The sequence below is a fragment of the Catharus ustulatus genome, chromosome 2 (assembly GCF_009819885.2).
Source record: "Catharus ustulatus isolate bCatUst1 chromosome 2, bCatUst1.pri.v2, whole genome shotgun sequence".
NCBI lineage: Eukaryota > Metazoa > Chordata > Aves > Passeriformes > Turdidae > Catharus > Catharus ustulatus.
The window spans coordinates 47,548,831-47,664,886 of record NC_046222.1 but is presented as its reverse complement, the minus strand read 5'-3'; the positions used below and the strand labels follow the sequence as shown (position 1 = coordinate 47,664,886).

General features: G+C 38.8%; 2 protein-coding genes across 2 annotated transcripts; one reads left to right on the top strand and one right to left on the bottom strand.

The window, feature by feature from the left end:
* Positions 1 to 7,130: 7,130 nt before the first annotated feature.
* On the top strand, positions 7,131 to 43,614 carry PSPC1 (paraspeckle component 1). Its single transcript, XM_033052078.2, is given in 10 exon segments — positions 7,131 to 7,627; positions 9,200 to 9,317; positions 9,320 to 9,500; positions 12,041 to 12,136; positions 13,182 to 13,378; positions 17,399 to 17,483; positions 18,399 to 18,507; positions 34,897 to 34,954; positions 39,023 to 39,192; positions 42,347 to 43,614. Coding segments are annotated over 10 exon segments (1,581 nt in total). The 5' UTR covers positions 7,131 to 7,246; the 3' UTR covers positions 42,533 to 43,614.
* A 20,365-nt stretch (positions 43,615 to 63,979) lies between these two features.
* On the bottom strand, positions 63,980 to 92,158 carry MPHOSPH8 (M-phase phosphoprotein 8). The gene is made up of 13 exons (XM_033052077.2): positions 91,682 to 92,158; positions 88,227 to 88,373; positions 86,497 to 87,339; positions 83,493 to 83,595; positions 81,785 to 81,910; positions 81,610 to 81,698; positions 80,379 to 80,519; positions 79,502 to 79,588; positions 76,580 to 76,734; positions 72,629 to 72,783; positions 71,183 to 71,310; positions 70,453 to 70,536; positions 63,980 to 68,731 (listed from the first exon to the last, which is right to left on the bottom strand). The coding sequence occupies exons 1-13, from the start codon at positions 92,156 to 92,158 to the stop codon at positions 68,678 to 68,680; spliced, it is 2,589 nt and encodes an 862-aa protein (XP_032907968.2). The 3' UTR covers positions 63,980 to 68,677.
* Positions 92,159 to 116,056: the final 23,898 nt, after the last annotated feature.

Sequence of the window (116,056 nt, the reverse complement as noted above, 5' to 3'; positions counted from 1 at the left end):
CTTTAAGGAACAGTGTACTGGATAGCTGGCAACACTTACCTAAAAGATGGCTGGCATAGGGATAAAAAAATTTCAAGCTGTAACAGGAGCTCCTCCAATGTCTTAGGTGAGGTTTTACAGAGGCAGACTCTTTGTCACACTCATGAAGGTGGACAGCTCCAAATGCCAGACATGGAGGAGTTAGTACTTTAGGGAGTGCTTCTTTCCTCTCCTCAGGTAACAGGAAGCCTCTATCAGGTGCTGTTTGAGATGAGGCTGGAACGGTAACACCACATTTACTAACCACCAGTGCTTGCTTAAACAATCTTTCACTTGCTCCTCTTCTCCTTCTCCTTTATTCTTTCAGCTGGATTAGTTCCCCCATCCCATTTACATGTAGCTGTATAAGCAGCAGAGTCATGTGTCAAAAAAACCCTGCAGTAAGAAACAATACAGGGACAGTAAGAAATGTCAGGTCAAAGAATGGAGCAGAGATTCTACAGAGCAGTGTAAGTGGTGCTGCTGGGCATGGCCACACTCACAAAAACTAGATTCCAAGAGTTTTGGAGGGGAAAAAAAAGTAAAAATGTTTAAAATCTGATCTATGTGTGGTAAAATTTACACATGCACCTGAATTAAACAAATACTGAATATCAACTATTAGCAAGTTAAAAATGCCTTGTTACATAACATAAAATGAGACTTAATTTTCTGGTAATTTTAATTTATCAATTTAGACATTATATATCTTGCATTATTTTTGTTGATTTTTTTAAAAACAGTGAAACTGTACATCTGCTTCCTACATTTACTTCAACATTTTCCCCTTAAACATTTGGCATTAACTACATGTCAAAAATACGATTAATAAGACAGGCCTTGAGGTTTCTCTAATATGGGAGTTCCTGAATTCCTGTGTGATACACTACAGACAAACCACATTACACCTTAAAAAAAATAATTTAAAAATCGAAGTTAACTTTTCAAAAAAGTGTCAAAACAATATTCCAATTATTTTTTTCATTATTTCCTCATTTTTAGTTAGGCAAAATTTTCAAGTTATTGTGTTTTCAGGATGGTAAAATATTTTGACCTGTAAGAAATACTTAAATATTAAAAATACTATTTCTTCTCTAGCTGTAAGAGTGATTGACGGATATGAGTGAAATCAAAGGGGTTTAGGTAAAATTATTAGATAAACTCCTGAAAATTGAATTCACACATTCCTAACTCAGTTTAAATTTCTTCCCTTGACAAATACAAAATTCAATCCTGGAACTGGAAAGCAAAAATAAAGACCACAGAGAAATATCTTATACCTTTTCAGATCACAGTCACTGTTCAGATTACAGAATATTTTCAGACCCAGTGGCACTGTGCAAGAGTAAGTCACTTCACAGAGAAATAGCCTTATGTTCCAATTTGAAAGGAAAACCAAAAGAAAAAAATAGTGAACAAGTAAGAATAACGTAAGAAAATTTACAGAATACATTAGCTTAATTACAGAGGATACAAATAATTAATTGCAAGGAATATATTTTGCTACAGATTGTAAAAGAGATTATTTGGAGTCAAAGAGAACAAAAGCCCCAACCGTTGGCCATCTACCATATTCCACTGAATCCCCAAGTGAAGCTCTATTGCTTGATGTGCTGACAGGATACCAAATGATTGTTTAGATATAAATTAAGGGCTGTATATATTTGGGAAATGCTTCCTTAAGTCTCTAACTTCCTGCTTGCCTTAGTACTTCACTGTCACTCTTCTACAGAAAAGGTAAAGACAATATGTGGAAAAATATTCAAAAAGGAATGCATTGTATGCATTGATTATATTAGAGGAGAAAGTATCTTTGGAAAACTCAGCTTGTTGCTTGTTGAGCCTACATGTCCATCTGCCAAGTATCTTCACAGACACATATATTTTCAGTCCTTGTTTCCTTGAGACCAATGCTGTTTCAAAGAATATTCAAACATGGATAATTTCAAAATACAGGTTTTCATTCACATTAAAATATCTATTAGTATGGCACGAATTTAGATGACTACTAACCATTTTAGGTTAAGTTGTACAGATTTTATGAATGTGATTCATGAACATTTCAATTCGTGTAAAAACAATGAAAGAAAGTTGCTGATTTCTGCTAGTGTTAAGAAAAGGAAACAGAAAAAGCAGCTTTCCCACCAAGTTTAAAAATAGAAAATCCGAGTTGCACTGTGTATCTGGGACAAGAGAGATGGTATTATTGTAGGTTTGCCCTGTTTATTTCCACTTGAATTATTGTATTTAAGTGATAATTCCAATATTTTTCACCAGATGGCACTGCAGCAACATGATCCCGTAACCTCTCCTCATACTCCATTCGTGGCGTCATGAGGTCATCCCTAAGCAATCAAAAAGCAAGCATCTCTGTTTCAGATTGCACTAAGCCTCTCTTCATCCACTCCCTTATGTTTACCCCATCAGGCTTGCTGGCACAGCTATTACATTTTTTAATATTCTTAGCCAACTGGATTTGGTAAAAAAAGCTAAGTAGCGGAGACCAATACCTGCCTAAAGTTAATTTGCCCAGATATTGCCGTGAGCAATACCAAAGGCAAACACTGTCTTTAATGGCAAGGGATGAAGCTCCCGCCCGTGTCAGGTCATGTACAGAGGTTTAGAGGTTTGCCTCAGTCCCCTGGCCTTGCAATCCTGAATAGGATCTCAGTCTCAGGCTGTCAACCTATCTGCCTGTCTCATGCTCTACTTTGTCAGTGCAGAATTTTCTGCTTTCCCTTGTTTCCCTTCTCCTCTCGATCGGAGCATCCTCTTCCATGCCCTAATTTGCCTCTCAGTAGTAGTGCTCCCTGATACATTCTGTCCTGACCCACCACTGCAGCTTGAATTACAAGTACTGATCCTAACTGTGCAATCCTCATTGCAGATTTTAGCAAGCAAAAGAAAATAAACCTGGGAGTCCAGTGATGTGTTGAGCACTAAGCTACAGCTGTCTTTTGAGAAGTCAGTTCCAGCACTGTCTCAGCTGTCATCACTGGAGTGCTGGCATCTGAGCAATCACATTGAAGTTGTGTAAAGGTAACTGCAAATGGTGTCAGATTTTTATTTGCAGACCAGGATGTGTAGCATTTTAAAGTTTGCAGCATAAAAAGCTTTCATGGCTTCCTTTTAGAGGTCTGATGCATTCCTGAAATTCAGCAGGATGCTGATATTTGGTAGGAGAGTAATGCTATGATACAGAAAATTAAAGGCTAGGACAGTTCCTTCTGACTGTCTCATGTGGCACATGGCTGGATGGTGTACGTTTTGAAAATACAACCTAATCTCTTGATAGCATGAACACTTTAGCATACATCAAACATAACCTGTCTCTGTAGTAGACAAAATGAAAAATACTGCTGATTTTCACAATTCTGTTCCCTTTTTTCTAGCCAATAAATGTTCTTCTCAATAGATCAATAGGGCAATAATGATTGTACTGTAGAACTTATGCATATGCAGAATATTGTATTTATGATAGTAAAATTAAATACAAAACCATCTGTGAGATGATAATCCAAAACAATACATGATTAAGGAGAGAGTCTGGCAGTACACATAAAGACAGAAATGAAATTAAATTAAAGACAGGAAAGGAAATAAAATGACATGAAATGGTAAAACCCCGAATTCCTAAATGAAGTGAAAACAATTACAGGATCATGGCAGAGCTGCAACATTTTTGCCTCAACACCTTTCAGCTTAGGGCCATGCATGGGGATGGGCACCTCAGCTGCAGCCCCAGGCTTGTTAAAAGGTTTGTGTGAAAAAAAAAAAGAAGAAAATTATGAAATGAAGTGAAAACAAATAAATGAAGTGAAAACAAATGAAATGAGAAAAAATAAACAATGAAGTGCAGTTAAATGAGCCAAAACTTCATTAAATGGTATTGTTTGAAATCTTGAGATTTCATTTCCTTTCATGAAATGAAAGATTTTCATTTCATGAAAAGAAATTAAATGAGAAATCATGGAATGAAGAGAAATTAAAAGACCGGAAAGGAAATATAGTGACATGAAATGAAATGAAATTGAAAAAAGGAAAATTCTGAAATTAAGTGAAAACAATGGAGAAAAAAGTTAAAATAATGGAATGGAAAGAAAGGAAGCACAATGAAATGAAACGTCATGAAATTATTTTCATTTAAATCTCAAGATTTTATTTCCTTTCATGAAATGAAGAAGTCATGACTGTTTTAAGGTCTTTAAATAAATTCCAACTCAAAGTAAATTTTGTTAGTCAAAATCAGGGCTGTCTGTTGTGGCCTTTTGAATGCCAAGTTGAATAAACTCAGGCTTCCAAAAAATCCCTCAAGAATGACAGGATGAATGTAAATTACCATGTGATTATAACTGTTGTCCCCCACTCCTCTGAAATCACTTTCATGTAGTTCAACTACATTCCAAATATTAAATATAACAAAACCAAATTAATGGAGAGCAGCTGGAACCACCTAGGATATCTCTTTCAATGATATGAATTTGATTTTGTAAGCCATAAAGATTTCAGTGGATGTTTATACCTGAAGGAAAACATTGGGACAAGAACTTTACTGGACCTTTTTTTCTCCTTTCAAAATATTTATTGGTTAACTGGCATCAGTGCAAGGTGTAGAAGTCACCAAGCCACTAAGACTCTGGGTACTTAGGGAGATAAACTGTCTGTGACTCTTCTGATGAATGAGTAAATTATTGTGAAGTGATGTGTAAATGAAGGTGAGGAAGTGACTGAACACAGCAAGTATCAGGTACTTTTTGCATGTTGCCTTTAAATGTTTGACTGTGTGGCATGTGCAAAGAGCTCCTTCTCAAAAAAGCTAAAACAAGCGCAAGCATTATGGTTGTACTGTGAATCTGAGTAATTAAGATAAAGTATGGATCCATGAGCACATTAAGTATATATAGATATTTTCAGACATATTTCCTTGTTTCTGGAAGGTGGAATTCTGTTGCTCTATTTTACTGAACTATATTTTTTTAATTGAGATATTGCCTAGTTAAGGAAAAGTAAGAATAGTATGGAATTTGTAAACACTCTTTGCTCTTCCTATTGACATTTTCATAGTACACAGGAAATTGTGCTTGCAATTTTAATAGTTGCAGCTTTTACTATTAACCTGATTTGGAAATCTCTATTTGAAAACCAAGACAATTTTATGACACCGCATCAGTAAAAACAGCCAGACTACCTGCATCTCCTTTTTCCCATCTACTGATGAGTACACATCTACAGTGTATAGTCTCATTGTTTCTAGCACATTTCACTCCTTTTTCATGCTTACACATTTAGAAAGTTACTGGTTTGGTGTAAGTTAGTTCTTTTTTAAACACTTGTGTCTTAACATTATTGAATCCTAAATATAATTCAGAGCATTGTCCTTTGGGATCCCATACTGCTTCAGGGATCCCATACATTAACGCCTCCATCATGCTCCTACACTGCCTGACTTCCTGCCTTTTTTATGAGTCTGTATTTTCTGAATTTGAGAGGTTAAAATCGGCATTTAGCTTGATATCCTACACTCACCAGCCTGCTTCAGAAAGAGATGGACTGATAAAGCTGGGAACTTGTGTCTTCTCAAGGTCCTTGGACAAGCTCAGGATAGGAAGAAAGGGACAGATCTTTGTTGTACCTCAAGAGGTACAACAAGACAGAGGAACTTAAAATAGACAAAGTAACCCCTAAGCAGTACATTCACGCCTGTTTTAGAATAAATTTGTTCTTGAATGTCATGCTTGATATTGCTTTTTCCAAAGAACAGTATATGCCACACACTAGCTGAAGTAACTACTGACCTCATAAGATGGTCTAGCAGCTCATAAGATGCTAGAGTTGAATTAATGAAAGAAATACTTCTGAGAAACCATGCACTGGTTGTACTATTGGTTGAGGCACACAAACTAAACCAAGCAGCTGCGAATCCGGCAGGAGAGCAAACCACAGTCTGGTGCTGCAGTAGATCCATCGTCTTTGCTACAAGAAGGTATGACCGAGGAAGGAAACCTTTGACTTCACACCTCTCAGAATAAAGTGGCCCCCTTTATGATGAAAGCCGTTGCTCTGCAAGAAGTTGTCCTGGAAGCAGTGTCTTCCTTCACTCAGATTTGTCTCCTACATCTGCCTCGGTGAATGCTTTTTGTGCCATGTCTGTTTGCAGGTCCTCCCATGCTGTACAGCAGTGCCCAGAGAGCCCTTCCTGGCCTGGATCAGCACTGGTGTGTCCAGCAGGAGCAGGACAGTGACCTCCCCCTGTGCTGGGACCTGCTGAGGCCACACTTTGAGTGGTGGGTCGAGTTTTGGGCCCCTCAATTCAGGAATGACACTGAGAAGCTGGAACTAGTCTAGAGCGGGGGAATGGAGCTGGAGAAAGGTCTGGGGCACAAGTGCTGTGAGGAGCAGCTGAGGGAGCTGGGGGTGTTCAGCCTGGAGAAAAGGAGGCTCAGGGGGACCTCATCATTGTACAGCTGCCTGAAAGGAGGGGGTGGCCTGGTGGAGTCAGCCTCTTCCCAGGTAACAAGTGACAGGGACAAGAGGACATAGCCTCGAGCTGCATCACAGCGGGTTTAGGCTGAACATATGGAAAAATCTCTTCACAGAAAGGGTAATTGGACATTGGAATGGGCTGCCCAGCGTGGAGGTGGAATTTCTTTCCCTGGAGATGTTTAAGGAAAGACTAGACATGGCACTTAGTGCCATGGTCTGGTTGACATGGCAGTGCCAGCCATAGGTTGGACACGATGATCCGAAGAGGTGTTTTCCAACCTGATAGATTCTTTGATTCTGTGATTCTGTGACTCCCTGGGCTATCCCCGCCGCCTCAGCGTCTCCTGTGTCTCGCCTGCGTCCCTCTCCCGCAGGAGCAGACACGCCCCAGTGCATCCCATCCGGCTGCCTTTCCCTCGGGAGAGACCCCAGCGAGGGGCTCCTCTGCCTGGGGGCGGGTGAGGAGACCGCTGTTCTAACACGGGGCTGCAGCGCAGCCACGGCCGCGCATCCGTCTCTAGGCAGGGAAGGACGCTCTGGGTGGGCCCACGGCAGCTCCGGCAGGGGAGCTGAGGGGGAGCGGCGGCGGCGCGGCCGTGAGGGGAGCGGGGCTGGGGCGGGGCTTCCCGCGGGGACGGCACAACTCGCCGGGCTTGGCGGCAGCGCCATTTTGAACTGGCTGAGGGTCGGAGGCGGCGGCTGGCGAGCTGGGCTCCGAGGGAGAGCCCGCGAGGAAGGAGCGGACATGGCCGCGAATAGAAACCTGAAGCAAGTGCGGATCGAAAACAGCTCCCCAGCGGCGCCGCTGGGCATGGTGGGGGGTGGCGGCGGCGGCACCCTGAAAGGATTGCGCGGCCTAGAAGCGGAGAGCGAGGCGGCGGCGGCCATGGCTCTGGCGCCGAGCAAAGAAGGTGGCGGAGATGAGGAGCGGGAGGTTGGGTTCACTATCGATATCAAGAGCTTTCTCAAACCTGGCGAGAAGAGCTACACGCAGCGTTGCCGGCTCTTCGTGGGGAATCTGCCTACTGATATCACCGAGGAGGATTTCAAGCGCCTTTTCGAGCGCTACGGGGAGCCCAGCGAGGTCTTCATCAATCGAGACCGTGGCTTCGGCTTCATCCGCCTGGTGAGGATCCGGGCGGGCCCCTGGGGCTGTCTCTGAAAGCGGGAGCTTCGGACCCTTGCCCCCCACCCCTTTCCCTGCTTTTCGGAGGGTGTAAAAAAAGGCAGCATCTGCCTCTCATTCTCTTCCTCCTCGCTGCTAGCGCTGATTCCCCTGCCTCTTCTTCCCTCTTCCCCCTCCCCTGCTCGTCTCTACACATCGAAGCCAGACCCCTGCATTCAGCGTAGTCCTCCCAGCCCCTGGTGTTTCGGTCCCCGCCTCACCCCATGGAACTTAACACAGTTAATTTTAAAGAATGGACGGGATTGTTTCGAAGCGCAGCTGCTCGCACGTCGTGAACACCGAAAAAAATCACGGAATTGAAAAGATTGCGGACCGCGGGTTGTTTAAATTACTTGTGCTCAGATAAGACTGGATTTTTAGGGGTGTTTGATTTGATTGGTAATCAAACACAGTATTTGATTAAACATACTCGAGTTAAGCAGTCAAAAAAAGGAATCATCCGAAAAGTTTATGATGCTGCATTTAAATGGTAATTTAGTGTGCGAGATTAGTTTTCGCGATTGCTCTGTTTAAAATGCACAGATTTGTATCATTCTGGGAATAGCTTTAGAGTGCTTTAGGTGTCTAGTTAGGATTTTTCCATATATTTTTCTGATTAGGTTGTTTTTCCTTTTTGGTTGTCATCTTAAAATACTTGTGGCATTCTGCCATCCATCTTTTACCCTGAGAATTTCTCGGCCTGAAATAGCAAATTTATGGAGGAAGTGAGATTTATTTACATCTCGTTACTAATTTTTGCGTGTAATAGAGATTAGAAGGACTTTTTATGTCAACTTCCCTTTTCCATTACGTTCAGGGAGTATGTATATATTTTTAACAGCTTGCCTAGCCTGTTGAACTGTGAAGAAAGATATAAAGAATTTCTTTAAATGTCAGGATTGCACTTGGTATCAAGCCGGGTGAAGATTTTTGAAGTGAGAAGAAAGGCAGTTGTTGATGGATGTGGGTGCAGAAAGGCCATTAATGTGAGACGAACGGGTATATGAGCAAAGAAGGTAATTTCATCATTTGTTGATGAAATTTGAATTGGTCATCCATTGAGAGCAAGTGCTATATTTTCAATTATTTAAAAGCAAAACAAAACTCAACCCACACCACCTTAGATCCTGTAGTGTAATGTTTGAATACCAGTTTTCCTGTGGGGAGGTAGGGATGCAGAATATAAACATTTGAGTAGGTAAACGTGAAAAGCATCAAATTTCAACTCTGCTCAGAACCTTTATAGAGCAGCAACATCATAATGAGCATTTGTTAAGTCCTCTGATGTGCAACAAAAAATTTGCACTTTTTTTTTTCAGAGGACACTTTGTTGTTTTGTTTGTTGGGTTTTTTGTTGCTGTTGGTGTGATTTGTTTTTTTTTGACTGGGGAGAAAAAAAGTTGAATGATCCTGGTGCCGATATGCTCAACTGAAGAAAAACAACTTTGCTGCTTTTGAGGGGGAGGGCACACATAAGTGATATCTGTTCTCTTTGAAAATAAAATACTTAAAATATTTTATATTTTTATAAAGGAATCTAGGACCCTGGCTGAAATAGCAAAGGCAGAACTTGATGGTACTATTTTGAAGAGCAGACCACTTCGAATTCGATTTGCTACCCATGGAGCTGCCTTAACGGTGAAGAATCTGTCGCTGTGGTTTCCAATGAGCTGCTGGAACAAGCATTCTCTCAATTCGGGCCAGTGGAAAGAGCGGTTGTTGTAGTAGATGATCGTGGCAGAGCTACAGGGAAAGGTTTTGTAGAGTTTGCAGCAAAACCTCCGGCACGGAAAGCTCTAGAAAGATGCAGTGATGGGGCATTCTTGCTTACAACGTAAGTTCACAGATTTTTGTTCGAATTTGTGAGTATGTCTTCCTGAAGTGAGCAAAAATTGCATTCATGGTATTCCCTAGCTCTTATTTTGTTTCCAAATTCTGAAAGCCTGAGGTTAGAAATTAAAGGTTTGGCATGAGTATGCAAATACTCTTGATTTTATTTTTAAAGAAAACCATCTTTCTCTGCTCACTATGCATAAGGTTTCTTATTACCATATGAGAGGCTGAGAGCAAATTCTGGGTTTTTCTAGTTCATATGCAATATTACTTTTCCTTCTCTATATAATAAAGCATTTTCTGTTGGGACTTTATTTTCATTCATTGCACTCTTCCTTATCCCAGTAACAAAGTGACAAAATAATATTCCTATATTTCTTAACAAAACTGCATGACATTGCTGATATTTCTGTAGACTAAAGAAAGTGTTCCTATCTCAAAAATTGTATGTGGCTTGTAAATCCAGGGTTTTCTCACTGTTTTAAAATGGAGACTGAGGTTCTGAAGAGGTTTATACTAGTGATATTTGGAAAACAATCTATTTCAAGGACAAGCAAGCTTTCAAATAGCTGCACTTCTCTCGCATCTCATATTTCTGTACTTGCCAGAGAGAGTTGTTGACTGCTGTACTTTACACAGTCACAAATTACATTTTCAAATGCTTTCTTAAAAACTGCATGAAATGATGCGTATTTATAATAATTTTTATTTTTCTGATTCATTGGGAAAATAAGGCTGTGGTTCCACAGCATGAAAACTTACTGCCATTGAAATAAGGTCCTGCTGTGGCTATGCTGTTCTTTTATGTGCTCGAGAACTTTGTGATACTTCCATAAGCCACTTGTGCTTGCTAAAACAACAGAAAAGCATTCGTTAGTATGGGGATCTGTTGCAGTCTGTTCAAGCACAGGAAGGTCCCTGCTAATGTCGGTCCAGTCGAGAAAGGCAGGAGAGATGTTGCCAGGAGGAGCTGGCAGGTGACTAAGGGGTCTGGAACCCCAAATCTTGTATGCTACTGAACTGATTTGATGGTTACATGGTAAATTTAATCTGAATACATCTTTACTGTTACCAGGAGGTGCCAGCAATTTGTTCTTATTCCCTGGGTTTTCTTGGCATTAGTAATTGAATGGAAGCGTGACGAGCCAAATAAGGGAAGTAATGTAGTTCAGTGTTACATTAGTGCTATTATTGGCATGAGAGATGTGCCAGGGAAAAAGAAGCTGGGATTTGAGGAGAGAGCTATTCTTGTTTTACCAGCTGGATAGATCAGTTGAATTGAAATGACCATCTAACCATGGCCTGAGTGAATAAAAAGCACTTGATCGTTTTCTTGCTTAGGTGACATATTCCCTAATGCACTGTTGCAAAGATAATTAGTATGAATCTGCTGCCATCTACTTTGTTGTTTTGCTTTAGAGTCTAAAGTTTACCTTTTAACTGAAAACTCTTTATCTGATCAGAACATCTTTCAGGTCCAGTTTAAATGTATCAAAACTAGACATTGAAAACATTAGTGCTTTAACATTTTTGTTTTGCTTTATAACTTGTTAGCACTACAGTTCAGTTGCGTTTCAATAGCAGAACTGTCAGCAATTGCCATGCAGATGGCATCAGAAAAACAGTTGCTGAGCTGTGCCCTGTGATTCTGGACTTCATCTTTTTAATCTGAACTTGATGCCCAGAGTAAAATATATTGGGAAGTCTTTGGCTGTTTGGTTTGGTTTTGGTTGATTTTTGTTTGGTTTGGTTTTGTTTTTTGTTTTGTTTTCCTAATGAGGGACTGGAGGAGTAGGGAAGGTCTGCAAAGTGAAATAAAGGCATGGAACACAACAAATGAATGCTGGTGTTTTGAAAATTATGTCTCTAGTTCTCTGTTTTGCAAGCTCTACTCCCAAGACAGATGCAAAGAGCTTTTTACACAATTTAGAGTTCTTACAGAGCTCTCTTAGGTACTACTGGCTCATGCTTGCCTCTGCTTACTACATATCAAGGAAGCTATTTTCAGAGATAAATTAGGATTTTGCTTTGTGAGTATATGGATTAAAAATGGATTTTAAATAAACAGAAATGTTTTTCTAATTATCACTGCAATATTAATACCAAAATATCAAGCTGTTTTCAGTTGTAGAGGAACTTACAAAACTGAGTTATGAAAGTCAGTAGAAATGAAGGTTGTGCTGCTCTGTTTTGTTGCTTTCTCAGTACAGTCATGGCCTCTGTGATACCTCACTCATAAAAATAGAAAGGTAGTTCCTTCCTAAATATTTTGTAGTTACTGTTAGATGGTTTTGGTGTTTTAAAAAAGCAAACAGAACTGTGTCAAGTAAGTTATGGTTTCTAGGCAGAATAGCTGGATTTGGGTATAGAAACAATTATTTTCCGAAGGTAGTTGTTAAAATTTGGATTCACTGGAATTCTGTGGCTTAAGAAAAGACACAGGAATTACATGTTAGCTTTCTGGAGCATTTCTTCAAAATGCTATAATAAGTTGTAACTGTGCATTAATGATTCAGTTGTTAAATGGAAAATGTTTTCCAGAACACCTCGACCTGTTGTTGTAGAACCAATGGAGCAATTTGATGATGAGGATGGACTCCCTGAGAAGCTAATGCAAAAAACACAACAGTACCACAAGTAAGTTGTGGTTAGCCTTTTTAAATGAACATTATTTATGTACTTATTTACCTTTGTAAATATGCATTAATTTTTACTTTTGGGTTTGGGCAGCAGGAAGTAGTGCTTTTTATATGTTGTACTGTTTTATGTCAAAGGATTAAACAGGGCCTTCCCAAATTTCCTAATCATAGTAAAGTTCAGACTTGGCATATTGGTTAAACATTCTGTACATTTAGTAGAGAGATTCTTGGCCTACACTGCAGTCAGTAAGAGCTTGTTGCCAGCAAACTATTGTCTTTTATGGATTAGAGGTGTGGTCTAATCAGAGATTTTGAATACCCACAGATTTTTATGATCACTGAATAGTCCCGTAACTGTTAGCAACCCCCTGGCACGTAAATCTTTGCAGTTTCCACAGTTCAGGTGAAACTTTAAGCCTGATATGAGAAAGTGAATTCAGTCATGAGATAGCAGTCCCCTAATCTGAAAATACTGCTTTTTGATATTGTAATTGCTACTCATATTGCTTGAATATAAAATGTTTATTTTGGTAAGACTATAGAGCACCACTTCTCAAAATTTGTCACTGTTAGGTACAATATTAGTGTTAGAATGGGAAATGCAGGCTCATTTTAATGGTTACAGATTCTGGCTAATATTCTGGGCTGATAGTTATTTAAATAACTATCTGTTTAAATAACTGAATTAACTGGTTTAGTTAATTAACTGGTTTAAATCTGGCTTAGTGAATTAACTACTTGATTTAGAAGGCTGAACACTGCTAATGTAGTGTTGCAGCTTAGAATTTTGTACTGATGTCAATACAGATTTTTGTCTTAAAATTAAATAAATTGAATCTTTCTTTGGGCAAGTTTTGGAAAATTGTCTTTTTACTTGTGTCAATGTCTGTTTTAAGGTTTGTCTGGTTTAGAATATAGTTATCTGACTGGTTGATAAAAAGTGAGGTCTACACTTGAAGTGATTGTTTCTACATTCTCTGGCTGTTACAGCTGTTGATCTAAATGTGTCCTTCTCTACATTTTTACTGCCAAACTTTTATTAGGGAAAGAGAACAACCACCACGCTTTGCTCAGCCTGGAACATTTGAGTTTGAGTATGCTTCACGGTGGAAGGCTCTTGATGAGATGGAAAAGCAGCAGCGTGAACAGGTTGACAGGAACATTAGAGAAGCCAAAGAGAAACTTGAGGCAGAAATGGAAGCAGCTAGACATGAGCATCAGCTAATGCTGATGAGGCAAGGTAAAACCAGATAATCTACTATTATTAAATTAGTACTAAATTTGTTTTGTCAGAGGTATGGTTTTTTGATGTAGCATATTGAGCTGTGTACTTGGACATTTTGCTGTTCACCATTTAATTAACTGCATTTAGCTGAGAAAAAGGAAGGAATACTTCGCTGTGCACATATTCCTTGATGATTTGCAGAAATGAATTAAGAATCTGATGAAGATGTGATTGTCTAAGTCTGTTTTCTTCCCTAAATTTATCTTTAGGAAAAGGTTTACTTAGCCTGTTTTTCCTAAATAGGCACACGTGTTCCCATTGTGGAGCCTTACTGTTTTTTATAAGGCTTTATACAGAGCATAAGGTCTTATGCAGAAGATAGTAGCATAAAAACATGATTATATAATAACAAAAAGCATAAGGTTTTTTACAGAGTGCAATAACATAGAAAACTGTTTTGAAAGGCCAAATAGTTGCTGCAGCACCTGAAATGACAACTGTTTCTTGGTTTATTTTTCAAGAAAAATTGTTGAAGCATTACGTTTCCTTGTAAGCACAGGTGCATATTAGAGGTGAGGCATGTGCAAGTTAATATGATCCAAGAATCCTGCTGACAATGCACAGTACAGCCCTCCCTGGGCAGCTAGACACACACTGTAATTTTGTGCGTATGCATGACTGAGATTTGTAAAGATGGTTCAGTGCTTAAGACACAGGTTGTATAAATCTAATGTTGACTTACCTAATTGTTAATATTTAACAGTGCTGATAATCCAGTCCCAGAACTCATGCTCTTTGATTTCCTTTGAATTTATTCACCTGTTGCCTCTACTTGAGGGCATGATTAGAGATTACTTTGTCTTAAATTCAGGTCTTAATTACGTGTTAAACTGAGACAAGATGGCAGTGGCCTCTTCATTAAGGTAGAAAAGCACTTGACCGTAAAACATGGGAAAGCATCTCTTTTATGTTTTTGGATATTAGAGTTTCTTTTAAGGGCAACATGAAGGAGAAGATATTCTGCTTTTTGAATATTTGTTAAATGCCAGTTTTATATGAAAAAAGAGCCACTTCCATTAAAGAGCCACTAAAACATGAATGCGTGTGATGTTACTATTCCAGTGAGAAAATACTTGTTTTTTAGTGTAGGAGGGTTTTTCCGCCTCACAGTTTGGTTAGCAGAGTACCTCTTTGGTACAAGGAAGCTTTGAATTTTGTTAAGATAGTTAGGTTGCTTCTTAATTATCTGGTGACATTTAATTTTCAGAGCTCTAGGGATTAGATATTAGATATTGCTTCTGTTTTACTCTTCTCAGTTCTTCAGCTTCAGTATGCATGAAAATAACGTGTTTTTCACTTGTCCATTTTCAAAGGTTAGCTTCCTCTTGTGCTCTGAATAGTGTGGTCTAAGTTCATGCCATGTCAAGAGTATAGATTATATTAATGAGTTTGCATCACAGGGTTCTGTAGAAAGATGCAGTGAAGTTTCTAAGACACCAGAACCCTAGAATTAATACTTTCGTATCCCTGGTGCACAAAGTCACATTTCAAGATATATTGAAGCAGTCATTATGAAATAGAAAATAAAATATAAAATGTCATATTTTAGTTGTGTAGGAGTTAAAATGAGGACAAGAAGGATGAGCTTGGTCCATATAGTCTAGCAGGTGAAGACTATGTTGAAACTGCTCCATGAGAGCTAGTAGGACTGGAACTCTAGAACATGTTGGTTTGAATACTCAGATTTTTGTTGTGTGTTATTAATTCTTGAAGTAGATTTAATTCTTCTGATATGTGTAATTTTTCACTTTTAAGTGTCATATTTTGACAGACTGAGTCAGAAGTAATTTGTAGAGCAGAATACGTGTTTCCATGTGTAAGTAAATTGCATGGTATTTCTGATTTATGTACTGGTGGTATGCATCAAACATTTGTAAATATTCTCTCATAACAATGGTTAAATGATTATGAAAATGCTGGAAAACATGACTGAATTTAACCAGAAGCTTAATTTTAAAATCAATTATATGTAAGTTTGGCATTTTCCATCTTTAGAACCTGAAAAATGAGCAGCTAAAACTGCTTTAAAGTCTTTGTGGAGTTGATATTCCAGCTTGTAGGATTAACTTCTGAGGTGAGAGAACCCCTTCACCTTCTGCTCTCTGCTATGTAGAAGGTTGAAGGTAAAATGTGACCTTGCCCCTTTATAAGCACAAGAAAGTGCAGAGGCTAATAATAATGCTCGCTCTCTGTTTTCTGTTTTTCCCACAACTGCTTTAGTGCAGATTTTTTCTGTTCAGAGAAAGGGCCTGTCAGGCAAAAATACCATCATGACAGGTCTTCTAATATGGATGGCTCTTGTGCAGTTTGAACCTCTAGATCTGTATTTTCACCTGGCCTAGTAAGCTTTCTGCCAAGATTGGGCAGTTGTCAAATAATAATGAGTCATAGGTTGCTACGTTGAACTTTAGCATATAACAATTTCAGGAAAGGCAATAAACTATGCTATGGATAAGAATTGGGAGAATGCTGAGAAAAGTAAGAGTGCTACACCTTAAGAACAAAGGACAGTAAATGATAGTGGTAGAGAGAATGTAGCTGTGCTTGTGTGCACAAGAAATAGGGAATGTTGTATAAATTTGAAAGAACAAAGAACTGAAAAGTAAACATCTTTTCCCACAGTGGACAGTGTTGTGTACAGAGTGGGTTAGTTTTTGATCTCAGTAATGCTGAAGCAAGCTAAAGGTTTATTTTAAAAGTACACTCATACTCTGAAATAACCTTAAAGGTTAATTAAAAGGAAAAAAACCCGAAAACGTGTGCTTGTGACACTGCCCAGTGATCAGGATACCAGTGGCCAGACCTTCCATGGCAAGCATAGCTGGAAGGAAGCAGCCCTCATACTTTGTGATTTGAGTGAATCTTCAATATAGCCTATTCTATTTAAGTGTGAAATGTATTAATTGTGCAGAAGAGAGTAGAAAAGCAGTCCTGTGAAATGGGCTTGAAAAAGGACTTCTAATGTCAACAGATGTTGTGAGAGTAAATATCTGTAATCATCTTTGTTCAAAAAGAAAACAAATACATTGTATTTTGGCAGAATGTACTGGCTGTTGTAGTTTTCGGATATTAAAGGAAAATTTGAAGTTGTAATAGTTTATGCTGATGCAAATTTGAGGAAACTGATTTGCATAACTAAAAAGATATTTTAATTAGTATAGTAAAGAAATGCTTAGAGAAAATGTGCAGCACAGTTGAACTAAAGCATAGAAGGCCTGGAATGGATGGTATGGTAAAATGTTACTTTTGGTTTCTATAAATAGTATCACGTGGTAAATATCTTGTAATTAAAAAATAAAAAACCTGCTTTCTAACAAATGGTGACGTTATTATTCATTGAAGAAGGCACAAGTTTCCAGTCAGAAATCAATGATGTGACTGGTCAGCAAAAGTAAGTACTGTGAGTTATGCCCTGCTTTTTAAGGGTTTTTAGATGCTTCTTAGGAGTTTGGCTGTGCTTTTTTGTGGGATTAAAAGACTAGTCATTTTTAAGTTGCAGTGAGCAGAGTTGTGACAGATCTTCATGGAGGTTCAGATTCATACACCTGAAGTTCATATGACTTTTCTTTTTCTGATGTGTGCCATGTAGGGGCTGCAGTAGGTAGCGGAGAGCATAAAAGTCCATAGGTATTGTGGTTTTCTTAGTAGTGTGACTTTAGCAGTATTCAGCATTGTGAGAAAATCGATGACCTGTCCTAGATGTAAAACCAGGATCTGATTTAAGGGACTGAGAGAGGTTTTTTTCCTTTTCTTTGAGAACTTAAAACTTCCTACTGTGAGACCTTTGCCCATTTTGTACCTTTCTGTGTTTGTAAGCCATGGATACAGTGTTTTTTCGTGGAAAGAAGTGAGTTAAATGCACTGAAAATTTTGTTTAAATAATTGAAGGCTTGAACTGACAGTAATAACAGTTTTTGTGTTGCCACATTATTGATTGACAGCTTTTATATTTAAATACACTTTTAATCCTGTTAGATCTCATGCGTCGTCAAGAAGAATTGAGGCGCTTGGAAGAACTTCGAAACCAAGAACTTCAAAAACGCAAGCAGATACAATTGAGGTATTTTGTCTTTTACTGTGCAGAGGTGTGGCATGCAGCCACTGTAGGCCTGCATGAATTTAGATATGTTAGCTAAACTTGCTTCTCAAAAGCGTAGTGTGTGATGTTTCTGGTAATATAATGCTAATATAAAGATTGGTTTCAAGTGTTGCTTGATTTTTTCCCTTATTTCAGCTCTGCTAGTTTTGTTGTAAATTTCTGAGATTTCTGAATAGCATGAAATGTCAACCTATTTTTTGTTTCATATTTATTGTGATGTGACTGAAGCATTGCTGTAATAGATAGGAACATGCTTCTAAATTTTATGGGCAGGTGATCTGCTATAGAGTCATAGCATTGCAATCATATAGTCTGACATGGGATTTTGGAAGTTATTTTCTATGATATTCTAGTATGTTGAAAACAATTTTTCTTTAGAATTTGACTAATGTAAATAATTGTTTGATTGCCTTCTCTAAAGTTTAAGAAAATAGACATAGTCTCATCATACTGATATATGCTTTTTGTGTAAAATGTCATAATAAATGTCAATAAGATAAGAGCAGCACAAACACTTCTCAGAGTTAAAAATGTGTCTTTTGGCACTGTTGAAATATTTTAATCCATAGTAGCTTCTTAAAAACTGGAATATTTTAACCTGTTTACTGGTATATAGCTGAAAGAGTAGATATAAAATATATTGGTATTGAATTACTAGTATTCCGTATTCCAGTAAAAAAAACACAAGCCAAAACTTCAAGTACTCAAACGCATCTAGTTGAGTAGATTAATGCCTTATACTTTTAAAAACTAGTTAATGACCAGTTTTGTTTATATGGTTGATCTTACCTCTGAGACTGAGTGCAAGCCTGAGCAGGTCAAGAGACTAGTAATTTTATAATTATTATAATTGATAATTTTGAAAAAATGTCCTAGACATGAAGAGGAGCACAGACGTCGTGAAGAAGAGATGCTACGCCAGAGGGAGCAGGAGGAATTACGACGACAGCAGGAGGGAGGATTTAAGCCAAATTTCATGGATAATGTAAGTACAATTCTATGGTGAAAGTCCAAATTGCAAAATATTTTTTTCATTATATTATTTTTATGCTAGTTATTGAATTACCATCTTCTTGTTGGCTGTTTTTGCTTCAATATTCCATTGTTCTCCTCAGTGAATTGCTACATATTCAGTAGTGTAGTTACTCTTTTGTCAGACATCACGGTTATTTTTCCTGCAAGGTGGTGATGTAACACATCTGTTAAGTGAAGGTGTTCAGATACTAATCTTTTTTACTTGGGAATTGAAATGTTTCGTAAAATAGTTTTTCTAAGTGAGAGGCGATAGGAATCACCCATCCTGATGGGCCCTACTCCACCTGAAGGTTTAAAACTGCTAAGCTTATTTGAATTACTGGTTTTGGTTTATACTTAACTTACTAGGAAAGTTTTCAGAAACAAAAAGGGCGTGTTAGTTTCATATGGCGCCTAAAATCACTTTCCCTTTGACCCTGTGTATAACTAGATGAGAGAACATCCAAATCATTACTAAAGGAGATTGAAAGATGGTAAAGGTGTGGGAAAATTTACCCTCTGCTATAATCTGTACATTATTTATATTAGTAATTTAGGTATGCTCTGCCTCTGAAGACTCATCCTGCAGGACTAACTAAATCCTGCTCTCAGAGGAGTCAGCTTCTAATTTTTTTGGTCAAAGGGATGACTTTTTTCCTACCAACCAGATCCGTTCAGTGAATGCAAACCGTGTTGCAAATGCTTTAGTTTCTCTTGAGTAGGAAACCTTTTCTTATTACAGCTATTCCTAGTGAGGAAATAATAAATAAGCAATTCACACAATACTCTTTTACATTATTAAAACAACTGTAGTCTGCAGGAGGGGATTTTGTTCACCTTCGCAGGTGTAACTTTGTACATCCATCAGAAATGCACTGCTGGTTTCTCAGCTACTTCCTGTGAAAGAAAAACCTGTTTTACATTCTATACAATGAAATTTTCTGTAGGCTTGTGAAGAATTTATTATGTATGTTCAGAGACATCCTGAGAGATGTTAGAAAATGAATGATTTCATGTTCTCAACAGGACATTTTATCCCGTCTGCCCCTTAGTATTTTTTATAAAGATGGGGAAGAAGCAAAATAGTTAATTTGATTTTACTAACAGGTATAATTTGTTTTTGTTCACTGTGTTTTGAGCTACTTGCATCCAAAAGCAGATGGTAATTTATTTCCATATGTTCTCACTCTAAAAGAAAACTGCTTTCAGCACGTCTTTTTTTCAGGGTAGTGAAGACCAAGAATTCTAAACTTATACTGTCCTTTAGTGTGTTCCAAATATTATTAAACATGATTGGGGAGATAGCATGTAGCAGTCATCTGATGTAATTTAGAAATAGTACTTGCTGATGACTTCTGCAGTGCCAAATATGAAATTTCATATCACTGTAATATCTTAATGTAGTATCTTTTGGGGTTACCTGACTTTCTGACCCTGTAAGCTATTTGTCAAAACCTCCTGGCTCCTCTGTGAGACCCTGCTTCTTGCTGCAGAGAGCTGCAGTGATAGGAAGCTGGGGAGCCAACGCATGGCCCTGGGATGGCAGTAACTTCCTCAGATTCTATTGCTGTTAATAGGCTGTGGCCTGTATTCTGCAGCTTGAAGTGGGGAACATGAGATAATGTTGGCCCCACAGCCTTTACTGGTTTATTCTTACGTCTGCCTTGAGATCATAGTATTTAGTCTCTGTGCTTAAATTGCGTATCACAGTTTGTCCCTCCTTGTTGTTTATCTACATTTTTAAATTCCAAACCATATATGAATAGAAACTGTTAAAGTTGATATGCTGGACTTGGCAAAAATATAGGATGGGAAGGGAAGGAGAGTGGTTCAAATGGAAACACTTCAATCGCTAAGCATAATTTTTATGACTTTTATGCATCAAACTTTTTGGAGGGGAAAGGTAAAAGGTGGAAGACTTCTTTGGAAGAGTGTAGCTTTCCCACTCTCATGCACTACTGAAATTGTGTATTCATCTGGACCTAATTAATACATTACAAGTATATATATGGATGTAGTTTTGCAGTAACAACCCTTCTGAAAGCATTTTAACTTACATATAAAGGACTGTAGAGTACAGGTGTTGCTTTTTAAACATCATGTGATTGAAGTGCCATATACAATAACACATGAAAAAATATATTTAGATCAGTCTTTAGTATTTTGGTTGAACCTTGACTTAGGTTTTACTTCTAATGCTCTTTGAACTTTAAAAGTGGAAAAATTGAAACAAATGGCAAGGGATGTGTTTACTTTCTTTAGCAACAGTTTCTAATCAGGGCAGCTGTGTGACTAAGCATGCCTATCATTTTAGAGATGCTTGCTATAAAATGTTTTTAGATAACTGTAGTTACGTAGTTCAATGGGAATTGAAAATGCCTTTGCATTTTGCAGCAGAGAAAAACTGTAAATCTTTTCTGGAGATTGCAAAATGCATATGAAATCTGATTTCAACTTAGAATTTGATACAGCTAATTTGATTTTATTTGTTCTTACTAATACTTTTTACTGTGAACAGATTCCACCTTGCACTTGCTTCTACTCTCAGATTACCACTGTACATGTACTGAGAAAGTTATTCTCTATTTTCAGAGGTTAAAAGTTGACTCATGGTGAGAATTTAATTTTTTTGTACTATTGGATAGTTTTTCACCATAGCAAGTCTTGGTAAACTCTTCAGGCATTGTACTTACAACATATTGAAGTCTTCTACCGACAACATATTTAGTAGGGCAATAACAATTGTTTGTAATCCTTGTTTTTGTTTCTTAAAAGCTTTGAAAAGTAACTTCTTCAGTTATATCCTATCACTTTTTACTGGTCAGTCTAAAACAGGAAGATAAATGGTGGTAAGTGCAATGGCAACCAGAATTGAACCCTCTAGTGTAAGGCTGCAGTATTAGGCTTTCCTGTTGAAAGTTTCTATTTGTGTCTTTTCCCTAACTCATTAAACTTGGATTTTTTAAAAATGCACTGCTTTTGAAAAAAATCTTGTAATCAAGTTCAATGCAACTGGCAATTACTTGATTGTTTTACAGATGATAAAAATATTTTCTGTGAGAGGATTTCTTTTCCTGAAGCATTCTTGTTGCTGGTGATGATGAATATTAGAAATTTGACTGCATCGATTTTAATCTAATGGGCAGCCTGATGATACCTAAACAATTTATTAATCTAGTTTTGTGATCTCTATTAGATAAATTATTAATAAACACTTTCATATTGGTTAGGGTTTTTCCCTTCCTTTCTAAAAGTCAGTTAGTTGAAATGTGCCGTTATAGCTCAATAATTTGTATGTATTCTGATTTCAGAGAAGCTTAATTGGGAAACTAGTTTTCCAGTAGTATTTTGCTAATTTTTATTTTGCATACATTCTTCTGGCTGAAAGAGGAGCTCGCTGATGATGATTTTTTTTGCAACGGCACAAATACTTTTTAAAAAGAAAATACTTCTGAGTGCAGTAATACATTAATTACTCAAACGTGCAATAGTTATTTTCCAGTTATGGGTGGCTTACTTGGATTTACATTGTTGTATCTCAATCAGAGCCGTTTTACAAAATAATTCCAGTTCCAAGACCTGCTTTTGTTCATGTCACCAACTTAGAGGTTTGGATTTAGTATATTAAAATAGTTTCTATGTGTCTAAAACAGAGACCAAAATATGGAGGAGTTGTATTCTAGTTTTGGTGCACAAATGGACTTCTGTAGCAACACTGTGAAATAGTGTTGGTGGGTATTATACTTAATGAAACAATAGCTGCAATACGGGCCTAAAACTTGCAGCTCTTCTTACTGATAGTTTAAAGAGGGAATTGAGATTTTTGGACATCCTTACCCTCTTCCCTCCAAGAAAAAGCCCTTTTTGAATGTGTAAGGGACTGTTTCTGAGAATTAATCAGTTTCAGTTTATGAATGCTTGCTGGTTTTTCATGTAAGACTTTGTATATGAGATAGTTCTCTTTTGAATCTCATAGTCGTTTCAGGAATTATTTCTAGATGTTGTTTTACTTTGCTTATTTTTCTGCAGAAGCACTGCTTCAAAGTGTGTTGGGTAATTATCAACACAAAGCATCAGCCGCTAAAGCAGTAGCTAAAAAGCAGGGATTGTAGTGGACTTGGATCAAAAGCTGTAAGATAGATGAAAGCAAGAAAGTAAAAAAGCACATGGCAAAGCAGTAGTGAAGTTCATAGCTTCAGGAATGCCATCACAACATAGTTTTTGTTCAAAGAGTTCGGTCCTGCAGTTTTCAATTTTTTGCTGTTTGGAGCTCTACTGAGGCATATCTTGTCCTTCATGTCCCTTCTGTATTCACTTACAAGTTAAGCATTAGACGTGTTTTAAACAAGACTATCAGTTAGATTTCCTTGAACTTCAGTAATTCGGGAATATATTTTTGTACTTCTTGCTTGTTTAAGTGAATAGAACAGTATTTTGATCCCATCATCTCATAGCATTGTGCTCAAAAGGTCCAGTAATGTAAACAGTTGGAATTTTCACTGAATGGTGAATTACTTCCTGCCTAACTCAAAACTAAACCAAGGCAGATGCCCAGTAATAAATGAATGAAACGTTTCTAAAAATCTTTTCAAATTTGATAAGTTTTCTAAAAATAAATGTTAGTTATTTTATCCTGATAGCCTTGTATACTTAATGAAGCTAATGGTGGTGATTTTGTGTTTGTATGAATAAAATCTCAGTTTCTTGCTACTTTATAAAAGCTCTTTTGTAGAGCGTGGTTGGGCAAGATGAATGGCATCCTTACTGCAGTCCAGCATACACAGTTCATGTGTGACACCTTAAAGTCTTTTTAAGGTAAAACTAGCTTGGTAAAAAACAAATCATTAAATATAGAACTAAAACATCAACCTGACAAAATATTCCTGTTTTTCTTGGTAATGGTTTTGCTTCAGTGATCAAGTTTCTTCCTATGCATAAATCAACATAGGATAAACCTTTGAGCAAGCATTCTATAAATAAGCAGTTTGTGTTTTTTGTGGGCAGTCCTAGTTCTGGCAGTAGAACTAAATTATTTAAATTTTTCCCCAAGTGATATACGTCAGTAGACAGATTCCTAAATCTTGCATTTCTTCGCTTCATTGGTGTTTTAGATACTAAATTTGTTGCTTTGGGTAAGAGTAATACTTCCTTAACAAGCCTTAAAATAATCTATTTGTATTATTTTCAACAACTAAATAAACTATTTTCAGCCTTTAATTACATTCTCAGGTAGAAAAAACTATTTAACTGTCATATCTGCTTTTAGTAGGAAAAGACAAGGCATGGAAATCAATGCAGATCTTTTTGTTACATATTATGTGCTTATATACATTAAATGAAGGTGTTTGTGAAATAAGATCTTTTGGTTGTAAGTATTTCATACCATTTTAGAATGGTTCATAATTGATTTTCTGGATCATGGTTTTATGTATGTCAAGGGTGGTACTTAAAGTAATTTTTGAGTAACAGAGCAAATAATTGTTACAATAATATATTGATTTATAACTATATTTCTGTATGTGTGAACTAAGAGTATTTAGGCAATGTGATATTTTTGTGTTCTATTTAGGAGACTAATCTTACTCTACTGTAATCATCTTCTAATGTTTGAAGAAAATTCTTTGGAAAATGCTAAGATGTATTTTATGTGAATTTGCAGATAGAACAAGTGACTATTAGCAAGTAATTTTTATACTTTAGTGTGCTGTCAAATGTGCACAAATCTCCAGTATGAATTCAGGTTTCGTGGTACTGCTTTTAGCTTTCCCAAATTGTTCTTTTCTACAGTAATTGATAGAAAATTTTCTGTCTATATACTTAGATTATCTGGTTTTGTTTATAACTTAGTTTCTCTTAGTAAGACTGATGATCAAGAAACTAAAATAACACTTAACAGATGCTGCTTATGTAATGGCAAAATGACATTAGTCTTTGTCAGTTGTGTGTTTCATGAGGCCTCAGCTGTAGCAGATGCCATTTTTGTTCAATTATTGATAGAAAGACCTCAAATGCATCTGTGCTTGTTTATAGAATGCTCCATTTGCCTACTAACTTTTGATGGTTCATGAGTTTTACAGATAAAAATGCAGAAATCTATTCAAGAACAGACTTAATAAGTCTATTCTGTGTTTTGCTATTATTTCTGAAAATTGTTGCTGCTCACAATTTAAAGTCTTCTTGTTCAACTGAAGTTACTCAAATAGAGTTCTTCAGTTTTTCATACTCTCAAAAGCAAGAAATAATATATAAAACTTAAAAATTCTTTATTGATATGTTTGGTAGATGCTGTATATATTTGAAGAAGATAACATTGTTTGCCTTAATAATTTTCATTTTTTCTTCCTCAGCTACTGGAGTTAAGTTTGACTTGGAGTTTGTACAAGTATTTACCCAGACTAAGAAGAAACTAACTTTCAGTTTCAGTTGTCCGCTTGGTACCTATTTTGGAGTCATCCACTTCTCTGTATCCTGAGTCTTGCTTGGTGGTACTGAGACTTGCACCAAAATAAGTTCCTCTGCTTAGAACAGTTTGTCTTTACTCAAGGAATCTGTTTAAAGAAAGACTAAAACGCAGGAAACAATAAGTGAGATTTCTGTAGGAACAGCATTTTTAGATGTGAGGAAACCTGTAATAGGCCTGTTGTATAGTGTGAGGGAACCTGTTTAGCAACCTGGTTTCTGCCTCTCAAGCCAGTGCCTTCCAAGTAGGTTTTTTTCTTATTGTGACCTTTTGCTTAGCCCTCTAGCATTTTGCTTGAGAGCTCTCACAGAGCAGAAAATGTTAATAGTGATAATGCAACAAACTGATAGAAGTAGAAACAAATAGACATTAACTTACTGCTGTGTCCTGTCTATTGATACCAGGCTGCTATTTTTAAAATTAAAATATTTATTTTTTTCTCATTAATATTTCACAAGCCTCCTTGTCAAAGTAGTTTTGTCTTATTACTGGAGGTCGCGCTTTTCTGGGTTATTAAATCTTCCATGAGCAAAATGGAGTTTAAATCTGACACTTCTGTCTTCCATCAAGTACACTTTAATTGTGCAGAAATTGGGTGTTACTTTCCAATTAATTAGCACTTTTAATAAATAGTGGGTTTTGGTAAGAGAATGAGTTTCAGTAGAGCTGTTTTCTAACTGTTCAGATGGGGATTCAATAGAAACTAAAGCTTAGAGTCAATTAAACCTGTCTAAGGTTTGCTATTCTAAGAGATTTCTGTGAACATAGTTTAAAATCCTAGCATGTTTGGTTTGGAAGGCACTGTTAAAGGCCATCTAGTTCATTGCCTCCTGCAATGAGCAGGGACATCTTAAACTACTTTAGGTTGCTCAGAGCCTCATCCAGTCCCTAATGTTTCCAGGAATTGGACATCCACAACCTGTCTGGGCACTTGTTCCAGTATTTAATTGTAAAAAAAATTCTTCCTTTCACCTAGTTGAAGTCTTCCCACTATTAGATCACCCCATGTCCTGTCACAGTAGGCCCTACTAAAACATTTGTCACTGTTATGATTTCCTACAGTAAAATGCAGACTAATGACTCATTAGTTTAGGCTTAGAACTCTGTAGATGAAGGAGTGTTTGTATTAGTTTGTTCTGTACATGACATAAAGCTCTTACTACAGGTTCCAATGCAGTTTGGATTATCTGCTTGTGACAGGATAGCTGATAGTTGTCTGTTCTAGGAAAGACAATATGATGTTGAAATTAGGTTCTTCAGGCTTTATTTATCTTCCTGCATGCTCCTGATTTTTATAATACTTTCAAAATGTTATTTACTTATGGAGTCTTCCTGTTTGTTCTTCCCCCCTCCGCCCCAATTTCTGAATTATTACACATTTGTTTTAACTAAAAGGGCAACTTCTGAGTTTAGGTAAGAACCAGCTTTTTATGTTTGTCCCTATTGACTGGATGGTCCCATTGGGTTCCTGACACCAATTCTGACCTCTGGGTCTATTGTACAGAAATAAAATAGTAGTTTTTGTTGGATATTTTTTGATGAAACTAGACACTGTCATTAAGAGTGTGTGGACTTGGGTTAGGGTGTTTAACTAGAAAACAATGTTTCTCAATCCTGTTTGATTTGTTCAGATGACCAGTTTCTTAAACTTTTGATGGAAATACTAGAATTGCCTGGTATAATGTGTTATTTTCATCAATCAGAACCTTGTTCAAATGACAAGCATCTTCCTCACTCAAGTCTGCCTCACGTTGCTCCAGTTTTACAGGAAATGGCCTACAAGTTTGTGTAAAATAACTGGAACTTGGCTTCCTGCAGAAAGTTTCACTGATGCTTCTCTGTTTATATTTTCTTATGTTTTAGTGTGCTGTATGTGTGGACAGCCATGAGTTAATTGGAGAAATCTTAAACCATTCAGCTATTCTGGTTGTTAGCAGCATCCATAACATCTATAAAAGACACTGTATGGGTGCTAGAAGTTTTTCCTAGAGGACCTCTTGGTAGCACTGAAAGACTTCAGCTTTCAGCTTTCTTGTGACAGACTTGCATATTCTATCTACTTGGTAACTCAAATTAATTATGAGATAGCAACTGCAGTTTGACTGGTTTTTATGTTATAATTTATTTGGCATGTATAATATCTGCTTGGTGAGGAGAAATTGTTAATAGAGAAGTCTGGAAAAGAGTCATATTTAGTGTGCTGTGGCTATAACTGGTGGTGCCTTTAAGTTGATTTTGCAGTCTTATAGTTGACACTTCAACTAAAAAGTAGATTTTCACATAAACATTCCATGATACAGGGTATTCTTGGCAGATAATTTCTCTTCTAAGTAGACATTCATGACTTTCATTGCATCTTATCCTGGCATCTTGATTTGGGGAAAAGTTTTTGGCTCCACCAGTATTCACTCTTTCTAATATTTGTGTAGATTTGAGATTTCTGCAAGGAAAATGTGTCAATTTGGGAAATCTAAAATGCAGGATTGTTCTATAAGTCTGATTTTCAGTTGAGTATTTTAATGCATGTCTGCATGAGGGTACAGTTAACCCAGTCTTTGTTGCCAGTTAAGCTGGAATAAGTCTACCCCCACCATGACAAATAGTGGAGTCTGTTTTAAATAATTTGCAACCTGCCAGGTTGTCTGTTTTGATTCTTCTCCACTCTTGACATTTCTTCATATAAAAACAGAATAATTCTAAGATGCTGCATGAAATTCTCTAATATGCCTCTGGAGATGTGAATCGATTGTCAGTGTATTGTAACTGTTGCATGTCTCAGTCATGAACTTGGTGATATGCTATATATTTCTTATAGAAAGTACTTTTGTGGGTAAGTAAACAGTGAAGTGCCTTTGAAAAAATATTTGTATTATGATGAGCCATTGATCTGTGTTTAATCTATATTTTAATTTTTCTACTGTTACTGAAAAAAGGAAGCTAACAGAAGTGGGAGTAATGTTTTTTATATTTTTGGTTCCAAGAATATAAGGTGGCTCCTAACTCCAGCAGAACCAGATTAATTGGCAGAATTGAGAAAGTTGCTGTTAGGGAAATTGATATAATGGGATCTCATTTTTCAGTGGATTTCCAAATCTGTTAAAGGTGGTTACCTTATCTTTGTCTTGTGAAAAATTATTTCTGAAATTTAGCTTAAAATATTTGAAAAGCAGATTTTTATCTTTTTCATGAGTCTCAGTTGTTAAATCAAGGGGGAAATTTGCCAGAATACTTCCATACTTGTTTTCTTTCAAGTCATCAGCAGCAAAGGCATTTGGAAAAAGTATCCTTCTTTGCAGTTACATCCTCAGAGAGTGCTTTTCATATACAGTGAAGGGATATGGTAGGATTTTTCTTTATGTGAACAGATGATGTAATGATGATTGGAGGCGTGGAATTAAAATACTTTGATTTTGTTCCTAGCTACTGTATACATATGCAGTTCATTTGGGGTCTGATTTTGCCTTCTGTATACATTTTTTTTTTTTTTTTTGATTATGAATAACTTTTGCTTCAGATTATAAGGAAATTAAATACTTTTTTGTCAGTTTTACAGGTATTGTATATATAATGTTTTATTGTATTTTAAAAAATGGAAATGAGAGAGATGGGAGAAAAACTCACAAATTATATTAATGCGGTGTCTTAAATGCAGTATTAAAGTTCAGTGAAGGAGCAAGTAATACGAGACAAAATAATGAAGCAGAAAAGATACAGATTGCAATAAGGAACCAAGTTTTATAACAACAGAATAGGTTCTGTGTATATCTTGGCTTCTTTTAGGCTATTTCTTTTTTGTTAACAAGTTAGATTGTAATTTGAATTTTGACCTGTAATGCATTCTGAAAGTATGAGTTCTTGTGTAAAACAAAGCTGTTACTTTCATGTGTATTAAATAGTATTGTCTTGAACCTTTAAGATTAACCTTTTCTTAATCTTTGGATTATTAAATGTTGCTGATTAGCGATGTATCCCCTGCAAGTCTTTGTATTGAGAGTCATGTTAGTGCAATTAAACTGCTTTCTTTTCCAAAACTGTCAGTTTAGATCTGACTTAAACATCATATGAGGATTGATGTGTTGAAAGAAAGCTAACTTTAGTTCAGATTGGGTTTTGCGTTCAGCTGTAAGAGAATGACAAAACCAGAATGTTCTGGGAGGTTCACAACTATATAAGAGTTTGCTGTAAAAATATTTTTAAAGAATAACTTCAATTTACAATGGTAAATACTTTTGAGTAGTTTTACTTTTATTTAATTGGGTGTTTTTTCTCTGTGGGCTTTAACTATCAAGGACTATCCTTAGCAACTGATGCAGAAGGAAAATGAGACTCCACAGAAGTTGAAGACTTTGTTCTCAGAACTAAAAGAAGTGAACAAAGATGTAGTGCATTGAGGATTTTCACAAATACATCCCTATACTTTTGATCTTAGTTTTAAAAGAAATTCCCCTGTTCAAATAAAATTTATACTTCCTTTGCAATCTTACTGAAATGAAAGGAATACTTATGAAATAAGTATTGACTATTAATAATTTTTTTTCTATAATTCTAGTTTTTACTGCCATTAGGAGTGGTTTTCCAATTTTTAGTATTTACTGGAATATGTGTATCTGATTGTATTTCATGCACTGTTTATTCCTGATTTTACTGATGTGATACTTTTTCAATCTTTAAGATTTTTTAGTGTTGGAACTTAATGAGTCATCTCCATCAGCTTTATTCATGACTTGAATAAGGAAGCAGTAAATTGCCTTTATCTCTTCTAGCCTTCTTACTATGTTTTTTTAAAGACTGAGTCCTGGTGACAGCTACTAAACCTAACAAAAATTCTTTTCATTCGGATTCCTATTTAAAAAAAGTACTCTATGGTTTACTGCATGCTATATGCATGCACGTAGCATGTTTTATAGCTGCATTTACTTTAGTTGTTATCTATTTATTTGTGTAGGCTGGTATGAAGTAAGAGAGTTTATATTTTGCTAGGCTCTTGGGTGAGCACGATTACTCAGTTCATGGAGTTTTGAGTAGTTTAGGCTGGAAGATATTTCTGGAATCATCTACTATGATGCCCAGCTCAGAGTAAGGATCAGCTCTGAATTTAGACTTCAGTGCTCAGGAGCACATACAAATCTTGGATTTTTAAAGATCAGTATTTTTCATTTAAAATTACTTACTGCTATTGTGTATGAACTGTGTGGGGATATTGTAACTTTTAGGTCTTACATAGAGGTCCTAATTGAGGAACAAATCCTAGAGGGGTGGATGGAAGAGAAGCCTTTTATTACGTTAAGTTCTTACTACTGCTTAACTTGCAGTCATTGGAGTGCAATAATGGACTATTCTGAGGAAAAATCCAATAATGCACAATCAAAAGTATCCCCTAAATTCTAGTTTTGATTGCTAACAAGCAGCTTTATTAACTAGTATGATTTATATAATTAAAATACAGGTGTCTTTCAGTAAGTTACAATTTATGTAAGGTTTAAGGGCCTTTTGCCTCCATAAGAGGACTTTGGAAATAATTTTTCTAGAAGGAACTTAATGAAATAAACCACACTAGAAGGGTGTAATGAATTCTAGTAAGAGGTATAGAAATGTCATACCTGTTTTGACAAATATATAGTCTGTTAGAGAATAAAAGTCAGCTTTCATGTTAATAAAAACAAGTGAGAATCCAACAGCACTATTAATTACATTTTGCTCCACGCACACAACCTAGATAAAGTGCCAATTGAACTATTATTGTCAAGTTTATGGGGAAAGTGTTATTTTCTTGCTAAGGCATTTTTTGGATGCCATGTCTTGGCATTATTGTGGTTTCTATACTATGAAAGGTGAGTAAATAGTCATGTGTTCTTCTGGCCACAAACCACTGAAAACTGTAACATTTCTGAGATACCTTGTTTTTTGCTGTTCTAAAATTTTCCATGCTATATTTTGTTCATGTCATGATTTTTGACAGCTTTGTTACCATGAATATTGCATCACTTGGAAACAAGATTAATTTTTGCTGGGCTGCTGTAATTGCAAGGCCTATTTTTAAGGAAAAAGGTAGCGCTGGTTTGTCAGTTAAAAAAGTCAGGTTTATGACTGTTTTGTTTTTACTTGCAGTGTGACATGTATCAATTCTTAGGTGTTTTTGAAACATTTAGTTTCATGGGTTTTTAGAACAAATTTTAAAATAGCATAATATATTTAACAAACTCAGAAGAATCATCTTGGCTGTTCCCTGTATATTTAGACTGCTATATCAGTGGTGATAAGAGGTGTAAGAACATAGCATGATACACCTCACATACTTTGGAAAACTAGTTTCAAGTACTTGGTAAAAAGGAGAGAATCCACACTGTATTAAATGTAATGTATGTATTTTGAAAACTGAGTGTATTTAATATTTTGGTGTAGATCTACTTTTTATATTTGACATTAAAATTAGTTGCCATTGTGAGAAATAAAATTTTTTATGCTTCTGTCTAAAGTAATTAGTAAGTATAATCTTATAGTTGCTGTCATAGCAGTTTTTTCTAAAAGATTACTCAGATGAATTGGACCTTTTTGAAGGTTGTCTGCCTTAGTGAATTCTGAAGTATTTTATAAGAATCCTAGCAACAAATGATTTGCAAAGGTTTGAGTTGTGTAAACAGTGCTTTTACAACAGAAGATTTTTTGTTTGCTGACTTTCTCTTTTTGATAATTTTTTTTCCTGATCTTTACAAAGTTTCACATACATTTTCCTGCACATTCTTTGTCTTATGGCTTTCTTTTCCCCCTGTATTACCATATCATTCATTTTTCTTCTTCACTTCCTGTCAAGATTATTTTCCCAGGTACGGGTGACTTCAGAGGTTCTTAATCACCCCACATATTTCTCTTAAGAGTTTAGCCCTGTTCTCATGCTACTCAGTTTTAACTCCCTGTTGTGGGTAGTTATGGGTGGCTCTGGGGAAGGGGCTGAAGCAGGCAGCTACTGAACAGAAGAATGGGAAGTCATATAGTGAGGAAAAGAAGCTCTGAGGAGGTAACACTATCATTGTTAAACTCTGCAAAAGGCTTGAGTATGTGAAAATGAACCTCTCAGGTGGGCTGGAAGTACCAGCCAGCACTGGTTCAGCTGTTTTGTCAAACTGTCTGTTGGTATTCCTTTCTGTTATATTTTGGACAAAACCCATGGACTAGTTGACCTAACTTACCTGTTGTAACATGTTTATGCTCACATAGTAAAGTGCTGTCTAGGACCTGATTTGTGTGTGACAGGAATGAATTTTTGTTGCCATCCAGGACTCCTCCAGATAGAATTTTTGAATTCATCAATCATCTAATGACATTAATGATATGTACTGCTGGTTAACATTTGAAATTGAGTATTTTCTCTGACAGGAAGTGTGAAGTTGCTAATTCTGTGTTACAAGTACAGAAGAATTTTCCTGTGCTGAAAAGTTGAGGGAACATATGTTTTGAACTTGCAACAGTAGGAATAATTATAAGCAGCAGCATCTTAATCTTGCAGGTGTGTTGATAAAGTAATAGGCAGTAGAGACCTTAAGGCACATTTATGCGTCTTGATTCCATACCTGAAATGTTTTTAATACTATAATAATTCATCACTGAAGCTAAAAAATGACAAATAATTACTTCATGGGTTTTTTTTGCAAATGTTAAACTAGACTAAAAAAAAGTAGGTTCTAAGCAAGTTTTGCTGTACTTCACTTAACGGAAGACTGGTAGCATTTCAAGACAGGGAAAAAATGGTTGATTACTAGGAGGAAGGCTAATGTGTTTTTTAAAGAAAGTGTACATCAGAGCTTGCATATGCTTCTGTCCTTTATGAAGAAAGCAAATTAAGTTCTAGTAACTATTGCAGCTTTACAGTTCTGTACTTGACATCCTTATATAGCCAGTATTGTACTTAACCTTGCCTTATGGCACTTGTCGCATTAAAAAAGCAAATACCAACCAACCTGCAGTTGAACCTTAGATGAATCAAGTAAGGTTGTGCCTATTGTAAAGTACTTTGCTTTGTAGTGAAAAAGTTGCTCACAACTGTTCATGGCATGTCCAGTTTTCACACAAGCCTATAGGCGTGCATGTGTGCACAAAACCTGACTAGTGTAAACTGATAGCCGTGGTGTTTCCCTGTCCTTTTGGGCTAGGGACTGACAACAGGGAGGATACATCACTTTGCATTCTGCTTCCTGATGTCAAGACTGAGGTGTATGAACAGACTAATAACCAATACAGTTGTATGCTGATTTGACTAACTCGTGTCAGTTTACAGATATGGTTGATCCCCATGGGGCTGCTGATTTTACTTAAAATGTCAGTGTTACTGTCAAAGGTCTGTCAAAGTAACTGCGTGTTCTCTAATAAATTTTTAGCATGGGTACTAGGGTCAGAAGAAGAGATCCTCCTTAGTGTTGCATCAATGGCTTTTTTTAACTGGACTTCAAAACCTGCCTGTGTCTTTTAGTTACTAGGCCTCACTTTTCTGCTTCACATTAAGCTTTATTCTTATGAAAACAGTGTGTACTCTTCTTATTTTAAGTACGTTTTCTAGGTTGAGTTACTACAGACAAAGTTGTTGACCTGAGAGCTCTTTATTATCTCTGTTGTGGCAATTTCCTATAGCAGGATATTTCTGTAAAACTACTGGTTCTGTCAAATAGTGGTGTCTGCTGCTTCAAGTGGCTGAAGATAGAAGGCTCATGTTTGGCATCATCCCAAATATGATTGACCAAACCAGACTTTTGTGAACCTCTACAAATGCTATTAATATGTTTTGATTTATTAATATTTCCATATAAAAGTTGCTTGTAGACTGTTTTAGTTGCTGGTATGTGGATTTGTTTTCAGAGTGCATCTGAACTTAGGCTCTTAAATCATAAGTGGAGTGGTTTTTCAGAATGAGGTAATTTTTTTTAATTTTCTGATTCTCAGCATGTGTGTTTGTATACTCAAGAGCAAATTACTCATTAACATTCCTGTAGAAAATTAAGGAGAATTTTTTTATACTTTTCATTAGGTTTTGTTTTAAACTCTGGATTTGTTTCTATTTAATCTTTTTGATGAAAACCATAATCCTAAAATCCCATGGAATTGTCTCTGATATTTTTTTTTCTCCATAAGTGCTGATTTTTTTGCCGCCCTGAGTACTATCCTTTGGATACTGTTTCACAGTAGGACGGGATTAATGTTTAGTAATGTCACAAATCTTTTGCTGTTGAGTGACTAAGCATCAATTGAATCTGGATCAATCTGATGTATTATTTATCTGTTTAGTGTAAATGCATGTTACAGTTGCTGTGATACTACAGTTTTATGCTGGTTTTAAAAGGATGGTCAGTATCTGAACTAACATCAATAGCATTAAAATAATATACCACCACCATGTTATGTGAAAACTATTTGAACAATGATGAATTGGTAGGTTGAATTTATATACCATAATATAGTACATCAGGGCTTGGTTTTCAGTCAACACAAATATTTTTGAGTCATGAAATCAAATTGAGTATTATTGAACCACAACCTTTAGGCAAGTACTGTAATAAGTCCTGTTTGTTTACAGGTAAAATACAAACATTTATTAATTTAAAACACTGTGTGAAGATGGATTCATTTGCAGTTGATCACATAACTGTTTGTGAACTTGAGGCTGCTACATCTGATGAATGAAACTTGGGATATTTAATCTTTAATATTCTAAAATGTGCTGCATTGTTATATTGAACTTGTTTATCCCTTTGATACTGTAAAAACCAGGAGCGTACTTAACTTCATTCCTCGCACTGTTTTTAATTAATGGAAACTTTTGAAACTTTAACATTTTTATTTTCATGGAGTAAATGGGAATGTTCTAAGTTGTAAGAATGATAGGTTGACCATGAAAACTATGTTTACTTTCAGAGAGAACAGGAAATGAGAATGGGTGATATGGGTCCTCGTGGAGCAATAAACATGGGAGGTAGGGATCTGAAGGAAAAAGGCTTCTGTAATGTAAATTCTTTTTCTTTGGGACTGTACATGTTACTCAAGCATTATTAATTAGTGACAACTGGTAAAAAAGGAGTAAGCAATATTAGGAAATAAAAAAACCCCAACATGTATCTTGCTTTCAAGCAGCTTTTCCCCCCTAGCCTGGTATATTTTTGTTTTATTGCTTTGAGTATACATGACCAAAAAATTATGTACAAGTTAAAAGAAACAAAAATCAGGGAAAAGTGATGCTCTGGGAGTTAAGTGATACAAAAGAGAAATTTTACGTTCAAAAAATACTTGACATTATTTTGGAGGCACTACCTATTCAAAGAAATTGTGTCTGCAAATGCATGCAGTGAAATGATGTAGGAGGTTAAAATTGGCAAGTTCTTCTTGATGTACTTGGTGTGCTAAATGAATAAGGTGCTTGGTGTTCTACCAGTTTCTTCCAAGTCTCTTATTTGCAAATATTCTCAGTTAGCTCTTGTAACTTAAAATACTCTCACTGCTAAAAACTGTTACTGTGTAATCTAGAAAAGTATAATAATTAGTGCTTACTCCATATATGCAGACTGAAACAGTTTGGAATCTTACTTGTCCAGAATATCTGCTTTTAAACAAGACTGAAATTTAAAATATTTCCTCAAAACCACTGAATCTAACTAAACTGTACGAGTTGTTAAACTATTGGAAGCTTCCTAATGGGTAATTTAAATAAATTAAGGTTATAATTAAAAGAAAAGTAGTAAAACTCTTTTTCCATGTGTTTCAAAATTGTAAGTCCATGCAAAACCTAGTAAACACTTCACTCGACCTTTTGAGTAATGTGAATTTATAGAGTAATAAATCTGCTTCAGATTTTAAAATACATTATTCACTATTTCCTTGCATTTGAGACACATTTGTAGCTGAAATATAGAAAAAGGCTTGTGCTTTAGAGGATGATAAAAATTATTTACAAATAATTTTGAAGAAGGACATTGTGAAGTTATCTACAAATATTAAACTGAAGCATAAATTGAGGCGTAGTTTTAAAATTTTCTAGTTGTACTTCGGCATATGATTGCATCATACTTGAAAATTTCATTTAATTAGATGACTCTGCGAATATTGATACTGTGCCAGTTGTCCAGATCCACAAGATACACTTTTTACATGCAGATTTAAAGTGTGTATTTACTGCAGTTCTTAACAGTAATGTTGATCTTGCTTTCTCAGTTTTATGTTGTGACTTGATTTTAAACTCAGTACTTTTAGAAATAAATTGTATCATTTAAAAAAAGTTTTAGTAACACTGAACTGCCTTTTTAAAATATCCACAGAAAATAAGTATAGTGTTTATTTCTGCAGAAGCTGGATTTTAAGTTCATTCATTAAATAGAGATTTTGGTTTTTCTCCAGCTTATTAACTCCATTGGTACAACCAAAATAGTTGACTCCAAAACCTTACAGCAGACCTTTAAATAGTATATATTTAGTTATTGACAATAGCATCCTTTCTTCATATTTCTGTTGAAGTTGTAACTTTATTTTTGACTGATCTTTACCTGTGCCATTTGTGACTTTTTATAACGTGGAACAGAGGGAGCTGGAATATCTCCAGTAACTGAAATACCTGCATGATAATTTTCTTAAAAAACAGAGTGCCTTTGTGACAGATTAAATAAGTGTTGGGCTGACTTGTGCAGAACTGCTAATTTTTACAGCTTTCTGTGACAAATTTTGAGAGACTATATATACTTCATCAGAGCATTTAATTGGATCTGTAGTGCTAAATGCAGGTTATAAACCTAAATACGGAAAAAAGGGGCTTTTTTGAGGAGCAGTTTCTTCGTTGATGAAGATTGACTTTCTTGGTGGTGCATTTCAGACATTTAGAGTGGGCTTTTTCAGCCCTTCTGTTTGCAGAAAAGGACTTTTTTTTAGTGTCTGCATTGTGGCATGAGCACTAATGACTGCTTTCTATCTGTTGCTGAACATGGTCCTGGAAATTAACTGCTCACATCAGTGTTACACCATAAAGAAAGGACGATCAAGCTCTTAGAGTCTGCTTTGGAAATAGGAGGATTTTGGAGGACCTCTGATTTACAGCTAATATACTGTAGTGGCCTCTCACTGGAACTATGCAGGGCCCCACTCTCTCTTTGCATTATACTCTGTAGTTCTGCTCCTTTCAGATCTGACTCTTCCTGAAACAGGATCAGTATTCTAGAGGTTTGATAGTGTAAGTTACTATCTGCCACCCTGGGTGCATTTGTATGATACGGAGCATAAGAGCTTAGTGGCACTTGACAGATAAGTGACAGTACCTGGGTGGCCACCTGGCTCAGTTTAATTAGGGTGATAAGCAAACCAATAACAAGTAATTTATCATTTAGTTAATGGTACTACTGCATGCACTAGGTGCTGCTACCATCATGATAGTCCTGCAGAGTGCCTCTAGGTTCTGAGAATAAAGGTTTCTCCTTACACTGGCAGTTTAGACTTCCTTTCCTTCTATATCTAATTGAATGGGTGACACTAAAAAAACATTTTAGAACATATGCTACTGTAACTTTCTTGAAAATTTCTTGCCTAGTCTTCTACCTGTTACACAAACTGATGGTGTGTATGGGTAGGTAAGAAACATCCAACCCGAGTGTACCTCTGTTTTGACTTAGTGTTACAGGGAGAAGTCTGGGAGTTATTAATGACTAAGCTCCAAGACTTCTGCTTTTCCAAATTACAGGATTTCTGTCACTTGTAGGAAACTTGTTTAGCATTTCTCATGTGCTACTGTGTAGCATGCATTGTTTTTGCTAAGGAGTTTGTGGTTGGCCTAATGTATATGATCAAACCCATGTATTCAGTTTTAGCAGCAGTATCTTGAATGCCATGGTTTCACTGGCTGTTGTGACATGATGCTCTCAAGGCAAGTAATAGACATGTGATTGTGCATGCCTGCAGATAGTCACAGTACTGTATCTGTTGTATGTTTATATATTCATTACTAAAAAACTGCAGTTATAACAAGAAGTAAGAAGGTTTATTCTTAAAATACAAACAATAGACTAATTACTCTAGCAACGTGACAGATTTCTTTATATTATGAAGGTGTATACTTAAAGTGTACACTAAATTCCAGAGGTATGCTTTCTTCATTACCACATTTTGGATGCATATTTTGGGCTGAAAAGGATGGATTATTGTGTGGAACGGAAAGAATGCATCAGCACTAGCCTTGAAGTTGGTAGTTCATAATAGTAAGTGTGAGGTAGATAATCGGACTTTTTTCCTACACCAACATGCAAAAATACTGTGAAGGCATTTTTACCTGTGCATTCAGTACATTAGTGAGTACTGGCAGAGTGATGTATCTTAGTGCAATATTACAGCTAAATGATCTCCTCAGAATATGTTTTCAAGGTTTTCTTCTTCTACCTCTTTGATTCAAAACTTCTGGAGGAGATTTTTTGTCATTTCAAGTTCTAACAAAGCTACTTAGTTTTCTGGTACTTAAACCATAAGAAATTACAGCTAAATGTGAGATTTTATTTATTCTGTATTATAGATAATTTATTGTGAAGTTGAGTACCACCTCTGTTATTGCGCTTAGACCTTAGACTAATCTACTGTACAGTATATCAATTAACATTCTGCTGGTAGAAGACTTCTTGCAAATGTCCATTTTGTCTGTTAAGATCCGTAAAGACCCAAATTGCTGTATAGCTGCCAATATCTGTAAAATCACTTGAGATTTTTGCCAATTTGTGGTGTGCATACTCTATATAGATGCAATATGAGCACTTTGGTTCCTGCAGAGAAGCTGTACAGCTATATTTAGCTGTAAAGGTTGGGATTTTCAAATACATGAGGCAAATTATGTAATGCAGAACAATAGAGATTATTTAAAATCTGTTTAAAAGCAGATGATTGAGATAAATGTACAGTCTCAAAGAATTTTTTTCCGAGTATTTGAAGTCTTGTACATTTGGCTTTTTAAATATTGTAAATTGTTTGTTTGTTCTTGTAAAATTAAGATAGGACAGCTCTAAGTGTAGATTGTTTTGCATAGATGCGTTTAGCCCAGCACCTGCTGGTAACCAAGGCCCTCCTCCAATGATGGGTATGAATATGAACAACAGAGGAACTTTACCTGGCCCTGCAATGGGTCCTGGTCCTTCCATGGGACCAGAAGGAGCTGCAAATATGGGAACACCAATGATGCCAGATAATGGAACAGTGGTAATGTATCACAAATTTAATTCCTTTGAATAGCTGTCATGTCTCATGGCCCATTTTTCTTACCAAAGGTATTTTCACGCTGAGTCTGAATGTGTTACATGTTTCAGATCTGTTAAAAGTAATTGGTAAAACCTTTTCACTCAAATAATTTACAATCGGAAAGAGAAAAATTTTTTTTATATGTGAAAATCCTACTTCCCTTAGGAATGAAAATCTGTAAATTTAGACTTTTGCAGTTCTTTTCTTTAGTAGAGCTAAATTCTGTGAGTTAGCTTTTTGGGGGCTTTTGATGAAGAGTTAAATGTTAGCAGGTGCAAAGTGTGAAGATATCTTTGTGTAAACTATTTAATTTTTTAAAACAAATTTTAGTGTTCTTTGTATTTCTTTTCTAACACTGTTAAGCGCATGAGATTGACAGTAATTATGCCACTTGGAAAATCAGTAGCCAACAACTATTGATAACTATTATATCAATACCAGAAAAATAATATTGCCCAATTGGCACAGGTAATAGAGAATGTCTTCTATATGTGTGGGATTTTTAATTGAGAGCAGATAGGCCATTGGGATGCAGTTAAAGCACTAGCCATTCTTGCTTTGTTCTCATAGCCAGTTACTTTTCCTAGCTGTAATGCCTTATGTAGAGAAACAACTATGTAATTTGAAATCTGACTTTTACATATTTTTTTCAGTGCTGTTCTGTTACTAGATATTTGGATTGGTGGTGGTGTGATATAAAGGAATATATAGTATTAACAGTTATTCTGTAACAGTTTTATTTGAACACAGCAGCATTTTGTAGCTGTGTGTTTTTAGATACACCTTCTCAACAGTATCTGCGATTAAGCAATCTGTATAATGAAGTTAGAAGAAAGTCCTATGTTTCATAGCAGAAAATGAGATTTCAGTTTTGCACAAAATATGTTGTGAGTCTGGTCTTTACCAGATAAAAAGGAGAGGATCTTAGCTCACATCATAGGAGCCAGCTCATTTTATCAGTTGTGTCATTTCTCACAAAGTAGGGAGGATGCTATTCATAAAATTCTGGATTTTGAAATGCTTTTGCTGGAGACCACTGTGTTACTGGTCACCTTGAAAACTTTCTCTTGTAATTATGTAGACCCTGAAAAAGAGGTGTATGGAAAAGAACATGGTATCATAAATCACAATATCTAACTTAAACTGTTGTTTTTCTACAAAAAGTCATTCCAGGTATGGAAATGTAGGAAATATGCTGACACTTTAAAATGCATGTTTTAAAAAATTCTCTTTCCTTCCATTTTCTTATGCATGCTTCTGAAGGATGCAATTCATTAGATTTTAGTTTTTTCTTCATTTTGGTCTTTGAAGGTTTTTAACTTGAGGGATCAGGCCCAGCATAGCCTTATTGTATCATTGCTGTTGTTACTTTGAAGATCCTTCGAGGGCTATCTATTAAAACACTGTAACAGTTATTTTCCACTGAGGGAAATGAAGATTATTCTTTATAGACCAGAAATGCAGATTTAATGTTTTTAATTGTATGTTTGTCTGAAGTCTTGAAGAGAAAGTTGTAGCAATTTACCTTTTGTTTCACTGCAGTCTTTTGAAACCTGGGTTGTCTTTGAACATAACATTTTAAAAGTAGTTTCGCCACTTACTAATGTAGGTAGGTAATTACAGCAGTTTCCTTGTTAGCTGGAAAGAGGAGTCCTTATTGGAAAGAGGACTTGGCTTTTTGTCCAAAAGTCAAGTCTTAAAAGGGATCAGGAGTATGTGATAAGTTACTTGTTGAAATTCATATCCATTGCTAACAAGCTGGCATGTATTAAGATAGATAATTTTAAAACAGTTTTTACCCAGTGCTACAGATTTAAAGATGCTTTAGCTCAGTAGTAGATCTTTATGCAGCTCTTGAAGTAACCTCGTATACAATGTTACACTTGAAACAATATGCATATATATACACATATATACAACCATGATCTAGGTTGCATGTACTTTTATCTATATAGATAAAATGCTGGCATTTTACTTACGTATACATATATATATATATGAATTAGCAGACTCCAGAGCTGCTGAGCTCTACTACTGTTACTGGAGTTAGGCTTTCAGAAGAATTCTTTCCTGATTCAGGCATATAAATAAAGTGCTGGTCTTAAATGTCTTTATTGAATTCTGAATACCTAGGGAGTTGGTGTAGATCTCTGTACAGAAGAAATTTCTTCTGAAAGCATAACTGTCCTTAACTAGTGAATGATGAGTTATTTCCACATCTGACTGTACTATGTATCTATGCTTTTAATGGTTTATGTTGAATAATTTCTCCATGTGGGGTTCTCTTTTTAAACAGTTGCGTAAATACTGAACCGTAACTCAGATGAATGTTTTTTTGCTTAGAATTTAAGCACATAAATCTGTGTAAGGATATATACCTTTATTAATATTAAGCATAGAGCTAAGGAAAGTAAATATGGAATATTAATTGGTTTTTTTATCTCATACTGATATTTCAGAATGAGTCTTAGTTACATGTGGAGTTTTTCATAAACTAGGAATAGTCCAAAATTATGCACTTTGTCACTAATGCAATTTTGTTCGGACAGAATTTCAGAATTTTTAAGGTCTTAACTAAAGATCTCTTAAGTTCCAATACCAAAGGCTAAGTCCAGGTAGCATGGACTTGAAATAACTATAAATATGTGGGTATAGAAATCATAAGGCTATTAAAAGAATAAATATGCAGTGCCTAGAAATACAAAAGCTGATTTCCTCCCCTCCTAGTTTGACACTGTGTCTCTAATTTATTTGAGGGAGAAGCTTTGTAGTTGGTGTGTAAGGCACAATAGGGCTCAGATGTAAATCTGCTGTCTCCTCTGTTTCATAGAGAATATGTGTTGCTTTAGATGTGCTTGTAAGGATAAGTTACATTCAGCACCAGAGTCGGTCTTAAGTATTGTTTTTAGTTTTTAATTTTCTTTACAAAGTTGGAGCATAACATTAGCACTCTTTAATTTCCAGCTCTTTTTCCATAATAACTAATTGAATTGCTCCTTTCTTCCTTCTATGTGTGATCCTGATTCTGCTGGACTATCTGCTGAACTCCATGACATCATCACTTGTGGTTTTGTTGTAACTCACATTTGGCATGTTCCAAATGGACTTGTGTTAGCATAATGAGAGATTCCCTCAAGGAGGCCCATCCCAGATGGGTTCACCTCTGGTTAGTAGAACGGGCTCTGAAACTCCTCAGCCGCCAATGAGTGGTGTAGGTGCCGTGAGTGGTGGACCTGGTGGCTTTGGTAGAGGAAACCCAGGGGGCAACTTTGAAGGACCTAACAAGCGTCGCAGATACTAAATCTTAATTCATTCCTTACTGTTTTAGAAATTCCAGTAAAATTATACAGTGATATGCCTTTATCATTTTAGCTGTTATCTGGAAACGGTTCTATTGTTATTGTAGTCTTTAAAACAGTTTCTTTTGTAAAACTTTTTTTGTATTCAGTCATAGGCTTTGTAGTATAGAGCAGAAATGATGCGGATCATTATGTAAGGCAATGTGTTTGTGACTCTAGCAAAATACAATGTGTGACTATGCTGTAAAACGTGCAGTTATCTGATTACAATAAAACAAAAATCACTGGAAAGGATTTTGGGAATGTTATTACTAATACTGAGTAAGAATAATTTTATGCTTAATTATAAGTGGCATAATTTTCATTTTTACGTAGTTTCTACTATGTGTCAAGAAAGTTCATTCTTTATAGTGAGTGTTTAGCTAAAATGCGTGGTGCAGTGCATACTATGAAAAACTTAAAACACACCTGCTTTTGTTTTGACTTTCAAAGAGCATAAGATTTTATACAACGTGTTCTCAAAGGTACTGTGTCCTTGCATCTCAATCCACCATTGCAAACTTAGTCACAGTAGTCTTATCAACAGAGGTTATCTGTCAGACAGTTTATTAGAAAATTTAACTTGGGGAGGGATAAAAAAAACTTCGGAAAGGTATCTCTGTGTATGCTATATTCATAACAGTGTGAGTGAATTTACCTAAACCATATTTATAGAGGAGAAAATTGGTTGTGACATCTGTGTGTTCTGCTGATGGTTGAAGTATCTTCCATAGCAAGGAAGGAGACATTTCTGCACGCTGGTCGAAAGCTTTCCGCTGTGTTCGCATGTCATTATTGATAAGTATACATTTCCCCCAGTGGTTGGTTTGAATAAAAACATGTCTGTTATCAATGAGTAACTGTTTGATTAGGAAGCAAATACATGTTTTCCAATGAAAATAAGTGTTCACTTATAGTTGAGTAATACACATTTAGAAGGAGTGCACACGAGTATTCTTCAGAACGGTTTTACAGAACAAGGCATTTTGAAAATGCCCATTTACAGCACAACTCAGGGTAGATTTGCTGATTGAGTTTTAAGATACAAATGATAGTAAGCTGTTAGGAAGCTTACTACGATTCTGTTTTGTCAGTCTTGGAAGGTGATGGAAAAGACCTATTGGTTCTATTCCTGTAATGGCAAATAAGTAGGGATGTTGGGCTGGTTACTATTACTCTTTTTTCTGTGCAAAATCGTTGTAAAATAGTAGTGTTCTTTTTTATCAGTTCACTCACATTTTCAGAGGCAGACATTACTAAATTTTGCGTGCATGAATTATGATACTAAATTGGTTAAAAACTGATTTGAAATAACGTGGTGCCCCAATAACATAGTTCAGCATGGGATGCAAGCAGCAGAGAGGACTTTTGTATGTTACTTGTTAATCTAGCTGTGATTGGCTTGGTGGATTGAATTTTGAGCAAATGGTTAACTAGAAAATTGCATCATTGCTGGCATTTTGGAAATACACTGTTACTTAAATTGCCAGTTTTATATGGCTTAAGGTACTGTTTTCGAACAGTAGTGTATGTGTAGTGCAGTGTTTTCATACACTTAGTTACACTAAGTGTGTAGGTCCTCACTTGTGACATCTGTACCTGCTAAGCATTATCTTTTAGATTGTCTTTTTTTGCATTACTTGATACATACCACACTTTGTAATGCAATACTGAATTACCTTTAGAGTCTGAAATACTCTTTCCCGTGATATATGTATCACATTACAACACTCATTGTTAAAATAAACCTCAACCAAACTGCAAATGGTTTTAGTTGACACACTGGTCCTGAACCTCAAGATATGGGAAAATTACTGGTTTTTCACTGTTATAAACTAGTGTTTGCATATGGCAATTACTTAAGCTCTCTGCTCTAGTGTCCTTTATTCAGTTGAAAATGCAGTTGACATTGGTATCTAGAAGGTGTCTAAATATAAGATTACCTTTTTTCTTTTCTGCCCTTGTACATAACTTTTTAGGGGGGGGGATTGAGATAGAATTGATGTGAATTGGTAGTTCTCAACTGTGAATATATATATAGATGTGGCCAGCCAGTGTTTTTGTGTGAGGGTTCTGCCCTTCTGCTAAAGTGATTAATTTTTATTGTTCCTCATCTGATTGATCAGTTAATAATTTTTTCTGAATACACATATACTCAGGATTTTAGCTACATTTGCAATGTTGACTGGAAAGCACAGTGAAGTCCTGACTCTGCTATATGCTATGCTAAAACAAATAGGCTTGGAATATATGTGAATCTGCCAACTACAGTACAGTTACTTTTGTAGTGTGTACTTACTGAGCTTTTACATTATTCCTGAAGTTTCATATTCCTAAACTGCCTGATTTTCCTGTGAGTTACAATTTAAAGATAGCCAAGCTTTACTATTCCATTTAAGTTAAACACTATTCTGACCAATGTGCTCATTAGCTAAAATGTATCTTGGGAAATGTGGCAATCCTAATATACTTTACTGTATTTATTTCCTAAGAAAATCACGAACTACTGTGGATTACCTAGAAAGTTCATGACATGTAGTAATTGTTTATTTATTGTCCACATATTTTTATGCATAAAGATACAATAAAGATATAAGGTGGAGATTCTTATTAGAACTAATTTTAAAATGGATGCCAAGAAGGCAGTATGAACTAAATACTGTATTAATGTTATTTTAAACATAATGCATAATATATATAGTATGCATTCTAATCTGAAGTATGCCGCCACATTTTAAAATGTTACACCAAATTCATTTCCCTCTTTTCCACTCTTGATTTCAGATGTAGAATAATTTGTAATTACAAATTCTTTGAAAGGTACTAAATACAAACTCTGTGACATTTATGAACTACATGTTGCTAGACAGTTGCAATCTACTTTGAGATAACTTGGCTCAAAAATGCTGAAATAACCAATCTAAAGGCACATTCTGTAGTGAAAACCAAAACCCTATAGGCCTTCTGAAAGGAGAAAATATGCTTGGAGGTGAGATGTTCAGCAATTAACTGGTGCGCTCTGGTGGCATGAAGTTCATTTTACTTCAGTACATTTCAGAAACAAATTTTTGGCATACTTCTTAATTTATCTATTTTTTATAACAAGTTGGATCATGATTTTTCCATTCACTAGTCAAACTGAAGTGTAATCAACCTACTAAAATAGCATGGAAGGCAGGGTAGCAACTAGAGTCAGCTTATGTTGGACCACACATGTTAAGGGGTTCTAAATCCCATTCCTGAGACTTGAAGTGTTCCATATACATGGGTAGTTTTACACATGCAACATCTTGTTAGCTTGTGCTTGTGGCCAAGAGTGGGTGACTTCAGAGAGCACGTACCTCCAGTGAAATTTAATTGTCTTCTCAGGAGCCCTCAAATTATTGCTAAGGGCACTATGCTGTTACTAAGATACTCATCTTGGAGTTTGGTGCTTTCCTTGGGCTGTTAGCACACTCTTAGCATGAGGGAGTATCAGTCCAAACTTTGCTGATTCGGGAGTTGTAAGGAGGGAGTGAGTATGACCTATGGGAAATGCAGAGGTTGAACATTACCTACTTTAGATTATTGGCTATTCAGTGCTAGTTTGGTGGCAAATGTTGAACTCTAGTAACCTGAAAGCATTTGCTTTCTTAAAAATTCACTTACTGAAATGTAAGAACTTACTAACAATAAGGGGATTGACTAAAAGCTTATACCTAATGTTAGGTATATTTTTTCCCATGGAATTGTTTTTATGTTATCTTTCGTTACCTTTCCAGATATACTGTAAAGTAGGTTTAGCAGTCTCACTAGTTAAGTGTGTTCTGTGAATATTTTTGGATGTTTTCCCATAAAGTATTTTAAAAACCATAGGCATTTCAGGTGTCTTTTAACAGTAATCCATGAAAATATCAAAGCTAGTTATAAAATTGTCTAAAATTTACTTGTAGAATAAATAAACTGAGATTAATTTCTCATTAAAATAGTACTTCTTTTGTTTTTAACGTCATGGAAACAAATCCTCAATGTGTTCATTTTCAGTGGGATAGATATAATAGGTCTTTTCCATCCTGAACTTCCTTAAGATAATCTGAAAGTTAATACAGTTGAAGTTTGGAGACATCCTTATTAATAACCTCAGCCTGACTTTTAAAAGCATGTGAGAAATTTCTTCTGTTTGGAACAACAGCTCTCTTTTCCTAATCAAAGGAGCTATTTGGAAACCATTCAGAGATAAGCACAGTATAGTTACAGGTAAAACTATTAAAAAACCCCTCTGCTCCAATGTAATGATTATTATACACACAAATCACATTGAAAGAAAAAATACAACTTTGTAAACGTCGGTGAAAAATCAGGTGATTTGTATGTGGTCCCTTGAGTGGAGAATAAAATGCTCATAATAAGAGGTATGAAATTCAAAAGGAACTGGACTGTGTTACTGCATACATGTGTGGATAAAGTTTTTCCATTTGTTTGGGTAAATTATTTGTCTAGAGCTTCTATTATTCCTGGAGTTACTAGTGTGCTTTTATATCTCAATTTGTGTAGAGTAAAGCATAGCTGTATAATTTGATTGAATTTACATGCTAATTGTATGCGGGATGTTAAGTGCTTGACTTGAAAGAATTGCAGTGAGAATAAAGATACTGTTCTTGATTTTAAGTAAAAATTGCCTAGATCCTTGAACAGGAATAAGTGTGGAGGGTCCTATATGTAAATTGAACAAAAAATGGGAGAGAGGGAATAAAGTAACATAATAAAAGTGAGAAAAGTGTGGTTTAATTTTATATCCACAGCAGATTTACAAAAATAACTTTAAGTCTTGTTCTACATGGAAACCACAAACCAGCAAATTTTTAATAGAAGAGGTGGAAATACCAGTTACATTCATGTCTTGGATTTTTTGAACTGAATTTAGTTTTGTGCAGATGGCCAAGGAATAGCAGAAAAACTGGAATGAATTAATGTTCTAAAATTTTTTTATATTCTTGGGTTGTAGGGTGGGATCACTGCAGTTGGATATATCTCTTCTGTGTTGTTTTTATGAAGTTGTTGTGTACACTTGATTTTGTGGCTGTATGCACCAATTGTATACAGCGTACACACACCATGTAAGTATGTAACAGCTGATTTTAAGGTTGTTAGCTTCTCATCAAACCGGTGAGAATCCAGTCTTAAACCTGAGTGCATCATAGACTCAGAAGCACAAAACAGAAGACCATGGTAAAGGAAAATGAAGTTGTACATATCTATTAGTAGGAGTGGGATTAAGGTATTTTCATTAATTTTTTGCCTGAATTCACTGTAACAATTTTTTTTTTGTGTGACAGGGAAACTAATTTTATTATCAGTTAATATTAGAAAGAAAATATCCCCAGCGAAACAAAACACATCTCCCAAAGAAGTCCCCAAATCCTAAATACCTCAGTGTACAACCCACCCCCAAACAAAATGTGTTTTCCCATTTTAAATAGCTACATATAAGCAAGGTGGAAGAGAAAATAAATCTAAAAAGATGTAAAAAGTACAAGGGTTTACTGTAATTCTTTTTACATCTGTTAGTTCTTGATGGTTCTTGTCATTTTTAAAGTGTTGCTTTAAAAAAAAAGTTCCATTCCTGTTCATTATTTGTTATAAAAGGATTTATTCTACTAAATTTATTTATTGTTACTAAGTTTAAAATATTTTCATATAGTGTAAAATTGCACAAAAAACCACTGCATAAAGCAGCTATTGCAGTACTGTAGAATGCAGTATTTGAACTGCCAACTGAATTGATCTTCCAGGCTGCTTACAAATGTTTTAAATATTTCTATGCTAGTGGGAATTTGAAATATTTGTGTGCATATTTAAAATAATCCAGTACATGCCTTGCTGCAGATAGGAAAAGCCTTTTGCCTCAGGCAGTCCCTGCTGCTTGGTCCTGCTTCCTCTGTGTCCAGGCAGTGAGCAGGAGACCTAGGTAAAGGGGACCCAGTGAGAATTATTGATTCCACTCATTTCAAGTGTGGAGAGAAAGAAGAGCAAGGAGGGGGCAGTAGGGCAAGGCTTTTTATACCTGTGCATACGTAGGGTAATTTGTGCTGCAGACAAAGAACATAGCTTAATAAACATTCTCATTAAGTGAGTTTGGAAGAAATGCATAGCCTAGAACAAATGGGTAAGAAGTGTGTTGAGGGCTTTAGATGCCTGAATAACAGGGTTATGGTTTACATTTTTGGTGATAGTTGGTCTGAGAGCGTGAATGTTTCAAGCAATGAAGAAAAAACTGTTCACTAAAATGTTGAGCCAAATTTTATGTGAGCTTGATCTGTCTGTTCACTTTCTGCAGTTATCAAGAAGGTTACATGCAAGCCTGTAAAAAAATGGAAAATAGTGTTCTTCGTGATTTCTCCAGGAGAGATGGTATACACAGTTGCTTAAAAAAGATGCAAGACTGTGCACATGTACTTTTTCTTGTAAGAAAATACATAAACTGCCATTACAAATACGGGAAATACTGTCTTTTAAAATGTCAAAGAATGAAGAATGTTAGCATGATAGTGCTGTATTGTTCCATGTATTATGTTCCGCTTTTAAGGGAGAGAGCATGTAAAAGGTAAGCCACAGCTCCAGTTTTAATCAACTTCAAATAAAAAGCTTTTCCCAGAAGACACACCTGTAATAATGAAACAGTAGTTCATCTCCAGTTTGTTTCAGTGTGGAACATTGTGTTTGTAGAACTTCCAGCATTCTACCAGTAACAGTTCCACATCTGACATTTTCAGAACCAGAGCTGTGCCAAATGGTACAAATAAAGTTTTTGCCTTAGTGTGTGAAGAGTGCAATTCCTGCAATTCAAAAACTGAGTGTTCAGAGTTTTGAAAGAAAATGTATGAAAGAATTGTCATCTATTGAATTGCTGGTTTAAAAGTGAAAATTGTCAACTTGTCAGCAGGGATGGCTGTACTTCTAAAATTATTTTGGGATATGTGTCAGTTTATTATTGCCATGTTATACTTTGTGTAGCTTTTGTAGTACCACTTAATGCATGTTTGACATCATTCTTGCATCACACTTGTGTAGTTTCATTTATTGCTCACACTGATGAATGCAACTGTCTGTAGATGGGGGATGCCAGAGCATTTGTTTAGTACTATGTAACTTGTTTAGGAGGGTTTTTAATTTATAAACTTGTTTTCTGTCTTCTGTTTACTCTGCATGTTCTTAGCAAAATACACTTTTTCTTTTTATATGGGGAAAAAGTAGCAAGTAATGAAAAAGTGTTCATTAGGAAAATAAATGGAAGTCCTGGATGCTTCTTACCGTTTTTAAAATGACAGCTGACTCAGGAGAATAAAATCACTTGGTCTGCTTTCTGCATGATGATTCTAGACTTTTTCCTGCTTACAGCACACTTAAGAATCATTATTCAGGGTTAAAAACCTTGAATAACGACAGAAAACATTTAATTTCTGTCTGGTTTTAATCGTAAGTGTTATTTACAAGATAGTAAATTAAACACAAATGTCTTGATGTTTGCTCTGAATAGTACTCTCAACCCCACAAGTTGTATTAAACATAAAGAAAAATAACTTGTTTGAGTTGCATAGTTTTTAAATACTGAATTAGCCAGTCCCCTTGGGATGAGGTGGGGATGGAGAAAGCACATATTTGTGGAGAAATCATGCGCTTGTTTTCAGTTGCATTGTGTTCCTCAGCATGCATATTGAACTCTTTACATTGGGCCCATTTGTTACAAAGATTTAAAAAGAAATATGATTTATTGTATTTCATCCAGTTATATGTGTTTGTTCATTGCTACATAGTAAAAATAAAATTGGCTAGTTTAAGCACATACTCTTTACTGGAGATCATGGCATGTAGCATAAATATCAGAAATAGGGTAATTCAAGTGTTGATAGTTACTGATGATATGTTGTGCCTTTAAGCCTGTTTGGATAAAAGCTGATACATATTGAGCATAATGATGTTTTAAAACTTGGTTCCCAGAACCTATCTTCTTTATATAATTGCTTAAAAATTTATTGTTTAGGGGTTTTTTTTAACTGTCTTGTATATTTAAAACTGTCCAGTGTGAAGGAAGCCAAATGATGTATCTTTAAGGAATGTTGGAAAACTGTTTTACTAGAGGTCTTGAGCTCTAAATCTTTTACTGGTTTGACACTGAGGACATGATGTCTTAACTCTAACCTTACACTACAATTATGTTGGAAACTGTGCAAGCTTCTGCCAAGCTTTAAAAGTGATGTGAGGATGTAAGATGACTGTAAGACTGGGCCAAATCATTCATATTTGATGCTTATCGCTGGCCTGCTCCGTTTATCCTAACCCATTCCTTCTAGGATTTTGCTTCCTTTTCTGTACTCTAGGTTTTCTTTCATTGTAAAAGGCTTTATGTTTTCCTGATGATGTGAAAGATATGAGCTGTATGAAACATTATTTGGCGGTTCTAACACGAAACTTGACGGAAATGGTTTAAAGTAAGGGAAAGATGTCAGGTGCACAGTAAAAACCAATTCTTTCCATGATTTGACAAGTTGTTACATACCTCTTCATATGTGTTTTGTTAGTATATGTCATGTATGTATTCTTAACCTGTTGTGCCTTTAAAAAGGATTTGTGTCCTTTCTGAGGGGACAAAAGTTCTCTTCTGGATTAATTTCATTGTTTCTCTTTTGTATAATTACGCAATAATTAAGTGACAGAGAGTACATGAGAACTTAATAGATAGTTACCTTTCTGAACTCACAGAAGTGTGCAAATACTAATACAGAAAAGGAAAAGTAGATAAGTGCTCTTCATGGATTTACAGATGGGGAGATACTATTGTGGAAAAGCAGGAAAATGTGGCTTGATCTCATCTTTCACTTTGCAGCTGTTAAGAATTTGGGAGCTACCACAGAATTAAAACCCTCAAATATGACTCCTGCGAACTTAATCTAAAATTCTTAAATGTTGTTTCGGAGTTCTGCTATAAACAAAACTAGTTCAGTGTAAACATTCAAATAAAATGCATGAAGCATTCAAATAAAATACATGCTTTAATGGAAAAAGTACTTCTGAAAGCCTGTGTTTTCCTAAGATGAGTAATGTTATTGGGGAGTTAGGTGTATTTTCTTGTATCTTTACTTTTTGACTACATAGCCTAAAAGCAACAGAGGTGAAATTAATAACATGCAGGGAAAGGCTAAATATACAGGACAAAATTTCCTGCAAAAGAACTGAAGTTCAAATATGTATAACTTAAGTACTGGTGCTTCCAGTAGAGGACTTCTGTCATGAGTTTAGAGAGCTTCTGCTTAGAAACAGGTGCTCCCAAATCTGGTCATGCTCTTAAGGCAGGAAAATGTCATCTTTGCCTTGATTGTGATAAACCAAGAATAGGATTATCAGGATTTAAGTCTATGAAAAAGAGTTATCTTGCCATGGTGATAAATCTGAATGGCTGAAGAGTCAGCATTTTAGATAGGTTTGTCTGCTAAGCTGGTATGTGTTCAGCTGCATGATTGTCACAGCCTTCCTAGGACTTGGAATATGGTAGTGCCTTTGGTTGTTTCAGCAGTTTCTTCAGGTGCCTCAGTTAATGAAGTTCATTTATGGCTGCGCTGATGCTTTTCGAAGTCTTTTCAGCATCTTTTCTGCTTAGTAAATTCTCTCAGGTAGTGACAACCACTGCAGTTGTGGGTTGAGAGTGGTGCTGTCATAAATCAGCATTTGCTCCTATCAGCTACAGTCATCTTAATTCATACCTGTTCAGTCATTACAGTGCACTTCCAAAATTACTTTTCATTAATGAAAGTTGTATTCTCAATGAGGTATTGATCTGAGCAAGGTTGAGTAAAGACTTAAGAAAATATAAACTAGTTACATTTGTACTGTCAGTGAGACAGATTCCTTTAATAATTCCAGGCATGTTACAGAAAATTAATCTCTTGCATGGTTCTAATTCCCTAAGTTTGTAATAAAGATACTTGGATTTTGTTCTACCTTCATTTTCTGAGGTTCATCTTTAAACTGTTTGGACATCTACATTTATTTTAGCTTTCACAGTTTGATGTAAACTAGAGTCCTTCAAACTTTATGCATAAATATACTCTGTACTCATCAGTCAGGTGCTGGTCAGATGCAAGATTTTGCAGAGTCCACAATGAAAGTAAGTTGACCAAAATAAGATGGAAGTAAAGTTACAAGAAGACCAGAACAAGACTGAACAGAATAGAGAGCAAAAAGTTCTGAAGGTGGCCTGTAAAAAGTAGTGCGAAAGAATCTGATAACAAGTACGTGTTCTGATAATAGTTCAAAGAAATGAATGTGTATCAGGATGTAGAACTTCAGTTTGAAATGCAGACTTCTTTGGAGAAGCTGATGCTTACTTAAGTGGAGTTTCTTTTTCCAGGCATTGCAAGTAATGTTTGTAGTATATTAAAATGGATGTTTTTTACTTGCGTACATCAAAAGTCATAAACAGGTAATTGAAGTAACAGCTTGTATGTTTTATTCTGTTTCTGTAACCATTTTCTCATTAATGTGTTGATATTTACAAATTTGGCACCCGAGATAATTTTGATAGCTTGTTTGTAAATTAGTATTTTTAATGTGAGAATTATAGCGAGAGCTTGCATCTTGAAATCTGAATGAGCCATAATGAAAAACAGTACCAACCATCAGTCTCTTTGATTAAAAATACTTAGTTTTGAATGTGATGCCAAGTTACTGCCTTTGTATATAAGATGATATCAAAAGGGAGTTCCCCACTTCTCACAGTGTGGTCTTGGCCTAGTTCTGTGCAAAGGAGTGTCATCACCGAGGTCTTTACTTTGCTCTGAAGTGAAGAAAATGGTAACCAACTGGACTGTCGTTATGGGGGCTATGTGGTGGAATGATTAATAGTATTTTGAACACTCCTTGAGATGCCTGATCTGTTATTCAGACTTGAAATTATTTCTAATACAGTGCTTTTCAGTCCTCTTTGCTACGTGTCAGCAGGTGTTTGCTTCGCTCTATGTATGACTGCTGAGCGTAAAGCTTTTTTAAAAATATTTGATATTAAATAAGAAAGCTATTTCACTTTGGGTAGGAAGAATAGCTTTATCTTGCAGGTATTAGTGACTTATACTAAAATAAAGAATGCTGTACATAGAATTTACAGCATTCTATGATACTATAAAGCTGAAATAAATCCTGATAGTGCAGCAACAGCAATATGTCCAGTTGCGCAAGGAAAGGACAATAAGCCAAGTTTGAGTCCCATCTTGCCAGGCAGTACGAGAGTAGCAAATAGAGAAATGGTTCTTTTATTCAACGTTCCTTTGTGGGTTTTTTCAGAAACAGGTAAGTCTATGTGAGTATACCAATACAGGGTAGAACGTGCAGGATACCTTGCAGTTTATTAATGCTGTTTGTTGTCTTTGTCTTGAAATACAGATTCCATTTCCCGTGTATTTCAAATCTAATGTGAGATTTTCTGTTTTCTACCAAATACGGTTTTACTATGGTGGAAACCAGAAGTTGTTATTCTGCATTTGTTACAGAGTAATCTGAGATGGAAGTTGTCACTCAGTAGAGTCAGTACAGGAAGGAAATTACTTAGTTGCACAAAGAATCATAAATTTTTTGAGAGGACCAGAGGCAACAGGTACCCACAGAAACACAGGGGATTACTTCTGAGCATCAGGAAGCATTTTTACTGTGAGGAGTGACCAAGCACTGGCACAGGCTGCCCAAAGAGGTTGTGGAATCTCCATTCTTGGAGATGCCACAAGCCATCTGGATGTGTCCTGGGCACTGGCTCTAGGTGGCCCTACCTGAGCCAAGGAGTTGGACCAAATGATCTCTAGAGGTCCCTTCTCATATTTACATGTCCATGATTCTGTCATCTAAGCAAAGCTTTGAATTTATTAAACTATATATGAATGAATTAACAGTTAAGCCCTATTACATGCTTAGGTTTTTGAATCTTTCCTTAGTAGGTTTAATTTCAATGTAGATATATGTACTGGGTAGTGTTGTTAAATTTTACATTTTCATATGAAGCATGTCAAAGGTGAAAGCTCTCGGAGTGAACGAGTTCTTGTTAATAAAGACTGTGTGACCACGTCTTGCCCTGCCCTTCCCCCAGCACAGTCTTACGGCTTCAGAGATTTTAGCCCCACAAAGATAATCAGTTCTGCTGTGATTATTTTGGAAGAGGAGGTTAGGACACTGGCCTAACTTGGCACCTGCTGCAAAAATGACAGGTAAGGAACCTTACCAGGAGGGAATGGGGAGCATTGTGTGAAGTTCTGTAAAGCAGAATTGCAAACCCTTCATAAGCTGTGTATTAGTGAGTTTCACAATTCCTTTGGAATACTGGTTTTTTTAAATTAGAGAAAATTGGATTATGCACAGTATAGAAAATTTTGTGTGAAACTAGATTCTCCTTTAGGTTTTGGAAATATTCTCAAACTAGTGAGGTCATCACTACTATATATAAGAATTTTTCCATAATACAAAGCTTATGCTGATTTTCTGTAGTCCTAAAACTAAGATAAAACTGTCTCTTAGGCTTTGCATATGCACATTTTTGCAACTTTAAAACAATTTACACTTATTTTTAAATAAAAAGTGAGTCTTAATAGAAGTATGCCTATTTAAACATCCTGAAATCTTAGTGGTTCTCTTAACTACTTGTGTAGGTGTAAATTTGTTTGCATTGTGTGTAGCACGATGGTATCCTGATTTCTGTTAAAATAGTGGAGCTGTACTGATCCTACTTAACTCTATGCTAGCTGTGCTTGTTTAATGATATTTTGTTTACAGCAGACTTTTCTAAATCTGTTTCTGTGATAGGTGACCTCAGAGTTTCCAGAACCTGGCGGAACTTTCTTGGGACTTTTAACTGTAGCTTCCAGTGCCAAGTGTATCATTTTCAGATACTTTTCATCTGTCAGGTTTCTTTAGTTTTCTTTGTGAAGTCACATCTATACAGCATTATTTCTAGGTGGAAGAGATGAGGGTTGAAGGTTATTCCCTTGTTCCTTCAACAGTTTTGTACTTTTTAGCTGTTCATGATAAAGTATCACAAAATGCTTAGAACTTCACATCTGTGTAACATGTCATGTGAGTTCTAAATGGATACAATTACACCATTATTTGGACATTTTTTCAAGTTGTTTAGCATTAACACAGTCATTGAAAGTAAAAATCTGAACATTGAAAGATACTTCTGCTGCTTTAATGACAACATTTGTAAAATGGGTAATTATTAAAATCACTGATGAGCCAGCTATTCCGGTGCTGCAGGTTCCTCAACATGAAATGGGAGTGTCATATAGGGGAGGGAGCTGTATTAAAAAATACAGGATTTAGTTGCTGTTTCATACAGGATTATCTTAATGACTTGGACTCCTGTCTCACAGTGCACAAAATTTGGCCAAAAATATAATGTGTCTATATATATACACACCCCACTTTGATAATATTGTGTCTTGCATCTAGGAATGTAATGACTTGCAAATGAGCAATTTTTATTAATTTTACAAAGTGCTTACAAATTTTAGAGTCTTTGAATTCAGACCTTGCTGAAGCTCTACAGATGAAAACTTCTGTGTCTTCTGTTTAAATGCTTCCAGACATGCTCATCATTCCCTAAATACTGAAGAAATCATCTAATTTCTATATGGTGAAGATCTGCAATCCAAGCAAAATAGAAACAAATATTCCTTGATCAAATATTGACAGTGGCATGGGTTCATTGCCTGGCCACTAGTAACTGCCACCTTTTGTTCTTTTTTGGAATCTGATCCCAGAAGAGGAATATTACTGCATTCACATTCCTAATTCTGTGTGACATGCTAACTTCAGGTACCCTACACTTTGTAACTTGAAAGTTGTGAAATGGATGTAAAATACAATAATCTTGCAAACGAAATTGAATGCCTCATTGGCTTAGCTTAAGTAGTATTTTCCCTTTTGTTTCTAGGAACTAAATTCTCCTTTTGAGCCCTAATTTGGTAATTTTTTTTCTCTTAAATACTTGCTTGCTTTACTTCTCTGCAAGTATATGTCCTTATTCAGAGAATTTGACAAACACAAGATTGGGAAAAATTGATTTAGTCTCTGATGGTTTATTGTCCTCAGCAGGACTACTCATAATTAAGATGAGCAGGTTTGACCAGACTAAAGTTAAAACTAAGAGAAGAATGGGGAGGATAAAGTCGCTTGACCATTTAAGAATGTCTAGCACTGTATCTTCTGTTAGTATGTCAGCAGCCAACATTGTTATCTGTTACCTTTTGATAGGTAAGCCTGAACAAATGCAAACATGAACACAGCTCTGCGGATCATCTCGGGTTCCCTTTGGAAACCCCAAATAAGTGGCCACAAGGGATTGTCTGTTTTCCTGAGAACAGCTCGGCATTGGAGTTCTTCTTTCTGTGTGCTGGATAGTGGTTCTGCTACTCTAAAAACCATACCTGTGCCTGCTGGTGCAAAATGCCATATGGTCACTTCAGTGGAAGTCAAAATTTACCTGTGCTGCTGTGTGTTGCTAGGTAATTTTTAAAGTAGACCTAAAATAAAGGGGAAACTTACAGGGGAAGCTGTTTGTTACAGTAGCCACCAAAAATCCTATTAATTTAAATAATGAAAACAAACAAAAAAACCCCACCTCAACCAAACCACAAAACCTATTCTGTCAGTCAAGCTGGTGAAGCTGCCACACATCTGTGTGCAAGGTAAATGTGAAGTGTCCTTTGGTGTTGTAGTGTCACAGCTGTTCCTGCTCTGAATTGGTGCTGGCAGCCTGGAGCATGTCCTTCAGAGTTGGTCTCTGCTGGAGATACCCTGCTACGCTGAGCATGTGTTACTTGAGATGGGTGCACTTAGGAGTTGGTTTTCAATTTTCCTTCATAATGGCACAATATATGCACAGTATCACTCAGTTTGTGTGTGATGCCTCTCTTCTCTCCAGAACACGCATGTTTATCATGCTGTTAGCCTTTCAGGTGATTTCAGATTCATTTTCCTTGGCACCATACCCACTTTGAGCTTTAATTTAAAGAAGAGCTTTATCATATGAATGAAAATTCAGTCTCTTACTTAGAAAACAACTTTCTGTTGTGTTCCAGCTCAGTCTCAGAAATCACTTTTTTTCGTTACTGGTTGCTTGGATATATTCAGCTCTAACAAAATAATTACTGCTAACATAAACAGTAGAGTTTATATATACTGTAGAGAGGTTGGAATGATCTTAGAAGAGAGAATTGTGAACAAGTAGTGCAGAGGCACATTCCTAGCAAAAATCATGCGCATTTTAACACTCCCAGCAGTCTTACTGAGAACTTTTAGAGCCTGTCATCAAAAATATACCATATTAATTTGGCTACAGCTTTCTCAATAATATCTGTTGGTTGCCAAGAATATGGCTCACTGCTTTCTCTTCAGTGAATCTGGGTGGCCAAGAAAGAGAAAGTGATAATACACTATGAGTTACAGAAACTGGAGAGACTGTGTCAGGCCCTGATGCTTTAGCTTTCTTAATGCGGGAAAAGAAGGGAGAAACTAATTATTGGGGTTTTTTTCATATTAAAATACAGACTGAAAGATGGGCAGTTTGTAATTTTAGCCTTCCTGTTAGATGGGTACATACCTATCAATAGCTATATTAATTTCACCATGTCGAGGTAATGGCTCAGGACACTAACACTTGTCCAGATGACAGTTCCAGCCAGCTCCCTATGACTGACTGTTCATCACTACAACTATTACTGCATTTGACTTGCTAAATTATTGTAGTATCAACACTTGTGAAGTTATAGCTCTAGTTAGAAAGGGTTAATGGGCTGTGCTCTGTCATTTGTGCTTTAGGAAGAAACTGTCCATCTTGCTGAATGTCTGGTACAGAATAGATAACTGAACTTTTGAAATCTGATAGCAAGCTTCACCATGGGGTGGGAGGGGAGATAAAAAGCAACCAAATGGGAGAGTTGATTTAATAGGACTCAGACATTAAATCATGCTAACTTTAAAATGATATTTATTCTGAGCTGTGAGTCTCAACTTGTTTTCAGCTGTGTCTGATAAGGTAAATGTTACCTTTATTGTAAATGTTTGTGGTTGTATGTTGTAATTTACATGTATGTCACTTTTTGGAGTTGCTTTTTGGGACTGTTCCTAAAGTGAAGCTAGCCTGAAAGGTGCAACCTGTGTATGGCTTTGCAGAGGAATTCTTTCTGTGATAAATATTTGCAGGGTGTGCAAAGTTTTATGATCAAACAGGACCTCAAGATGTTGGAAAATTGTTTTAACAACCCCTTATTTGAGAATATGGGGAGTTCTTCACCCCTTTGTGCTGTTGTAATGAGGAACTTTCCAGGCAGTTCTCGGTAGATATTTCATTAGGGCTCTCAGGCTCTGCAATGCGTCTCAGTGCCTGAGTAAGGGATTATGCTGAGCCTATCAAACATCACAGTGCTCACATCTTATTTTAAGTCAGAGGCATTTAAGGAGAAGAGGTGATTTTAATTCTGGGAGGAGGGAAGAGCTGATTTTAATTCTGGGAGGAAGGAACATGTTTACAGATGAGAACTGTTTTGAAGCCTGAAGGGCTAGGGTGTAGAGCTGTTGAATTTTAAACACTTTGGACAGTTCTTTCATATGTGTACTCTGTGAGACGACACACACTGTGCAAGATGGATACCCTTATTAACATTTCTATTTAGGCATTTTCAATAGAATGACAATAATTTAACTGCTGATTAGTAAATGTAGTAGGAATAATATATACGAGCTGTTCTTCCAACTGCACTTACTGCAAATACAAGCAGATCTATTGCAGAGGTTGTAAAATTATGGAAGTCTTAAACTTTTGTGTGAATTTCTAATGCTTGTAGTATTAAACTGTATTTGAATGGTATTTGTATGCAGTTCTGTTGTGAAACGTTATTATAAAGTGGGACATTTTACTCCAGCTCAGTTTAGTTACATTATTTTGATAGAAAACTTTACCCCTAATTAATCATGTGTGTACAACATGCTGCAGAAAGAGAAGGAGACTGCAGTGAGAGCTAGTAGTTCTCATGTGTCACTAATGACTCCGTGGTGTGTGCAGGGATCCTGATCATTTTAGTGGCACTAATGTTAAGAGGATGAAATGCCACTTCTGCCACATGCCTTGGCAGGCCTAGAAGATAACATGTAGAATATCTTCTGTCACATGAAGTACATATGTTTTAGAAAACCTCTAGAGATAAATTATTTGGGGCTCTTTGGAGCAGAACTGCAGTTAATATACCCGAGCAGAAATACGAAAATCTAGGAACTTGTTAACGTTCTTGGAACAGCTGTTGCTTGACTGCAGAGGTACTAAAAATTAAGTAAAATCTTTGGAGAAACAACTAAGTGGTAAAATGGGTAGAGAATAAATGCATTTTTTTCTGGCAATGGGAAGTTTTATTACTCCATATATAATGTGTTTTTGAAAAGAGAAGCTGCTGTATTTTTCCTTTTGTCTGAAATGTCAGTTATTTACGGTCTTTTTATTTTTTAGGTTACTATTAAAATCTTAAAATGCAGATGAAGACTGGCTTGTGCAAAATCCTTCTGCTATCTTATGCAGACAAAAGGGAATCCTAAACCAGGTTTTAGTACAAGGTACGTATTAAGGTATATGGCTTTATCCAGCAGTTACTGAAATCAGTACCCCACTTTTGGTTCAGATTTGTGATTTGATGTATTGTGCCTCTACACTTTAATATTGATTTCAGATAATGTAATTCCTGGTATAATTCCTGCCATGTGTTACATTTTTAAAGGACTTCAAGCATATGTACACAGCCTCTAGCAGTCAGCTCAAGGTCTGGCTAGCCATCCAAACCTCATAGTGCCACATAATTATGATGCCATGTCTGAGCTGCTGGATGTTACTGATATATTGCACTCAGAATCCTGGTTTTTTGTACAACCAACAAGGAGTTACTGATTCTGAGTAGTTTGGCATTAATCAGAGGGCTCTGGTCTAGAAGTTGGTGTCCATGCAGTCTGGGGAGTCTGGGGCACAGTTTGATTGGTATGCACACATTTGTGCAGTGCCATCTACCCTGACTGTGGGCAACATCTCAGTGGGGCTGATAGATAGCAATGTTTTATAGCAAGTCCTATGCAGCTATATTCAGTAGTTCTGGTAGTTCCAAAATTGCAAAATACCAGTTATTTTTATAAAGTAAAAAGTAAATTTAAACACTGGTGGGATTTGACAAAGATGTGCAAGTTCTACTGGTAAAGCAAGAGAAATTTGTGTTAATTCTCCTGTGTTTGGCTTAGCAAAAAGAACTCAGAGCTGTCTCTGTGGTTGTGTGAACAATAAATAAGAGAACTGGATATTTAAAGGACCAGAACAATTTATCTGTTTTGTAAAATAATGTAAAAGGTGTTCCTGTCCATGGCAGAGGTTCAGACCAGATGATCATCTCTATCCATATGCTGCCAACTTTCTTTGTAAAGCTGGATGCCATTGGCTGCCTTTGTGGCCAGGTTGTTCGCTCAGGGTTGTTCTTGAACTTGGTGTTCACCAGGGCCACTATGTCCTTACGTGCAAAGGGGCTTTCCAGCCATCTGACCTCCAGCCTGTCCTGGTGTCTGGGATTATTCCTCCCTAGGTGCAGGATTTGGCATTTCCTTCTGTGAATTTAATGAGATCCTCTAAGTCCATTTTTCCAGCCTGTCGGGGAATCACCGGATGGTGGCATAACACTGTGGCCTTAGCAGCTACTCCTCTTAGCTTTGTGTCACCTCAAGATTTGCTGTGGATGTGTTGTCCCATCAACCAGGACAGAAATGAAGATCTTGAAAAGGACTGGCCTCAGTACAGGGATACTCTGCTATTCACTCAAGTCCAAGAGAGCTTCATGCCATTGGCACCCTTTCAGGCCCATCTGTTCAGCCAGGTTTTAGTCCACCTCATGATCAACTTACTGAGCCTGTAAGTAGTCTGTCAGTATTATGACAGGATCAAAATGATAACTGGAGATACTATAGCAGTGTCAAAAGATTTCCTAAGCCAAGGTAGGCAATATTCACTACTCTGCCCATGTCCATTGAACTGGCCACCTTCTCTCACAGAAGCTCTCTGGTTGAGATCTTTTAAGAATTTGCAAATGACCTCCTTGTAAATCCATGCTGACTGCTGCCACTTACCTTCTTGCTGGAAATAGTTTTCTGGAGTAGTTGGTCCATCACCTTCCCAGGGCCTGTAGTTCCCCAGGTCCTTTTTCCTGCCCTTGAAGACCAGAGTGACTTCTGCTTTCCCCTGGTCCTTCACACACCTCTCCCAGTGGCTACACTCTGTCAGCAATGGAGAGTGGCCTTGCAAGGTGAGCAGCCAGCTCCTTCAGCACTCATGGGAGGATCCCTTCAGGCTCAGCACGTGTGATTTGTCCAGTTGGTGTTCCCTAACCAGGACCCTGTCATATTCTTGGTATTGGGAAGGGCACTGAGGAGGCAGGAAAGTTACTGCACACCTTGTTTTGTGGTTGTGCTTTTGCCCTTTACTAAGGAATCCCATTATTACTTAGTTGTAGTAAAATCACAGTATAAAAAATTATCACACAATAATTTGTAATATAAACTAGACTAAGGAAAAAAGCAAGCTACAAGCATTTGCTAAAAAAAAAATCTAAAAAAGGCAAGCAGCTAAAGCTCTTCATTAGAAAAGCAGTAGTAACACAGAAAATGCCTAATTTTTTCAAAGTTTGATTCAAATGTTTTTTTTTTTTTATTCAGAGGACATTTTGTGTTGATCACGTAGCCATTGGAATTCAGTCTTGCTTGTCATTACATATGAGAGTGCTGCTGTGCCATGAGAGCCATTTGGTAACCTCAGTGTTTGGCAGGCTTCCCAGGCATCTCAGAATTTTTCTGTCAGCTTACAATTTCCTTCCTGTGAAGGGAGAAAAGGATGATCAGGGATCCTTGGGGATACAAGTGTTCCTTTTCTTGACTAAATAACAACAACTTGTTTCAATGAAGTCATAAAAAGCTTTCTTCCTCTTTCCCCGTTCCTCACTTGTGTGTGGACCTCAGACTACAGTATGAACCTGGCTGACAAAGTGTAATGGCCTAATGAAACTGTGTTAAATGTTGTGCCAGGCTGCTTGCTGCTCCTGGACTTCCTGAACAGAGGGAGCTCCAGGTGACCTTGTGGGGAGGGCTGTCTGAAAAATTGCTGGCATTTCTCAGCTCTTCATCCAACGGTCTTTGCTGATGTGTTGCTCTGTTATTTGCCGCTTGAGTCTTCTTAAGTGCTTTACTTTGATGACAAAAGCACGCTTGCAAGGAAGTTACCACTCAAGTGTCTCTTGTAACTCCTCAGCCTGAATCATACTTAACTTCTTGGAAATGTTTTTCTCCACTGAATGCATTAGGTTTAAATGAACCGCTGGTGGCTGCCCAGGCTCAGAACTGAAGACGGCTGTTACATTGTGATGATGTGTAAAATGCTGCTCTGCACCTTGGAGTTACAAGGACCACCCGGTGAGAATATAATTGGGTTGTCACTTGTTAGAGCTCCTGTAATGGTGCATTTTGTACTCCATATTGAGTTTGTTAGTACTATTTTTGTGCTTAATGTGTGTATGGTTTTTTTCTTTGTATCTCTCTGTGCTCTTGGGCATACAAATAATGCTGTTACTAATAAAATAGTAACTAATTCTGACACACCTGTCTGAAGGTAGGAGAAGGATGAACTGAGCATTTTCTCTGCTTGCAGACAGGCTGGACCTGTGAGACCTGAGGGAAAAGAGCTGATTGAAGAATGTGAGTACATCTGCATGTGAGATCCAAGACCTCTTCCTACATGAGGAGACAAGTTACAGCTTTTGTGATGTTACTGTCTTCAGCCTCTGCACAGAAGGTGATGCCAGTCCAGCATTTCATAGTAAAGCTGATGCTGTACTACTTTGATGTGTAACTGAAATACTGACGCCCTCTCCATACAGACTGCACTCAAAGTAGATTTCTTTCTAGAAACAGCAGTGTTAAGGGAAATGGGTGTCAGTAAAAGGATTAAAGTTTGTACATTCTACAAGAATAATAAATTATATATTAAATGACTGCTCCTTGGATCAAATGATTGCTGTTTGACTTTAAAAAATATTTTCAATCCTTATAATATATGACAAAAAATAGGAAAGTGTTAGGGTTTCAAGAAAAGCAGTAATCTGGATTCTGTTTATGCTTCAATAGTTTAGAAGAAAACATAATACAAAAGTATTAATTACCTAGAGAAAAATGGTATGAGACAGTGACAGCTGAAAAAAACTGGAAGGAAATGTTAAACATAGGGGAGATTACAGCTGCACTAAGCTGTCTGTGCTGTTGAGTAGGAAGTTTTGCTACAAATGCCTGCTGTCTTAATGTAGCCCAATAAATAGATGAAAAACCATGAATGAAGACTGGAAAATTAATTTTATGTGATGTGATTTGAACATTGATCTGTAACATATCGCCAGGGTTTTTTTCAATTTCTATAGCTATTGTAAAACTATTTCAAATTAAATGAGTAACAGGATGATTATTTTCTATTTCCTGAAATCAACAAGTCAGTGGACATGAACTGAAGACTCGACAAGGAAGCTCATGCAGTAAAGTCCTGCTGTGGGAACTGAACTAAGCAGATGCAGTTGTGGATCCTGGGCAGAGAATGGTGGTGAAGCAGCTTTGTGGAGGCTGATCTGGGCCCTGACGGATGAGTGAAGGTGAAGGTGTCCACCCACATGCTGGGCTCCATTGGAAGATCATGGCTGAGCAGGGGCCAGAAGAGCAGTCTCTCTGTTCAGTACTTCTGAGACTGCAGCTGAAACACTGTGCCCAGCTCTGGGCTCTTGAAGATGAGAAGATGTGGGAACAAGTCCCGTGGAAGCCATTGGGGTAGCAGAAGGCTGAAGCACAGGAGCCAGGCAGGAGTGTTCTTTCCAGCTGGAGAACAGGAGGTGGGGGTGGTTAAGAGCTCCTGTCAATCCAGCTGTGTAAGACAACTGCATGAAGAAGTGGAGCCAAGGCTCATGGTAGTGGTGCACAACACGGTGGCAGTCTTGTATTGTTTTAGCACATGGAAGCATTGTACCATACCACTAATAAAAACAGTGCAAGGCAGTACTGTGTGCCTGTACTTACCTGGACTCCCTGCACTGTGGAACCACTGGGAGCTTCCTGGTAATCATTTGGTTTCAGGAAGGGTGGATGCAGGGGACCTGGTCTCGGGATTCATTTGTGATTTTAGGGCTATTAACCATGCTATTCTCAGAAAGAACTATTCTGATGTTGACACAGAGCTGACAGATCTAGAAAGGTGAGGGAACTTCCAAAGCCTTTAAATCTCCTGTGCAAGCTTTTCCGTATGGATTGCCTCACCCAACTTTGTTAAGCCTTTTTAAGAAAAAGTTTGTGAGCACAGCCTTAACAGGTGGGAGGGGCCAGGACAGTACCCTCCCCTACTGGAGGGTTGTATTCAGTGTAAGACATCCAGCTGCTGTAACAAACCTAACAGGGCTTTCTTCCCAAAATCACCTCCCTGTTCGTGGCTAGGGAAAGCGCATACAAGTAACAGCTCCAGGATGCAAGACTTCTCATCAGGAAGTGGGAGTCTGGGCTACAGATAAAGATGTCACCTCATGGTTAATCCTGCCCCCTCCCTCAAGCTCTGGTGGCCCATGCCCACACAGCTGTAATGAATCCAGTTTTGGTAGCAGGCTCTCAGCTCCCTGGGTATGTGACAATATCTTCAGCTCCCATACACATAGGTTTGGGCTGTCTTCAGCAGCAGAGCTGTGCCTTTCCTTTAGGAGCAACAGGCACAGCAGAGGAGGGAGACAATGGGAAGGTCTGACTCCTCTACTACAACTGCACCACTGCCTCTAGTAACTACTGATCAGAGGAATTCCTTACACTTCAGATCATGAAGGAAGTATTACAGACATTCTTGGAAAAAGACTCATTTGCAGCTACCATGCATGACTGCTGAGACCACTGTAGAAAAAACAGGTGACTTGAAATCAAAAAGAATCATCTCCTGCCTGGTCCCTTCCTGCTGGCTGCTATACTTGAGGTATTTGAGATTTTAGAGACCCTTTTATAACTTAAAATTTTTCATGCTGGCTCAGTTCTGCTCACATTTGTAATGTTTGGTGTCTTTTTCAGATAGTTTTTTCCAAACTTGTCTTTGTCCCTCACTCAAACATTTTAAGACACATGCAGAAGGTTAAAAAAATTTTCCTTTTTTTACATGGGACACAGGAATTCTGAGGTGTCAGGATTCAGTGATGGGCTTGCTGTGCGTGCGCATGCTGCAGTAGCTTAGGAACACATGGCCTTGTTCTCTTGCCTTGTTAAAAGATAAGACTCCATTATGGACTCCAGCAAAACTAAACACACTGCTACAGGAATGCATCCTGCAGGGTTGTCACTGCTCCTGTGAGCCGGGGCAGCCACCACTTCAACAGACTAAGCTCAGAAAAGACATGTTACACTGGCAGTACCCTATGGAAAGGCACATGGAAACAGAATTACAGCAGGGACAGACAAGCAGAACATTCTGGGACAGCTTCTGTGCACTTGGAGCAGTCCTGGCTGGCTAAGAGGGCAGCAGAACGCTGTGCTGTCTCTTCCCCATGTTGGAACAGCTTTTTAAAATTCAGACTGATCAAAACCCATCTTGTTTTTGCCAATGGGTGTAGAAAAGCACAGAAGACCCGTGACAGGGTCAGCTGCATCACCCACCAACCTTCAGCACCTGCGAAAGAAGCCAGGAACAGCGGGTACTGGTGCTGGAGCAGTGAAGGTAAGGACCCTGAGCATTTAGAACCATTTGCTACCACTGCAGTTCATGGGAACTGCAGCTGCAGCCCTTGGTGGTGGCAGCAAGAAGAAACTGAGCAAGTACTTCACTGGTATTTCTCCACAGTGCCTAAAGAATTGTTTTTTATTGTAGCTACTTTCTCTTCATCCTTTATCCACCAAAACCTTTTCATCAATTGGATAAAAACCATACAATAAAACCAGACAAAACCCAGCTTCAAACAGCTTTTCATACACTTATTATACATCTTCAGTAGGGATTCTGAATTTATACTGCCAACTAAAAGATAAAGATGGCTGCAAAATATCCATCCCTAGTAAAAGCATCATGAAACCCAGATTTCATTCCCATGTTCTCCCTCTCTCCCAAATGCCTCAAGATAAACAAAAAAACTCCTAAGTCAACAGCCTTTGACAAACTACTTGCTCTATCAACTCTTGGAGCATTACTAGACATTTTTAGGTTAGAATATACAACAGCTTCTAAATAGCATCTCTATCATTTGGACATTTGTTCAAAACACCTTTTATCTCTACCTGGAGCAGCTTGTCCCACACACACTGTGCTGCCACAGGTCCTGTGCTGGAGTAACTACTGCCATGTAGACGAACCCTGACACTCCAGCATAAGGAAACATGAGTGTCTCCTTTCCTTACGCATCATCCAGGGTTATGCACAGTGACTAAACTTTCAGTCCCAAGTGCTGGCAGTGACATACCTGATTCTCAGCCAGTGCTTTTCATGCACTTCAGATGTTCACACTTAACAAAGTGAGGTATCTAACACATTTCAGAGAGGTGAAGGTATCAAGTCTGTTCAAAACCCAGATTTGTTAAAATTTCATCAATATTGTGCAAAAACATAACTATTCTAAATCAAAACAGAAATGAGTATTTGTATGTCATGCTGTTCTAGTTTTATATTATTAATGTGACATTCCACAGAATTGGTTTCCTTTATTACTCATATAGCATCTCTTAGGTATGAAAGGTTTTAAAACTTCAAGAACCAAAAATTAAAAACTGGTTAATTGAACTTAATATTAGAAAAATCACAGTTCTTAAAAGGATGCTTCATACAGTTGCACCATTTTGATGGTGAGCAGTCAAAATTATCAAGAATTTATGCATAATAGTTTTGCTAATAATACAGGCACATAGTGGCATGTAAACTACACGTGACAACTAGAACAGCAAAGGCACGATCTGGTTTGGTTTTTCCTACCTTTCAACATGTTGGTTAACTTACAAAGAAAAATATTCTATACTACATGCAGAAGTATTACATTTATATTTTACAGCACAGGACCGTTACAAAATTGCTGTCATCTGATAAAATGGGTCATTTAAATAAAATAATAATAATAATAAAAAGATAGCAGCTTTCTCCACTGAGGAACTTAATTTCTGAAGTAAAGGACAACACGTGTTCTGTCATCTGTCAGGCTGAGGACATCTGAAATTCTGTCTTCTTGTCTACACAAAGCACTGCCTAGACACTGAAGGTTGCTACAGGTTTTCTGGTTTGCTATTCAGCTTGTGTTTGTTTCTCCAGATGTCACCTAAGACCTCAAAAATTAAGACAGCTGTAAAACTTCCCTAATACCAAAGCAGGTTTAACCAGCTGTTTAACTGGGAACCTGACTGCCACCCTTCTGTGAATTGAGCCTGTTCAATGTCTTTGTTCATGCCTGCAGACTGAACTAGTTAGTTCAAAGGGAATCACTCTAAGCACAACTGGTGTATCATTGAGAGACAGGAACAGGAGCAGTTTTAAACCAGAACACAGCCCTCAGCAACTTAAAGGTTAAACCTAATGCAGTCATTTAAAAGTGTAATTTCTGCCTACGGCTCAAATAATACGACAGTTCTGCGTTTCACATAGAAACGTTAGAGTAAGTAAAAACTTTAGTTTACAAATGAAAAAGATCTTTAAAAAAGACATTTATGTAATTACCTTAAATAGTTCTTATATGCACCATTCCACATTGTGGAAAAGCTGAAATATGCAGTCTTGACTCCACATGTTAAAGAAAAACAGAATTATATGTATTGGCACAAATACTTACATCTACATCTGTACAAAGTTAAAAAAGCTGACAACCCTGTCCCACCAGTGCAGCGTATTCAGCTGCTCTCCAACACACACTTCCTGTGACTGCCAACGAGTGGCAGCAAGCTGGGAATTGAGTCTTCAGAGTATGGTGCCAAAAAATTCCAAACTGCTTTGTCGATCTCTCAACAGAGGAATCAGAAGCATATCCAAAAAAGTGTCAGTCCAGTCAGCGTGCTCAGAGGTCTGCACTCTGCAGTTGCACTCTGTAAGCTCCTATGAGCAGCTTTACCTGTAAAAGCAACCAAAGGTTTCCATATCAGTGCTGGCCACAGGTGATTAATGTGTTAAATGCTCCTGATACAGGAATGGCACAAGAAAAGGCACACAATTGCTATTGACTAAGAAAGGAAAAAAGAGGAATTACAGTAATTTCACGACTATAAGGCGCACCCTTTTGACTAAAATTTTCCCTCAAACCCGGAAGTGCGCCTTATAGTCTGGTGCGCCTTACCTGATGTACAAAGTTGCGAAATTTACCAAACCAGAAGTGTGAGCTGAGAGCCGTGGGTGGAGCTGGAAGTGCCACGGCAGCTGGGTGGAGGCAGGCCTGGAGGCCCACGGCACCGCCCCTGCCGGGTGGAGGCAGTCCCGGGGGCCCATGGCTGCCGGGTTGAGGCGGGGCCTCGGCCAGCAACTGTGCAGGAGGAGCTGAGGGCAGAGCCTCGCTGCAAAAAAAAAGTGTGCCTTCTAGTCCAGTGCGCCTTATGGTCGTGAAATTACTGTACAAAGTCATTAATGAAAGCAGCTTATAGTAGCCCTACTAAATATGGATGGCTTGTTAAAGGACTCCAGTAGAATACAGCAGCAGCAGGTGGTATTTTAACAAGTTAGCCCCAAATCAGAACCAGACAAACATATACTTCTACATAAATAGACCTTGTTCCACTTAAAAAATAAATTAAAAGAAAGTACAATAAAACATTTAAGAGTATAACTTCAGTGCAATTTTAAAATATAAAGATCTGGAAAATAGATAAGATAAAAATATGTAAGATAAAAATAAAGATCCGGTGTGTCTTTCTAGGATAAAATAGATGCTACCAGAACAGGATTCATCCTGCAACGTGTAGTGGGGAATACTGCCCAAAGCACCTTAAAATGCAACAGACTACAGTAATTTCACCACTATAAGGCACACCCTTTTGACTAAAATTTTCCCTCGAACCCAGAAGTGCGCCTTATAGTCCGGTGCGCCTTACATGATGCACAAAGTTGCGAAATTTGCCAAACTGGAAGTGTGAGCTGTGAGCGGAGCTGGAAGTGCCACGGCAGCCGGCTGGAGGCGGGCCCAGGGGCCCGTGGCACCACCCCTGCCGGGTGGAGGCAGTCCCGGGGGCCCATGGCTGCCGGGTCCAGGGGGGCCCAGTGGTTCGCGTCACCGCCCCTACCGGGTACAGGTGGGCCCAGGGGCCAATGGCTGCCGGGTTGAGGCGGGGCCTTGGCCAGCAACCATGCGGGGTGAGCTGGGGGCGGGGCCTCGCTGCAAAAAAAAAGTGCGCCTTTTTTGATCTACAAAGTTGCAAATTTTGCCAACTCCCGGCGGGTACGCCTTATGGTCGTGAAATTACTGTATTTAAAAGCAGAGTGCATACCCAAGTAAGTATTTCCAACACACAAGCAAAAACATCTGTATGGGAAAAAAAAGGTGGCCACTCCATGTATCTTTCAGTCATCAAATTCACAATATAGATGGAGAAGATGTTTAGCTGGAACCTTAGTTTAGCCTAGTATATGAATTATTCTGACTGCAACATAAAAACATTTAATTAAAACAGAAGCAACCCTTGGCAACGTTCCCAAGTTCTGGCAATGTCACAGGATGTAACTGCAACTGATGGAAACTGGGATGACGAGACAGAGGAAAATCCTTGCTTTTACAGAAGCCGTATTCAGACTAGAATTACTGTACAACAAATGAACACACACATTTAATTTTGAAACGTTTTGTACCTTAGCAGTAGGAGTTTCTGCCAACCGTATGAAAAGCTTGTTAAGGCCTGCAGTAGGGCTGAAGGAATAAATAAAGTGACTATTCTACAAGGAAAAAGAAAATGGACAAAGTTAATGGTAGGTTGTAGCTGAAAGAGCTATGTAAGAGGACTAACAGAACACATTTTCACTATGCTTTTTTTGAAAGAACATTGTGTATGAACCTTTTATGCAACCACTGAGAAAACAAGAGGACTTCAAAATTGTGCAGAGTGATGCATTTAACAGACTTAAAAAATCCCCAGAAATTAATCATTAGAATTTTGAGGCAAATTGTTAAGAAAACATTTAAGAACTTACTTGGGTTGAAAATATGAGAGGTTTGGTCAATTAAAGAAGAAGCCTCAGTCTCAGAATCACAGAAGTCTAGAGGCTGGAGAAGACCTCTCCAGGTCATCCAATCCAACCCCCTGCTCAAGCAGGGCCACCTAGAATCAGGTTGTCTAGCACTATGTCCCTGACTTTTAAGTCATAAATTTTTATGGAATCTAGTACATGCAAACTTTATAGTTCTCTCCATATTTAAAAAAAAAAAAAATTAGGTTTCATTTTAGAAAATCCTCATCATGGTAAAAAATATGCTTCATCACAATACTGTAGATTCAAATTATGGCACTGAGATTTCCCAGGTTGCTCTATGAAGACTTTATGAAATAGTTTTACAGTCAACCAGTTATATGAAAAGATTTACCAAAAATACAGGGAGCTGGAATTTGTCATTTAAAACCACAGCTTGTACGCTGCATGGTCCACAGAGCCGAGCAACCACTTGTTTACCATGGAAATTTGCATGGAAAACAAAGAGAAGAAATCCAGATCCTGAAAGGGAAGGCAATTCAGTTACATGAATTTGAAATGAGATCCATTATCTACAACTGCCTACACTGGACCTTTGAAGAAATGCGCAAATACATATTAATAAAAACCTTTATATGGTGTGTGTGTATATATATATATATATATATATATATATATACACACACACACCCCCCCCATATTAACAAACCAAGATGCAAAAATCCCATTTCCCAAGCCAGTGGATCCAGAAAACAACCAGCCTGGTCACCAAGTTAAGGACTTTTCACAGCAGAAATAATTTTATGTGGCTATTAAAAAGGAATGCAAAATGGAAACAGCAATCCTCAGCACAGTTCACTTCTGTGGTTTCAGGTTTACCCAAAAAGTTACGGAATTTAGTGTGGTTTAGGTCAGGAGAACAGACAACTGAGCCCAATCAATTATAGAGTTTTATGAAGTGCACTGAAATTCAATAAGCAGCAATGTGAACTACCCACAAATGCTTCATTTTAATTCATCAACTTAAAAAAAGTTTCTTAATTATACAAGATAGGATATCTATAATCAAGAACTGGAAGACTTAACCAACAACTCTGAATAACCAGAAAATAACCAGCAGACATACCCACTTTCAATCTTAGTTTAAGTGGATTCTAATAGTCACGCTGATTTATCACTTTCATAAAAATCACTATCAGTAGATATTTCCGTGATATACTCATCAAAAATGACTTAGCTATGCCAAGCAGCAGAAAACAGTATCTGAATTCCTGGAAGAATAAAGAAACATTCCCATATACCTTGGGAATTTGATTCCCAGTTTTTTCAAAGGGTTTGTGGGCAAAACAAAGTTGACTTTAGCTGCTTCCTTTTCCTAGTATTTCTAGACTGCATTTGTCTCAGGGCACTGCTGGGACTATATTCCAAGCCTCCAGCACATGACCTACTGGCCATGAAACAAAAGGATCCACTACAAGATCTCCTCTAGTAATCTAGTAAGCCTAGATTTTCCTGAATCATTAATTCTAAGATAAAGGTAAACTACTCCTTTCCTATAATGTCTGTCACTGAGCTAATGTAACCCATGAACAGAAAGAAGTTGACACTCCGTATGTGACAATTAAAGTCTTAAAAAAATACACAAAATCCCTACCCATAATACATCAAAATATAATTGCTCTCCCTTTGTTCCATAATCAGAGCATTTTAAATGTGATGTACTGCAAAGTCATACAAAAATAATTTTGCATAGGAGATTATTTAAGACATGCTTTAAACATACTGTTCTACTTTTTCTAAACAAGCAAACCCCCCACCACAACAACAAACCCCTTCCTACCTTCTGGCACATTTTGTGGAGGTTTATAGTAAAAATCCAAAGAAAAGTCTGGCCCTTCACAGAGACGATGACACGCAATTGGGAACACTGGCTCCAGCAAAGCAAGGCGAGTTTCAAAATAAATCTTGATGGTATCTTCTGCTACTTTTGAGAGCCTGAAAGACCAAATAAGTCAGGCCTGTGTTCCACACAGTGAATTATCTTACCAGACATAGGCTTGGTGAGAGCTCACACACACACAAAGAAAGGATTCCAGATCACCTTTTTAGATTCCTGATTTTCAGGACTGAATGCCTTTCTCACTAGCATTTATGCTTAGATGAACCACAGGTCCCAATACTTTGTTAATAAAATATTTTATCAGCAATCTGTTTGTGAAGTTCACTGGGTCCAAAAAATAAAACGTTAATACAAATGCACCACAGTACATTAAAAAAAAAAGAATCTAACTAGCCACATATTTTGAAGGTTTTATATACAGAAAGATATCCCAGAAACATCAATATATACCTGGTGGTTAAACAGACATCCCCACTTTCCCAGGCTGACTGATTTATCAATCTGCCTGCAAGTAAAAATAAAAAAATACATCCCTGCATAAATCTACTGGTAATACTACTGGAAAAATGCAGTTCCTAGTGAGAATAGGAATTTTATTCCTCTGTGAATAAAATACTGAAAAAATAGTCACTCTGCCACTAAAATAGGCAAAGTGGGTGTTTTTTCAGGGGGTTAGGGAGGCAGGGGGAGTGGCAGACCAGCCTTCAAAGAGAGACCACATTCCCCACTGGTGTCTGGCACCTTTGCAGGCAGATTACTCAGTAATCCTCTTCAGAAAGCTCTTCTGTCAGAAACGGGTTTTAAATGCTTTAGCACAGCAGAGGTCCCGCCTCTGGCAGCTTTATAGCTTTTCCACTTATTATTTCCCTACCCTGCTAACTGAGACTATCATCTGCAGAATCTCAAACTTCAGTGTTCCACTGGGAAGAAATCACAAGAACTGGCATGCCTAAGCAAGCCCCAAAGCCCATGTAGCCTATTTTCCAGATGCTTAACAAAGCCATATTAAATATGAGAAATCAGTGGTCCTTTTTTGGTGCACTGTCCTATTTTCTAGCAATCTGATTAAGAGCCCTCCAAAACTAGAAATTGCAGCCAAATCACATCTCCTTAGATCTACTTAATCCCTTCTAAAATCTCATGTATTTGTGACCATAGCATTCTACAACAATGAGATCCATGATTCAGTTTTGCTGTGCAAAAATATTCTTCCAGTTCAAACCTATCACTAGATCATTTAGTAGGATGGCCTGCAAAACTTGTCTCATGGCTTTGGGTTATTTTCTGTTGTTGTTTCATGACTTTATATTTTGACCTTTTAATCATTTTATTTTCAGCTTCACTATACTATATTGTCCTTCTTTCTGACTGAAAAAAAAAAGCACTGAACTGTTATTTTCAGGTAGTGAGTCTAAAAGCTTCCTGAAATAGCAAGAGCTGTGTTACTCCCTGTATAGTTCACATGAGTGCAGTGACACCCCCAGACATCACTTTGCAATCATCAATATTGAATTTCAACTGCCACTTTACTGGCAAAATTACATAGTCAACATCTTCCAAAACCCATTATTCAGATTAGTCAAAACTGAAGGGGGCAGATGTCAAATAGGAAACAAACTGGAAAGGCATCAAATAGTGAGCGACAAAGTCTCACTACACTGAGCAGCAGACACCAGATCACTTATCTGCATGCTTGTTGTTGTCTTCAAAACCTTAACTAACAAGTTAGATTTTGCTTCCCTACGCAAGAATCAGCATAAAACCCACTTCACTCACTTCTGCTGCCCCTATTCACTTTAACAAGTTTCCAATTTCTGAAAAATAATTACTAGCTTTTATGCTTTTAGCACTTTTCCTTTTAGCATTCTACAAGAGAAAAACATTCCTTATAGTGTTCATCTGCTCAGAACAGAAGTTTGATACGGTGACCTACAATATCTCAGACAAACTTTACAGGTCACTAAAAACAGTGGCAACAATACTTTCCTCCTGGTATGAAACTGGATCCAAACATGTTACATCAGCAAAAGTCAGTAACACAAAATCTAGCTGGAAACCAATCACTGCTGGTGGATCCCTGAGATCAGTACTGGGTCTGGTCCTGTTTAGCATCTTCATTAAAGCCCCAAAGGGTGGTGCAGCAAACCTTCAGCACTTTGGCAGATGACAAAATTGGAAGGAGTGGCTGACAGCCTCTGGTGAATTTCTGCCATCCACAAGAGACCTCGACAGGCTTGAAAAGTGGGCTGACGGAAACCTCACAATGTCCCGATATCTTCAGAAAGTTTCCAAGGTCCTGACAAACTCTCTGAGTAGCCTGTGCCAATGCTGCTTTACCATCATCATGAAAAATATATTTCCTGATGCTCAGAGGTAGCCTCCTGGGTTCCATGTTTGTGCCCACTGCCCCTTGTCCAGTCACTGGGAACCACTAAAAACAACCTGATTCCATCCCCTTTACCCTGTCACTTCAGGTGTTTTTTGATACACATTGACCATTACAAGGTAGTTTCTGTAAAGACAGACTTAAGAAGTCAGTTCACAGGAAACACAAGAGATAGCAAAGAGATGGCAAAAAACAATCAGGGCTTTCTATACACTGGGAGAGAGTAAGTTTGGATTACAAACTACTCGATAGATTGTCTTAAATTACATGGATGAATCACTAGGACTAAATGATCATGAAACAAGAAAAAGGTCTTGCTCTGAGACAGTGTTCTTCCGGCACTATTTATGCATTCATGGCAAAATCTCACCTGCTGCAGAAGCTCTGAGACCCATCCTGAGTCTTCCCCAATTCAGAGACTGCTGGTTACAATTCTCTTCCCATATACATTAACTACAGTATTCCTCCAAATGGATATTTGAATATCTTGCTCCTACTCTCTATGTTTGTCTCAGTTCAGCTCAGTACATTTTTACATGACCATATGACGTCAACACTTTAGATGTCACATACACTGCACCGCTCTTCAGTCATTCTCTATGATGATGATGATCATTTCCATCATCTACTGGCATGAAAGCTTTATCCTTAGCACTTTCAGCTCATAGCTGACATTTAAAGGTCCAACACACAACTGCCTGCACAGATTTTTCACGGTATTTCTGCTTGGTGTTCTATTTGATTTTTTCCTATGTGCACTAGCAAGGTATTTTATTTGGCATGCCCTACAAAGAGTTTACATTCAGTGGTCCAGTGCTTATATACTTCTAAGTTTTCATGATTGCCGTACCTTAAGTTAAAGGAATCTTGCTCTTGTAGGAATTACCTTTTCCTCCTTTCCATGCTTTTACTCAGTGTTTGAGCAAGTGTATGCCAATTCTGCTAGCTCACATAATTTTGATTGCACATGATTTATTAGTTAACTTTCTGCCCAAGTCGGATCTATTTTCTTTCCTGAAATGTTCCTAAACTTAAGCCAGAATTATGACATGCCTAGTGTAGAAATGCAGCTGGAGAGCAGGGCTCAGAGCACTGCTCAACTCATGACTGAAGTGGATGTGCTAGGCTTGGTAGGCCGCAAGCCCTGGTAAGTTGAGGCAGAACCCTGAATGGGGAAGCAGAAGATGTGCTTGGTGTGCTTTAAGATAAATCATGCAAGACTGTATGTGCCTATGCTGGTCTGTACAGCTCCGTGCAAAGGGCTGTGCAGAGCTTTAATTAAGGAATGTTACTTAGAAACAGCAATTGTGTGATTGTGCTGTTTTTAGCTATAGTTGAAAAGGTACATATATTGATGTGTGAAATCAATGAATTGGGTTTCATGCTTGCATCAAATGGGGTCTTGTCTCTTTGTTATGCAAGTGGGGGTCCTGTCTCTTTGTTGATTGCCATCACCTAGCACTGCAAACTTCAGCAGAACCAACTTCCAAGTACAGTTTACTCACATTTCCAAGTGGCTCCTGAGCTGCTCATACACCATTACGTTATTGCTCTGTTTAGCAAAATGCATGGCGCTGTTCTGATGCTTGGACAAAATGTTGCAGTCAGCTCCGTTTTCAATCATGAGCCGCACTATATCAGAATTCCCTCTTTTACAAGCCTGGGTGGGAAGGGAGAAGACAGAAGGACAGAAAACAATGACAAACCCATTAGAACAGAGCATAACATGAAAGTAAGCTTATTAGTTACAATTCAGAAGTTCAACTATTTGCTCTGTGAAGGGTAACACAGCTTGAAACTCAGGAACACACTCCATAAAACATTTTCTCTTTATCCAGGTAATACTACAGATGCAATCCTACAGAAGCACCAACAGCCAGGATTACCAAGAAGACAACTGGAAAAAAAAAAATAGATAATGCAAATCCCAAAAGTTATGTGAAAACATCTGATCTCCAGGAGCTCAGTAACTGTGAATTTTCTAGCAATTGTTTACCTGACTAAATATGTTTCTGAAATTATTAAAGTAACATTTCCAAGTGCCTGTTTTTCTATGCATCTAGAGTTTAAAATGGTACTTTGGGTATGCAGTAAATTTGCAGAATTAGCTATGTCAGAAAGCCACTGTTATCCTCTGCATAAATGTTCAAGGTTGTTCACTGCTAATTACAGGAAGAATTTCAGGGCACATCAACCATAGACTTCACAAAAGCACAGGAAAATCTAAAACAAGTTTTACTTTGAAGAAAGCAAATGTGCTCTTGGTCCCTTGTTTTCAAACACTTCACTCAGATGAACTAGGAAAATGCACAAGAGATACAACATTTTTATCTTTGTAAGACCTTTCAGAAGACAGCTTCTGAAAATCATCTCTGCTCTGAACTTTGATCTGTGCCTTTAATCCATCCTCTTCCATAAACAGAACAACCCACCTGCCTTCCTCAAACCAAAAAACCCAGAAAAATCTCACAGACAGGAAAGGAATTGCATTCTAGATCTTTTTTCTCTCCTAAAAAAAGTATGATCAAACTCGTAAGGTTAAATAAGAGTGACTTGATAAACACTTTGACAGGTTTATCCACAAAGGGCTAAGCTTGCCCCAGTAAGTTTCTGGAAATGAAGATCCTGTTCTTTGTATCTGCATCACAAAATGAACATCAGGAATAAGTAAGTCACTGTAGGCTGCTAATTGGTTTGTATAGCTGTGCATCAAGGACTAATACAAACTTTAAAAACAAAGAAGGTCAAGACTGAGGGTCATGGATGAAAGTAACCAAATTATGAAGAGATTTTTGGAGTGAAGTGGCTGAGGAAACTACAAGTGAGTTGTTTTCAGAGAAAATGTGAAATCCCCACTTGTTAAGCCTCACAGAGGGCAGAACAGAAACAATACCACATTGTCTGGGCAGGAAAGCTTCTGTAACCTCTTCAGCAAATGAACTACACAAAGTCTACACATAAATAGCACAGCAACTTTATCCAAAGGGGAACTTTGGTGAAATTCATCCACATAAAGAAAAAAAAAAAAATTAAAAATCAAGATTTCTTTTGTGACTGGGGGAGTAATGGTGCAGAACAGGCACTGGGAATCAGACTGTAAATAGGCTATTTTATTTCTGGCCTGCAATAAAACAGCAAGCGTCAATCACAGCAACATCCAAGTGAAAGATTTTCCTTTCTGCACTTTTTCTCTTCCTGCTGACAATCTGATTATCTCAGGTGGAAGACCACATCTGCATTTCTTTGAGCCAAACAACAGAAGAGGATGATGAGCCACATTCAGTACTTCATGCTGAAGGCATTTGTGTTTCTTGTTTAGATGTTACAGTACATTAAAGAAATGGATTAAAACTCTGCTTAGAGTAACTATGAATGGTATTTTTATTTCAAATATGGGATGTGTTCCTGAAACAAATTCTACAAATACTTTTTTACATTTTACTAGTTTGACATAAGTACAGTAATTTCACGAATACAAGCCGCACCAATTTGACCAAAATTTTGGTGGAAACCCGGACGTGCGGCCAATATTCCGGGGCGGCTAATACATTAACAAAATTCTAAAAGCTGCCAACACGGAAGTGAGAGCCCGCGGCAGCCCCAAGCCAAGCTGGAGCCCGGCCGGCCCCGGCTGAGGTGGGAAAGCCTGGCAGAGGCGGGGCCAGCAGTGTGGGGGGCGGGCGGCAGAGCCTGAGCCAGCAGGGCGGGGCAGGGGGGGCGGCAGAGCCTGAGCCAGCAGGGCGGGGGAGCCCGGGAGAACTGGGGCTAGCAGTGCAGGGGAGCATGGCAGAAGCAGGAAGGCCGGCGGGTGGGGCTGCCTGGCAGCGGGGGAAGCCCAGCAGAATCGGGGCCAGCAGCGTGGGGGAGCCCGGCGGTGCGGGGGCCTGCAGTGCCGGTCAGGGCGAGGAAACGCGGCGGCGGTGCAGACGGGAGGGGGCGGCCGGCGAGCCTGGCAGCGGCGGCAGCGGCTGGCCCGCCGGCAGGGCGACCACGCGAACGCAGCGGCGACGCGGCCGGCATGCCTGCCAGCGGCGGCAGCGCCTGGCCCGCCGGCAGGGCGAGTACGTTAACGCAGCGGCGGGGCGGTGCTGACGGGAGAGGGGGGCCAGTGAGCCCGGTGGCGGCTGCAGCACCACCCAGCCGGCCCCGTCAGCAACCATGAGCGGGCCGAGCCTGCCTGGCCCCGCCCCGAGCCAGTAAAGCCCGCTATGCCGTGATCCTGTTACTAATTGGCCAATTTGTGAAAGCTGCGCACGGATTCTCGCGACGAACGAAAGTGCGGCTAATATTCGGGGTGCGGCTTATCTATTGACAAAGACAGCAACATTGTCGAGGCACCGGGGGTTGCGGCTTATAATCCGTGCGGCTTGTATTCGTGAAACTACTGTACTCCTATTAAACCATGTAAGGACAAACACAGAATTTACCTTCATTAAGGCAGTCTCACCACTGCTCTGCTGCATGTTCAGATATGCTCCAGCTTCCAGAAGAATAGCTACTGTTGTTAAAAAATTCTGGGGAAGAAACCAAAAGTACAAGTACATAAAAAATATTCTGGTTTTGTTTCAGAATATAAAATTACATTTACTTAAAATTCATCCATAGAATTCACAACATGAGCCATGGCACAATTAACATTTTTCTCTCCTGTGGCTATTGAAGAGCAGTTCAGATTTAGGCAAATGGATAACCCTAATTATTTATAATTCTTACTTTTTTTCTAAATCCTGCAATAATAAACATCATAGGAAGGAAGTAGTGTATTTGCATCTGCCACCAAACTGGAATGACGCTCCCTTCTGGCTTTCTATCTACTGTATGTGGGAAAGCACATGGACCAATCTGAGCACAAGAGTGCACCCATGAAACCCTGACTTGCTCTAACTTACTGCTTTAGCTGGTCTTAGTCTGGGGAGAGCTTGCCACTGTGTCCACTGCCCAGTTGCTTAAAAATACCAAATCCTGCTTCATCAGAGATTTTCTAAGTGTATCTGGTTTGGATCCTGTGTAGCTAGGCATCATAACAAGCAATTCTAGCACAAGAACTTCAGCTCTCAGACAAAAAAAAAATCAAAGATACCCTCTGCCTCCACTTTTCTGCCTATGATATTCTCTGCTCAGGGCAGGCTTTATGACCAGAACTTATGTATACTACAATAACCACAGTTGCTGAAATTATTAGTAGTCACTCTGCTTCATCTTGCTAGCTACTTTTTAGGCATCATCCAAAGGTAAAAAAATGTGTGTGTACCACCTTTAAACATAAGAGCCCAGAACCACAAATACAACAGTGACCAAGCCAACCTTTTCAGCTGCATGTATCAATGCAGTTGTTCCATTTTTCTGTCTGCCATTAACTTTAGCTCCTTTCCTGATCAGCACCCGCAGAAGGTCGTCGTGTCCTCCAGCAGCAGCAAGCATTACCAGGGTCATTCCACTTGAATCCTGGAACAAGAACCAAAAAATAAATACTTCCAAGATAAATCAAAGCTGCAAGACAAAAATTTCAAGTGCATCAACATGTTTCACTAAGATTTCCCTCCCTGGCAGAAGAATTCACACATACATGGCTGCCAGATACCAGCAAACTATCACCTCCCACTTCTCTGGTCACAGGTCTGACACTCAGTTTCATAATCTGCAAAATCTGTAACATTCTGAGGACCAGAACAAGAAGCAGGAAATGAATGAACCAAGAAGAAAGGTTGTAAGATAATTGAGGGTGGGGAAGACAAGAAGACTGTGGGAAATAGAAGTCAGCACCCTTGAAGAAAAACAACTATGGCTCAAGTCAGCTGCTCCCACACCATTGCTTTTTGATTTTATCAGAGTGCAAGTATAAAGACACTTCGTGACCAGCCCCTCTCCTCACTCATACCTGCATTTTTCACCAGACCTTACAACTCACAGAACACATGCTGGCCTCAGTAGTTCATTTGGCATCTTCCCTACAACACCTCAGAAGTCTCAGCATAATGTGAAGTTCTCAAAATGATACATAATACAACTACACAAGATTGCCAGTGAAAATACCAGTAGTGGAGATTTTAAAACTCAGAAATGGAACTTACAGTACTGTCCAAGAGGAAAATAGATCCTTGAAAGTAAACCCAGTAAGAACACAGCTGATTAAAAACTGGCAGAAACCTAATTATGAAATTAAGTGGTCCCAGTATGTCAGACAACTTTCAGGTTTTGTTTCCCATGTACCATGTTTTATACAGTTTAGCCACTTGAACTGATGGTTATCATTCCTAATAACATGCAAAGTTCCGCCTTTAGTCAGTTAAATACACAGGGCAAATTGGCTGGAGAGTTACTGGGATAGTTCTATCAAACTTCATTTTTTCTTAGAAGAAATGGATAACAAATACTGAAACTTCCAAGTCTGTACTCCTTTTTTGACAAATTTTGCTTTTTTACCTAGATGAGATGGAATTCTGCTACAACATAAATGGGGGAAGCTTTTCAAACAAATCAAAATTTGTATTCTTCCCTCCTACTGTATTCCAATACTTTATTGCACAAAAATTACCTCTTGATCCAAATTATATTCCTCATTTGAAGAAAGCGCCATTTTCACTGTCATGTAGTCTCCACTTTTAACAGCATCTCTCAGAAGGGCTAGAAAATAAATTCAATGCTGTTATAGGATATTTCCCTTTGAAATGTCAGCTAAGAAATACCCCTTCTTCCCAGAAAATACTCACTACTTGATATTGGTTCTGTTGATACATGATTCTCATCTTCTCCATCAAGATGCTTCTGGAACTCTTCTAGGGTCAGCCACTCTAACTGCATGTCCATGCCCAAACTCAGGACTTGGTGCTTGCCATCTATCAAGTTTGTCATTTTGTGGAAGAAAAAAGTAAATAAGTAATAAATTGTAACTTTTCAAGACAAAAAATGTTTGCCTTTGCTTCAATGAATCAGCATCTTAACAAATAACTACTGCTTTTCACTGAAATAAACTCAGGCAATCAGCATGGAATGGTTCTCAGCAGCAAAAGCTACATTACAAACAAAATGCTTGTACTTGAAAGAAACTGTTAATTTGTTGCAATAAATAAGACTGAAGTGATTATGGCAAGGTGAACATCCATCACCGTAGTAGCAAAAGCACAGTAAACACACTGAAAAGGTATCCAGTATCAAAAGAAAACTTCATTTCAGCCCCAGCAGAGACAAGAACTGGAGCACTAGAGATCAAGCAGGAATGGAGAAAATCTCAACTACCAGTGTTCTCCATTTGACACACATCTAGTACTTCTTAATGATCTTCTGCAGCAATGCAAATCCATGATTTTGCTTCATCTCTTAAATTTCTTTCCTTGTACACCTTGCTCTTTTAATTCTTCTATGAATTCATATTCTAGCAAAGATTCTTCTCTTCTGCAGTTATTCTCATAATATTCACTTTTTTTGTTCTGAAGCTACACTAAACAACTCAAATGCACTTTTGATGACCTTAAAGCCTAGAATATTAAGACAGTTACCAAGAGTGACTACATGAGCCACTAAAGACTATTAAATAACAAAATTAAAGTAAATTACTAGCATCCATTTAGAAGAGATCTGTTCTCTTTCCGAAAGTATTGGAGCACAGAAGCAAGCTTAACATAAGACAAAAGTCAGGGAGAGTCCACCTCCCCTGTTAAGTCTGAGTTCTGACTGCTTTCAACATGGTGCCATCTTTAAAAAATGCAGTTAAGAATCGTGCATAAATCACTACTTCTAAAATATAGCTCAGTATCTGTGACGACCAAAGGACAAGTGCTGCACAGAAACAATCGTTAATCCTTCTGCTTCTTACTACTTTTCTTAAGCACTGTAAGTATCTATGCCGCTTTCAGAAAAAGGTGTTTCTCTAGTGAAGAAGTTTATCCTGAAAAAAGTAGTACAGAGTTGTTCTGAGATCAAGAGCAGTAACACTAATAACTAATAGCTTATACTATTAGGAATAGAAGCAGAACCTAGACATTTTTCACTGTGTTGTATAATATAACTTGTCTCTGTGGCTACAGTAGGAGGCAAGATATTTGTCTGATGGGAACCCCTACTAGTTTTTCTAAATACAAAAAGTATATATATGCATAATATCGTCAGAACACTTCTGAAAATGGCCAATAGTTGCATGAATTCCTCTTAGGGAAAAAAAAAATTGCCATTACATGCCAGAGAAGCACAGTTGTCAGTATTAAATTTAAAAGGACAAAATTTTGACATGCCTACAAAAATGTCAGAGACTTTTATATACTTCCATGCTTCATACATAAGCATGTTTTAGTAAAGCCATTAAACAGAAGATTTTTGCTTCCTAAAATAAAAACAGAATATCTTATTTCTGCCCTTGTAGAAATAAGATGAGAATGCCCTGAACGGTCATTCCCTTCTCTGTTTCAAGAAGTTAGCACTTACTTTTTAGGACTTTCTGCTCTTTCCTGTTTTTTTCTTCTTTTTCAGGCTCTTTTTTTTGAGATTTTTCTTTAATTTCGGTCTTCTTTACTTCTTTTTCCTGAGACTGAAAACAAAGATCAAATTTCAGTGGTAGAAGAAAAAATGGAAAATGAACTCCTTTCACCACTCAAACAATAATTAATACTACTTAAACCTGTATGCAACAGACCTGTAGACTAAAATTCCTAAGAATTAAAATAATTAATTCCTAAAAATTAAAAAGTGAGTCAGGAGTTAAGTCTGTGAAGGCTTCCTCCCTAACAGTAAAGGTATTATTTCCTGAAAATATTAACTTCAATTCACAATTTTACTGCATCCCAGCCATTCAGGTTGTGTTACAGAAGAGCTGCAGATATGACAAAATCAGCATTTTGAAAGAAATTCTAAATTATGAACTTTTCGTTTGCTCCAGTGAACCTGAACAGAATGTACTTATTTCAGAGTATTTAACAACTTTGTAGCACTGTATTCGAAGCATTATGATAGCACTGACTTGAACCTCAACTGAGAAAACTTGACAGTTTTGGATACGAAAGGTTCCAAGCTTTCCAATTTACACAGACAGAAGGGTATGGCAACAGTTATTTGCGAAAAAGACACTCAGCAAAATCCACCCAAACTCATGATATCCCTGCAGAAGTCTGAGTTTAGCAGTATCTAATACCACAGAAAAAACTGACTGTAGATGTAGATATATAATCAAACTTGCCAAAACGGAATTCAGCTGTCTCTACCAAAGTTTGCCTTTCTCCTCCTGTAATCTTCTCTCCACTCAGCAAATTCACTGAAGAGTAGGTTGGACAAGGCCCCTTAGCATGGCTTTGTATCAGTCTCTGACACTAACCTGGCACAGGGAGTAGCACAGTCCTTCTGAAAAATTGCCCCAAAAGAAGTCCTCACAAAAAATTTTATATACACTACCATCTGACATAGTAAAAATCTTATTTAATTAAACCAGATTAATTTGGTGTATCATTATGTATTAGCAGAGCCGAGACATTTAATTGCTTTCCTCACCACCTCCCTTCCCTCCACAAACCTCAGCTTTTGATCACAGACGTGATTAATGCTAACACAGGCAGCTGCTAATCCTGCCAGATGCTTGGCATTTAAGAGGAAATCCATAACTTACTAAAGAAACTACCAGATATTTGCTACAGTGGGTCTGTTAAAATCTGCAATCCTGATTTCTATTCCAGATTTCTAATGCTGATCAGATGCACAACACACATTTATTTTTGGAGGCAAATTAAATGGAAGGAATGGTTCAGCATGCAAACTGATCCCAACAGAAAATACTGTATAAATTATAAATTGTTATAAATTGACATGACTGGTGTTCTGTAAGCAGAGTTACATAAGGAAGGACATGGACCTGAAATATACGTGATGACTTTCTTTGACAGATATCATCTGCTTGGGCTGACAATTTAGTGAATAAAAAATTCCTGCAGAACTCTCCACCAAACCCACCCACGCAAGTCCACAGCTGCTCCAGAGAATAACTAACCAGCTACAGAAAACACTGTTTAAGTCTTCTACACTCGGAAGAAGCAAAGAGCAGAGCGCCTTCCATACTTTCCTGGTACCTTTCCTGGAGCATAACCTTCCATGGAGCACAACCACAAGAAAAGCATAGAGACAACTTACTGAGAATGCTGACTGAAGAGCCACAAGCAAACCCACTTTGCTCTGCTGTTGATTCGTTCATGGTCAAGGTGACAGGATTTTTATACTACTGGTAAATAGAACAAAATTCCAAAGTTTTTTCCTGTTCTTGTCTCTCTCTCACAAACACTTTAGCCTTGAACTATAAGTAAAATACTGGGGTAATAAAGGACCATATCACTTCAACTAATTAAATAACCTGAAATTAGTCTATGCCTCAGAGTAATTCCTTGTTTTCCAGAGCTTTCACCACTAAGATCCTGCAAAAAACACTCTTTTGTGTAGCTCTACTCTGAGATTACGCCATGTAATTCTCTATCCTCAAAATAACTTACTCAAGATTACTTACTCCATACACAAAACAATCACATGCACAGGACCACTGCTGAACCTGAAGAGACTTTCCACCATGGAAATCATGGTCTCAGAAGTGGGATATAGTCCAGTACATAATTTAGGTGTTTTGGCTGCAATCCTGTTAAATCATAACATGGCTGCTCTGAGCAGACAATGTTTTATGAACTGCAAACTGTATCAGAACAGTCTGAAGCAGCTGAAAGAAATTATATTCCCAGAAACATTACATTTTGTCATGATTTTTTCCATTTGATTTTACAACACTGCTTTTCTTAAAGCACTATACTGTATTAAATAAGTAAAAATAAAAATCCTGGTATTTGCTTACCTCATTTCTTACAACAGGTACAGCATTTTTATTTCTATTTAATATGAAACCATGTCATGAAACTAAGCATTTGCTGTAAGCACTCCACGAAGAGACAAGCCTGCTACACAATTATCTGGGAAACCCGGACGTTAGAAGTGATTTCAGCATTCCAGTTCTCAGGTAGGTGCCACCACACATAAGCCCTAATTTAATGGCCAGTGTCTGAGAGAGCAAGTGCTGCTCCATGCTGTTCTGTCTTACTACACGAGTAGAAAAAAGTCAAATGAGGAAACTCTTGAAGGTGGGCACGAACAAAGCTAAAAAACAACAGCATGCCTTGCAAGAACTGGAAATTTCAATCTAAGAAGACATAGTAAATGGGACAGATTTATCCTTTCACATTTAAATATGGTCTCCTCCCCTAAAGCATTCACCTCTTTAGGGTGTTCAGAATCCAGAAATTTCCCAGTCTTTGTTATACATTGTGCAGTGGGTGTTAAAAGTTCATGCAGCTCAGTACCTTTCCAATTTGTACTTTTCTCTTTGCCATCATGAACAGTCATGGTGTGAGGTATCTGTACCTCGAAAATGACTGATTTTACCCCCAGCCCTCACCCTAACCGTGCTTACCTCCCCAGGGGAATCAGTGGGCTTGCACACCCTCTCATCAGTGCTCAGTTTCAAACCCTTCTGCACTGGTGAACCAGCAGGTGACACTTTCTCCAGCTCTCCCGGTACTTTTTCTTGACCTGTTTGCTTTTTGTGCATGCTCTTCTTCTCTAAATGAGTATCCTGAATTTCTGCTTTTCCATCTTCTTCTCTACAGTCTTCTGCTTTCTGAATTTTTTTCTTCTTTCTTTTAGCCCTAGTATCAATACTATCATCTTCATTACTAGCTGATCCATCAAGATATTTATCAGTAATGGCACATCTTTCATCAGTTTCTTGTTCCAATCTCTCTTCTCCACTTACTACCTTTTGTTGCTCGTCTTTATTTTCAGAATTTATGTCTGAATTTTCATTATCAGTTCCTTGATAAATTGAATCATCTATAGTGCTTGATTCCGAGTCAAACTGAATATCACCATGCTTCTCCTGTGATTTTTTATTTTCTTTAGAATCTTCTTTAGATTTTATTTTTAAATCTTTAACTTCTCCCTTCTTTTTCTTGATTTCTTTAGTATCTTCTTTCCTTTGCTTCTTTGAGTCCTTTGAATCCTCCTTAGTTTCTAAAGTCCTTTTTTTTGGCTTTAAATCTAAAACCAAAGTGTCTGAGGAATTTTCACATTCTGTTCTGGGTTTTTCCTTGAGTTTTGCAGACTTAGATTTTTTCTTCTTCGGGTCATCTGGACTTTTATCCTCTCCTTCTTTTGACTTCTTCTTTTTCTTCTTTGGTGAAACATCATCTTTTGTTTCACTTTGCCAGTCACTGTCAGACTCTGCTTCAAATATATCATCATTTAGAGATGGTTTCTGAAAGATACAGAAAGAAAAATTAAAGTTTTTCCTTCCCCAATAAACTATCACTTCAGTACAACATATACAAAAATGGCAGTGGCAGTGCCTGGGAAAAGTACATTTTTTAACACTTTAATCTTTTGATCCCTGCCAAGATCATTCCTCACTGCCAAATTGCAATATGTGATAATACAATTCTAGCTTACTTACCTAAATTACACAACTAACTGCTTGGATGAGCATCAGTACACAAACATTCAAGTAAACCGATTCTACATCCAACAACCAGATTCCAGAACAGAACTAAATCTGAGCTATTTTACATCAAAAATAATTGATCTGATTTTGTAGGATTTACCTACAGGTTTCCCAGAAGCAGGGTACCAGTTTTCAAAAAAAGATCCTTACACTGCTTTTTCAAACTAACTGAGCAGTTAAAAAGAAGAAAAAGCCATATTCTGCCCTCTGGCATCTAATCTTTCAGTATTCCTCTCTTATCACACTTAATGATTACATGTTAAAACTCACTGATCTCCTACAGAAAGCAGGAGGGTGATTGGAACAGAGTGCCCAGCTTCAGTGACAAGACAGTGGGTAGGAAAGTGGGTTATTGTCAAACTATTGTCAAACTAAAATGACCATACATTACTTATAGAGTCTCATTAGAAATGGAACTGAAGTTTAGATGGATTCAGTCTACAAGCAAACTTGTCAACAAAAAAATCCCTACCAGAGAACAGCAACAATATTAAATTTCACAAGAAACAAAGCAGTTTTAGGTGAGATTCCTTAAGTCTTTTTAATTCCACATTTCAAATGTCTTCCCTTCTCCCCTCCTGTCATTAGTAGAGTGTAGATCGGGATTGTGTCTCCAGTGTAAGATACTGAAAGCTGAAACACACCTGTAAGTCTTTTTTAACAGGTTTAGGCTTATTATTTTTTCTGAATTCAAGAAGCACTTCTTTGCAGTCTTCCAAGTGAATCTCAGGTTCCCAGGTATCATCATCAGAGGTGTATCCTTTCCACCGGACTTTATAGAGAGTTTTACCCTGTAACAAAAACCCACAACATTTAATACAATACAGCACAGCATAGCATCAGCTAGTCAGTTCTTGAGGATGTCAGTGGATATACAGTTTTGTGTATATGAAAATCAGTATTTCTGTAGTTGGGCTAGTTTTGTGCAAAATACTTGCAGTGTATAACATTTGTTCAGAACCACAGCTACAACGTACATACCATAAATTCCCAGTCAGTTTACCAAAATAGGTTTTCTGACACTTATGAAAATATATTTTCAAAAGTTTTAATATTTCTTCCATAAAAATTTCAAGCTTGATTGTTTTCTCTTTGCTGAGTAACTTGATATAAACCCTTAAGACTTCCAATGAATTAACACCAAGTTTCACAATGGAATTTATAATTTATGCTATATTTGTGATCAATTCTATTTTTGATATACTGAAATACCAACAATTAGGAAAAAAACCCAGCAATGAGATCAAGTTAAACAGAGACAAAAATCTGAGTGCGTGCATCTCAGTGGAGTTAGTTACAAAGATTTTGGTAGAATACATACAGAAATCTGAGACCAATTGTTTCAACAGTATTGAACTTCACTGAGGGATAAAATTGCACCTTGGAGTCTCTATCTAGTTTTTTCTACTAAATTACAAAGTTCTTTACCATTAAAAATTAATTTTTTAGCAAATGTACTAAGGAAAGCACCTTAGGAGAGGCAAAATAGTAGCTCTTGCTTCAAACATGGACTGATAATGCTCTGAAAGACCTAACAGTGCTAACCAAGCCTGGAGAAAGGAAGCTTCAGAACAATTGCCATCTGACACTTACTGTTAAATGTCTATGCATAAATTTTTGCCTGAGTATAATTAACCTTTTAACAAGTGTATATACATGCTACTGAACCTCAGCAACCATTTAACCAATTCTATTTGCAGTCTTCTGTACTTTGCTTCACAAACAACCAAATATATAAATACCCTATATTCATCACATTAGTTTAACATTTCTCTTAAAATTTAGCTTAACCCACCTCTCTTGATTTAGGAACTAAGTTTTCAAAATCATATTCCCCTCTCCTCCTTCTTTCTTCTATTGGGGTTACTCATAAAATAAGCAACCAGTACCTTTCTCATTACAGTCATAGAGTGTGTGAGGTTATAAGAAATCTCCAGAACTAACAAGGAAAATGCCCTCTCAAAGCAGGGCTCCCTACATCAGGCTGTCCAGCGTGTCTATGAAGGTTTCCCTGTCTTCCAGCTTGTGTCCACTGTCTGTCTCATCCTTTCCCTGTGCACCCCCAAGAGAGATCTCATTCTGTCCTCTTTACATCCTCCCGTGATATTACTTTCATCTCCCCTGATTCTTCTATTTTTATGGCAAAGCAAATCCAGCTCTCAGCATCCTAACTGTTTTCACTACCCTTCTCTCTGGTATGCACATGTCTCTTCTGTCCTGGGGAGCTCAGAACTTCACACAGTACTCAGGATGCTTCTCAGTGGTCTGAGAAGAAAGAATGAAGTGTCTCTTGATCTTCTGGCTACACTCCTGTTGGCCTTCTTTGCTGTAAGAACTGCTGATTCATGTTCACCTTACTTGTCCGTGGGGACTCCCAGCTCATTTCCTGCAAATCTGCATCCTACTCTGCTGGATTTTCACCTGCCTCGTGGGAAAGAGTTATTCCCTTTCAGATGCAGGACTTCTGCTAGCTGCAGAGTTAGGTACATCCTGGTAACTCAGATAACAAATAAGCTACAAGTCCTTTTTTCATTAACTGAGAAAGCTGCATAAAATAAAGTCCAATGCAAATGCAAAATCACAACTGGTACCAGAGCTTGTTCTTTTAGTATAACTGAGGTGCAGTACGAAAGGTTTTATAGATACATTGAGAGACTGCATTTCCAAACTTTCACTGCTTGTTCTCTCATGTAAGAACACATTAATGTTTTATTTATCCACAGGTCTACCTTCCCAGCCCAACACCCATCCAGGAGTGCTGTCTCTCATCCTGCTGCTACTGCCAGGCTCAGCAACACCAGTACTGTGCTGGGAAGAGCATCTCTGTGCAGGGCTCTCCAGCTGCCACTTTCTGTTCTGTGACACACAACACCCCAACCACGCTGGACAGTGGCTGACTCACTCTGTGGTGACACACGGCTCTTCCCAGCCATTCTGGAAGTTATACCTGAGACTGAACTCCTGCCTTGCCCTGCATTTGTGGAGCCCAGGAGCACAGACCCTGCTGCAGGACAACTGAGAGGGCACCCGATACATCTGCAATGCCAATTTGTGCTGGCTACATCCACACACTGAAGCTCACTGCATGATCCAAGCACACAGAGCTCAGAAGTGCTGTGAAACGGGCTGCTGGAGGGGGAAGGAAAAGAGGCCCTGTTACCAGCACATGCCAGTGACATTTTTAAGAGAATACTTGATATATTCTGGTATTCTTTAAGGGTATGTCTCACCACCACGACCACCTAAACCTATCAATTTCAGGTTCCATCACTTGGGGGTGGGTGGAAAGAAAGGGAAAAAAAAAGGAATCCTCTTGTTTTCAAGCCTGACATGTTGACCAGCATTTCATATGGGCAAAGCTATAAATACTGTATTACCCTGAAAACATAATGTAACCTTAAGACATCAATATCTTTCACGTAAGGTGCAATTTAATAACATCACAAGTATGGAAGAAAATGCTGATCTGAAGGTTCTCCAGCCTAAGGGTTTCAAGACTGATCTTTTACATGAAATTGGCAAAATTTTATAATGTCATGTACCTGACTGAAGCCCAAAATAAAAAACATAATTAGTTAAAATAAAAATATTTCAGGCACAAAATCATAAAAGAACCCCTGTGTTAATTATTTTTTGTATTTGAGGTTTAGGAAAATCTTTCAAGAACTTCAACCAGTCGAGGCTGCTTTCAAGGTCTGGTATTTCAGTCTAAACAGTGCAAGATCACTACAGCTTATTATCTTAATTAGGAGAAGACTCTCTTCTTTTACGAGGTCTTCCCCTGTTTAGTTTGTGAACGCAGTCCCTGGCAACATACCTTGAAAAAAACTCTTAAGTTCTCAGTTATATTCAACCCTGCCCACGTCTGCACTAAAACATTTCACATCAAATAGTACCCTAAGAGCCAAGATCAGTTTAACAATGCAGAGAAAAACCCAACAACTTAGTAAAGACTTATCTTTGGCCGAGGAGATTAAATCTGGACCAAGGGACAAAAGCCTCTCTGCACCACTGTGCACAGCGTGGTTGACATTGCAATTGTAAGGGGATTATTCTTTTCACGTGCTCCTCGCCCAGGGTAAGAGACCCGCGCACTCACCCCCTCGGTCTTCACGTCAAGGATCTTCTCCACCTCGAACACGTCCTCCCCCTCCTCCTCCTCGTCCTCCTCGCTCTCGCCGCCGCCGCCAGCCTCCCCGCCGGCTGCAGCCGCAGCACCCGCCACTTTGCCCGCGCCGCCGCCGTCTTCCTCCCCGTCCTCCTCATCAGCCGGCGCCGCCGCGGCCGCCGCCGTCTCCTCCTCTCCCTCCGCCCCCTGCAGCCTGGCCGCCACAACCATCGCCACCTCGGCGCCCCTGCCGGCCGCCGCCGCCATTTTGGGCCGAGTTTCACACGACAAGGGCGCGCAGCGGCTGCGACATGCGCGGCGGGGCGCGGGGGGCGGGGCAGCGGCCGCCACAGCCAATGGCCGCGCGCGCAGCCCGTGACGCAGCGCCGCCGCGAGCCCTGCGCGCCGCCGCCGCTGGGCGGGGCTTGTGAGGGGCCTCAGGGACCGTCCCGGTGCAGCCCCGCCCATGGATAGGGAACAATTCCGCCCTTGGATAGGGAGCAATTCCGCCCATGGATGGGGACAGGCCCTCTCAGAGCCGCGTCCGACCTGGCCTTGGACACCTCCACGGACGGGGCAGCCACGGCTTCTCTGGGCTTCTCTGCGGTAGTGCCTCAACACCCTCACAGGGAAGAATTCCTTCCTAATATCTAATCCAAATCTCTCCCGTGTAGTTTAAAAGTATCCCACCTTGCTCTATCTCTATCTGCCCGTCACTCTTCCTCATTTTTGTAATTCCCCTCTAGGTACTGGAAGGTGCTACAAGCTCTCCATGGAGCCTTCTCCAGGCTGAGCAATTCCAATTCTCTCAGCCTTTCCTCACTGGAGAGGTTCTCTGTCCCTCTGATCATCCTGGTGTCCCTCCTCTGGACTCTCTCCAATAGATCCCTGTGCTCCCTGTGCTGGGCCCCCAGAGTTGGATGCAGCACTGCAAGTGGGGTCTCACAGAGCAGAGGGGCAGAATCCCCTCCCTGGCCCTGCTGCCCACCATTGGATGCAGCCCAGGACACCTTTGGCTTTTTGGACTGGGAGTGCACATTGACAGCTCATGTCCAGCCTCTCATCCACCAGCACCCCCAAGTCCTTCTTGGACTGCTGCTCTCGAAGAGTTCTTCTTCCAGTGTGAACTCATGCTTGGGATCACCCCAATGCAAACACAGCATCTTCCACTTGGACTTGTTGGATCAAAGGTATTCTTTGCCCTCAGCTGGATGAGGTTTCAAGAAATGCACAAGAAAGATGTACATGGATGTCTCAGGACAAGGTCCTGCTGTGGCATTGATAGGGTGTCTTACTAAGGAAAAAGAACTGCTTTTAATTTCATAGTATTTTGGATGTTAGAGTAATTGTCAGGTGTAGCTGTTTTGATGTAACATGTAGGAGGAAGAAAAAAGAAGTCTTGTAAGAAAAAACAAATAAACCATGCCCTATTTGCTTATTCCACTGCCTTTTGCTAGAGGCAGAGTGTTACAGATCCTTAGGGAACACACATCACTGAACCAAAACTCGTGTTCTAGTGTGAATATGTATCTTCCACACACACATACCCATGTGGGGATGTATTGTTGCAAGAGTAACAGACGTACTGAAGAAAAAGAAAATCCTGTAATTGTCAGCATTTGCTTTCTAAGGTAACTCTACACGATCAAGTGTATCTACTCCACCAATTCTCAGGAAAACTTCTATGAAAAAGGTTCCACAGTTTTCCTTAGTAACCTCCTAGTTCTGTGTACAGTAATTTCACGACCATAAGGCGCACCAGACTATAAGGCGCACTTTTTTTTGCAGTGAGGATCCGCCTCCAGCACCCCCCGCATGGTTGCTGGCCGAGGCCTCGCAGGTCTCCGGGCCTCCCTGCACCCAGCAGCCGCGGGGCCACGGGGCCACTCCCCCTCACAGCCCGGCACGGCCGCGGGGCCACTCTGTGGTGGCAAATTTCCGAACTTTGTACATTATACAAGACGCACCGGACTATAAGGCACACTTCCAGATTCGGGCCAAAATTTTAGTCAAAAGGATGCGCCTTATAGTCGTGAAATTACTGTAACTCCTAGGGAGCATTCTTCATTTACAAGGGCAATATAAGGCATTACTTATTACTGTTGAATCTCTTGCTTCTGAATATTTTCAAAGGATGGACAAATAAGTCCATATGGTCCATACCCACTTGATCCCTCAGTGCAAGCTGTTGTGCTGTCTCCAACCACATTTAATCGCATCACAAAGTACCAAAGTGGTGTTCTGTGCAGCTCCTTAATTTGGAAGATGTAGTGTGTTTATTAAACACCTGTAAAAAGTCCATTAAATTAAAATAAATATTAGTCTGGTTTTGTTATTAAGCTACATTGTTTGGTGTGGCATAAAATAAAATTAATTAGTTTTTTTTTTTCATCAGCATAAAATCAGAATACAGAGTAACAATAGGAAAAAAGAGAGAATTCTTTCCTCCTAACAAAACTGACCTATGTATTCACAAATTAACCTGTGATCAGTAAGAAAAGCAGTGCAGTAGAAAAACATCTTTTCTGCTGTTTCCATTTTGAGGCACACTGTAAGAATTACAAAACCACCCAATTAAGAACACTGATATGTTATAAAGATATTTATTAGTTCCTTGTTAATCACACTCTTGTATCTGCCAAAACATCTCCTGCCATACTTACAGTAATTTCACGACCATAAGGCACACCGGACTATAAGGCGCACTTCCGGGTTCGGGGGAAAATTTTAGTCAAAAGGGTGCGCCTTATAGTCGTGAAATTACTGTAACTGAATTGCTGCATTATGCTTTCTTTACTGTGCCATTGAAGTACATGAGATTTTAGCAGAAATCAAAAGAAAGATATTATAAGGTACTTTACAATGTGCAGCAAGCCAGAAATAAAAATTAAATATTAAGGTATTTAAAGCAGTTACAGGTGAGTAAATATTACATATATGTAAAAACAACACTTGCTAACTGTAAGACCCTTTGTTTGCATACCTTAAAGTATGTGACTGTGAATGTTATTATTTAGAAACAATATAAGATCAAATGTTTTCAAATATTGTATATAAAACTGCAAGGAAAGCTAACTGTTATTACCTTAAATAATGATTTCATTAAATATTTTATGCAGAAAGGTAATTCATGTTAGAGAAACTTGATACCCAATATTTTCTTGGTAACAGAATCCCAGTCTTTCCCAAGTTCAACTTGATAGCAAATAGATGGAAATTGCCTTCTTACCAACCCTATTGCTTTCTTCATCAACACAAAAGCCCAAAGAACACCACTGTGAGTAGAAATGAAGTTTCATTATAATAAAATCTTCTAAGTCTACCAAAGGAGCAGGAAAAAACCCAATTTCTTCTAATGATAATTATTTTAAAGAGAAATTTTCCTATAGTATGATGATCCAGCATAAAATACCATCTGATGCAGAATGAGTAATATAATTCCTCATAAGAGGAAAGAAGATTTCCAGGGCTCTCCTGTCTGTTTCTGTGTCCCTTTCCTACATCCCCAATAAAGTTTGAAGTGTGTTCTTACTAGTTCTTCCCCTTTTGGCACAAGGATTCTATTACATATTGGTTATAATATTCTTTAATATAGCCATTTTATCTCCATAATGATATTAGTCTTTGTATGTCAAAAGGATTTATATATAAGATTTTTTTTAAAGTGCACCTTCAATTAGATGAATCTACCAATTTCATTAGTGTTTTGAAAACTATCCCTTTCAGTTCCTTTGTGCATTGGATGAACTGTAGCACAAGAACAGTAGCAACCAATGGCAGTAGTTTTTCTTTTCCATTTGGAACCAAGGAAGAAGAAAAGGGAAACAACATTACTACTTAAATGTTTTCTTGACAACAAAAACGGTACTTTCTACAAAGGCCTTTAAACCAGCATTTGTCTAATGCCAGTTAATTGTTTCACCATGCAATCACTACTAGGGAGAGAATTCACATTAGTGGTTTGTCAAACATGCTGCTGGGTTTCACGCTTAAACTTGGGAATGAGTTCTTGGGAATTTTGCAGTTTGCTTGGGTTCTAATCTACTTCTGGCACTGATGGGATAGAGCACTAACCAAAACCTCCTGCCCTAAGCAGTCTACATCTGATCCTTTGGTGGCAAAAGCATTTTCCCTTTCACTGAATGTTCTTTGGTCTAAGTTCAGCCTTCACTTACAAATTACAGATTTCCAGAAGGAAGGAAGGAAGAAATTTCTGCTATGAGCAAGCAATGAGAGGTATGAGACTCCAAAATATATATTTAGGGGGAAATAATATCCAGATGTGACTGTTCTTGGTATTAGGGCAAATTTACTTCAAATAGACTAAATTACAGAAATATCTTAAAAACTGGCCTAAAGAAAAAAAAGATGAAAAGTTGCATGTTGGAATTTTGCAATGCTAAGCATTCCGTACAAAAGCATTCTTTAGAATACAATCAAAGTGATTTACTTACTGTAGTAAACCCTTTCAGTGATACCAAATCATGTATGTTGTTCATTGAAAATAAAGAAAATTCTGTGGAATCTGTGAGTAAAAAATTATTTTTAGACTATTAATATATTAAGCATGGAGCAACAATATGGAAACGCAAACTTAAGATTTATGGCTGGAATATCAGAATTGCTGCACATTCTTGGTCATGGTTCAGTGTGTTTTGCAGGTTTGATAATAATGATGTGCACATAATCAAGCCATGACAAGAAAGTCACAGCTGGCTCTTGGGTAAAAAGGAAATAGAGGAACTCATCTGTGCCAAATTTGACTGTACTCATTCTTTCTCTTAAAAAAAAAAATCCAAAACATGTAAAGCAGTTGGCTTTGCTTGGTGTAGAGCTGAGCCTGCCATAGAATTTGAGCAATATATTAAAATAATAATTTCATTGGACAACTGCTCTTCAAATGCTATTTCAAACTCTGTTTGAAACAGAAGCATGCAAGCTTACAGGAGGAGAACCAAATCATCAGGGCAGTGGACAAATATTATTTCATTACAGGTGTACCCAAACATCTTCATTACTTTTATTTTGGAATAGTAAGAGCAGAATACAGCCATATTTTAGAGTTTTGAAAGGAATCTTGTGGTTTCATGTTCTTATCCTATTTACTCTTCTGCAAACAGCACTGATTCTAAATCTTAGTAACAAAAAAAAAAAAAAAAAGACAAGTATAATCTTTTAGTCATCACTGCCACCATCAGTTTGTGAGAAGTACTAGAATTAAAAAGAATATGTAAACCAGAAGTGCATATACTTTCCTTGGTAAGGACAGAGATGCTATGAAAAACAAAGGTTTTCAAAAATGGAACAATGAAATGCCTGAAGAAGTGAAAGTGTTTCCACTAGGGAAGAAAAGGTCTGCATAAAGAGAAATCTCTTTCCTTAAGGGAGTTGCTGTATTATTGCAGTCATCAGAAAGAAATCCCCAAACTAATACATTTAAACTAAGCAACACTGATGAAAAGGAAGAATAAGAAAAGACATTATTGTTAGAAAGAAAATATTATCTGTCATCTTACTTATTTTAATCAATTTCAACAGTGGATGGACAGATAAATCATGTGAAGACTTTGCTTTTCACTTCTGCAGCATTCTATTTTACGTAAGAAAAAAAAATGTAAAAAGGAGCTGAAAATAACTAAAAGTGCCAGGGACTTCATAAAATGTGTGGAAAAATAATAACCTAGAATAACATATTTTAAGACATTCTCTTGAGTTTTAAGTGTATTTCCCAGGCAAGTAGTTTCTGTGGTGAAAGTAAGAGGAGTTGAATTGATCTTTCCTTTCCTACCTAACCTTTTATTAATGTCTTCCAGTGGTGATAATGAGCTTTTCTGTGACACAGCCATACCTGGATGTTGTTTATGTGTGCTTCAGAGTGCTAGAAGTACCATAGCTATGTCTTTTCCACTTTTTAGTGAAAAAGATTCAAATACCTTTGCAACAGCAACAACTACAGCAGAATGCAAAATCTAGGAAGGCCAGATGCCTTAGAATAAAATACTGTCAGATTCTATAAATATTTGTATGTAAATTGCAAATACAGTCCTAAAAATGTAATGGTTTAATAATTTGTTTATATTTAATTACTATAGCAATTACATGACTCATAGATGCCACTTAGTTCCAGCCTCAGCTGTGACTTGTTTGTTCACATCCACTGCTCCAAATGCAACATCTGTATCAAACACTGTAATCACATTTCTAGGAAATAAAACGGTAGCACAACAGTTGGGAAAAAACTGGGATTTAACAGAAATGATTGGACACTGTGTTGAAATGTTTTATGAATCAAAGGATAAAACATCTCCAAAAGATTCTGTGCAACTGAAAATTAATTTCTGGACAATGCTCAGCTTAAGAAAATGCATCAAAATGCATTCCCTTCCATGGTATGAAATACTCATCATAACTAAACTGTTCCTGTCTATGATGTTTCAGCATATTCATTATTACAGCATGAACAGTACAAGTTATGCATTACGTCTCTCATTTTGTTGGGATGCTTCTCTATCCACTTTTGAGGTAGGTACGCCTGAGAAATCTAGATATTTAGAACAAAGCCTCATTAACTAATTTAATTACAGCCTGGAAGTTTGTTTTCTAGAAGAAGGAAAAAAAGCACTTAAATATCTATTTAATAACAATATAGTGAATGTTAATTATTTTGTAAGGACAGAGAATGACAACAGTAGATTTAATAAAGGTAGCCCCAAGGTCTATTCCCAAAGAGGTTATAGGAAAGTCCACAAGGTATAGTTTACATTTACATTTTATGTTCTTTAAAATATCATTCACTTTCCCCAATGCATTTTTACATAAGAAGACAAACAAGAAAGCTTCAATCACAACAGAAATTTTCAGCTGATAAGAACAGAGAACCAAGCAGCTTGCAGAATGAACAGTAAAGCCAAAGAGATGAGACACAAGTGTTTTCTAGGATAAAACTTCCATTTTAAATACACAACAGAACTTTCAAGGCAGAAGCATGGCTACAGTGAAATTAGTTTACTTGTACAGTTACGTATGTGTTTAATATTAGATGGCATTATCTCAATACCCATATCCATGGAAAACCCACTAAATAAAGAGAAAAGAAAAAGGCCATGAATGGCACTCCAGGGAAGTTGATGTTTAATCTGCATGCCATGACATATCCATGAGAAGGAGCTATGTTTTCTATCCTTTTTAGATGAAAGTGGGGAATACCAAACTTGTTAGACAAATTTTTGTTCTAGGCTACCCAAAGAATAACCACATTTATTCATTATGGGTATTCATAGCTTACAAGGTTCAAGGTAGGATCAAGAGGCCATTTGGCATGATCTCCTCTAAAACACATAACATTTATTTTCTATAGCTAAGCTTTATGACAGCCAGCCAGACTGGATTTCAGAGAAGGCAAGTTCATGATTTTCCCTGGCTAACTGTTCCAAACCTTACTGGTAAAACTGCATGTCTTTTTTTTCTTTTTAAATTTTAATTTGCAGACCTCGCTTCTTAGTTTACTCTTGCAATAGCATTAGAAAAGCAATTTTATAGGTCTAATAATACAATCAAGATACAAAAAAGACTCAAGATACTACATGATGTTGTAGAATCACCTCCCGTTATGCAGACAGAGCTCAGTATGTGCAGGCCAAAGGAGAAACAGCAGCACAGACACAGCAGTTAACTCAAAAAGGAGATGTGCCAATGCAAGTCAACTTTCCAAGTCCTACAGGAGCAAATAGATCCCCAGAGATAGTTACAAGGCATTCTACCAATGACAGCAAGCCTATGTTTATGGTTTAGTTGCTTTATGACAAGAAAGAGAACAAACAATTATCCTCTAAAAAAAGAGAGGAGAAATTAAAAGGAAAACAATCATAAGCTTATTTAAGTCTCTTGTGTAACTACATTCCTCCGGGCATGGAACTTTTGCTTCTTAACAAGATGTTATTTTAAGATCTTTTCTTAACAAGATGCTGTTTTAACAAACCTGCATGTTTTCATTCAATGCTTTGTCCTGTTGCCATAGTGACACCAAAGCTGGCACATAAAAGGAGCTACAGCCATTCTGAAAACTCAGTGCAGTGACATAGGTGATTAGATCACAACTGTAGAACATAAAGATTAATTTCCAACACTTATACAAAAATATCCTAAGAAAGCCCTAATACAAAAACCAGAAGCAATATTTAATGATCTCATTAAAGCCCATGTTTTCCAAAACAATAATTTAATTAGTGTTTAGAGGCACTGAAACTAAAAGCTAAAACAGAAACTGCTATTTTTTTAATGAAGCATTGCATCAATAATGAATTGATAATAATAATAATAAAAATAATAGTACTATGAAATGTCAAACTTTTCATAATTCCTTCATTTCTGACAAAACCTGATTAATGGTATCAAATGTAAGGTCTAAATAAGTTCTAGTAAAAAGAAGTTTCCCAGCAAAGACATGACTCAGCACGGAGTCTGTAACTGGACAATTGTAAACTTTCTGGTAGGCACTAAGCCATGACATTCAACATACTGGTGCATCTTGGTCCATTTGCTAAGCTCCATCACCCTGAATGATGGCTTTTTGATATTACCTATTCTTTTGATTCACCACTCTTTTCTTTAACCAATGAAAGATTTTTCCAAAATAAGTACAGTAATTTCACGACCATAAGGTGCACCGGACTACAAGACGCACTTCCGGGTGGTGACAAATTTCCGAAGTTTTGCCGATATATAAGGCGCACTGGTCTATAAGGCGCACTTTTTTTTGGAGCGAGGATCTGCCCCCAGCTCCCCCCATGCAGTTGCTGGCCGAGGCCCTGCCTCAACCCGGCAGCCATGGGCCCCTAGGCCGCCCTGCACCCGGCAGGAGGGGTGCCGCGGGCCCACCTGTACCTGGCAGCCATGGGGCCCTGGGCATACCTGTACCTGGCAGGAGCGGCCCCGTGGCCCCACCTCTACCTGGCAGCCGTGGCCCTGCCGGCTCTCCCCCGCGGCTCACAACTCACACTTCTGGGTTGGCAAATTTCCAAACTTTGTCCATATATAAGGCGCACCGGACTATAAGGCGCACTTCCGGGTTCGGGCCAAAATTTTAGTCAAAAGGGTGCGCCTTATAGTCGTGCAATTACTGTAATTTAATCTCTATAGACAGAAAACTTAGCCAATGTTCTCTTAAATGACATGACTACATTGAAATACTGCTAATTGGCAACCACAAAAGGCATGAGAGAAACTAAGATTAGCATTGTATGTCTTCATGACTAATTAAGTGGTTTCAGATCTTGAGACTGAAGGAACTACATCAAAGGCAAAGTACAATAATATTTTATCTCTCCACTGATGAGTTTTCCATTGATAAAAGCTTCAAATCCATAAACAGCAGCTTTATCATCCAAAGGAAAGATATATTTAGCTTCAACTGATTTACTGTTTTAATTGGTGTAAGGCTGTAACATCACTACCTGAAATAAGCATTTTTTTGTACAATATTTAAATTGTGATTAAAACATCAACACTTTCAGTGTAATACTGCTTTTCACTACAAAATGTCAATCAACATGGCACAATAAGAACTTCTATTTATACTTTAGAAATAAAGGTATAATATTCATCAGCTTGACAAATAGACATCTCCAGAAATATATAAGGAGCTGTAGAATTTTAATCTCTAAAACATTAATCAAATCTCTTCCAGAAGAAGAGGAAAACGTGGCCTTCTAAAGATTATTTGATACACTGGCAGAGCTGGAGGTGTCAAGCCATTACCTACAAAAGAAGTCACCACTGCAGTATGTCTAAAATAGCACAAAAATTATTATGTTCTTTTATGAGGCTGCTTTGGCACTGAAACCCCTCAACAGACATTCTTGTGCAGAGACACATTTGGCAGATTTGACAGATTTGGTGAAGCCACAGCTCCAGCATGATCGAGAGTGCTTGGGGCAGGATGTAGCTGAAAGGGAAGGAGATGGTGGAATTATGTCACAGGATTGGTAAAGACTTGTGACTTGACAGAATGTGTTCTTAGGGAATATGTACTAAAATCCAAGTTAGCCTGCTTGGCTAATTTTTATTAGCTTATTTTTAGGTTAACATATTAGCATATTTTTAGGTTTAGAATAAAAATTTCTTCTGGAGTGACTGATATTTTACTTGTAACAGCTAACTTAGCTTGTCAAACCCCAAACACGAATACATTTCCAGAAACCTTTTATCATCTAAGGTATTCCTCATGGTTTACAGTTAGCCAAGGAGGTCTTTTAACAGGACAGAATGCATATGCTACTGCAGAAAGCTTCTCAACAATAGTCACTTGATTACACATAGGCAAAAAACAGACTTAATAGAGCCAAACCTTTCACTGACTAAAGAGTTTTAGGTACTTGCTTGACTATACATCTCTAAAAATAAAAACTACTTATACTAAGTTTCAGGAGTTGCCTTCATTTTGACATTGAATTGCTCCCATTAAAAAAAATTATTTAACTAAATACTAAAGATAATCTTTTACTAAAAAACAGCTTAACAAGTAGATTATTTTTTCAGGGCTGAGTTATGGGAAAGGACAATAAATAGCATACTCTACTTGGGCTACAAAGCCTATTATCCTTGCCATAATATAATCACCTTCCAGAGGGAATTAATTTCCCTATCTGTCCTGAAGACCAGTTCTTACAGGATTCAAAAGATTTGCATTTGGTGATGCATAGGCTAAATAAAGAGCTTATGAAAGATTAAAAAGCTAGTTTTTGAAATATACACTTGAGAAGAATGATTGAAACTATATCAATGGGCCACATTCATTTATGAGGTTCAGAACACAAAAGTAGCACTCAGTTTCTGTAGTGAAAACTTGTGTTGTGCACTGCTGAGCTGTAGGGTGTTTATCTAAGGGATCATGAGTTCAGGATAGTTCTTCAAGCTTTACAAGTTCTTTGTTTAGAACCTCACATTTGAATTATTTAAAGACCATTTGATGATTTATGTAGAAGTACTTCCTCTGCTTCTCTTGAAACACACTGTGGCAGGAGTTGCAACTGCTGTTGGTAATTATGCCTGTAGGAAATTTGTTAAACAGATGCTACACAGATGTCACATGGTAATCACTAATTTGGTAACATCTGCAAACAAATGACAAATTACTTTTTATTATGTTGGCTTCAAGCAAGAACTCAAAAAAGGGTTCTGATAAGCATTTTTGAAACTCAAGGAGCAAGTCAATATACAAACAGAAAAAAATTCTTACCTGCATGCTGTAAATGACATTGTAAATGTAAAATGACAATGACTCTGTGTAATTTCTCTCTCGCATCAGTTCTATTCAAATTGCAGAATGAAATGGCTTTAGTTGATTCTCAGTAAGGCAAGACTTCCAGATATCCTTTGCAAAAAAAAAAAAAAAAAAAAAAAAAAAACCACAGAAAAAGAAAAAAGGTATTTTGGGCAGGATCTATGGAATTTATATTACAATTGCATTACAAGAGGGAAATTTGTGTTTGGTCCGTACTTACAAGAATGATGTAGCTGTCAGAGTTCTGACTCACCTCTGCAGAAGGCCTGGTGGCTTGGGCTCAGTGCCAGCCTTATCAGCACAGCTGTGGAGCCTTGGAAGATTGCTATGAGAAGACTGCAAATACGAATTTGCTTCTCCTTTCTCATGTGCCTTTGAGCTTGGGCTCTTACCCGTGGTCTCCCAGCCATGTCTGGATGTCTGCATTCAGCCTTGCACCTCCCTGGTTCTGTCCCAGATCCTTATGGACTCAAGTTCCTGGTTTGATCTGAACCTGTGGACGAGCTACCATGAGGCCAAACAGGCTGAGCCTGGCTACTGTCACCAGCAGCCATGGCCAGCTGCTCTGATCTTCCTATGTGGGCACTGCTCAACCAGAGCCGCTGGCAGTTCTCCCCAGCAGGCTGAGCATTTCCCTGCTAGCTTCTGCAAAGACAAGACAATGGACTGACTTGCAGCACAGTGACTGTTTCCTGACTGACTGAACTCCTAGCCACCTTAAAAATGAAGGAACTGACACAGGAGCTTAGGGGGAGTTCCTTGGAGCCTGCCCTAGGCAGACCAGCTGTGCTTAGGCCAGCTGGAAGGTGCTATCTGTATAGATATGCTGGCTAACTTCTTGCTCTGACAGTCCAGGCAGTCCAAGGAACTCCCCCAAGCAGTTTATGCTGTAGGCAAAAGAGGAGACCAAGCTGTACGTGGATTGGTAATTTAAAATAATCTCTGGAAACTGTTCCACATATGCAGGAAAGGAAAGGGTACAAAGAACAGTCTAACAACAGCTCAGACATATTTTGCATATAGTTTAAGATAATCAAGAGAAATTAATTATGTTTATGCTGGAGTATTTGTTAGGGTCAGCTGGAGGATGTTTATAACAGCTCCCTGATTCTCCTTTGATCCAGCTGAAGATGCCTTCACAATTTAGAGAGCAACGGGTCTTCCTGATGAAAGCACTGAATTCCCCCCATGAGTGTTACTCTACTAATAAGATTCCAATAAATTAATATTTTTAAAATTTACAGCCTGTGACTAGTTATACCAAGTATCCTGTCAATTTATCTAGTCAGTATGTTCAGAACTGGTGTAGCACAGGGTTTACAAGCAATATGGACAAGTTATCTGCACAGGTCCTATTTTCTAGATAAGAACCTTTTGGAAACTATGTACTCTATTTCAGTTTGGTGATATCTAACTTCACATAATTCCATCAGTATCTTTTACAGTGCCTCATCACTAGCTCCCTCATTCAGGTGCATTTTTAACTTGGAGTAAAATACCTTCTGCTTTGCTCACCTCTAAGAGACTTAAAATCAAAGCTATTGCAAAATTGCAGAAAGGGCACAAAGCATCAAATACTAAAAATGGATCATTTAATTCCACACTGAAATAAAACTTTAACTCTTGTTAGTGCAATACCATTAAATATACCATTTCAGCTAGAATATGGAAACAGTATTTAACAGCTGGATATTATTCTGCCCTCATACTGGACTACTTGCAAAGTACCTCAAGCAGAGCTAAGAGACAGTAAAATAACCTCCCTGAAATAAAATTGAATGTAAATCAGATTGAAAAAGAACAACATTGTGTTGATTCACATTGCCAGCTGTAATGTATTGATAAAATAACATGAAGAAAATAATAAATTTCTTACTAAATGTTTAAGTGCACCACATGATTCTAAAAGACACAGGAGACGTCTTATTTATAAAGTGCAACCTACAGATGAAATGATAGTAATGAATGTTCTATTATTTTGTCCTCTCAAGGCAGGAGGAAAAAGGCAAAATGCTCTTTAATTTACATGAAACACAGGCAACAGCTGGTAAAATGTTGACATAAGAGGCTGCATAGCAATGCCTTAATGCAGTTCAGTATTGATCCAAGAACTAGTCTCTGTCTCTCAAATGCCTTTGGGAAAAAATGACAGGTTAATCTAACTGAACTTCTTGGTCATCATGTGAATATTTTTACTGAGATTTTTTTTCCTTCAATACAAATGTTATTTCTCCTGTAAACTAATTATAAGTGGGAAGAGCTAGTGAAAACTCTTTTATTCTATTCTTACACATGGATGCATTGAGATTCAGAATCTTTTATGTCTCTATAGATCAGTTCTTGTAAAAGCTACCAATGATTGAACATTATTTACCAAATATTTATCAAATTTCTCCTACCTGAAATATGTCAGGAATCTTAATATCCAAACAATTGCATATCCTAAAAAACATTTACCACAAATAGCATTTCCTCATGTCTTTGCTGATTTATGCACTGTAGTCATTACAGTTTCTTAGTATATTTATACAATATTGCTAATGTATTCCTTACCAGAACCCATATAAAAATGTATTATTTCCACATCTAAAAGTGAAAGGAATACTTTTCTGCCATATAGAAATTGAGGAAGAGCATCAAAAGTGAGTTTCATGTAGTAACATTTAAGTAAAGTCGTTCCAGAATTAGGGAACATTCTACTGTCAAAGCTCTCCCAATTTGACATAATTTTGCCTTTGGTTATAACAGAGATGAACAAAATTCTTACCTTAAACAGTGAATTTCTTCTTGTTCTTAAGTCATAGTTGTTTGTTAGGTCATAGGAACTCAAATTACATGAATGAAGATTATCCTCTTCAATGTTTAGATAGCAAAGTAAAAGAAATTAAGTATGTGGGAAAGCAGGATTAAATGAGCCATAGATGTAACAAAAGGGTGGGTAGGCAGTGGCTCTTACTAACAGCTGTGCTATCAAAAGGCCTTCAGCAGTAGCTGTGCATTAATTACATGTCACCTGATAATGCAACGAGGACTATAATTAAAACTGTTTTTCCATTACAAGAGAACGGCTGACTGAAGGTTGAAACCAGTGCCTTCTGTGACTATCTTCTTACATTACATGATTTAGCTAATAAAAGGGATCCCAGAATTGTGTAAATTGCTATAAAATACAAAAGTCATCTGCCCTAGGGAAGTTCGACATGGTTTTAGTGTTAGGACTCTTAAGCAAAATTTGAGATAAAAGTGTCTGAAGCAAGGATTGGAACAGACTGCATGGGAAGTGGCTGAGTCACCACCCCTGGAAGTATTTCGAAGACGTGCAGATGTGACACTTAGGGAGATGGTTTAGCAGTAGACTTGGCAGAGTTAGGATGGTTGGACTTGGTAAGCTCAAAGGTCTCCTCCAGCCTAAACAATTCCATGATTCTATGGATTTGCTGAAGTGCAGAAGTATCAAAAGTGCAATTACCAATCCCAATCTGAAACACAACATACAGTAATTTCACGCCTATAAGGTGCACCCTTTTGACTAAAATTTTCCCCTGAACCCGGAAGTGCGCCTTATAGTCCAGTGCACCTTATATAACGGACAAAGTTGCGAAATTTGCAAACCCGGAAGTGTGAGCCGCAATGGGGGGGCGGTGCCGCGGGAGCGCCGAGTCATGAGGTGGGGGTCGAGAGCAGGCAGCCACAGCTGGCAGGACCTGCACAGGGAGGGAGGGAGCTGTCCCCGGCCCCGGCTCTGGCGCGGGGGGAACGAGAAGCCACCAGGTGGCAGCGGCTGTGGCCTGGGGAGAACGAGGAGCCGCCAGGCGGCAGTGGCGCCGGCCGTGACCCGGGCGCGGGGAGAACGAGGAGCTGCCGGGCAGCGCCGGGTGTGGAGGGAACAAGGAGCTGTCGGGTGGCGGCGGCACCGGCTGCGGCCTGGGCGTGGGGGGAAGGAGCCGCCAGCAACCGTGGCGGCCGAGTCACAAGCCAAGCTGCGCCAGCCAGCCCCGAGCCGCCCTGAACCACAGCAACCCTGAGGTGTGAGCCTTGGCTGCCCTGAACCATGGCAGCTGTGAGGCGCGGCCACCCTGAGCCCCGCCTCGCCAGTCGGGGGCGGGTGGGAGTGCCGGGGCCCGCCCACGCATGGGGTGGGTGCTTGGGGCTGCGTTTAAAGGCTACACCAATCTCTTTAAATGTTTCCAGTTTGAGCACATGCCAGTAAACTCCATGATTGCCGGTTTCCGTTGCTAATCAGTTACTTTGTTGCATGCAGCACGGATCTTCGCAGCAAAAAAAAAGTGCGCCTTATAGTCCGGTGTGCCTTATGGTCGTGAAATTACTGTACATGTTTGCTGGGAAAAAAATACTTCAAACAGCATTTACGTATTCAACAAGAATTAACTTACATCATTTAGGCTTATGTTGTTCATTGATTCAATTAGTAAACTCTCCAGGCCTTTCATAGAATTATCAGGTAACATAACAGTCTGCAGACCCCAAATTCTTACATTAACAATAATAGAACTAAACCAAATTCAGTGATTGTGATTCTTTATTCAGAATTTCCTCTCTCCAGCAATGAGAGAAGAACAACAGCATGGCAATTTTAGCCAGGGGAAAGAACCCTCCCTGGATCTTTTGTGGAGAGAGAATATTGTTCTTCATTTCTTTATGACATTTCATTACTACAGCATCACATGCATTTAAATGTAAATGGAATATTTTAATTTAACTTAATCAAGATATAATCTCTATAGCTCTTGTCTCTTTACATGAAGGCAAAACTCTACAACACTTGCACCTCCTGGTATTTTCCTTCTGAAAACTCAGAAAGAAGTATGGCACTTACTTTGTGATTAAGCACAACATTAACTACTCTACCTCTTTCTTTTATGGATGCTTTCAACTTGCTCTTCTCCTGAGTAGGCAAGAATTTCAGTTTGATAAAGAACACACATTTGCAAAGATTGCCATTACTGTCCTGTTAAAAGAGAAAATATTTTTTCTTTTGGCTGAGAAAACTTCTATTCCCACTATCCACCTAAGTAGTCTCTCATATTCTTACAATTCCAGGGAGTTCCAAAACAAATCCCATTTTATCAGCATGCTATTCAAACCCACTCAGAACATACCTTAATCAGTTTTATTCATTTTGTTTAATTATGTAGAAAATTTAGTGTGACCTACATTTTCAGTAAAATCATGGCTTGAATTAAGTGCAAACTCTTTTCTTGATCTCTTGCTGTTAATACATGCTGTAAGTAACGTGGAATTACAGTACAGTAAATTCACGAATACAAGCCGCACTGAGTATAAGCCTCATCTCTGGGTGTTGGCAAATATTTCGGTTTTTGTCCATAGATAAGCCGCACCCGAATATAAGCCGCTCTGTCGTTCGCAGCAAGGACCCGCGTGCAATTAGTAACAGAACCGCGGGAGGGCGGGGTTTACTGGCTGAGCTAAGGCTGTGCAGGCTCGGCCCGCTAGGGGCCGCTGACGGGGCCAGGTGGCCCAGCCCGATGCTGCCGCTCGGGGCCGGCCGCCGCTGCCCCTGGGCTCGGTCACCCCGGGTCGGTGCTGCCCCGCGGTGGCAGGCAGGGACGGAGCTTCCCCCGCTCCTACGGCAGCGGCGGCGGGCGGGGACGGAGCCTTCCCACACCCGTGGCGCCGGCAGCGGGCGCGGACAAAGCACCCCGCCTCCTCCCCGAGCCGCGGCAATGGCGGCGCGCACTTCCCGCCCCCCCCCCGGGCCGCGGCAATGGCTGCGCAGGGCTCCCGTCGGCTCCCGGAGCCGCGGCAATGGCGGCGCCCCCCCCCCCCCCGTCGGCTTCCCGGGCTGCGGCAATGGCGGCGTGGCCCCCCCCGAGCCGCGGCAATGGCGGCGCCCCCCCCCCGTCGGCTCCCCGGGCCGCGGCAATGGCGGCACGGCCCCCCCGAGCCGCGGCAATGGCGGCACCCCCCCCCGTCGGCTCCCCGGGCCGCGGCAATGGCGGCGCGGCCCCCCCGAGCCGCGGCAATGGCGGCGCCCCCCCCGTCGGCTCCCCGGGCCGCGGCAATGGCGGCGCGGTTCCCCCGCGTCCTCCCCGGGCCGCGGCAATGGCGGCACCCCCCCCGTCGGCTCCCCGGGCCGCGGCAATGGCGGCGCGGCCCCCCCGCGTCCTCCCCGAGCCGCGGCAATGGCGGCGCCCCCCCCCCCCCGTCGGCTCCCCGGGCCGCGGCAATGGCGGCGCCCCCCCCCGTCGGCTCCCCGGGCTGCGGCAATGGCGGCGCCCCCCCCCCCCTCCTCCCCTGGGCTGCGGCAGAGGAGGGAAGAAGAGAGCTCTCCTGCCTCTCTCCCCGCCCCCCGTGCTGCCTGCAGGGAGCCAGGGCAACATGGTAACACTGTAACAATTGCGAAATGCCGGCTTTTACTGGCCGGCGCTTGGCTCGGCACTCTGGCTGGCACGTCTGGGGTTGTAAATGTCAGAAAATTATTAATTTATTAGCCGCACCCGACTATTAGCCGCACTTCCGGGTTTCCACCAAAATTTTTGTCAAATTGCTGCGGCTTGTATTCGTGAAATTACTGTAATTTCACGACCATAAGGCACACCGAACTATAAGGCGCACCCCTGGAAGTCAGCAAATTTCGCAACTTTGTAGATCATATAAGGCGCACCAGACTATAAGGTGCACTTTTTTTTTGCAGTGAGGAGCCACGCTGTGCGCAACAAAGTAACGAATTACTGGCAGGTGTTCAATTTGCAAACATTTTTCAAAGATCAGTGTAGCCTTTAAACGCAGCCCCAGGCGCCCTCCCCATGCAGTGGGCCCTGGCACTCCCACCTGCCCCCGGCGCCGTCTGGCATGGCTCACAGCTCCTGGCTCCCACCGCGCGGCCACGTTGCGTCCCAGCTTCCACCCGACCAGCGGCAGCAGCGCTTCTCCCCGCTTCCCTGGGGCTGCGCCGCTTGTCACCACTTTTCTGCGGCGGCACCGGCTGCGCTGCCTCTTGCTGCCTCACGCCACTTTTCCGCGGCCGCAGGGGCTGCGCCGCCGCCACTTTCCCCTGGCTCCCAGGCCATGCTGCCGCTGCTCCGATGCCGCCGCCGCCGCCGAGCGGGCTCTGCTCAGGGCTGTTGTGGGCTCACACTTCTCGTTTCCCCCGTGCCCAGGCTGGGGCCAGCACCGCCCAGCTTCTTGTTTCCCCCACCCCCGCGCCCGGGGTAGCGCCGCCCAGCTTCTTGTTCCGCCAGCACCCGGGCCAGGGCCAGCGGCAGCTCCCTCCCTCCCCTCGCGGCTCCTGTTGGCTGTGGCAGCCCGCTCTCGCCCCCCCGCTTGCGACTTGGCGCTCCCGCTGCACCGCCCCCCCATTGCGGCTTGCACTTCCGGTTTGGCAAATTTCGCAACTTTGTCCATCATATAAGGCGCACCGAACTATAAGGCACACTTCTGGGTTCGGGGGGAAAATTTAATCAAAATGTTGTACCTTATAGTTGTGAAATTACTGTACCTTAATTTGGACTGGAACAACCTTTCCTTCAGTTCTCCTTTCACACAGAACCATTATAAAATAAGTCTTTTTCAAGATTGCAAATTGCATTTCATGTTTCCACTCACTGATTCACAATCTGAAAATACTAAAAAAAACCCCAAAACAAAAACCCCACTGCACATCATCTAAAAAGAACTTAGGAAAACTGGTCCAGACTAAGCCCAATGCAGAAAACACACAACACATATCTCAACTACAACAAAACCCCCAGACCCAAGAAGACAGTATTAATCTAGATCTGTTATCTGATAGAATTCACCTCTGGCAGTGGAAGTGAGGGTGAGGCAAGGCAGAGATGGAAGTAGGAGTGCTGCTCTTCTCAGTAGTATGAATCTAAATAATCTGTAAAACAACTTGAATGAAAATCGGCAGCATGTCATTTGTGACAAACTAAGCTAAGATATGAGATACTGGGAATGTTTAATTTAAACAGGAGTAGAATTTATGACAACAAAAATGTCAGTATTTGGATTAAGTGGTTAAAATTTATCATCAATGTGTATTTGTTTTCCTGGACACTGATGAGTGTGAAGTTATTTTAAAAGCTAATTCTAAAAGAATGATAAATGCTGTGTGAATGAGCACACTGCACAGAGCACTGACCTCTTTATATAGCATATGAGCTCTTCAGCATGTCATGGGGCTTTCTAGGGTTTCAGAGCCTGTCAGTGGTAAATAAGTCTTAAGTGCAAGCTAGCTGGTCTTGTGACTGTGTGGGTTCAGACAGAACAAAGCCAAAAACAATGCTCCCATTAAGCTTATTTGAAGCACAGGGCACAGTTTACTTTTCTCTGAAAGGCATTCAGAGGGTACGCTTCAAAACTACTCTGAGAACTTAATCAACCTTAGGCAGCTCTTGATGTGGCTTAAAACTGCATGACTGCTCCAAGCCAAACTAAAGCAGACACCCTGCTAATGCTACAGGAACTAGTATGAAGAGAACATATGCTTGTAAAACAAAACATTCAATTCATACATTTTCTCACCAAGGAATGTGAAAAATTCCTTGGTGCATCCCAGTGCACTGTGTCCATATCTCATCCAGAGGGTTTCTATCAGTGTCACTGGTAAAGATTTTTACTCTATTTATATTTCTGAAAAGGCTACTTGATGATGTAAATTTTCCACAGTGACCTAAGGCCAAGTAATTCTGTTTGTGAGATAACCGGACAGAGCTGACACTCTAGAATACTTGGCCCCTCTAAATTCATCCTGCACTTGCAGGATGAGGCAGAAGAAATCAGAAACTGCTTGTTCAAAGGAAATGTGAAAGAAACACAGTTCTTGTGCTTTACAAAAACTTCTGATGTTAAACTTCTCCCTCTTGAAGAGGCCATTTGGAAAACAAATGCCTTTTCTCTATCTGAATGAGAGCTCCACATAGACTGCAAATTCTGATTAGCTTCTATCCTTCTATAAATAAACAACACCTACACTAAAGATTGGGCAAAGAAAAAGTTTGAAGTACTTGTCTTCATTTCCTAATTCACGTTTTTTGGTCCCATGTATGTGCAAATGGGGAAACATTTATTAGAACATTTTCTTTAGACTAAACCCAATTAACTTAATTACCCAATAGGCCCTTCTGGCTTTAACATCATTGGTGGAATTGTACCAAAGCCTTTACAAGGTCAATAAAACCTTTGCATCAATCCTGCAGAAAGATTCTGCTTTAGTGCAGAGAGAATAAATCAAGAGACAGTAACAACTCAGAGGAAATGTTTAAATGTCACTGACATCAGCACTTGACAATCTGATACAAGATTATGGTTTGATTAATTTATCAAGGGCCAAATTGAGAGGATATGATTAGGATAAGGTTTCAGATTAAAAAAACCCTCCAACAAAACACATTACCCTGAGGTAATTTTAGGCTGAGATTGAGAGCATGTTACCTACACTGTATTTAAGGAATATGTTTATTTTCTTACTCTCTGACCTATTTTATTTCCAACCTATTCATTGTTTCTCCAGTGCAAAAAGGAAATCAGATCAGATCACAGCCAGCTACTGTGGAATAACATAAATTATTAGCTAAAAATAAGTAGTTAGTCAAGGAGAGAGAGCAACATAATCCATTTGAATCTGGGTTTTTATTAAAACCTGGAAAATCAACACTATGAGATGCAATTTTACCTATGTCTGTATACACTATACACCTGATGGAACTGGCAACTCTATAATGGTAGTGGGTGCATCAAGGTCAGGCAGATAACAGATAAAAGGACACATGAGGTCAATATATACCTTTATATTGTGGTTCTTGGTTTTGGTTGATTGCTTTTGCATTAGCAGCAGTTTTGGCATAAAAGTACTCTCTGGTCACACACACAAACAAAATGAGACAATGCAGTCATCAGTCACAGCCAGCATAGGCTCATGAGGACAAAGTCCTCCCTTGACAAGCTCAATTTCTTTTTATGACAAGGTAACCCACCTAGCTGATCAAGGGAAGCTGATGTAACCTTTTGGGATTTCAGTAAAGCTTTCAAAACTGCCTCTCACAGTGTTCTCTGGCTGAGAGAGGGGATTGTCCGGCTCTGCTTTGAGCTGGTGTGGTGTCACCTTGAGTCCCATGTGTAGTTTTGGGTGCTACAATATAAGAAAGACAATAAACTATTAGAGAGTGTCCAAAGGAGGGCCATAGGGATGGTGAAGGGCCTGGAGGGGAAACCATATGAGGAGTGGCTGAGGTTGCCTGGTTTGTTCAGCCTGGAGGAGAGGGGACTGAGGGGAGATCCCATTGTAATCTGCAGTTTCCTTGTGAGGGGTAGAGGAGGGACAGGCACTGATCTCTTCTCTGTGCTGACAGTCACAGGACCTGAGGGAATGGCCTGAAGTTGTGACAGGGGAGGTTTATGTTGGATATTGGGGAAAGGCTCTTCACACATAAAGGGGATGAGCACTGGAGCAGGCTCCCCAGGGAAGTGGTCACAGCATCAGCCTGGCAGAGTTCAAGGAGCATTTGAACAATGTTCTCAGGTACATGATCTTGGGGATGGTCCTGTTGAAACAGAGGACTCACTTATGTGACATAAGCACTTTAGCATAGGTATGAATTAGAAAAAGATTTAAGTGTGACTGCTGCATCTGACTGTGACCACCCCTGCAAGCAGGGAACTGCCCCTGGGATGGGCTCAAGTGGTAAGAAGGGAGAGGCATGGTGACTGTCACAAAAGGCTAGAAAAATGCAAAGTCATAGAGTTAATTTTCATCGATAGAAAATAGAAGAATGTAATAAATGAAGCACAGTTATAGAAAAGCATAATAGCACTTAGGTGAATGTGATGAATATGTCAGATAAAACTATGTCTGGGTAGCCCTAGGATAAACAAACCAAAAGTTATGTGAGACCCCAGCCTTAAAACTGCAGCTTTTAGATAAGCAAACAAACAAGGGTGGATGTCAGGACTGTTATAAAAGCCTGTGTAAAATGAATCCCAGTCAGATGTGCACATGGAGGTGCTAACCCCTGCAGGTTCTTTGGGCACCAGCAAAGGTGTGCTTTACTTTACAGGACCTGCTGTGGAGCAGATGCCTTTGAATCACTGTTCAGGGCCAGGAGCTGGACTCGATGGTCCTTGTAGGTTCCTTCCAGCTCGGGATATTCTATGAGTCTATGAACTTTGGAATATCTGACAGAGATCAGGAATTTGAGTTAAAACCTGTTCCAGTCATGCACCCAGCAGCTCTTTTCTCCCTTGAGTGAGGGAGATTCTCCCTGATCTCTCTCATGATTGATTATTGCTATCACTGGATAATGAGCCCTTTTATCCTATTCACCTAGAGAATGAAATTTCTTAAGAATTTTACTAGTTTTGAATGGTAAAATCTACAAATTTCAGAATCAGAATTTGCATTTGAATTAAAACTATTATATTTCATCCATGTGTTCAAGATCGATTAGCAGCTAATAAAAACTTTTAGAACTGGAATACTGCATTGTTGCAGCATCTAATATATGTTATGCAAAGGCTAACTGCTGACAATCTCCCCCATTTTAATTATTACAATTTTATATTAGTGGAGATCCTTAAGGTCCCAACAGCCTCAAAAGGATTTCATACAAGCAACTCAAGCTTGTACTTCACGATCAAACCACAAACTCAACACCACCATAATGGATTATATTTTTAGCTCATAGAGGGAGCCAAACATAAATTTCTATCATCTAACAACAGACCATCAATACTCTGTAGTTCTGTAAGACCGTAAGTGTGCAGCTAAACAGGAAAAAAACTCCAAACTCCTCTACTAGTATTGTCTTACTGGAGATGTCAAAGGGGCTCAATGTGATGCTGTGGCTCAGAACGACACAAGTACAAATCTTTCTATATTCTAGCCCATTAGCTTGTCACTGCTAATGAAGATTAGACCTGAGGACAGTCATGTAGACACTATTTGTAACTTGCTAAACCAAAGTCCAGGACAAATGGTGGCAGTATAGCAGAAAGAGCCCTATAAAAGGGACTACAGAAGGAAACAGCGAAAATTAGAACTAACAGAAGGCATCTGAAGAGGCCGTCCCGGGTTTACACAGCGCGGAGCTCGGGGCTGGACCTGCCCCCAGAGCTGCAGCAGCACCAGGACACAGCCCAGGGCGCACCGTGGGGCTCCACCGCTTCTGGAGCTCACAGGAAAACACCAGTTTCGCTCAGCAAGACACAGCATGCAGAAAGCACAAAATGTCAGAGAGCCCGGGGGTGCGTTCTGCCCATTCATCCTTGCGTCCCTGCCGTCCCGCTGCTGTTTAAAGTTTAAAAGGCCGTGAGTAGCCGCGGCTAAAGCACACTGAAGTCCGCAGCCTCGCCGCAGAGGCAGAGCGGCGCTGCCCCACGAGACCTCCGCAAAGGGCCACCAGCGGGAGGAGCCGGGAGCCACCCCGAGATGCAGGGCGCCTTCGGGAGCCAGGCCAGCCCCGGCTCCGGAGCGGATCCCGCCGCCGCTTCCCGCCCGGACAGCCCCGGCACGAACGGGGGACGGCCGCCGCTGTGGGTGCCCATCAACGGCCTTCCCGCCCGCCGCGGAGCCTCCTGGGAGCTGTAGTCCGAACCCGCCGCGTTTCCCGGCCAGCTGCGAGGCGGCACTGCGGCGCTCGAACTACAGCTCCCAGCATGCGGTGCGCCGGGGCGGTGCCCGCCTGTGGCGCCGGGAGGCTGTGCGATGGCGGCAGGTTTGTAATAGAAGGAGAAGGCTGTGGCAGTCGGAACGGAGCGCGGTTGCGGTGGCGGCCTGAGGAGCGGTGCCGGGGCAGCTGCCTCGCTATATGCTAGAGGTCGCGGGTCGGAGCTGTTGTGGTGCGTGTGCTTCGGAGCCGGGGGCGCGCTTGGGGCGTGCTCTGTGAGGGCGGTGTCGGTGAGAGAAGGAGGGCGCCGGGCCCGACGCCTCGGCTCGGCTGAGGAGCGGGGCTGTGCTCATCTCCCCGCTGTCGACCTGTGTGGGGATCCCTTCGTCCCTCCTCCTCTTCCCGGGACGAATCAGCCTGATCCCTGCCGGCTGCTCCGGTTGGCACGAAGGTGCTGCTGCCGCAAACTGCATGGGGAAGTTTAGACTGGCAGGCGGC

Bases quoted from the DNA above. Each gene is read 5' to 3' on its own strand.
- MPHOSPH8 (XM_033052077.2), bottom strand. From the start codon at position 92,158: ATGGGCGGGGCTGCACCGGGACGGTCCCTGAGGCCCCTCACAAGCCCC. The intron at 76,735-79,501 runs GTAAATTCTGTG...CTTCCCACCCAG, and splicing joins GTGAGACTGCCTTAATGAAG to GCTTGTAAAAGAGGGAATTC. The intron at 68,732-70,452 runs GTACAAAACGTT...TTGCTTTTACAG, and splicing joins CAGAAACTCCTACTGCTAAG to GTAAAGCTGCTCATAGGAGC.